The 144,179-nt window shown below is 41.8% G+C and overlaps 1 protein-coding gene across 3 annotated transcripts; it reads right to left on the bottom strand.

Annotated features, from left to right (window-relative positions):
• Positions 1 to 42,850: 42,850 nt before the first annotated feature.
• Positions 42,851 to 130,448, bottom strand: NCK2 (NCK adaptor protein 2). 3 transcript variants are annotated; one of them, XM_075136185.1, is made up of 5 exons: positions 130,159 to 130,448; positions 96,605 to 96,676; positions 75,283 to 75,524; positions 54,058 to 54,779; positions 42,851 to 44,223 (listed from the first exon to the last, which is right to left on the bottom strand). In XM_075136185.1, the coding sequence occupies exons 3-5, from the start codon at positions 75,506 to 75,508 to the stop codon at positions 44,029 to 44,031; spliced, it is 1,143 nt and encodes a 380-aa protein (XP_074992286.1). In that variant the 5' UTR covers positions 75,509 to 75,524; positions 96,605 to 96,676; positions 130,159 to 130,448; the 3' UTR covers positions 42,851 to 44,028. The 3 variants fall into 3 exon arrangements, with proteins under 3 accessions (XP_074992286.1, XP_074992277.1, XP_074992295.1); XM_075136176.1 differs by lacking the exon at positions 130,159 to 130,448 and adding an exon at positions 118,101 to 118,181; XM_075136194.1 differs by lacking the exon at positions 130,159 to 130,448 and adding an exon at positions 98,923 to 98,944.
• Positions 130,449 to 144,179: the final 13,731 nt, after the last annotated feature.

Genomic DNA, 144,179 nt, shown 5'->3' with positions numbered 1-144,179 from the left:
GTTGCTGCTTTTTCTATCAAGACTTCTCTAATGCAGGCCTGTAAAATTGCTGTGGCAACATTTTGCCTCATATTTTCTTCTCTTGTTTCGTAGACGGGGTGGCTTCCTTGCTTATAACTCATTCCAGAAGCCAAGCAGGGCTCATTACCATGGGACCAGCGTGGATCTTTCCATCAGCCCTAGACCCTCCATGGAGCAACCTTGAGAAGCCTGCACCAGGGTCCCCTGTGCTCTCCACTTCAGAAAAGCCACCGAGATGCTCAGCGGTGCTGGGGGTGCAGTGCGGGAGGTACGTCTGGTCTGTCATCGTTAACGCTGCATTCGGGCCCTTTGGCCATGTGAATCCATGATGAAGCCTTGAAGAGCCGCTTGGGTACCTCTGCCTCAGCCCCTGCGTGTACCCTGATCATTTGCTCTCCAGTTCCTGTGCCAGGGTAATGCCTCCTGGCCAGGATGGTACTGCAGCCGTGCAGATTCATTAAACGTCTCTGGGGTGAGGATGCTACTCCCCTAGCCTCTACACGTCCGCTGTCTGAGATCTCACCTGATGAAAGAGACGTGACAAACAGATGAGCAGGAGCAAGGAGGTGGAGATAAGAAGAACTGTGCAGAGGCCTCCAAAACCTCAGAAGAAAAACAGGCATGAAGGAGTCGTCCCACAAGTTTAGCTAATTTCTGCAGCAAACCGGTACACCGAACAAGGAGGGGACTGGGTCTGCAGGATTGTGGTGGCTGCCAAAAGTCTTTCCTGTTGGTTCTTGAACTATTGTTTCATAATTAAAGCATCCAGAGGCCTCAGGCAAGTTTAGGACTGTGATATGCAAGAAGACTCCATTGCTGCATGGAGAATGAGAAAACCTTTCTTGAAAAAGCAAATTTAGAAGAAGAATACACACAGGATTCAAAGTCAAAAGTCTTCAAATCAATGAAGGCTGCGGACTTCAGGCAGTAGACTGGTCCCCTCGACTCCTTCCTCTGGGTAACTCACGACTTTCAGAGCTCATTACAAGAGTCCTGCTCCCAACCCAGGCCTGAATGCAAGTAAAGCATTGTCAGGGCAATAGTCCAGATCCTCCTACGAGCTCAGCCTGAACAACTGGTATCAGCATTGAAACTGGAAGAAGCCTGTTGAGTCATTAAATCCAGTCTTTGGCAGTCACAGGCAGCCATATAATGGAAAGATCCACACCCCTTCTTCACTTTGGTACAAAGCACCTCATTAATCCATGACAAATTTAGGATCTTTGGTGCAGAAATAAAGCACGCAACAGTCACCTCAAAGGACCACAAAAAGGTAGCAAAAAGGGTCCTAATGTCCTAGGACCGTGCCAGAGTAAGAAGTCTGTCAGGGGAAAAAGCCCAGATGATCTTCCAGGGTGGACTGCACCCTGTGTTAACTCAGGAGGCAAAATCCTCATTGGTGCTTGATTTGGTTCTTATTTCTAACCTGGTGATCATCTCAGTTCTGAGTCTGAGGACCAGAGAGATGACCCCACCACTTACAAGGTTGCTCGGTCCTACACCGAGAAGCTTTGCCTCTTGTCCACCTTCTTCCCTCCTGCTGTAGCCACTCTCTGACCTTCAGAAGGAGGAGAAACACCAAGCATGGTGTCTTGTCCAAAACTTCCTTATTCCCCACAGCTAAAGTGAACATCAAGGGAAGACATGATGTGCCCTGGGCCCTACAAAGGACCATCAGGAGCATGGAATTAATTAATTTTTATCCCAACTTGGCAGGAGTCACAATCAATGGAGCATTTTGCCAGGGAATCTGTGGCTGAGGATCTAGTTGCATTTTTGTGATTAACCCTGATTTGGAAGTTTAAATCCTGAGCCATTGCTGATGATCTCATATTGAAACATGAAAGCTCTGGGAAGTCATACATGCTAGCAAGTGACATGGTAGGCAGGAGGCCTACTGTCTGCCAAATTAATTTATTCAGGGAAACGCAGTTCAAATCAGAGTTTAAGAAAATGAAAAATAAAAATCAGGGCACCTTTAAAAGTTCCTCAGCTCCTGCTGTTATTTTTCTGCATGATGTCATGTTCTTCTATTTTTGAGATGATAAACACTTCCACAGCAACAATTTTGATGTCACAAACAGAAAATAATGATTCCAGGAGAGAGAGAGATGAAGCAGGAGCAGATAAAATTAATAATAATAATAATCCTCTTTTCCTGCAAACACCTTTGGCGACAAAAAGCTAGAAGAAAAGAAATACAAAATTGAAGTGATATACAAGTCCCAAAACGGTCACTATGGTTTGTTTTAAAGCCTCCAAACAAGACATAAGTGGGTCTTTTACCCTGTAGCTATTGCTGCCCCCAAAAAAGCCAAACCAAAATAAAAATGCACTTCTTCCTACTGTGGAATTCTGACCAGAACATAGTCTTAAGCACCACATCAGTGCAGTTCCCACAGAAGACAAGGTCAGAGTTTGACCCTTCACTTTATTTTTAAACACACATTTTTGCATTTGAATATGTAAGTAGTAGTAGTTTAAGAAAAGAAAAAAAAAGTCCAGATGCTGGATGAAATGTCAGCAAGGAATCCGTTGATTCTGCTTCCAGTTGATGCATGTAATGTCCTTACTGCAGTGGTAGACCACCATAGTTTACTTTCAGAGGGATGAGCATACCCTGGTAGAGACATTATTTCATTAGGGTGAAATAAATGTCTCAGAAAAAGGCAGAATTGAAAGAAAAGGAAAAAGAAAAACATCAGATCATAAATTAGGGCAAATTTATGATCTGCCTCTAGTCAAGAGAATACATAAGATAAACCAGGAGAATAGAAGAATGCTACGTGCAGTTCTGAAGGTGGGCAAGAGAAGACTTTCATTGAAATGCCTTGAAAGAAAGGGAGACTTTGGAAAGAAAAGCTTCTTAAACATCAAAAGATAAAGGACACCGATCAGGCTTAGCGAGTTAGTCTTTGAAATGCGGTACCAACTTCCAAGTCAGCAAAACATGTATAGATTTAAGAATAACAGCACCATGTTCTCTCGTACTTCTGAAAAGAAAAGTTACTTTCACAAATGAGACTGCATGCTTCTATTAACAAAATTCCTTTTTCTGCAGTCTGCGTGTCCAAAAATAAACCAGTAAAGCAGAAAATCCTCATGTTGAGAGAAATCAAGAGGACTGCCTAAGCTGCCTATTTAAAACCTTTCCCAAAGTTGGATTCATCCACTTGCTTAATACGCTAGCGCACATCTAATGGCTGCAGATAACAACCCAATTGCAGTACGTAATTCAGACACTTTTGCAGCCCAGATCGAGTACATCAGGTTGAACAGGGAGCACCTTCCCACCATTGCTTTCAGTCCCCTGTTGGGAGGATATTTTAGCACAAAATGGCAGAGCCCAGTTAGAGGAGCCAGGGGAGGACAGCCGCAGTGCTGGTTCTCTTGTTCAGCTGCCGAATATATAGCAACCATATAGGCGACACATTTAAAACAACCACACCCATCCAGGCATACACACGTCTGTATTATTGGCTTCCATGAGATAAAAGGAGAGATAGAGAGCACGGTTTCATTTCCAGCTTGCAAGAGATGATTGCAGACAACTTGGAGAACAACAGGACTGCTGAAGTGATGAAGCGTATTTTCCAAAGCTGCTGCAATACAGCCAGCAGAACTTTGTAAGAGGAGCTGGACACGTATATTGTAACATAAGTGTATTATCATATAAATGCAGTTTCTGAGGGACTTCCCCCCACTCCAGCAGGGAAGTTTGCCAGCAGCCCTGTGCTGCATACGAGGCGGTGAAGAGCGGCGCTTCCTCAAGCCGCCCCACGGGATGGGACAAGTGCGGCCGCCTTCCCCTGCTGGGGAGACTTCTCAAGGAAAAACTTCCACAAATCAAAGGGGGCAAGACAGGGAGGCCAGTTCTCTAAAAAAAAAAATAGTATTATCATTTTGTTTTGGTCCTGCTAAGGAGGCCTGAATAAGGGAGAGACAGAAGGAAGATATTTACCTATTAAAAATAAATGATTCAGGCATGAATTTTTGAGACTTGCACCATATGGCTGGAAAACTTCTCAGGTTAAAAAAAAATCCTCCTGAGACTGAATTTCCTTTTGACAGGAACTTGAGCAAGGGTGTGCTCACTGGGGGCCTTTAAACACTCCTTGTTAAAGCAGATGCCTGGCTGCTTACCTGTGGCATCGACACATGGCTCTTCCTTTCATCAGCGATTTGGTTTACTTCTGAGCGGTTGGGTTTACAGCTCTTCAAGGACTTTAAAAAAACGTGACTTGTCGGTTCTCTTCCTATACACTGCTCTTTCAAGCAAAGACTAGACAGCATGCAAACCACATGCTAAATAATATTTAAATGCGTGTCCCTTTTAGCACCCCTGGTTTTGGGAGGCAGCTCTGTGCGGGGTGACCTCCCTGAGGTGCTTTGGGAGGAAAGAGGGAAAGAAAGGCTGCAGGCACCGCACCGCTGGCACCGCTCCGGCATGGAGGGGGGTCCAGGCGGGTGCAGCCACACACACCCGCGCTGCCCAAACCTAAAATCTGCGCCATCCCCAAGCCCGAGTTTCCCGGCTGGGAGAGCCGGTGCCTCACTTTGGACTCCAGTCTGAGACTGAACCAAAGGCACTGGGCAGACTGGGAAGGGGCGGAAGGGGGGGATTTGGGCCAGGCTTATAGTGAGCTTGAGACTGAAATTCTTACAGTAAAACAGAGGCAGGCCAGGCAGGCTGCTCCCAGCCGCACACCCTCGCCACCAACTCGTGCTCTTTCCCTCTGCGTGGGTCGTGCTGGTTCCCCTTCAGCCAGGGCAAGATGGTCCAGCTTGCAGATAAGCCCTGAGGCGGGGATGTCCGGCGTGGGATGCAGGCTGCCCTCGCTGCCTCCCAGAGGTGACGGTTTCGGGTGCATCTCCATGTGAAAGTGAGCGCTGCTGCTGCTGGGGCCAGTGGGGCGGTGAGGGAAATGCATTCCCATCAGCTGGGGACATCCCAGGACCCTGGTGGGAAAGCTGGCTGCCTGAACTTCCTACAGTGAGCCTTTCTCTTACACAGTATTTTCCAGACCAGTTGCAACATTTGGGCTTTGAGAAGTGTAGGTGGGTGATTGATTTTATCCTTCCTATGCTGCTACTGGGCAAAAAATAAGTAGGGTTCAGGATCAGATAGGAAGAGCCTCAACCTTCTCTCTCACTTGCATATTAGGGATCACACAGAACATTGACTGCAGAGGGTCCCTTTTACTCCATCCTTTGGCTTGCATCTTGGATGTGGAGAACTCCAGCAGGACGCACCAAGGGAGCTGGGAGGCACAAAATTTCGGACCTGTATGGGGTTTTGGGTCAGACATCACACTGATGTTTTATCAGCTCTGTGATGAGGTGGGGAGTGGAGAAGGCAGGCTCCTGGGAGACAAGGGATGAGACCTGCTGAGGAGAGATGGGTTCTGACACTCGCTCCTTGCAAAGAACGGGTTAACAGCATGCGATAGCAAGGTCACATATGCTTTTTAATTATGTGTCATCTATTGCTTGAATCCTGACGTGTCAGGGTCCCGCTCAGGCAAAGGGACTGCAGCGTGACAGAGGGAAAAACATCTTTGGGAGAAGGCTGTAGGGCTGAACTGGGACCAGTGCTGGGGAAGAGGCTACGGCCCCTGTTTGTCAGTGATATACAGGGAGGGGCGTGGGAGCACCCCAGCAGCTGTAATGTAGCTGATGCAGGTCTGGCAGTCGATGGAGAGACCAGCTACTGTGCAGTAGCTGCTTCGACCTCTGGAGGGGCTGCCCACCTCCCGCGCAGTGCTCTTTGGCCTTCTGGCTGTCACGCCTAGAGAGGCTCATGGAGCTGAGAGCAAGCTAATGATTTTTCAAAGACAGCGAAGCCTGGGTTGAAGGAGGGCGACGTGAAGCCCTCTGGCCACACGATGTTGTTATGCCCCAATTCTTTAAAAAGCAAAGATAGATGAGAGGTCTTAGCCCAGGTCAAACTATCCTAACGCGATCTTTCAGGGATGGCAATTAATCAGTAATTGGCACACACACAAAAAAAAGGCCAGAGGAGGAGGGGGATGGGAAAGCATCCCTGCAGACTCAGATTTAGCTCTGTTTTATGTTCCTCCTCCCCAGATGCAGGACTTGCAGCCGTGCAGATCTCCTGCCGCTGCCCTGAACCCTGGACAAGCTGGGGGCTGCGCTCCCCGGCGCCGGCTGCGCTCGCCAGCCCTTGTTTCAGAGGAGCAGCTCCCTCCTGCTCCCCTGCTTGCTGCAGGAGCCCAGAGGATTTCGGCGCGGCGTTACATCTTTTGGCTGCTTTCCCTGCCCCCAGCCCACTGCTGCTTTTTAAGGCAGTTTCTGAAAGGAGGGTCCATGCCCCAGGATGGCGGGTGCATTCCCAGGAGCCCAGGAGAATTGATGTGACTGCTTGGCTGCGTCCTGGGGGTACGGGCACAACCCCACGGCACAAGGACACGCGGCGAGTTGTGGGGCCTGGATTTTTTTTCTGTTGTTTAGTATTTTTCCATATCTTATATCAAGCTGTACATACTGCACTACGGCCCTCACAAGGGTGGACATGGACATGTCCCATCATGCGATGCTTAGCTCCCTCCTGCTGCCCCAAAAGCTTGATCTTGCTGCTATTTCCAGCAACGGGACAACAGCGCCTTTTGTCTGGGTTTGCTTTGGGCAGCTGGGCCTCTGAAATACGAATGCATATATTTCCCCTCCTTCCTTCTCCTTCTCTCCTTCTCAATAGGCTCAGCTGAAGTGCTCGCGTAACAGATTGCGCCTCTGGAAGTCGGGCGTTTGTGCGTCTTTCCTTGCTTTTCTCCTAAGACAGCTTCGTTCCTCCCCCTGTGCCGAGGCGCCTCTGCTTTGTCGTCACAGCTTCAGGCAGAACTGGACTCTGAGAAATTGCAGGTTATGAAGTAATATCTGTGTTGCATCATTGTTTTATTCGACACGTGGTGATGGGGTAGCTGTTGCCCTCTCTCTCGCTCTCCCTGCGGCAGATGACAGAGGCATCTGTGTCCCTAGTGCTGTCAGGCCCTGCCAGTGCCTGTATCAGCCACTGAGGCTCCCTCAGGTGACTCTTTCCATTTTCTTCTGCTTCTGTCAGCAAAAACATTAACGTTGCTTTTGCTGCTCCTTCCCGTCACTCGCTTCTGCCTTTCTGCCAAAGCGTATTTGCTGCACAGGACTCCCCTCGCGCCCCGAGATGGCAAACTACGTGTTGGTACAGACCCAGCTGCAAGCAAAGCCCAGCGCTGCAGAACCTGTAACGGGGCCTTTTGCACTTACCCGGATTATTACCAGCTATTAGTCAAGTACCTGAATGAATTGGGCTATGCAGAAAGATCATCGCTCGTTTTCTATTTGCTTTTTCTCTTCTGCAAGCTTTCTGTCACAGCAGTCGGATGCCAAACTCCTACCCATGCACTTAATTTTCAGTATGGATGCCTAGCAAGCGAGAAGCTAGATTGGAAACCCTTCTTGACTGCTGCATCTGGTAAACATTATCAGCTAGGGGTCTGAGAGCTTTGATTCAGGTCAGCTGGCATCAAAGGAGACTCAGGAGTGTTTGCTTTCAATTCCAAGGGTGAACAAAATAATCTGTTCTAAAGCTCAGGCCTCCGCCTGCCCTTCATCAGGGGTCACTTGGCACAGGGGGAAACAGGAGAGAGGAGAAATGGTGTGCTGAACAAAAGTCTCCGCTTTGTTCTTCTGTGTTACAGCCGGCATCAGCAGACCTCCGAAAGAGGGAGGTAACCGCGCTACCACTTGTTCAAATATTTTGAATAATGAAGGCGTTAGTTTAATAAATCTCCTGGAGGAGGAGGAGTTGCCCTAGTTCAGCATTTTCCCCTTTGAGCCTGGAGTAGCTGCGACCGATGGTTAGTGATCTGAGAGCGGGGGCGAAGGGGAGATGCGGATCCAGATTTAGCTTTTGTAAGAGATTTCTTTTGGTTTTGCTTTTGGACAGCCACTCCCGCCAGTTCTTCTCCATCTGCTCCCTCCTTAAATCCAGAGTGGTGATGCGCAAAACTGGAAAAACATTCACTTTCCCAGCTCAGCCTCCGCCTTACCCCAGCCATTTACCTTCCTGAGTAGGCAAATTCGGCATCTGCAAATACTACTAATTTTCAGCACCTTTGCATATTCTTTCCTTCTGGTCATTTCACTACATTTTAAATTTATTTTGTGCAAAAGGAATTATTCACCCTGATTTCTGAGCATCAGCTGTGTTGTCTGCCACGCAGACCTGAACAGGCTGCAACCTTCATTCCTGGTTCTGATGGAGAGGAAGAAGAAGGGTCTTGGGACTGCGACTCCGGTGATCCAGATTTGCTTCCTCAGTGTCCTTCTGCCTCACCTGTGGAGAGCAGGGTCAGCAAATCTCCTGCCCTCTCAGCGGTGCAAGAGGGAAAAGTGATCAGAAAAGTGGTCAGATCCCAATGTGATCCATGCATCCGTCAACAGTACATCATCATCATCATCATCATCATTATTATTATTATTGTTGCAATTGCCATATGTTTGCTCTTTTTTTCTCTAGCCAAGTGATTACTGAAGCGAAGTGGAGCAGCTTCAACAGGAAGGTGTGAGAGACGTGCCCAGGAAGCCCATGGGAGAGAGGAGGAAGCTACCCCGTATCTACCACATCCTGCATTAATGTTGGTGCTTTCTGAGGGGAGGGGGCCCTCTTCTTCCTTCTGCTGTACTTTTTGAGAAAGGCTTGGTAAACATATTTCGTCCAGTGCATCCCCCTCAGGCATTGCAAAGGGACCCCGAGTTGGGGAACAGGGCATGCAACAAGGCACTGCCCCGACACCGAACGCAAACGCCACTCAGAGGAACCATGGGAAGCAACGGTCACTTACTCCTGAAGAATAAAATCTACCTCCATGCAGCCAGCCGTTTCCCAGGCTCACGAGATTTCCTTGGGCTTTCTGAATGTCACCCCAAATGCTGTGAGCAGAGAGGACGACCTTTTCACGTTTTCAGCTTGTTGTGTGAGCGGTGGTCATGCACGTCCTTCATGCCTCCTGCTGAAAGTACACTGCAGAAGCTTCCTGACAATGAAATGTAAAGCAGCAGGACAACAGGACCTCTGGACATACACCTGATTTCTATACTGAGAATAGGTATGTTGCTCGTTGTAGATATACAATCCAATAAACTCAGCCTTTTTTCTATTCTAGAAAAAATGTTCCTCAGCTAATTTTGGTCCTGTGAGCAGGTTGTGATCTTTTGTAAGCTTTTGCAAATGCTGTTAACCAAAATACGTCACAACTATCGACAAACTGCTATTTCTGCTGCTTCCTCATCTATTTCTCTCTATGTTGCATGACCGTTGACAATATCATGGCAAGATCAGTTGAAGACCTCACCGCAGCCTGCCCATTCACACCACCCGAACACCCATTAAAAAAAATGCTCTTTTTAGGTCTTTTCATTTTTTATTTTTTCCCCTAGCTGCCTCTTTCAAGCTCTGATCTGGTGGCACAGCCCCATCCCCAGGGATCTGTCCTGTAGCACCGCTGCAGAATTCACTGCTTCATCAGATCACAGCCTACTTGTTAATTCACTTAAATCACATGAAAAAGTGTTGTGGCTGTGGTGAAAGGATTGGGAATAAATAATATATCTTGCTCCAAAGTGTTATTTCTACTAAAGTGCTGCATATTTCAGTATACAACAGTTTGATGAATAGCCTTCCATCATCGACCTATCAAGCAAATGAAACGGTCAGATACGTGCCAGGGCTGAAGATTTATGGCTTTCCAATACCCTGCCAACGGCTTTACCCGTGCGCCCACTCCACCATTCATTCCTCCCCTCGGCACCTTCCCTGTTGCCATCTCCTACAGCTGGAGAGCCCTTCGGCAACTCCAGCCTCTTCAAACCCTCCCTTAGACCCTGCTCCTTTTGCACCACCTGTTGAACTGCACGACAACAGCCCCGCGGTGGGCACGGCACGGCTTCGGCGTGCTGCGCCAAGGGCAGCTCTTCCACCCTTAGCTCAGCCTGCCTTTCCCTTCTTCTGCTACCTGCGGATCCGCGTATCTCTCTGGCTCCTGGCTCTGAGGAGCTGGAAGGATGAACATGCAGCAAAACAAAGCTTGTGTTTTCTTTTTTAAATTACGACACATGGATTGGTTTTGTTTGTTTTACCAGTTTCCTTTACCTTTGGGTAGAGAGTTGTGATTTGCTGCCGGTGTCACCCCAACGGTACAAGCCTTTGTGCGGGTGGTGGCTGTATCAGCTTGGAGCTGTTCCCGTCCATGTAGCCTTCTCTGCTATATGTGCGGGAATTAGGTCCTGTCTGTGTAACTGCATCCACGCCAGAGAGCTGTCCTGATTTAATTGTAACAGATGGAGTTAAAGCACTACCAAAAACATTTAGGTAAGCCCTTGTGCATCAAGTGGAAGTACAGCAGGGCTCTCCCTGCTGAATGAGGATGCTCAGCGGTTATTTTCCACCCCACAATAACCCATGAGTGAGGCTTGGGCATTAACATTCATCAGCACTTGACCTGGTATTCACCCACAGAGATCCTTAATGCAGCAATTTTCTTTCATGTCAGCGACTCTTTCCATTTTCCCTCCAACTTTCAGAGCCATCCTCCCTTCCTGGCCTCACAGCCTTAAGCTTTCTGAAAAAGCAATTGCACGTGCTGCAGGTTTACTTTGATTTCCATTGCACTAGTCCAGATTTGATGCTAAAGATTTGAGTTGTGGTTCAGATTAGGGACTCACAGCCTAAGACGCAGCTGGGCTGATCTCAAGAAGCAGGTTTCCTTGTTTTGCTAAGGATCTGAGAAGGTACAGGAGGTAACCCTCATTCGGGGCCACCTGAAATACTGATCACCAGAGGGCACACCACAGGGCAAGGATCTGTTAACATTCGCTGTTCCATTTTCCAGACACATGGCTCATTCTTTTTCCTGATGAAAAATATATCTCTTAATGTTTGATTTTTCCTTCTGGCTACCCAACACCATTTCCGTGGTTCTCTTTATACAAGATAATAGGCATTCCCTCACAGCCCCAGAGTTTGAGCCTAGGAATATACGGCATTGCTTGCAGAGGTGCATGAGATTTTGCGATTTCCTTGCACAGGAGAGGAGCTCTCTGGTTGTGGAGGACAGCGTGGAGGAAAGCAGCAGTCTCACTAGCTGGCAGGGATCACAACTCCTAAGCAGACCCGCTGGGACTGACAGCTCCTGTCTACCAGCGTGCTCCACCTCAAAAAGGCCCAAACACCTCCATGGCCAAGTTACCTACGGGCAGGGGGGTGATTTTCGTGTATGTTCAAGAATGACCTGCTAGTGTCACGTGCTATCAGCCCTCCCACGTGGACATGGTGGCTACTGTTCTGGAGCAGATGGGTGCTGAGGTTTTTGTACACACCCTGGGGACGGATGCCGCAGCCTTGCCAGCATTACAGCACAACAGAGGAAATGGTGAACTTAATCTAGGGGCCCCCAGTTGGACCCCTGTGCCTTGAACATATTGGAACATGTTATACCAAGAGCTACAGAAAATAATCTCTCCTAACATGGGAAGCCGTTTATTATTAAGTTACTTTCCAGCATGGGCACACAGAGTTCAAGAGGGGGAAAAGGAAATTGCTTTCAGGATTTAGATGGCGAGGATCCATGGCTTGCTCCAGCTGATGGGTGGGAGACACTACGTGAAAATAAACACGCGGTCATCTTCTCAGCTCCGTTGGCAGGAACAGCAAGAGCCGGATGCAAAAGAACAGGGAGCTGGTTTGATCCTTCTGTTCTGCCCAGCTGGATGCCGGTGGGAAGTCTTCGAGAGGGGGGGGAAGTGGTGCTTGGCCCACACCAGAACAGACGAGAAGATACGTGGTGTCTGGAGTCCATGTTACCAGCACTTCATCACACAGCCATACCAGTCCACGTGCGTTAGTGGACAAATGCACCCATTTCACAAGGATGTCGTCTGGTCTTCCATCCTCCCCATAATTAATCACAGACACAACAGTGCTACCTGGCAGAGGATTTTTTTTTTTTTTTAAATTTAGAGAGGAAGAACCATACGTAGCACTCACAAACATACTAGCAACACATGGCTCTTAATAATCTTTAATTGCGCTATGCATAGCTGTGATATTAAAAAATAGTCAAAAGGAACACAGGCCTTAAAAAAGTAAAAGCGAGTCACTTGATAGCTGGAAGGAAGGCTAGAAATTGTCAATGTTTCAGCACTGGAATAACCCGGTTATCCCTTGAATAGTCCAGTTTAGGATAGGGCTAAAGTTAAAATTCAAGTTACAGTAACATTAATGGTTGGGAATGGGACAAAACTTAAAGCTCCATTTGGCATCGGACTGCCAAAACAATGTGTAGGCTGAAAAAAACCATATCCCCTGACAACTTTTTCATCTGGCCCACAGATGCAGGCCTGTGGCTGTAGGTAAGCTGAGGTGCAAGTCTGGGGCAGGGTTAGGGTTGGGACAGGAACAGGGAGAGGGTTGGAAGAGGAGCTCCAGTTGGCATGGGGCTGCCAAAGGGCTTCCAAAGTAAGGAGTAGGCAGCAAAAATGTTTCTCCCCTGACAACTTTTTCATTTAAATGATGGCTGGGGGTTTTGGCCCAGGGTTCATGCCACGCTTAGTATTAGGATTAAGGTATGGATTACCTGAAAGATTGTTCCTCCAACATCTTCATCGAGACCACGGCTGGTTGTCCCCAGCTATAGTTAACTCAAGGTCAGCCTTTTGCTTTAGGAGGGAAAGAAGGCCTAAAGCTTCAGTTGATGTTGCATTTCCCACAGGCTGCCAAAAGAAGTAGCAGTCTCCTAAAAGATCATTCCTTTGACAACTGCTTGATTTGGGCTTTGGGTCCTTGGTGAAGGGTTCATCCCATGCACAGTGCTAAGAGTTGGGTTTAGTGTTGGGAAAGGGACAGAGCCTAAAGCTCCAGTTAGCATGGCCCTGGTGAGGGGCTTCTGAAGGAAAGTGCGGGCCACAAAAAGATTTCTCCTCTGATTGCTTTTTCATCTGGACCATTGCTCTGGGTGCCTGGCTAAGGATCAGCTGTGCTCAGGCTTTAGGGCTAGGGATGGAAGAGGGACAAAGCCTAGAGCTCCAGCTGGCACGGGTCTGCAAAGGGTTTGGAAAAGGCTGGAGTGAACAGCAAAAAAACTTACCCCCCTGCTAAATTTTTCATCTCAGCCACAGCTGAGTATTCTTATCTGTGGAGTAGCCCACACCTCGGCTTAGGGTTACAGTGGGGACACTTACAGGTCCTATAGCTCCAGCTGGCACTGCCAAAGAGTTGTCGGTGCACTGCCAAAGGAAGGGAGAGGCTGCAAAGACCTTTCTCCCCTCACAAATTCTTTATCTTGGCCATAGCTTGGTCTCTTTGGCAAATGCTCAGCTCACACACAGGGTTTAGGGTTAGGTTTGGGTGAATGTCAAAGCCTAGAGCTCCATGTGGTGTGGGGCTGCCAAGGAGCTCCCTCAGAGGGAGGGACTGGCTTCATTAGGATTTTGTCTTCATCGTTGGTGTGGCTTGTGCGACTTGGTGATAGTCCAGCCAAGGTCAGTGTTTAAGGTTAAGATTAGGAGAGGGAAAATCCTCGAACTCCAGTTGGGTTGTGGCTGAAAAGGGAGGCTGCAAAAATATTTCTTCTCTGACAGCTTCTTGATTTCTGCTATAGCTTGTGGTCCTTGGAAAAGGGCTTAGCCCATGCCTAGGGTTAGGGTTTGGCTTGGGAGAGGAAAAAAGCTTAGAGCTTCCATCAGCTAGGGGATGCCAAATGAAAGGACAGGATGCAAAAAGACTTCTCTGGGAACTTACTCATCTGGGCCCATGGCTTAGTGTCCTTGGTTAAGCCTCAATCAGGTCCATTTGTCAAGGGATGTCAGTAGATACCTTTCTTTCTAAGTCAGTGAGAGTTGGATCACGCCCATTTGTTGTATTTTCCTCCTCAGGGTTGTACTCAAACCTTACTTAGATGTTACATAGAAGTCCTCTGAAATAAAACTCCCATCCAAATCTCAGAAACTTGGTTGTACCCAATGAATGCTCACAGCACTCCAAAGGAGGAAAATATCATTGATGTGAGGTAGACACCATAAATAATTCCATGGGACTGATGCTTCTTGGCTGTGCAAAACAGAAGATACGATCTTCAGACAAATCCATCATTTTCTTAAGTGGATAGAAGTCTTGCTCATGAGCATGTTTTGGTCATAACTTCATACTTGCAAGCCTGTTGACATTTCCACTTAAGTAGCACCAAGTAAGTCCCTCCTGGGACATGGCCAGTTCAACACTGTATTGCCACAACAATTGAGCTCTTCAGCAGGCAGTCATACGTGCAAGAGGTTCAGCTAAACGGGTCACAGCACACATGCCTGGGCAGGTCAAGAAAATTTCTAGCTTTCAATTTTTCTCTTTTGCTCAACAGAATCAGTGGGAGGGTTCACTAGCCCTGAAACCTGAACAATACCTACTAAATGTGTTCTTCAACCAGGGAGCGGAAGGAAGTAAAGTAATGGTATACTCTTACAACCTGGCTCTGCTAAGAAGGTGGTGAGGAGGGGCAGGGCTCCTCCTTTGAGGCGCTGCAATTTGAGTACAGCAAGAAATCAAAAAAGCACTTAAAGCTAAATAAATTCTTCCTGGCAGAAAAATTTGGATTAAGGAGAAATGGGGGAATAATAGGAAGGGTGAAATTATGAGGAAAGGAATCAGTGGGGAAAGAGAAGGCCAAGGTCTCCTTTTAAGGGGAAAGGGTAGTGATTAGAGTGGGTGTGAGATACAGGAGACCCTTCAGAGCTACTTCTCACCTACATCTGCTGCAGTAAAGGGGCCAAGGAGTAAGACTCTCATAGAATCATAGAATCATAGAACCATACAGGTTGGAAAAGACCTCTAAGATCATCGTGTCCAACCGTCAACCCAACACACCATGTTCACTAAACCATGTCCCTAAGCGCCTCATCTACACGTCTTTTAAATACTTCCAGGGATGGTGACTCAACCACTTCCCTGGGCAGCCTGGTCCAAGGCCTGACCACTCTTTCAGTAAAGAAATTTCTCCTAATGTCCAATCTAAACCTCCCTTGGCGCAACTTGAGGCCATTTCCTCTTGTCCTATCGCTAGTTACTTGGCAGAAGAGACCAACACCCACCTCACTACAACCTCCTTTCAGGTAGTTGTAGAGCGCGATGAGGTCTCCCCTCAGCCTCCTCTTCTCCAGGCTAAACAACCCCAGTTCCCTCAGCCGCTCCTCATAAGGCTTGTGCTCCAGGCCCTTCACCAGCTTCGTTGCCCTCCTCTGGACACGCTCCAGCACCTCCATGTCCTTCTTGTAGTGAGGGGCCCAAAACTGAACACAGTATTCGAGGTGTGGCCTCACCAGTGCCGAGTACAGGGGCATGATCACCTCCCTACTCCTGCTGGCCACACTATTCCTAATACAGGCCAGGATGCCGTTGGCCTTCTTGGCCACCTGAGCACACTGCCGGCTCATGTTCAGCCGGCTGTCAATCAGCACCCCCAGGTCCTTTTCCTCTGGGCAGCTTTCCAGCCACTCTTCCCCAAGCCTGTAGCGTTGCCTGGGGTTGTTGTGGCCGAAGTGCAGGACCCGGCACTTGGCCTTGTTGAACCTCATACAGTTGGCCTCAGCCCATCGATCCAGCCTGTCCAGGTCCCTCTGCAGAGCCTTCCTACCCTCCAGCAGATCAACACTCCCGCCCAACTTGGTGTCGTCTGCAAACTTACTGAGGGAGCACTCGATCCCCTCATCCAGATCATTGATAAAGATATTGAACAAGACCGGCCCCAGTACTGAGCCCTGGGGAACACCGCTCGTGACCGGCCGCCAACTGGATTTAACTCCGTTCACCACAACTCTCTGGGCTCGGCCGTCCAGCCAGTTTTTTACCCAGCGAAGAGTGCACCTGTCTAGGCCATGAGCCGCCAGCTTCTCTAGGAGAATGCTGTGGGAGACAGTGTCAAAGGCTTTACTGAAGTCCAGGTAGACCACATCCACAGCCTTTCCCTCATCCACTAGGCGGGTCACCTGGTCATAGAAGGAGATCAGGTTGGTCAAACAGGACCTGCCTTCCATGAACCCGTGCTGGCTGGGCCTGATCCCCTGGTTGTCCTGGACATGGCTCGTGAGCACCCTCGAAACCAACCGCTCCATGATCTTCCCCGGCACCGAGGTCAGGCTGACCGGCCTGTGGTTCCCCGGATCCTCCTTCCAGCCCTTCTTACAGATGGGCGTCACATTGGCGAGCCTCCAGTCATCCGGGACTTCCCCAGTTAACCAGGACTGGTGGTAAATGATGGAAAGCAGCTCGGCAAGCCCCTCCGCCAGCTCCCTCAGTACCCTCGGGTGGATCCCATCCGGCCCCATAGACTTGTGAGCATCCAGGTGGCGTAGCAGGTCATTAACTTCATCCTCTTGGATTATGAGGGGTTTATCCTGCTTGTCGTCCTTGTCTTCCAGCTCAGGGGGCTGAGTACCCTGAGGATAACCACTCTGACTACTAAAGACTGAGGCAAAGAAGGCGTTGAGTACCTCAGCCTTATCCTCATCCTTGGTGGCAACGTACCCCCCCGCATCCAATAAAGGATGGAGATTCTCCTTGGCTCTTCTTTTGTCATTAACATACTTATAAAAGCATTTTTTGTTGTCTCTCACGACAGTGGTCAGGTTGAGTTCTAGCTGGGCTTTTGCCTTTCTAATTTCCTCTCTGCACGACCTAACGTGATCCCTGTACTCTTCTTGAGTTGCCTGCCCCTTCTTCCAAAGGTGATAAACTCTCCTTTTTTTCCTGAGTCCCAGCCAGAGCTCCCCGTTCAGCCAGGCCGGTCGCCTTCCCCGCCCGTTCTTCTTGCGGCACATGGGGACAGCCCGCTCCTGCGCCTTTAAGACTTCCTTCTTGGAGAACGTCCAGCCTTCCTGGACCCCTTTGCCCTTCAGGACTGTCTCCCAAGGGACCCTCTCGACCAGTGTCCTGAGCAGGCCAAAGTCCGCCCTCCGGAAGTCCATGGTAGCGGTTTTGCTGGCCCCCCTCTTTACTTCACCAAGTATCGAGAATTCTACAATTTCATGGTCGCTAAGCCCAAGCCGGCCTCCGACCACCACATCTCCCACCAGTCCTTCTCTGTTTGTGAACAGCAGGTCAAGCGAGGCATCTGCCCTGGTGGGCTCGCTTACCAGCTGCGTCAGGAAGTTATCCTCCACACACTCCAGGAACCTCCTCGACTGTTTCCTCTCTGCCGTGTGGTATTTCCAGCAGACATCCAGAAAGTTGAAGTCCCCCACGAGAACCAGGGCTAGCGACTGGGAGACTTCTGCCAGCCTCTGGTAGAATATTTTGTCTGCCTCCTCGTCCTGGCTAGGTGGTCTATAACAGACTCCCAGCAGGATATCTGCCTTGTTGGCCTTCCCCCTCATCCTTACCCACAAGCACTCGACCTCGTCATCACTACCATTGACCTCTAGACAGTCGAAGCACTCCCTAACATACAGGGCTACCCCACCGCCTCTCCTTCCTCGCCTGTCCCTTCTGAAGAGCTTATAGCCATCCATTGCAGCACTCCAATCATGAGACTCATCCCACCATGTTTCCGTGATGGCGACTAAGTCATAGCTACCCCGCTGCACAATGGCTTCCAGCTCCTCCTGTTTGCCACCCATACTGCGTGCATTGGTATAGATGCACTTGAGCTGGGCTGCTGATTTCTCCCCCGACATTGGCGTGCAGTCCCTAGGCTCTTCTCTAGTGAGCCTGGTTTTATCCCCTTCCCCCTTCGAACCTAGTTTAAAGCCCTCTCGATGAGCCCGGCCAACTCACACGCGAGAATCCTTTTCCCCCTGCGAGACAGCTGAACTCCGTCCGTCGCCAGCAGGCCCGGTGCCGTGTAAACCTCCCCGTGGTCAAAGAAGCCAAAGTTCTGCCGATGGCACCAGCCCCTGAGCCACGTGTTAATCCGATGAGTTTTCCTCTTCCTTTCAGTGTTCCGCCCTGCCACTAAAGGGATCGAGGAAAACACCACCTGTGCTCCCGATCCTCCCACCAGTCGCCCCAGCGCCCTGAAGTCCCTTTTGATCCCTTCGGGACTTCTCTCTGCAACCTCCTCACTGCCAGCCTGTATAACCAGCAGCGGGTAGTAATCGGAGGCCTGCACGAGACCAGGGAGCTTCCTAGTAACGTCCTTCACCCGGGCCCCAGGGAGGCAGCAGACTTCCCTGCGGGACGGGTCTGGCCGACAAATTGGGCCCTCGGTCCCCCTCAGAAGGGAATCACCAATGACAATTACCCTCCTTTTTTTCTTAGCGGAGGCAGTCGTAATTTGTGGGGCTGGCTGCCTCGCCTCGGGCAACCCCCTGGGTGGGCCTTCATCTTTGTCCTCATTCGTCTGGCCCTCAAGTTCCAGAGCCCCATATCTGTTGTGTAGGTTGAGGTGAGGGAGTTCTCAAGCTAATGGTCAACAGATCAGGAGCGTGAGTGGCCTGGTGGGATGAAAAAGGACACTCATGTACTGGAACTCATGCCTGAAACTTATCTGAGGCAGCATGAAGACAGAAAAAGACTTGACATCTCACATAGGTTTGCAGGTATTGAAGCCACCAAGTAAGAGCTGTGCATAGGTAATGGGAAATGCGATTCATAGGAAACCCTGTGGAAACATGTTCACCCTCCTCTAGCGTTTCATGAACCGCAATCTCCAGGACACCACCACCTGCGCCTGCCACCAACAACCTGCACAAGGTGGATCACTGATGGTGCAAGTGTTGCAGGTGGCCTTGCGTGACCAGCCAACCTGTGCTCAGACAACTGCGTTCACGGAGCAACGAGACCCAGGAAAGCCTGCTGCGCTGCCCAGCTGCCACATCAAGCACCCAGCAAAACTGTTCTCATGGATAAAGCCAAAGTGCCGCAGGTAATTCCCAGCAGGTACACCCATCTTTGGAGGTTAGAGCGCGCAACGTAGGGACTTGTACCTTAATTCGGTATTTCCTGGTTTGCCACCTTGAGCTTAGTGCTCTGGAAAGATGTTCGTACTCAGCACTAACAAAAGCTGGGGCTGGCAGGGGCAGGTGGGTGCAGAGGTTGCCTTGTAGTTTGTTTTTCATTGAAAATACAGTTTAGCACACAGTGAGATGTGCTAGTAGGTCCCATAACGTGCTTGCACCTGCACGCAGTTAAACGGCTTGTTGGACCAAGGCCACAAGGAAAACATTCGCTGGGATGGAGGAAGAGAAGGACAAAAATACAAGATCAAAACAATGCACTTGGCACTAGTATCAAGAACCTGTTTTGGTGCCACAAGGATCCCAGCTCTTCCCAAAAGCGTACAGGGCTCAGGGCACAACCCGTTTCAGGTCGCGCTGCAATCTCAGCCACGTTACAGGTCTGCAAGAACAGACCAAGCGTCAGTTTTTAGAAGCACAGATGCAAAGCTAACATGAACTGGAAGTAAGTTGTTTATGCTTTCGCTCAAAAACATGACATTCAGAATTAGCCCTGCAAAAATCAAGCAAACTTAATAACTCATATCAAAGTTGGCCTCACTTCAGGAAAATTTCTGTTGCCTTTGTAAACACAGCTGAATCTCCATTTTTTTCCTTCCTATTGGCAACGTACTTCACTTGCTAAATAAAGATATCTAAACAATCTCTCTTTGTACAATAATTTTTATGCTTTCCCCATCAGTCCATTTCAGTCGGCTGCCCCTACTCTGTGCAGTACAGTGCAAAGCAGCATTCAGAGTATGCATTAAAAATGTTTGGAGTTTTGGTCAAGATACTAACAGGAAAACCCAAAATGTTCTGGGTGTAAATGCAGGGTGAGAGAAAGACCCTCTTTCATCGTGTCTCTCTACAAGACAATGTCCTGCTACTGTTTCCATTACAAAAATCTCATTTTTCTGGACAGAACCAATGGTACAAATTTACTCCAGCATAAAATCTAGTATTCAGAATCTACCAAAAATCTTTCCCATGCATAAAATATTTCACTGCTCTATTTTATATCCTAAAATTGCTATTGCTCAAAACCCATTAGTTATTTCTGCAACATAAACACTTACTTCATAATGAAATTGCTTTTATTTTTGCCTTCCCTTGGAACTCCCTATAACTAATTTCCATTCATCCCCACCCCCAGAGGGGAGTTACCCTGGGCAGGAACATCTGCTCAAGGAGAAGTGGAAACGGATAGCTTTTTCTGTTCAGTCATTTTAGACATTATGACAATGAGCAGAAATAACTGTTCGGCAGGCTCCACTGACTTTAACAGGTTTTGGGTTGAGGGCAATCCTAGCAGCAGTTACTCAAAAACACCCCACCCAGGCGGTTATCTGAAGCAACCTGTCAGCTCCTCCAGCGACCCAACAGCCAACGATGGTGCACAACCTCTCCCCGCACCTCCAGCTGCAAACAGCAGCATTGCTGCACCCACCCTGAATTTCTGCCAGATATTAATCCTAAAAAGCAAGAACAGCATTAGCTTTGAATGCAGACGGGCTAGGCCAGACTCTCCATGCACTCCAACCTTAGTCTATTGATTTCCTATGTGTCAATCCAAGCCCAGCTTTTTTCTAAAGATCATCCTTAGATGAGGAGAAACCCCTGTGAAACAAATTGTTCTGCTGCTGGTGTAGCCTGGTTCCTATTAAAATAAAACAGGGGATGATGATGAGAGGGCACACAGATTACTAGGTCAAGAGGGAAGAAAACTGTGTGCTTACCAGCGGTGTCATCTGAACAGCAGCATGGGCTCTGTAACTGATACATGACATTTTAAGCACGCGTGAGTCCTTCTCACATGCTGCAGGGAAAAAGCAACTCCTCTGAGACTTGGGAAGAAGGATTTACTTGCCTTCCTATGCCTCGGCTTATGAGTGCGCTCCATTAATTTGGGTTTAAATGACTCTGAAGACAGCGCACAGCTAACATCTAATCTACTCAAATAAATGATTTGGTTTTAAAAAAAAAAAAAAAAAAGGTGTTGTCGTTTCCATCCGAGAGCGAGCGCTTCTCACTTCACCAGCTGCACAGGCAGAGCTTTGTTCAATAACCCCTACGCGCATTTCCAGCGGCCGGCACAGAGGGACAGATTGTGCCCGGCAGAGAGAGGATGGGTGTGGAGAGCGTCCCACCGGCGTGCCGGCCCGCTGGCTAACCGCGGTCGGGATGGGGGGCAGAGAAACTGTGCCGGTCTGTTCAAGCTGCCAGATTTCCTTAAAGGAGGTGTTTTTCCCTACCTCCCCCCAGTCTAGACCAAGTTTTGGCCCCTTGCGAATGTGCGCGGTTGCCAGTCATTACCCAGCTGTTGCAGGGCTCGTAATTCAGCTCCACGCCTCCATCATTGTGAAAGAGGTGAGAGAGGAGCCGCGTACAGAGAAACATTGATTTTTAAATGGCATTTTGTTTCGGAGTAATACTCAATTAGAAGAGTTTGAAACATCTCTCCCGTTGGGCTTCTGGAAAATAAACCTACCCTGGGTTTTGACAGCAACGGGCGCAGGCGAGAGCCGTTCGCTCCGCTGCTGCATCTTGTCCCCGTGCGAGGGGCAGCGTGGCCCGGCTCCCACCTGGGACCGGTGTGAGATGGGGACCCAGCCCTGCCACAGGGCTGGGCACAGACCCTCACGGAAAGGGCTCGTCCCACAGGCTGGGGCTGGGATGAGCCACTTCTCAGGGTCCTGCACAGAAGAGACGGCTGTGGTCTGTCTCCAGCCCTGCACATAGGAGTCTTGATCCGTATGCTAGACACATGCCACTGTCCCCATGTTTCGACAGAGAACATGGTGAGCATCGGGATAGAGGAAGATGAAAGGTCTGCCTGATTTTTGCATCATGCTCAGCTTCAAACAGGCATCCGAAAGACTTTTTCTTCCATGAGAAGACAGAACGAGCCTAGAAATAAGCACTGATTATTGGCTCCATCTGCACTCATATTGCTGGAAATAATTTTTAATTACAAACGTACTAAGGGCACCTTGTGCTTGTACAGAAGCAGCACTCATGGAGTGATTCAAAAGGAAAAAGTTTGGTTTAGCCTCCAAGTTGCACTCACTGCTTTCAGAGCCTCTCTGTTAGATCCAAGCTTTTTTCCCACCCCCCTTTTCCTTTTTTTTTTTTTTTAAATGCAAATGACAAGAAAATGCATAAAATGCACAAGACTTAAGAATTAGACAACAGGAATTTTTCTCAGCAAACGTGTTACTGAAGCCTAGCAGATTCAGAAAGTAGGAAACAGGGGTAAAGAGGCAGGTTTTTATAACCAGCAAGCGAGGGCAGGGGTGGAAGAGCAGCAATACCACCAAGTTCATTGCAGTCAGCTGCATAACTTCTGCATCATAAAAGTTTGTGCTTGTACTGAAAACACAATTGCTACCTTCCTCTACTGGCATGAAGGTTTTCTTCCGATCAGATCAGAGGTGCTGAAGTGAAATTAAACTGGTAGTTTAATTCTGCTACTGTACAGCACCTGCTTTATGAACAGACAGCATCTACATCTGGAACTGTCAGTCCAAAACCTTTAATTTACTTCAGAACCGAGAGCATAAAATTTTATAAAGAAGGAAAAAAAAAGGGGTGTAAGAATGCCACATGGCAATGCCTCATGTTACAAACACGTACCTGCAAAATTATAATAAGAATGCCTCAATCACAATGCTGATTTTACACAAAAGTAGAATGGCTCCAGAAATGAAACAGAAAAACACCCTTTTTTGGTCTTTTTCTGGCTCTTCTAGTTGCATCAGACATGCAAACTACATGTATTTGCTTTTTCAGCCAAACACATGGGAGACAATGAAGCAATCTCGTCGGTGGCAGGTGCTGGGTGCCTACTTAACACTTGTTACTGAACTTCCCAAGTCCGCCTTTCAGCTGAGCCAGAAGAGGAAACACGGTATCAAGCCCAGTTCACGAACTTTGGCTGATACCACCTCGCCAGATGCTCGTCACACCAGAACCTCGGTGCTCGCTGTTCACCTCTCCCCTCAGCCAGAGCAGGACGATACTGAGCGCCAACAGCTGCCTGCTCAGGTGGAAAGCCCTGGAAGAAGTGGGCGGCTGCCGGCAGAGGCAGTTCCTCCAGTTCTTGCCATGCCTCCAGTACAGAAACTCAGGGCATGAGGAGCAAGATGTGCTTTCAGAGCACCGCGAGAAGGGGCTGTTCAGCTGTGGCGTCGGTTAAAGGTTTAAAGACTTCAGAGCAGGATGACAGACAGAGATGGAGGCTGACTTTGCAGCCTGGGGAAGAGCTGGAGTCAGGGAAGAGAGGGATAGAGATCCCAGACTTCCCAAAGCATCTCAGACCCCAGACTAAAGAAAGAAGAGACAACCATCGAAAGGAAATTGATACAAGCACATCAGCAATTTCTGCTTTAGACTGTATGTTTCGAGTGCTCGTCAAGTAATAAAAAAGAGCTGTTTTTAGAAACCCTTCCCAAGTGGCTGGTTAATAACTCAAGAAACAACCCCGCGTTCGTGAGGTCACCCCCGGGCTGTGCGTGGAGCGGCTCCGCGCACGGCTGCGCTTTCAGCAAATACGCTCTCAAAGGGGATGCTCTCCCTTCCCTCTCTCTCCAAAAGCTTTTCCAAGGCTCTCCAGAGTCATCACATACCGGCCTGTTAACAGACACCAAACTGACTATGCTTGTTTATACTTCCAAAACAGGCTCACAGAATGACTTAATTCCTGTTATTAGCACTTGACATGACGGACTGGTTTTCTCGATGCGACTGCAGCTCCACTAAACGCTCAGGCAATCCCCCGAAGAGCAATCCCAAGACGTTCCTGGAGCTCAGCCACACCTGGGCAAGCTGGGTCTCATCTCTGGAAGGATCGATACCGGTGACTGAAAGACGTACGGTGCTCTCAGCTGCGCAAGTACCGTGTAGCATCCCTGACGCTAGCCAGCTCCCGAAATTGTTGGCGTTTATCTGCTCACCCATCACTTGCATTAGTTTTCTCACTGCTGACTGCTGGGATGATCCAGTTCTAAAAGGCTCCACTGCTGCGTTGTACATCTTAAATTATACATACAGTGCTCTGCCACAGAAGAGCAATCAAAGTGATTTATTTCTGGGTGAACAGAAAGCGTCCCCTTTGTCTCAAAACAGTAATTACTGCGGGCCACATTCCAATGCTAGCCTTAGTCACGGCAGAAGTTACTAGAACAGAGATTATTTGTGGAATAAGGTATTTCTCAGCAGGTATCAGGATGTTGGTTTTCAGCCCTAAAGCATCTACGTTAAATACCACATCTTTAATTATTTCAATTTATCTTTAATCAAACGATGTGTAACTGCAGTGCCTCCCTTTCTCTTTGCTGAGAGCTGCTCCCATAGATACACAGAAAAGCAATTAATTAGTGCAAATTTTAGAACAGAAATAGCTAAGCAGATATCTGTGAAGATGCTAAAAATGTCAGGAGAAAAGCAAGATGAATGTCAATGTTATTAAAAATAAATGTCTACTTAATGCAACATTTACCTAAATGTTTGCCAGGAAAACAGTAAATACAGAATTTAAATCCTGATGTAGGACAATTACATACAGAGGCTCAAAGGGTACACTCCACCCCTGCACTGAAAGGCAGCCCGAGATGAAAATCTCATTCCAAGCCTTGATATCATCTGTGCTAGCCCTCTGCACAAAAGTGGATTTTATCCAACATACAGTGACTTTATAAACAACCCACTTCCTTTTACCAGTACTGAGTTTAGTTTTCTAATGTCTCCTTCCACAGCCACAGCGGTGCCTTATCAAGCCCCACACCCTGGCAGGGTGTTGGGATTTATACTCCCTTTTCCATCCGTCGGGGCCTCTCCGTCGCTGCTCTGCAGGACCGAAGCCTCGGGCCCCCACAAGACCCGCTGTCCTGAGCTCTAAATATAAGCCCCTGTACCGGGCAAATAACAAATGAGTGTTTCTTACATTCTCCCAGTTTATCAAATAATATAGGTGGCTCTTCCAGTGAGCCACCTCAGCAGTCTCCACTCTGCATGCACATCTGCAAACATCACCAGTAATGATTTTATGTTTTCTAGCAAGCTACTGATACAAGTGTTACCGAGCGAAAGGGCAGCAAATGATCCCCAAGGAACCCCGCTATACACACACCAGCTCAGAGATGATTCTCTCCATCCATCTCCATTTGGAGATGTCAGCGTCAAAACCATTTTCTGTTGGACATTGTTTGTTTTGTCTCTGGATCAAGATGTGAAGGAGGCCCGCTCAGAAGACTACTGCATCTTTTATCAGGCAAGCTTGTAATCTTGGTAAAGTAAAATACATCAAGCTGATTTGACAAGATCCATTTTCCTTAGGCTCAGGTAGATAGACGTTAACAAAGTGGTCCTCCCTTAATTCGTTATTAAACGAGTCCTATTTCAGTTGTTCCATTATTTTGCTCTGGATCAATGTCAAGCTGACAGACCTATACTTACCACCAGCACTCGATTTTCACAGCATGTTAACAATACGCTTTTTTCCACTCACTGACTAAAAAGCAACATATAAAGGTCAACAGAGCTCCTCTCTCCAGCTCTATAAAAATTCTCGGATACAAATTCCTTGGATTTAATGATTCTAAAATGTTCAGAGTCAGCAGTGGTCCTGTGTGGCCTTCTCTAGCTGCTGTCTGAATGGAGAATACTTCAATTTCATCTTCTGTGATAGTGCTACATCTTCTATTTGCTAGGCCATGCAAAACTGTGCATTAGCATTGGCTTGAACACCAATCTCAATAGAAACCATGAAAACTGAGCCAGTCTTCAGGTTGAATGTTCAAAGCTTCCACCTGAAAATACCCTGGAAGCCAGTCTCAGCTCTGCACGAGCTCATCCTCTCAGCTCCAGAAGAATAACTTCTCTTCTAGAACATCTTCAAGCATTTCTGGCTGAACTATAACAATTTCTTTGACGCTTGCGTGATGTACTAGGAGGCAGTATAGAAGGCTTCATGCCAAAGAGAGTTAAACCTCTTCTGAACTAGAATAAAATAAAAGCTTTGTTCTACTTAATGTGGGTTATGAGCAAGACCTTGGATCACTTCCTAATCTGACCAGACTGAATTATTCCCCCAAAAAAGCCATGCTGGAAGCAATCGCCCTAACACCAGGAAAATGCTCAACTTCATACACATCACAAGAAGAGTGACAGAAACCAGCAAATGTCCTCACACGCATTGGCAGCTCCTACACCTCCAGGGGTTGGACTGCCTGATAGGGAGAAAGCTGGGACCTTGACACTGTTCAGACTAATAAGCACATGCTTGACTAAGATTTGAACAGCAGTTGTAATTGCCATCTGCATTATTTGCCTCTGTCGTGTACAAACAGTGGCAGGCCCACATTTCTAGGATATTCAAGGAGGAAATTCAAGATGTTAGTATGTGCCTCCTCCTCACAGGCTGGGGGTCAGGGTACACAACTCAAGTTATCTGTTTTTTTCACGCACACCCCCTCTGTTGGATCACTTCTGACAAGGTAATGCTGCAGCTTGATCTTCTGTGAAGTTTTGAGCAAGCTGTAAAAACTGATCTTCCTCGTGGAGGGCAGAAGGAGATATTTGCAGACCATAAAGATCGCATTTGCATAGCCTAGATATTATCAGCCAATATAGAAACATAATACCTCTTCTTAGTATCCTAGTAATACCTACTAATCCATCCTAATTTCCTGGTTTTTTTTTTCAGGAGACAGCAGGTCAGAACAGCTGTGGCAGCAAATACACCCTCCAACAAGCTGGAGATGTTGCACAGAGTGCTCCTGCACTCACATCACAGGAGTTTTCACGGAATGGCCCCCGTTAGATGCCCGTCAGCACTCCCTCCCTTTCCATGACTTCTGCTTACTCCAGCTGCTCGACGCAGCTGCACAAGAACGGCAACGGTCTACAGCCAGACTTGAGTGAACAACGTAGTTCTGCTTAAGGAGAAGTTTGCATCGTCAGAGATACAGCTCCTCATCCCTCTCAGAGAAAAACCACCCCCTCCCCAATAACATTTTAAAATCCATTGCAGAATTTACTGGAACCGCTTCCAACGACAGAAACCACGCTGTCAGTATGAAAGATGAAACGTCAACGTCACGAAGAATGAATGCCCACTTTTGTGCAAAAACGCAATCCTAGAAAGCTACAAAAACATTCAGAAACAACAGCTCTTTTATTTGGCCGTAATATTGCCCTCGTGTTCGGTCCAGTTCACCAAATAAGACAACCCCGTATCACTAAAGATGATCTCATTGAAAAGCAGCTCCTAGGAAGTTTTCTTGCATAGGAGGCTTTAACCGCCAGCCCTGATGCAGCCTGACTAGCGGCGGTGTTTGCTCAGCACATTCTGGTGGTTTCGGAGACAAAGCCAGCATTCCCAAGGCTTGAGATAATCAAGCAGATGAAGTCATGCACTCCGGATGCTCCAGAAAGAAAAATGGATTTGGAGGGGGATGGGGGACCACATTTAGCATTACCACATGGAAAAGGAGGGGGGAAAAAATGATTCTATACATGAACAATATACTGGCATTACCAATAAAATAGTATTTGAAGGGATGGACCATTCAACCCCAGGAGAAGTCAGACTCACACGCAGCCCATCTAAACACGGGCACTGCAATGGAGCATCTCGGCCTACGTGTTCTTCACAAGGGACAAAGATCTTTGGTGGCTACAGAGGGAGCCTAAAGCGAGTGGCTTCTTATTTTAGGGATCTCAATTAAGTGTCATCTTGTTATCATCCCCATCTCTTTCGAGGAAGGTACTGCTAACACCAGTTGACAACACGTAGAAATAAAAGGTGAATCCCGTGCTTACAACACACCCCTCCATTTTGGAGCCTGGTTAGGGAGCAGGCTAGGGCAGAGGAGGAGCGCAGAGCAGCTCTCGGTAGTGATACTTCAAAGGCAGCCCAAGGTTGGGAAGCAGGCCAGGATTAGATATTGATAACCACAAACATTTTTTAACGCAACTGGGGTTTTAAGAGCCCTTGGGTTTCAGAGTTCAATTCCAACCGCTTAAGGGAAATAGATTTTTCAGCCCTTTCTAGAAAATCCTGTACTAGTTGCTTAAAAACTGAAATCATTGTATTGACCTACCCCTGAACTCCTGTGCCGTCTTTTTATATCCATCTCTGCCTGCAAGCCCTCCAGGGAGGGATCTGGCCTCACACTGCAGCATATTTCTGGGGCTTACATTGCAATTATTATAATGGACAGCTTTCTTTTCAGATTGGGGGAGAGTTTGGTGAAAATCCTTTCCATTCGCATGTGTTTTCAATCATTTTTTCCTCCTTACACACACACAACACATCTCTTTCCAATTCAAAAATACATCATTTCCCTGCAGATAGCACAGCTGGATGGGTACAGCTCATTACTTTCTTAGAAGCTTCTTTTCTTCCAAATTCCTTATTTTTATTTTAACTCTTGCTTTATGCTTTCTTCCACCTGGGTATGGATTATGGACATGGTCTCTGCTGCTGGATGGAAGTGTACTACATTCCAGTTATCCACTGCATATTAGATACAGCCACCTCTGGATAAACTGGAAAACTCTTGAGGGAGTGTTTTTGGAAGGAAAGCCCATGCCAGGTGCCACGCCAGAATTTCTCTCCGTACGAAACAGGCAGCTGCGGTCGGGCTCAATTCACTCCTATTGCCACTGAAATGGCAGCATGAAACTTTAACAACGAAAATTGTTTATGCTTAGACATTCCAGCTGCGGAAAAACCATAGCTAGCATCTCTGTTGTCAAACATCCCGCCGCCTCTTGCCACATTGATTTCACTTCATGCTGAGTTTAGTGGCAAAATCCCAGCACTAATGAAGTTAATGGGAGCTTCACCATTGGATTCAAGAGGGTTGGGATTTCACACAGAGTCTTCAGTCATAAAATTCCTTCCGCTCACCTCTGAGCTTAAAGACTGTGCCCGTTACACGCAGCACGGAGGATCTGGGACTGATCCAATATCCTTTTAAGTTAATGGAAAGGCTCCCACTAACTTTAATGAGGACTGAGATAGATGGTTAGTGGATGAGAGCATTTTATTTGAGAGAGGAAGATGTTGTTCTACAGCCACTTACATTGTCTTTTTAACCCTTCATGTACTTTTTTTGTGCTTCCCATGTTGATCTCAGTTGCTGTCGATAATGACTTTGCAAGAGTGGGGGAAAGGAGCCTCCCACCATAATCACTCAGGTTTTTACTCTTCCCTCCTCCTACCATTTAATGTGAGCAGTAACTATTGAGGAAGTCTGAATATCCACAGAAGCATTCAGGAGAGAAAAAATATAAAGACGTAAAAATACACTAGAAAAAAAAATCTGGGTAACCTTGGTGGAGAATATGGCACGGCCTCAGTTATGCCTGCAGCTTACAGCAACCTCTCTGCATTAAGATAATGCCTTTTGTTAGGAGGAGACATTAGTAACCAAACAGCTGTGACAGCAGAGTTGTGCTTAAGTGAAAAGTATTACTTTTGTACTGATGCCAATCAATAGATCTGAGTTAATGCTCTTCCCTTTCTGTGTGAGTATCGGTGGAGCCTCATTCCTCCTCCTGATCTTTCCTGTCACCTCCCTACCCTTCTTGCTGCATCAAAATCTCACACTTGGGTACCTCGGCTTTCTCTTGTTATACCCCACGCTCAGTTTTTCTTCAAATACCATTCTACAGGGCACCCCCTTAAAAAGGGCTTACTTATAGCTCTTACTGCTGCCCATTTGTTTTAAATCCCAATGCTACAACTGGGAGGCAGTTTCTTTTATCCTGGATGAAGTAAGACACGAGAAAAGAGGTAGCGCTGATAATCCAGGTAAACTGGGTCTGATCCAAGTCTCCGAGCCTGTAGGAGGACTCTGGATGTCAGTGAGGGCTGGATGACTCCAAAGTCCATGTGAACATTGTACAAACCTTCACTGTGTTTTCCCCCCTAACCATGGGTATGAAATAGGGCTTTTTCTTACTATTTCACACCTATTATTTTTACCACTCTCTTTAAGCCCTGTCCCCTGTATTACGGCATGCTTGAAAACAGAGCAGAAGGTTGCAGGGCTGAAACGACAGTCATGGTTACCTGAAGCATCAGCCAAGGGGTTTTAATTCCGTGCTACTGGAGGGAAACACATTTCAGTCCTGGTCTTCCCACCCTCAAGCCCCCACCATCCCCATTTTTAATTTTTTGGATCCCAAGTGTATTCTCAGAGCAATCTATTCAAATGGAAATGAATAATCACCAGCTTAACAAAAGTCATTAATCCCCTGTAAGCACGCTTCTGCCTGAATCTATTAATTCTCATTTCCAAGTTTTCAGAATTAAAATAAGTGTTCGATATAGTACGTGCTACCTATTCTCTTTAATTAAACAACCTCCCACTGTTGAAGTGGGTAAAATATTTCATCAGTCAACAGCACGCACAGCACTCATGGAGAAAGTTTCCGGGCTTGCCTGACACACAATAAAACACTGAACATCAGCTGAAGTTTCTCAGCTCACATTAAATCCCATTTGTGGCAGAAGCAGCAAGGGAATTAATTCCCTGGCATCTTTACGACATGTACCTCAAGAGAGAATTGCACAGTTCAGAGTTATATTGAATATCCTCTGCACCCCTCTTCATAGATTAAAGTGTGGCCCAGATCAACAGCCAAAATAAATGATTAATAACATTGCTAATCATCTGAATGACAGCAAATCAGTGACCTACAGAAAACAGTTTTGGAGCACCAGTGCAATTTCAAGTGAACGAACATCCATTCGCTAGTGTGATTCGCCACTTGGCAACTCTGGCAAGGAATTTGAGTAGCAGAGGGATACACTGTCTATGCAGTGGTGAAAAAGGAAGAGGCTAGCTGTGTTTATACTTCTCAGTGCCGCAAAGCATGTGGAAGAAGTGGGAGCTCTAACAAGCAGGTGGCAGAAAATACACAGTTCCATTTATTTTTCTAATTCTTTTTTTAATTTCCTCTATTTTTGGGGGGTCTACAAAGAGTGTATACAGTGTACAGAAGTAATCTTGTGATATTTTGTGATTTGTTACCATCCTCATAAATAGAGAATGGAAACATACCACTCTGTTGAGAAGGTGGGCTTCCATAGATCTGCCACAAGCAAAAGTCTGTAGAGGCTTTTTAACGGTGCCTCATAAACAGCCCCCAAAGTTGTGCTTTTAGTTCTATGCGTGATCGAGCAATCTCACACACTAAGCACACAGACAGAAGAGAAGGGCACAACAGTGAAAGCACTGGGGCAGCACAGACACTGGAGGTCATTTGACACAGGTGCCCCATGCACACGCGGGATCGTGACCCTGCTTGCAAAGAGGGGCTTAGGACTAGAGGAGAGGCAAGCAGGAGAGCTGAGCACGGAGCGAGGGGACTCACCCAAAAGAGCTCGGGCACTTCAGTAACTCATGTTTTGGGGCCCAGAACTGAAAACTGGCGATTGCTTTGAGACTTTTAAGCTTTTAGGTCACTTTGAACAAGCTCCCCTTAAGTGTGTGCAATTCAAGCCATTCCCGAAAGTCCCAGAGGCTTGACACCATCCCCTTGATGGAATCAGATTACAAGGAAAACTTGGGTCATCCAAGAAACATCATCTAATAACAAAGTCATCTCTGGAAGTCCCAGTGGACCGCAGTGTAGGAGGCTGTGAATCACTGAAGACGTGGGAAAATGGCAGCAAGAGAAAGAAAAAAAGACCAGCTTGCAGCAGATAAACAGGTGTAACCTCGCTACATCCTTCTGCAAGCAGTTGTCAGAACCTGATCCCTGCCTGGAAACTTGCTGCTCTTTTCTTTAAGTAGCCAAGCTCTGATACTAAACATCTTATAATGAATTCCAGAGTAATTACTACAATATTAAGCTTGTGAATCCAGCCAGCTCCAGGCAGTAGAGAAGAAAGCAACATCACTAAGCAGCAAGGACTGAGAAGCTGAAACAAAGAGAATCCAAGAGGAACAAACTGCCAAACTTTAGCTAAGCTTTGTGTTATATCACTCTACCATCACAAAGATAAACATCAAAACCCGTGAGATGAACAAATTGAAAACAATCATTCATAATCTACCCTTTGAGCTCATTCACGTATCGATAGAGTTTTCATTACAATGACGCAACAAGTGACTATCTTGAAAACAAGTCCCAAAACGGGACTGTCTGCTCTGTAATTCCAGAAGACTGCGAGAAAGTACGTTTCTATAACCAAAGTTTATTTTTTAATGCTGGCTTATTATAGATGAATAAAACATGCAAAATCCCTACGGGATGGGAACGTGAGGTCCAAGAGCACAGGCACAGTAATACTGTAGTGTTCCTTGGAGAGCTGGAACATTATTCGAAAGGTGAAATAAAACAAATAAAACAAGAAAGCAATAGCATGCTCTTCTTCTCCAACCTGAGGTTTTTAAGACCAGAAGGCATCTAATATTCTTTAAATTCTTAGCAGTAAGAAAGTTTTGTCTCTTAAAAATATACCTATCACTTAAACCACTTTCCTCTAGCTAGGATAAAATAACATTAGGAAAGTGAGCTCTGGAGTCAGAAGGCTGAATTTTAATAACCAGAAAATCTGGGAAAAGCCATAGCGATTCTATAGCAGAAAACCTCAGAAGTCAGGTTCAGTTAAAGAACAGTGCAATAGTTGATACCAAAGTAAGCATGAAATCCTCTTTCATATGACATTTTCTTTGCAGATTTGGCACTATTCCCACTTTTTATCCTTTTTGCAAGATTGGTAAAGTAAATATGCTTCGCCTATGATAGTTTAGAAAACACAGATGTATAATTCAGCCAGCTGCTCTGGAACAGAAGTTAACATTTCTGATCCCCTCTATCCTCTAAAATTAGGCCTCTTAAAATCATAAGGGTAAGTGCCTTAATACTTTCTGATATCAAACAAAAGTCAGTAAGAAATGAATTGTATTAGAGTTTGATCCAAAGCCAAGTCTAGTCACTTTGATCTTTCCATTAAATTTCAGCCTGCCTTGGTATAAGCCCACAGAAAACATGCAAAGTAAATGTTGATGCTCTTTGTGGTTATTGCATAATGTTGCAAGGCTCTTTGCAAATTATTTTCTCTTTCTGCATCTCAGTTCATGGCCACTGCCCATTAAAAACTGAAGTATTATCAAAGTAACAATCAGGGTGCCAGATAAAGGATATGAATCCGTATGCAGTATCTAGTTATGGGAACCAGTCATGGACACAAAGAATCAGCTAGAAGTCTACAAAAACATGTAAAAAATTAAGTAAATACTATCATGTTCTAACACCTGAAAGAAAAATGTTAAAAAAATATATATGCAGAGGCACATGCATGCTTACCAGTGTAGGCAGCAGGACTGAGGGTCAGTAATTTTGTGTCTGTGCTTGCATAATTACACAAGAATCTTGCTGAAGTATGTTAACATTCAACACTTGTGGCGAGTGTAAATTGTAAGCATTTACCAGAAGACAGTACCAAGACTGGCCAGTTTCCTGAGTTCTAGGGCAAGAAATAAGGAGGGGAGGAACCATTGTCAAACTTCCCTATGGGCTGGAAACACCAAGGCTTACAGGAAGGGTGAACGACATTCAGAGAAAGAAGCATCTTCATTAACTCCTCCTTTGCAGTACCTGGCTGTCATCTTAGATGAGCATGCAAATCTCGAGCTGTCTAGATGACAATTTATCATAGCTTAATTTCAAAATACTGTTCTGCCTAATTTCTGTTGTCACAGATCCAAGTGTTTGGGAAAGTATCTCCGCTTTCTTTTTCAGGCCAGTAAATGATGGGTGTGATTTTCATCACCGGGAAGCACAGCAATCCAAAGCCCAAGGAAGAATTAGTTCAGAGCACCATGCTAAAAGCGTACACACACGTGTACTGCTAAGTCTACTATTACAACTGTATGGTTATAGGAGGGCCAGCACAGCCATTACAACCACTGCATTTAAAAGAGCCAATTGAAGAACTGACACGCACCATGTTTTACCTCTTCTCATCAAGTTTTACACATCATCAGCTTCCAATCCAACTCATATCCATGTAGATGGGGAATGACATAGGCTCGACATAGAGCCTCATACTGCTGTTCCACTGGTGATGGAGCAATCCTTTATTTTCTGGATGCTGATGGCAGGCAACGCGTTCATCTGGTTATGGCAGTGGACAACCAGGTTCCCTGGCTGGCATGTGTACAACTACACAAGTGCAGCAATTTTTCATATTCAATGGGAAAGGCTGGTGTGAGGAGAAGCAGGCTCAAGGGTTTTTTTTCCAAGCACCAAACTTAAAGTTGGAATAAATTTGAACAAGAATCAGGGCTGCAAAACAGATCGCAGAAACCACAGGGATATGTGTCCCCAAGCAATCAGTGTGGTGGGGAAGGTGGAAGAGTAGAAGACTTTTAATGCAATCATGGGCACAACGGCCATTGTTCAAACACTCTCTCTCCCTTCAGAGAGCACTGAGCTCATCAAGGATTAGTCACCCATGTGCAGTCTAGGGCAAGTCTGCACACATGTTCAAATGTAATCAAACCTTTCCCCAGCGATCACCCTGCTATGGAAAGGTGTGCAGTGATTCTGAAAGGATAAGCGAGTTAGTTCTGGAACAATTCAAATTTGAAGAAATCTTTTCAATGGAGGGAAAGTAAACATGTGCACACACACATCTATCCGGGACAAAGGGGATTTCTTAGATGTCTTCAATTCCTGCCACAGAAGCAGAGGCTGACTGCTTATTCAAGCCCACTGCTGTTTATACTCGCTCTCAGCAGATCGAGAGAAAAAGCAAGAACTGCTTCAGAACGAAACTGAAGTTCCTCCAGCATGACCCTGCGGAGCCTGGTCCCTTAGCAAACGCCTTGTGCAATCATTTTGAACTTCCCTCCTGCTCACTGGTGCCAACATATGTATCATCGCATTCGCGTGGGTGAGTGCACTCCTAATAGCATTATCTGTCACCAGTCCTTTTATAATGCTTCATTTCCATGGCTCCTTGGTGTATGCTCTGTGCTCTCCATCATCATTGTACAGTACACAGCAATTATTTTGGCTGCTCTCTTCGGTTTGAGCTGTTCCTTCCTTTTGTACGTGGGCCGGGGGGTATTTTTTTTCTTTTTTAATTAAAGGGCTTTGTTTACAGTATCAGGTTTTTGAATGAAGATTTATAGCAGATTCCATAATTATAATAGTCCCAATAAACAGTACGAACTGTCATTTACAACTACAACTCAGTGTTATAGTTATATCCCAGCATAACATCTCCACTATGTCAGCCTAACTATGCATCGATGTACTTCAAGCAAATCAGATCTCACAAAAACTGCTTACTGCTGAATTGCAACTCTCTTGGAGGAATCCTTGGTATTTTCTCTCTTCAGTACCGGAAAATACTATGCAGTAGGTCAAGGAGAAGAAACTTAGGCAAGCAGGAAAAAAGGGGTAGGCAACCACCCACAAATACCAACATAATGTATGAATTTCACTGCCCCTGTTTTGATGAGCAAGCTGTACGACATTTGGGGTAAACATGCGGAAATACAGACCATGTCCTTTTCCCCTCCCTGTTTCAGAGTTGCAGCTCCTTAGCCTGTTTGAGTACCAAGTCTTCCACAGTGAGAACACACGCACTGAAGCCCTAAAGTCAAGCTGCTGATTTAGGCTGGGATTATATCGTCCAACGAATCACCTCTGCAAATGATAAGAACAGGTTTGCTCAAGCAATACAGTCGCTTGACGGCCTATTCCTTGCTGTGCCCACAGCACAAAGACAGCTCCACCCAAGGAAGTGGGCTTGCTTCTCTGCAAGCTGGATGTGTAAGGGAGAAGCGTAGAGTACAGCATTTTTCCTGTCCATTAGGTAGGCTCTAAATACTAAATGTTGAAAATGGAGGGAGAGGAGAGACAACTGAAGAAAGGAAAGAGGAGCTGAAAAACTTGAGAAGCTTTAGGGCACAAGAGATAAAACAGAGGAGGAAAGGAGAAAAGGCAGAGTGGGAGACCAAGTACAAATGGGGCAGGAAGGCAGTGCAGAACAAAGCACAGGACAAGCAGGATTCCTGGAAACTCAACCAGCTTGAATGGAAGCGATGCCAGACCACATGCAACTGCACTAGAAAACACACAAGAAAAGTTCATTCATCTGAGTCATCATAAAAGTAAAATTGTTGCAGTTAACAGAAAAATAACAAAAATTCAAGCTAGATGACTGCATGGTGCCCCACCCTCAAAGGTTCAGAACTGCATTTAGCATGTGCAGCTTGGTTTCGGATATGTTTCTGAAGGTGGTTGCATCTGTTTTTCAAAAATTCTACGAATATTGCAGAATTAATGTTCTGCTAATGCTGAGGAAAGCCGTCTCCTCCTTCCATCTGTAACTAAAGTAGTTCCTGCAATTGCATTATATAACGAGCTTCTCCATTCTTACAGATCTAAAATGATTCACAAGCATTTACAAAGTGATTTGATTTAAACCAGAACTGTAACCTGTTGCCTTTTTTTGTTTCTTTTTTAAGAAACAAAAAATTTCATTCCGTTAGCACAAAGTGCTCCCAAGAACTAGCACTAGGAAAGCACCTTTGGTTCTTATCTGCCCCACCACAGGATCATGCAATTCATCAAGAAGGGTATTATTTCCCATTAAGCCAACACTGGATGGAAATGCTGTTGTTCCAAATGGTCCACAAAGCTTCTAACGGCCAAGGAGACTTTCCGGGAAGTAACAGGACTGCCAAGGACAGATGCATGTGCATTTTTGAGGAAAAGGTGGAGGAAAAAAAAAAGGAAAGAATAAAAAAAAGAAAAAAAACCCCACAAATCTGATGTTAATTTAGGAAGACAAGTCTCAAAGACGACAGTTAAAAAACATGAGATATTGCTATCAAGGGGCCCATGACTGGTAATCTAACACTCACCACACAGCAAAGGACTCAGCTGAGATTGCTAACTTTTGAAACATGCTCAGACTTCTCATTTTTGCCGAAGAGGTTACACCAAAGAGCATCAGAAGGCTGACAACGTAGGTGTGCTATATACCGCATCAGACATGCCAGCTAAAAAAAAATGACATAATTTCTCTTAAACCATCCTGAATTTCACAGCAGAATGATTTCACAGAGATGAGCCAGAGAAGTGGCACATCTGATCAAAGTTACCTGTTAGCACAAGAAACAACTCTGTGCCTTATTAACACAGAACATCAAACACTGAGAATGTCAGCACCCACCATTGAATTAGTAAGAGCAAAGGACAAAAATAACTGGATTAAAAGAGTTCTCTATGGCACCCATCCATTACTGGTGAACACTCATTTAACAACTTGCTCTTCACCTTGAACTCTGTGCTTAGCCCAAGCCAGTTGCACAAGAACCTTGACTACGTTATGGAAATCTCTTCTAACATAATCACAGTTACCTCGTCTTCAGTGGAGACAGATTATGCCAGCACAAAGTTGGGCCAACAGTGGTACAATACCAAGTATCACAGAGTATCCCACTTTTCACTGGGATATAAACCTGTAAGGATTTTCAGTAGGAAAGCAGCCACAAACACCAGTATCCTTCACTTTTCTTAAAGCCTCAACATCCACTTTCCCTCCTGCAATGCTAATTCCTGGAATTTACTTCTGAATAAACAGACTGTACATCAAAAAAGGGTTAAGCTTCACTTTTACAAATTAGCTATACATATTCAAATGAAAATAAACATCCTAATTCTCCAAAGACAAACCATCAGATACTTGCTTCATGATCCCTGAAGAGCCTGTTCTCTCTGCCTGTTTGCTGGTGCCCTTACCCGTGATTCTTTATAGCCGTATTATCATTATCATCTATGGACTTAGTATTCCAAACATACCAGCCACCCACAACTGAAGGGCTTCTTTGCATTACAAATTATAATTGCACTGAATGCACTACTGGTTCAGTGACATAAAAAGGAACCAAAAAAAAAAAAAAAACCAACTCATCAAGCTTATTTTAACTTGACAGAGTTGAACCCAGGTGAAAAGCTAAGTCAGTAACCCACGGAACCCACTAATTAATTACCATAGAGATGTATGTATCCAATCTAATGGCGATCAAAATTTAAATTAAAAAAAAAAAGTAACCCATTATTCATCACCACAGTTTCACTTACAGCTGGGAGAATAATTCCAGTTAACATATTCTCTGTGGCCTGGCTCACAGCCAGAGAGATGCTTCTCGGGAAGAAGCTCAGAAGCAAAATTTGGCTTGAAAACTGGAGCAAGACACCTCTTTTGAAGTCTTCCCTCAAAAATCAAAACAAAAAAAGCACCACCAAGAAAAAAATCACAGTTCTCCCCTTTTGAAGATTACTACTATTTTCTAGAGTAGGACATTGAGATTAACAACTGAGATTCATTCCTTCGTTAAACTGGATCCAAGTCAGCATTAATTTGTTAACCTTTGTAATACTTCATGCACTAGTGCCATATGATGTCAAGCTAAATTCCAAACTAAATTCACTTAAGAAAATAGAAAATAACATTTCTTACCTGTTACTTTTTCCTAATAACTGTGGACTCCCACTGCTGAAGATAATCTGTCAAGTTAGAGAGTCTTCTTTTTTCTTTCTTTTTTTTTTTTTTTTTTAACCTCCCACTCCTAAAACATTTAATATTACAACATATGAAAGAAAATGCAAGGAAAAACTTGTCTAATCTGTCAATGGTTACACGTCACTTCTGTTAGTCAGCTTCCGTATGAGCTTGGGTAGGTATTTCAAATAACAAGAGGGGAGGCAATCTATTTTATAACAAGAAAAGAAACACCAAGAATATGCCAGAAAAACTTTCATTTTTAAATACAAAAGTAGCATAGGGTTCCAGAAGCATGCAAAGGACCAGCAAATATTATAGTTTTAGGTATATTATATATAGGTTATATTTCACGTTAAGTCAATTTAGGTCAAAAAACGTTCTGTGTGTTGGATTTTCCAACAAACTATAACTATATCCAACAGCTATAGATGTGAATACCCACCTAAAATAGAGAAAAAGACTATGCCATTGCTTTTGCAAGAGACCAGCACAGGAACACACACATATTAGGCATTGTTATCACATACTAAGGTTGGTGCACATTAGGGTTGCAATTGCAGTATATTTTCTAGAATCGTACTGCACAACTGATTTACTTGTTATTTAAAAGCCTATTCCACCTAGGAGCAACTAGTGGATGAACAGCAGCATTTACCTGCATCCTCCTTTTACTCTGAAACCTTTCATTCACATGGTCCAGGCGATTTATAACACTACTCAGGACTGTGCACCCTGTACTCTTGCTGGTTTACACTTTTCCACTTCTTAAAAAAGGCACTGAATTTTGGATGTACTGAAGAGAAAGGAATGGAAAGATTCACAGTTCCTAGTGCATTTTAAGAGCTGAGAGTTACTTCAGCAATACACCTTTCACGGCTTATCAGTATAAATATGTTAACAAGTTTCCATTTAAAAATGAGTCATCCCATCCCACTGGAGTAAGAAAACAGAACTCATCAGATTCAGATTCTGGAGATTGCACAGGTTTCATTTACTTTTAAACCACTGAATTAAACCAGTTTAAGACCAAGAAGGAATGAAAGCCCTTTATGTTATTTAGTAGCTTTTGCCACTAAATTGCCAGACCGAATCCAAAAGAAGTGTGATCCCTTTTCTAGTTTTTGATTTACAATTTAGGCAAAATCTGACTCATTTTTATAAGTAAAATTGTATAGTGGTATTTTAAAAGTACTTCAACTTTGTGTTATAATAAAAGGTATCATTCTAAGTGTGGAAGATCTCTATTTATCCTTAGTGAAACCATTAAACCAGGCAGCAAACTTTACAGTATAGAAAAGCTACAATAAAGGCTTGGAAGAACAGCTGTAAACTTTAAGGATTTCATCGAAATTTATGAGACAAAAATATCTGAACAAAGAACACTAAACAGAATCATTCCAGAGTGGGACTTTACAGTCCATTCATATATTCACGTTAATTACCCAACCGCACGTCTTTATTGCCTCTTCTCTCCTCTCCCCAAAAGCAAAGACTAAGCAAACCCTTTGCTTTTATAATACAGTAGATCCACGTGAGTTTACCTGGCATGCTCTTGGTTCACTCTTAGATTAATCCTTTAATAATTTGTCCCCACCTAACACATGACTACCCTCAGTACTGAATCAGGTCAGCTGTGGCTACCTGGTACCCAACTGCGCAGTCTTTTGCTGACAGACGCCCCAAGCCGGCTGAACGCTGCACAGCTGTATGAAGTGTCTCTGTTGTACTTCTCTGCAAGACACTCAGGCTGAGACTCAGCACCATGCCACGGGTTCACGCTTCTTCCAATTTGGATCTGGCTAGCAGCTGCCTGGTTTGGGACCTGTGCAGAAGCTTGCGTGCATTTATCTGCAAAGCAGTGTAAACCTTGAAGCTCTCCAACGTTTTTGGCCAAATACCACCATCAGTAACAGCAGTGTGGCAGTGCAGGCGCTTGCGCAAAGAGCAGCGCTCCCAGTTGGCGCAGGGCTACACAGCACTCTCGAGTGGCTGGCGTAACACTAGTCTCTCCACCCCTTGGAAAATGTCTCATACAAGCATACTTTCATAGGACTGAACAGCATAAAAGCTAGGACTTATCACAGAAACTGTAGATATTTATGAAGAACAGCTACCACAGCATCCTTTAAATAAAACATCCTCAGAATAGGAGTGCTACAGAACAGATGGGCTATGATGTGTAAGTTAGAAGTGACAGGATTTTGACCACCTTTTTGTGTCTACTATTCAGTGATACCACAAAAGGTCGAGATAACTGGAAGAGGGAGCTCATCAACAAGCTCATGGAGCTAAAAGTGAAAATATGGATCTCAAGTTTCTGCCACTGCATGGAAAGTACAGCAACTGCTATGGATTCAGACGACTCATTCACATTCCTATGTAAACACCAGCAAGGCAAGAAACATTAACAGCTGTACAGGAATAATACTTAAAAGTACAACTTATGCACCTATACAAACCAGGTATGATGGGAAAAGCCAGACTGAAAACCATAAAGAAAAATCACCACTTCCACTCCATCAGAAATTATTTGAGCCTTTAATGAAAACTGTGGGTGAAGAAACTCAGGTCACCACAATTCCTCTCATCTTAAAAAAAAAACCCACACCCCCAACCCCAAGCTTTGACAAAGAGGCTTTAAGTAGTCAAAAAATAAGGGTGAGGTTTTGTCAAATGATAGAAAGGTACGTATAAAATAGGAAAATAAAAATAAAATCCATGTCTATTGCCCTTTTATTAAGCAGTTAGTACTGAAGATTGTTAATGCTTAGGCCCAATCCAGCAAATGAGGTCAAAAAGGCAGCAAAACTTGCAGCAACTTATCTCCATTAGTAAAGACAGGAACAACTGAAGAACTATTAATGAACCTGTTGAATGGAGAGCATGTTGATTAAATACAGCGTGGGCAAAAACAAGATGAGGCTTGTTTAAAAAAAAATTAACTGGAGCTAGTCATTCACACTGCTGGGTCGTAAATTAACTAACTGCTTCCAAAACAAAATACTTTAACAATTCACACCTCAATACACAGAAGCCATTTACAGAGGATGAGATAACCAAAAAAAAAAAGATTTGATAAATCCATTAAAATATAAAGCATATGGTAGAAACTTCACTTATATGTCTATTTAATTTAGTTCTAAGCTACTAAGACTAGAAAGGGGTTAGGAACAGAGCTTGTAAAAAAGGGACTATAAAAAAAAGTGAAAAAAAGGATTGCAAGAGGCATACAAAGGCTCCTGGAACAGAGAACATGGGGAACCTTTCAGAAAAATGAACAAGGGGCATGAAAGAGTAATTGCAGAAATCAGTTTACTGAAAAAGAAAACCATTCCCATATATCATTTTTCCAAATACTACAAAAAGTCAATGAGACTGAAAAGCAATTCACTCAAACCTCAAAATGCTCATACAACATATAGTTGACTTTCTTAACATCATTGCCATACTTGGCACGTGCTTAAATTTACCTAAAGAAAGAACTATGTATTAGAAGGCAAAAACCTGCATTCTCTGCAGAATTCACTTAGCAAGTTCAAGAAGCAGCCCACTGTGGAGTCCTTCTGTAGGTAGCTTGTAAGCAACTGGTACTTCTCACCAACTTCCTAAGGAAAGCTTCTACATTCTTAGAAGATAGTCATGGGTAGGTGCTCTTCAGGATAACGCATGACCATTCTGGATTGCTCTGAATCACTGCTTTCCTTCATTACGCTGGACCAAGCAGAAGTGTCACTGCCCAATTTTTAGTAAATGCATATACAGAAAAATACAGTCGTTAATTCAAATACACTTGTCAATTCAGATAACCTTACAGAAATAAGATTTCAAGAGTGGTGGGAAAATAGTTTTCAAAAATTGTACTTGCCTCTCGGGTCTGAGCAAGACTGCAATTCATCCGCAGACGTACTAGTGCAGTCTCCTGGCAGTGGTATGATTTACACCAAAGCAAGTCAGACAACGCTGGTGTCTGCTTAACCTACACCGGAGTTACGCACAGAGGTAGTTGTACTACCACTGGCTGAAATACAGAATAGGTAAGGAACATGTTTTAATAGCAAAAAGGTACCAGGAAACAGCTCCATCTTGCAGTTTTCTTTAAAGCTATGAACAGACTTACTTATCACAGAAACAAGTAACACGGAGCTTATTAGACACTGCCTCATATCAAACTGTCCTCTGCAGTCGCAGAATTTTTCTTTTTAGGCCACATAAATTCCAAGACAAACAAATTCATTATTCATTCTATTTCACCTTGCTAAAGCAACACCAGGACTACCACCCAAGGATAAATCCAGTACTCCATCATGACATAATACCTTTTTTATTACAATATCCAAAAAACTGAGTATGCAAGATTTTGAGATCTCACGATCCCTTCTTCAATCTCAGGAATGTGCCATCTAAAGACTGTATATTTAAACCATAAAGGAGTTTAAATGTAAAGAAAAGAGAAAAATGCATTTTCTTCATAAACATTCTGTGTCCCTCTTCCTACCAACCACGCCATCCTCTGTAAAACCCGAAGATTTCTTTCCGTAAAGCAAATATATATATAGTGTTGGTAGCCCGTCCCACCCCGCCCCAAGATCAGTTTTTATTAATCTTCTGTATTAGTGTCAACAATCAGCTACAGATACATATTACTTTGAGAATTAAATACATAATGGTTTAATTCAAACAAGCAGAAGGGCAAGAGGAAAAAGCATTATGTGGATGGCACATTTGGTTGTAGATTACCAAAACATTCAGCCTTTACAATTCAATGATTCTTTCTCTAGTAATCAACTTTCAAATAAAATTTCTCTTTGTTGCAATTACAGACCAAAATACACTAGATAGTTTTCTTTTACTACAATCTTACCATAGTAGTTTAAGAAGTACTATTACAAAATGCTTTTAATTAGTGTACTCTTTACAAAGAGTCAGAGAGGCAATGTAATAGCAGAGTACAGTGTAAAGAGTGCTTCTAGGAACTAGGAGTTTTGTCATATACTACTCGGTAAGCGATATAGCTACAGAACTCACAGCCACAACTGTTATGTCTACTCTCTCTCACTTAAGTAGCTGCAGCTTCAGTGCATTCAAACTGTGCCCGATGTCTCTGAATGGAGAGTTCTGCCTGCGTGAGCAATCTGAACAGATTAACGCTGGTTTGAATTGAAAACGCCCCTCCTTGTTCTGAGCTAACTATGTAAACGTACACAGGGGAGGGGAGTTTTGAACTCAGCCGGGAAGGTGAGTGCTCGCCACGGCCACCCAAGGGAAACTCTCAACCTGAAGAGAGGTGGTCGGAGATTAACAGAACTGGAACACAAAAAGAGGCAAACAAAAAAAAGGACAAACAGCAACCGACAGAGCAAACACTTTAGAAAGAGCCTATTCCTTAAGCCTGCTTCAGATATTGCTCTGCTCTATAAAAGTGAATTTAGGACCTAAGGCTTGTAAGTTATAAGAGGCCCAGGCGGCCAAGTCCATCTTCAACGTCACTGAAGTGCTTTCACAAGATATAGCTTTTCCCCGTGTTCACTGGTGAAGATGGGAGCCTTTTTGTAGTGTTCCACCAACTCATCCATAGTATTAAAGCGACGCTGCCCAATACAATAGACATTGTCCACGAGCTGCACCTTGAAATGTTTGTTCTTCCCCGACGCCTTTAGAGATACCGAGAAGTCACTGGGCTGTTGAGAAGAATTCAAAAAGAAAAAAAAAAAAGAATTACATAAAAGTGAACAAAATGAAGGCGTCATTTTGTGGTTTCAGGAACAAACTGTGTCATATAGTTGATGGTAATTTATGCTAGTCTTTGTTCCACAGCTCGGTGCTTTAGCTACTTAAGAAACCCAATAGTCTATTATTCAATAAATAATTGCCATCATTATTAACGTGCACAGTTAAGTCAGTTAAGTGAAAGCTCCCCAGATGCACAGTCTGAAGTTGCCAATTACATGACTAAATTGCAAATATTATCTTAGTTACTCAATCTAGAAGCATGATAATGTCAAGGAGAAGGGAAAAAACTTTCATCGTGTATGGTTTCCTTACTAGAGAATCCTTCAGAAAGCAATTATTGCAATATTGCTTGGGTGAGATGAAGAAAATTCCCCATATGGCTTTTTTTAGACCCGTGACCACTAGAGGGCTGTTCTTGCTTTGCATTGCAAAAGACAAAAACACATTCACCTTTATCTTCATTACCACATGTATGGGGAATAATTTCTCCTATTGAGTACACCTTTTTTGTAAAAAAAGATAAAGCTATAGAATAAAAACACAGTACAAATCTCACCATCAAACCACCACCCACAAAAGACAAAATTTAAGCACTAATTAAGTTATTCAGAACAGAACAATTTCACATGATAAATCTCTTAGTCTTGGCAATCGGTTGCTTTAACGAAGAGAGCGCTGTCGTCCAAACAGCCCAGACGAGACCATTCCGCTTTCTGCGCCACATGCTGCTGTAGGAGGGTAGAAAGGACACACTGTCCCTCGCTTCCAGCTGAACTCCATCTCTGGCCATCAACTGCTGCTGGCTGGCCGTAAAGATGGGAGTATGGGCTTTGCTCTGCGAGAGATGGCTGGAGGCAGGTGTCGCCAGCCAGCAGGAAAACAGAATAATAAAAAATAAAAAGCACACACCAGAGTTTGTAGCAAGCACTGAGTGGAGATAAGTAACGCCTGATGCGACTCTGGAGGTACCGCTGCAGGGTCTCTGCCCACTGAAGGCATGGCTTCAGGCAGAAACCATCAAAGGCACGTGCCAGACTTCAGACGCAGCCTTTCTGCAGTCCCTCGGTATTCCCCCCACCACGCTGCTGCTTCAGTCGTGCCAGCGCTGCAAACCTGAACTCGTGCAGGCTAAACAAAACCCATCGGGGACTATCTGGTTCACAGCATCGCCTTACGAACAACCCCGAGCACAGCTGCAGCACAGCAGAGGACCGCGCAGGGGGGAGCGGGAGCCCTCGGACGTTACTGCTGTCACCAGACTTCGGTTCATGAAACCACAGCGTCCGTAGTCCTCTGTGCCACGCTTGGGGGGTCAGATACACACTGAGTATGTACCCAAGTAAGCTGAAGGAGAGCATTTTCTCAGGCACGCTGCCTTTTTTCCTGCAATGATGTGGGTCTCTGCCCCACACATCTCCATGTTCTGCCTATCTCAAAATCTCGTCCCTTGCATCTCCCCCTCAGCTGTTTTAGTACCGATGCTTTCTCTGCCTTCCCTTCTGACTCCATCTGCCCTGCCCAGAGCAAACAAAGCTCCTGCCGTGCCTGTTGATCTGGCTCTGGCCCAACTCCCCAGGCTCGCACCTCCGCTTTGGGCAGCAGCTCCTTCCCTCTTGCGCTGCTCAAGCCAGCAGCTAGCTCCCCTCACCTCTGGACTAACCCTTTTCTACCTCGAGCCACTACATTCCAGATCCACAAGCATCACTTCTTTAAAAATTATTTCATGTAACACCCATGGGAGAATTACTTCTTCCATCTATAATCCAGTGTCACCAGGCCTTGGCCGGGTCAGTGCAGGCTCCTTCAGGAAGGCTGCCTCAGGCATCGAGCAGCTCCAAAGCCACCGGTTCAAAATACACGCAACACCCCCCGTGACTGCCAAGAGGGAGGGTGGGGGAAAGGGATGGAAAGAAATGTGCATAAGAGCATATCTTTGGGGTTTCCAATGCTCCACCCAAGATAAGTTTCGTGCCCTGTCATCCATCCCTAACTCCAAGTTTGAAAACTGCTATTTTAAGCCAGCTAGCTCTGACATTAAACCCCTGCCTCAGGAGCATCGCAAACAAGGCTGCACAGAGCTCACACCAAGACTGACCTATTATCAACACCTACCCTGCTGGGCCAAAGCTAACCCGGTCGCACCAACACTGTGCTGTGGTTAAGACCCTGAATGCAGTGTGGACAAACCCTCCGGCAGCCACAACCACACAGGCCCAGGACCTGTTTCAATGGACATCCCCACAACCCTAAGCAGCAGCCATTAAATGGTAACAAAGCACAGGCCCGCACAAACGAAGCTCTGGGACCCTGGGCTGGCGGAGGAGAAATTTAGGGCACGGGCTCTGGGCAGCGTGCTGATCGCTGTGCTCTAAACACAGGCAGGTCCATAGGGTCTCTTCAAGGACAGCACTGAGGGGATTACTTACGGACTAGCTGCTTAGGATTCAAAAAACAAGATCAAGTCTTGCTGACTAAGTTCTGCTGCTTCCATGGGCGATGCCTATGCCAAATAAAACCCAGTAACCAAAAGGCCCTCATTTAAAATAGAAGAACTTACAAATGGGAAGTTCATAATCTGAACCAAACATTTTTTTGTTTCAGGAACGGGAAAAGATGTTATGACAAAGGTTTAAAAATAATCACTTTGCGCTCAACAAAGTTTTAATGTTTTCTGACAAAGCACAGTTGTTTTCAGCATGTCAAAATTATGAGTTTTCAAAGCTGCTTGTATCTGCTAAGAATCATTATCTTTAGAAAAGAAAGGATGTGCTAATGACACACAGAGAGGTGCTAGAATAGGTCTTAGACCTCTCATCTACTGTCCTATGTCCCAGGCACTGGCCAGACTTAGATCTTCGTGAGGTGATCTACACCATACATTAAATACTTTTCCTGCCATTTTAATTATAACTTTAATGAATGAACATTCTCCTGAACTATTGTCCATTCTTCCCAGCCTCAGAGCTGCTAATTAGATTGATGCATAAATAGAAGACATTATTATAGCTTTTTTTCTCCAGAATATGTTACAAAGTTTATTCTTTTCCTGATCTGATTAAATTTGAAAAAAAAAAAAAAAGTGGAAAGGCTGATCTAACTCTTTTGAGAGCCATTGTCCGGCGTAAAGAGATGGAAGAGCTTGAACAGCTGTTGCAAAAATCCTGAAACTCTTTATTGGCCTTAGTGTAGTAACTTCTACAGGATTCAAGAACAAAGAGCAAAAGCAACTGGACTTGCATTTTGTTTTTATTTTGGTTCTTTCCCACTCTAGCAAACATGCAAAATGGTTAAAAAGACTATTTTAAAAAAAATCTCTAGATAAACTACTGCTCTTAACATTACCATTTCAAAGTATGCTGGTTGGATGCAGCTTGAACTGGTTCCTTGCTGTCCTCCTTGGATTTGCTCCAAGCCTGTTTATTTTATTTACTGTTTAAGCTATTTTGTTTCAACTGCTGGCCAATTTTTCTCCCTTCTTCCTCTTAAATTAATTGCTACATTTGGATGTTTGCACACTAACTTTTCCAGGAATAAAAGCCTCACATACACCAAATAAAGGCACATCAGAAGTAAGCTTTAACCCCTGAAACCTACAGACGAGATGATGATTCTGCAACAGAATTGCAGCGCATAGCTTCGAGGCAGGGAACCTCGAATTGGGAAGACCTAAACCTTAAGTTAAATCAATTCCTAAAACAGAAAATTGAAGATTAGCTGTTATGCATTTGCAGCTCTTCAGTCCAGGTGTTGTACTTCTTTGAATTGTTTCAGATTCCTTTATTTTAATTCCTGCTTATGACTAAGATGACCATAGGCTAGCTGGTGCCTATGGTGATATAAGACCATGGGCTAGGCTGGTGCCTATGACCACATGCTAGCTGGTGGAAGACAACACATAGGAAGACATTCCTTTAATTTTACTTCTTTGGTCAGGAACTTCACTGTCTTTTCAAAACTTTATCATGAAGACAAGTTATAAAGCGATACAAGGGAAAACAAGTGAAACCGGGAAAGAAGGTTCCCGCTTTACAATCTCCATTTGAGAATGAAACAAGACAATTTTATCATAAATGGCAATGGAAAAATAACTCCCTCTGAGAGCCTTTTACTGATTCTGTAACTTGTATTTTTTCCTTTCAATCCAGTTCCACTCAGCAATGCCCTTCCTCCATGGAAGATATTCTCATTCTTCAGACTATTCTAGCCCCTTCGAACTCCTGTCTGTGAGCCTGCCTTGGAGCTCCCCAACTCCTTCCACTTCCATACCCAGGTTTTCCCTCACTCCTCCTCCTACTCAGTCACCCCGCCAAAAAAACAAGTCATAGCTCAAAGGTCTAAGATCAGGCTGGACAGAACCATCTGGGAGGTTTAAAAATTCCTTTTTCTACCCCTTTCACCTCATTTAGATATAAACAAATACCCTTCCTCTCCATGTAATGTTCACCATGTTCCAAAATCAACGTTACACAGGTCAGAAACATGAATTGGCTCCATCGATCTTCAAATACAGCTCTAATAAGGTTTCTATTCTTCCATTTAAAATAAACCACTAGGATATTTCCTTAAGTCTGTTTTTAAAGATAAACTTTCTCCTCCTCTCTGCTATCAATCACAGTATGTCACAGAACACAACAAATGCTTCAGTTTTTGAACACTTGCCACATTTCATTGCTTCTATCCAACACTTGCAGGATTAAAACCCTAGGAAAATATGGGACACACTGAACGCTACAGAATTAGCACCTCAAAAAGCATACAAACTCTCAACCTATGCCTCCTCCCTCTGCTGTCACTATTGCTGGGCAAAGAGCACAGAACTAAATGCGATCTCAAAGGACTGACACAAATCCAGACGAACCTACAATCCTCAATATCATCTTAATACATCTACAGTCGTCAGTATCATCTTAATACTATACCCTGCAGCCCCATTTAGGATCAGTTACTATAATTTGATAGCTGTGACACTATTGGCAGAATCCAGCCATTACTTCCTAATGAATAATTGCTCCTGAAATCGTCCAAAAAATTCCATAGCTCATACATGCTAATAAACAGAACTGGTCTGAGAAAAATAACATCTTCTGTGCTTCATGGGAAGACATCGTAGGGCTATGAAGCAGTGGTGTTTGTCTAATTGCCAGTTTCACACCCACTCGCAGCGGAGTGCGAGGGGACTGCAAGTCCTGACAGAAGCTGCCTTTGAAGTCTGAGGGTGTCTGCAGCAGAGGTTCTGCTCAGAAGCTAGAGGTGTGGTGTGGTTGCGCTCCCTCGTCCCCAGCCACAACCTATTGCTGCTTCCTGTTAGCTACAGCACTAGCAAGCACACTTGTTTCCCGGGGTGAATCTGAACAAAACCCCCTCTTCCTTCCAAATTTGCCTATCTCCCCAGTGGAACCTTAGATCTTCAAAGCATGATGATCACCTACCCAACCCAGGCCAACGGTGTCAGCCAAGACTTGTTTGTCTTGTGTTAGGTACTACACAGAGAGAACAAGAATCTGACCGCTAAAAAGCCTGCAATTCAAAAGGGGTAAGAAGTGGCTGTGCAGAGACTGCATAGATTAAATCTGCATTATTTGTTCAGGAGTGCTACTTAAATGAGACAACAAACTTCACTTTTTATCAACCGAGCAGCCTGCAACAGAAACAACAAATCAAGCAGTGTTTCTAACTAGGTATGTTCCACTCCAATCTCCTTCTTTACGTCTCCAAAACTAAGGTGACATTACCTAGGTATAACAGAGTTGGCAAAAATGTTATCAGTAGGTAACTGTGCCTGTTACATAAACTATGGGCTTAAATGGTTCAAACAAGTTTATGGTTCTAATAATAGTATTTTGTAACTAATGAAGATAATCAGGCTCTTAGCTACCCGACAGAGTTCATCTCAGGATATTCTCCACTATGGCAGCATCCCTTAGATCTAAATGTAACTGAGAATATTTTTGGCTAAAGGAATCTAGCTGTGAGACAAACATCTGGTAAGTTAAATCTAGAGAAACATTGTAAAATCTGGCAACTACTAAAATTTGAAATGGAAAAACATGACAGTCTCACCAAATGAATACAGAATAATACAAACCTTCATCTATCCAAGGAGAGCTTTTGATAGCTCAGTAACAAGAGCAAAACTCAAAGAAATCTATGGAAAACGTTTATACAGATGACTTTTCGTAACTATGGTGATGGAAGGCTATAGAAAACCCTAAAACAGGTCAAAAATCAGGCACAGGATTAGCAGGATGACTCACAGTTTTATCTATGGGCCTTTTTAGAAAGGAATAACCCCTGCATCCACAGCTTCAATAGGTGGGTTCATAACACAATGTAATGGGAAGTGCTGGTCGGGTGGAAAGATGAGGAAACCGGAGAGCTGACAACTTTGCTCCGTTCAGTCTGGTCTCTCTAATCAAGATCTTTTTGCTCTGATCGTGCAGATGCTCCTGGTGACTTTTGGCCACAGTGTGAACAGCCTCTGTAGTACACACGTGAAATACGGCAACCTTCAAGGATTTAAGAGTTATTTCTAAAATCTCTCTTCGTTCCATACATAATAAGCTTGAAATAGATCTTTTATGATCTTTTTCCCAATGCTATCAAGTGCCCATTCACTGCTTATATTACTCCTGGCACTTCAGAAAAAAAAATAAAAACAAATTAGCAATCCCCGATGCTTTTATAATTCACATACATAAACAAATTATATGATAGTATGATATATAAAGATTAGGGCAGATAAAAGTTTGAGATGTAGTAAAATATTTCTTTAATCCTAATAAAAACTAAAACTCTCAAATACTAATAAAACTCTGTCTTAGTAGTACTAAGACAAGGGAGGCATTTACATGCATAACTACAGTTTTTCCCATTGCTCAAAAAAACCCTAAATACAGGATCTGCAAGACCAGATCAAGATTAGAAAAAAAAAAAAAAGGATAAGTTCCTCAAATCAGCACATTTTTTGTGTGTGTGTGTGCAAAAAACTTGCTGTAATATGAATTGAGTAAATTTTCTGGGATTCCGATAAGTGTTAGATGCTGGAAACAACTTGAAGACCACATTCTGAATGAATCTTTTATGCTCCACAAGCAACAATTTCCCCAGCAACAATGCAGGCAGCAAATTTGAAACTGCTTTGAATACAAGTGTGTTTAGTGTTATGATGTCATATTAAATTAAAAGGTTACTGTGTCCTTTCAAGGAAATTCATTTACTCCAGAGGTAGACTCTTAACAGCAAAGAAACGAGCCGTAGCACGGTGGTCACTGTTACATGGTGTGCGCTGAGAAATGGCTGCGCATTTTTGTATTTTAAGGAATGCATTAATTTTCAAACGGTCCTTCTGGCACTTCCCTGAAAGACAGAAGAAAATGGATAGCTACTGTCTCAGGATAACCCAAAATGCATCCAGGTCTCAAAGTGAGCTTCTGCCTGCTGGACGGACACACCAAGGGTACACCGCATCCAGACGCCCCTGCCAGACAAGATGCTACCTTGAAGAGACAGCTGAACTACTGTAATTTAATGATTACCATAATTCTCTCGTGGCTTTCTACATTTTCGAAGACTGTATGCCCCACCTCAGTCTTTTCTTCTGTTGACCAAACAAACTTGATTCCTCTCAGCCTCTGTAAGTCAGTCATGTTTTCTAAATTTCTATTTTTCTTCCTGTTCTCCTCTGGTTTATTTGCATTTGCCTTCATCTAGTGATTACAGTTAACCAAGAGCAGAAATAGGAACTTAATGACAAAAAGCTTCAAAGAAAAGGTAGTTTGACAGCTATCATGTCTTCTGCAGAGCAAATTCATGAAGGAAAGATGCCTGAAATTTAATCAGACAATACTGTATCAAGAAAAAAAAAATGTTCGGGACTATTACAGAATTGTATTTTGTCAATAATGTTACATATGATGTAAAAATTTCAGGGAATAGCAAGAGTCCTAACTTCAATAATAATAATAAACTACTAATGTTTTCCAAAAAATAGAATGCAAAGTTTTATTTGGATTTAGAAAATCCTACAGAATTTCGTCGTCTTTCAGCTGTTCTGCTGTCACTAGAAGCCTCTGTTCATCTCCCTCGCCAAGAACCAACATGCCAGCCAATCCCAAATTTTAGTATTGCATATGAGGAACACATCAAAAGTCAAATTGAAGCCTGAAATATTTAATTGCTTGACCACTAAAGACTATCGGTTAGTATGCACTACCTAATGAATCTGCCTCAATACTACCTTAGATTTTGACTTCATGCTGGAACCTCTTCTGAGTAGCTGGAATTGTAACTTAGGAGGAACAGAATCAGCAAATGAAACATGAAACATGCTTCCAAAAAGTATTGGGAGCTAAAAGGATCTTTACTTCCAGATTTGACCGCAAGCTTAATTCTCCCCCTTACTTAAAGCACTTTCTTTGTTTTCCAGCATGCAGTCATGCCAACACCTACTACTGACTAGTTACTGAAATCATTTACACGAGGAATAGTATATGGGAACAGTTTTCCCCCAATTTATAGACAATTATGATAAAGAATACCACAAGTTCTAACCAGAAGTGATACATGCAATCAAGACAGCCTTCTGAAGACATTAGTTAGTGTCAAGAAATCTTTTAAAATCCATATTACGGCTCAAACTATATGCAGTTGACACTGCTTAAGTTTTTATTCGCAATCTACATTGTAAACCAGGATAGCCTACAATACAGGCACAGTGAAACCTGATACAAATATGGCATAGAGAGAGATGTATAAGGTATACTTATTTAAGTAGTACCATATGCTCAAATTAGAAGACTGAGCTAATATAACTATATTAATTTTGAATTTTTATACATGAAGCAACAAAATACTTAGATGGAGACATCTACTAAACAACAATTTGTCTTCATGGAATGGCCCTACAATTGAAACAATAAATGCAGAAAAGCCCTAATCACAAATTCAGATTTGATTTTTTTTTTTTTGGTAGCTTTTGAAAAATGTATTAGGGAATTATTAAAATCTGTCATCTTTTCAAAATCACAGTCAAGAGATAATTAAATTTTGAGTGCTTTAACTATGAATTCTCTGGCCTCAGCATACATGAAAGCCCTTTCAGTGTAATTTTAAATTTGAACTTTCAGAATTACAGTGATCCCTAATCAGCATTACTCATATCTCTCTGAAGTCATAAAGGCTCAATTTACAAAGCATATGAGCTGCTGACTTGACCATCTCTGTTGTGTATTATAATCTTAACAATTAGATACAATAATAACTTTACCTTGTTACAACCTAAATAATCTAAGTAGAGCAGAAATACATTAAAACGGGATTTTAACCAATAGTTTAAAGTACCTATGTTATTATTCAATTAAAAGCAGAACAAAACTGACCAATGCAAAGATCCCATTTGAAATTAGCTTTAAAATCAAATTAATGACCAAATTTGCAATTCACAAGAATTATTTTATCTTGCAGCACTGTAAATTTGAGGAGGATTGCATATCAGGAACACGTGAAAAGTCAAATTGAAGCCTGAAATATTTACTTGCTTGTCCACTAATTAAAAAAACCCTGGATAATACAGACCACAGCTGTTAAATTTCAGTGTAAATGTCACTGCATTTCAGTAACAGGTTCTCACAAGCAGTAAGCGTAGTGGTTGGTAACGCTGAAGCATGGCTTGCTTCTTTAAGGGTGAAAAGCCCTTCACTACAGATAGGGAAGCTATTAACTGTCACGCTTGCTAACCCAAGCATCGGGTTATTACAAAGCCTGCAGGGCTGAGTACCACTTACCGAAGATTCACTATCTCTAACAAGGAAGTCTCCTTCCACTCCCCTTTCGTTCAGGGCACATTCTGCTTGGTGTCGGGTAACATTCCCGTAATACCACTCTCTTCCAGCAAACCGTCCTGTAGAAGATGGTCCCGTGTAGCTTATCTGAGGCGGATGGGAAGTGTTAATGGTAGGACCATCGCTAATGATTACTACATAGTTTTTAGGAACAAGACCAATTTGCCCTCTGGAATTTTTACATTTCCACCATTCTGGGTCGTTTTCTGGCTTTTCAATGACTTCCATCGTTTCCCCTTTTTCAAAATTGAGCTCTTCTTCTGTGACGGAGCTGAATGGATACAGTGTCTGAACAACGTGGAGTACTTTGGTGCCTTGGCCGTTACTCATGGAAGCGCCTTTCCTTAAGCTGAGAAAGCTGGGTGAATCTGCAGTTGCCTCCTCAACCTCCTCTACCACATAGTTCGAAGGAAACCAGCCAATCTGTCCATTGTAGCTACCTCTCCACCAGCCGTCGCTGCACTTCTCCATGACAATCACTCGGGATCCTTTAACGAGGGAGAGTTCATCCTCCCTCTCCGCGACATAGGCAAATTTCACGTAGGCTGGAATGTTAAGATCGTAAATCCGGTCGGCGCTGCTGCCGTTGGACGGGTATTCCGCGTCCGTGCTAGGAGTGGGTGAGGCGTCTCGCGCGCTCGTCTTTCTCTTGGTTTTTCCCAAACCTGTTAAAGAGAAAAACGTAAAGTGGTCACTCGGAATGCTTGTCCCCAGACTGCAAACGCTGGAGATCTCTTCTGTAACACTACATAGTCAGGAAACAGCAACACCTTTAAGAGATTAGCTTTAATATCCAGCTGATGCACCATTAAGTAAGGAGCAATTTGCATTATAATGGCTCCCTTCCCTTCCCAGAAGTACCAGAGTTTTAACACACTTAAAAACAGCGGTTTCTTCACTACAAGAACAGCTTAATCACTGGAACGGTTGCACAGCTTGCTGTTATGTCTCTTAAAAATACAGCCAAATGATCATGCCTTTTCATTTTAGTGATGACTTTAATTTGGCTCAAGCAAAACATGAAAGAAAATCTACAAAAATAAACTAGCACAGCAATAAAAGCTTAAGTTTCTCTGCAGATTACATTTTGCTCTCTTCATTCTTCAGTCAGTCCTCAGGCAGCTACAGCTGCAACTCCTTCCAACTGCAAGCCCCTTTTTGAAATCCACACCTTTCGTCTACATTTTGTCACATACTATAAAAGCGTAAACCGGACGGTGACATTCCCTGATAATCTGTAAATTCTGATGTACTGTTGTGGCTTTAATTATAGCATGAAATACAATGTACAGAAGAAACAACAATAACATTAAATACATAACTTTTTTTTTCCTTAGAGGAACCATATTAACGTCTGTTTAAATATAGAAGAAAAACTGCACAACACACTTGGTGTACTTTTCAAACTTTTGTAGCAAGGACTGCTTAAGCTTATATCTAAACAGAAAGATAAAGTGAACAAGTAGCCCACTCTTGTGAAATCCACTTACAAAAGTTCTGAAGAGAAAACAGAAGATGAAGTCTCAGCATAGCACAAACCAAGCAACACCCAAAATGTCATGCAGGCTACAGAAAGCAAAAACCAACACAGAAATAGGAGCTTTTGTACTTTTCTCCATGCTCCTAGAGCCTTGCTGGATTCACTTGATTCACTTGAGACACAATGAGTACACGCTGATTATGGCAGATCGAATGGAAAAAAAAAAAATTGGACTTCGCTTTTGTTTCTTCAAATAATCTGATAGAATAATCTGATATTTCATTTTTAATAATTCAGGACTATTTAATCTGGCCATTCCACTGCTGAAAAGCATGTTCATTTTTTTAATACGTATATATCTATGTATGTACATGCATATACAGTAAAAATCTTCAGCAAAGCTGTTTGTTCAGTGCAAAACTACGTGGTTTATTTCACAGGGTTAGCTGTACAGCACAGACAAACAGCACACATGCGACCATGCAGGGATTGCTAACTAGAAGGGTTAAATACATTAATTAATACAGTCTTAAGGTCTCAGAAGACGGCAGAAAATTCCGACGATCCTAAAGTGTTTCCCGACCTTCCCCAGCAGCTCCTTGCTTCCTGCTGGAGTCTGCTTACATCCTAATGTCATTCTAACTACATCATTTCAGCCGAGAGCCAGTGGCTGCACTTTCAGGCAAAATGAGAGAGAGCAGCTTATTGTCCTAGGGGAGACAATCGCAGGAAAAGAGTGTCCAAGCAAGCACTAATCGGAAGCTGGCCAGGCTCTGATCTCTGCCAAGACTGGAAATTTTCATCAGCTTAGAGATCATTTTCAACCAAAAGACAAGGATGTATCAGAACTAAGGAGCATTAAATTAGGGTGATATAAACAAACACAACTTAAGGGTCATTCTGTTAGGAAAAGGGGAAAATTACTCGTTATAACTTCATGGAAAACAAGCAACTGTATTTCAATAGATTCACTCTACACAAAGCCCTACACTGAGATTGAATCTTCCAGATTAAAAGCTTAGGTTTTGATGTGCTTTGTAATAGAGATATGCAGCACCACTTCTTGGAATTACGGCAGAACAACTAATAAAATAAAAAAACCAGCAGATGAAGAAGTAGCTGGCCAGGAGAAAACTAGTTGAAAATCAGAGCACAGAGATAACTGTGAGATATGGGGATATAGTGCGATAAGAGAATAAACTGAAGTATCTAGCGAAAAAATTGTTGACAAACAGGTGAAAGAAACAAATTTCTCAAAAAAATTTCTGAAGTCTGATAAAGTGTCTAAACATTTATCAAAAGGTTATCATCCAAGCACTTTCTTTCACTTGGAGTTTCATAAATTGCACCTTTTTCCACAAACCTTCCAATGCTGTGTCTGACGTTTTAAATGTTCCTTTCTATCCTCCCCATCCAACACAAACCGTAACAACATAGGGAAAAAAAAAATCAGAAACCTCACTTTTTTTCTGTATCAATAAAGGCAGTCGGAGCTCTTCAGTTTAAGCTTAACATCTAATGTAACCAAACTTTTTAAGGCTGATGGCACAGTAACGATTAGCCTTTTGCAATAGCAGCGATGTGCACCAAGGCTTGTGTTTCCAGCTGGTTTGACCAAAGTAACTAACTATGCAGAGACCCATCTGCAGCCAAGCACAGCGAAGGGCATGCACAACATTATCTAACACTCATTTTTTCTGTGAGGTTACAACACTCATAACTGCGTCTACGACAGAAGAGGAAACAAGTTGTTCCATGAGCAGAACGAAGGAAATCTGTTCCTGTTTTTCTCCCTACACCTCCTGCCGCACTACTCCTCCTCTGCCTCCCCCATCTCCTGCAGGATCCACAATAAGGTCCCTTACCATATGACTGCCTTTGCATCCCCAGGTCCTTCTCCTACCTCCAGCTCCCCACTGCAATCTCCAAACAGCCCTCAAAGTATACTCCATCTCCCCTGGTGTTGCCCTCCCTACCTTCGTTGGGCTGGCCAGCCAAGCACGGTGCCCGGCGCCCCACTGGCTTTCAGCCCTGCCCGGACTGAGCAAAGAGTGGGATTGCTCCGGCTTCTCCTCCAGTGAGGGACACCAACAATGACCCTCCCAGGCACCGAGTTGGAGAAAACTAGTTCGTTTATCTCTGCCAGTCTGTCAAGTTTGCTTAAAATTGGCTGAGTTATCAAGGGTGGACAGATGGACGGACGATGACAGCTGACTGTGACAGCATGACTAGTGTAAGCTTCACTTCCTTAGGAAACAAGTCTAAGAATATAATTTAGTAGGATGGCTGGTCATAGCTAAGCAAGAATAAAGTTAGGACGATTATAAACTTCATATGCATCTATGACAAAAATCACAACTCCATTAAAAAAAAAGTACAATCTACATAAGTCATTTCTGGAAGAGTAAACATTGCCATTACTCACTACTAACAGAAATGTTCACTTACTACTATTTGTAAAGTTATCCCTATTCTTATATCCAAATGGAATGAAACCCATGTACGGAATTTCATGGAAAACAAAACATTCAAGCACTTTGGGAGTCACATTTGGAAGAGTCAAACATGCTTGTGATTGCAGTAATAATTTTGGCATTTTTGTTGTCTTTGTTTTAATGAAAACTTATCTCCTAGTGAAATATAACTGTATTTTCCCATTCTGACTCATTGGCTACAGTTCACCTGAAGCCGTAAGCCTTTGAAATATAACTAGTTGTTGCAAGGAGAAACCTAAAACAATGGATTAGCTTTCAAGTGAGGGGAAAAGAGTGGGAGCAAAAGCATTGCAAAGTAGCAGAAAGCCTGTTTTATGTTATGGCGTCTCTTAGGAAATAACACTGTTCACAATCTACAGCTGACCCACACTAAACTAGTTCATTTTCATTCTTACAAACAAGTTGCCAAGTGATGTGAGTAGGTTTAATTTTTAGGTGGATATATTGCAGAGATAAAAAAAAATGGTTAGCATTATTTCCAGAGAAGGGATCCACTGCAAATCCTTCTTCTCTCTGCAGTGAAAGAAATCTTCTGGCCCTGAGGTTAGTCCTAGGAAGACTCAGAAACGTGCCTCCCACATTACTTTGTGCCCTCTTCCTTTCCTCGCTCAGTTGCGGCTCTAAAGAATAGCTTGTTTTGTAGCAGCAGACCAAAGGAAGACCAGTTTCCTATGAATTTGCTTCCTGTCTCTTAAGTCCCCATTGTGCAAACCCCAGCTTTGCACCCTTTCGTTACCAGCTTGTCCCTGTGACGGCCTTCCCATCGTACCCGTAGGCCCTCCAGCTCGCACCTCCAATGCCCGCTCCCTGCAGCACTTCCAGCCTTCCCACCTCGTGCTCCTTAAGCTCCCCCAGGAAATGTCTTGAGCTCCCCCCAACCCCAAACCTCAAAGTGGTGGAATTTCTTCTGATGACTCCCCTTTAGCCCGACGCTGGGATAGTGCCAGTTCCCCAACCCTTACCTATGTCTTCTGCCATGCTGGTCACCCTCCTGGCCCAAAGCTTGGCCACTTGTCAGAGAGCAGAGATGCCCCAACTGCCCAGCCTTCTGCCAAAACCGAAAGAAGGGCTTCTCTCTCCTTCTTCTGCCTCCAGTGAAGGCACTAAAACAAGGCTGCGTAGCTACAATCTTTATGAAAATTGGTGCTTAGGATAAACAAGTTCAATTATCTTTAAAACGTTACCCTAATACATGCTTTATCAAATACATACATAACACTTGTACAAAAAGGGATTTTTTGCCACTAGTAGAAATTCATATTCCATTTGCTAATTGTGGTTTATATTGCACACTGTCTTTACTAGAAAAAGCCCATTTATAAAACGCGTATCTTTTCCTAATTTTAGGAAGACTTATTTGATGAGTCTTTCCATGCTCCTGCAAGCTGGTGTCCTTGTCTGAAAGTGATGAGTGACCACATTTTGTATTTTAACTGCTTTTGCTCATCCCCAGAGGTGAAAGAACAGACTCACTGACATGGCTGTATAATGCACCTCCACAGGCTTATCTATACTCACACTTATTAAGTTCTGTTTAAGAATAACATGCACTAAACACTCCCAAGACTGCTCCCTAAATTTATTACATCTCGTACGTAGCTTAACTTTAAACAGACTAAATACAGTTGCGTTTCTTTTCCAAAGGAATTTTAAGTTTATTTGATACCTCAAATTACTGACTTTTCTGTTCTCCCATCTTCTGCATATAAAAAAAGGTCAGTCAATACCCAAAGCCAATTTCTGAAAAATAGTTGGCAAGTGAAACTAGTGTCATCTGAGTTCTCCCAACCTATCTTTTCTAAAACCTTCTCTGATTTTAATACATAAATCATGAGCAAAAATATTTTCAGTAGCTTATCTGCACATCAAATCAAATTCACAGGACCAAAAAAAAGGCCTTTCAGAAAAAAGGTGCACTACAAGAAAACTGTATTGCTTTGAGAAATCATAAAGGCAACACTAAATAATTTCCAAAACAGAATTCCTCAATCCAGAACTCAATGGAAGAGACAATGCCACTAAACATTCCAGATACAACTGCTTAAGAAGCCTCCAACAACTTCTTATTAAAATATCAAGAGCAATTAAGGAAGGACACCCCCCCCCCCCCCCCAAAGTAAGTGACCTTTAAAGTATGAAAACCACTGCAAAACCAACCACAAAAGTGGCTCAATACAACCGAGTTCTTGGAAACAACTCCCTCTTTAAGGGGAATTTCTAGATTTCTGCTAAATGGTGTCCTCCAAATATCCTGCATCACTTTTGGAGTAGCTAGTTTTAAGTCTAAATACACAGCTGGAAATAGAGCAACAAATCCTGCTGAGTAATGCTGTTACCTTCCTTCTCCCCATGGCAATTTGAAAATCAACTTTTTATATATTTTCTTTTATTGCTATATTTACATATCTTAATAGATTCTTTTTCATAACAAGTCAGAACTTATTTTTGTATCATGTATTCAACCTTTTATGTTTGAAATTAGTTTCCCATCAGTTATTATATATTATTACAAAGCTGTAAATTAGTAAAAAAATAACTCAAGTATGATAAGGGTCATCAAATAGATATTTTGAATTAATAGTACATCAAATACTGCCAGCTACTGTTTCATAGTCTTTCATAGTCTGTTTACAAATACAACAAGCTTTTTCTTCATTAAAAAACTAAATTATGCTGTACCACCTTGTCAAAACACAGGAACTGATACCAGAGCTGAATTAAAAGCATGCTTATGTACAGTCAAAAACAAAGGTGGGTAAAAAATGGTGTATTTCATTTTTATCTCTCTGAACTAAATTTTGTGGATATTTTTATTTTTTGAATCCTCCAGAAACAGAAACATGATGCTCTGCCCACTGGGAAAGGCAGGCAGGGCTAGTGAAGATCCCTGCCTTCCCACCAGCCCCCAAACTGGCCATGCCTTCCCCAAAGACACTTGCTCTGCAATCAGGTGAGTACCCCCAAAAAATCAACACGTGATGCAGTTCTGTCAAAAGCTGACTAACTGGCATGACTTTGGCGAGGTGAAGGCAACGCCGGGCTGATTTTGATGGGTCAGCAGGAGCACCGCGGTGCCCCTCGGCCCCCGACCATGGTGCTGGGGTCGGGTTTGCGGGGCTGAGCACCTCCCTCCTTGCATGGGGTAACACCCTTGCCCAACTTCCCAGTTTGCAACTGGATGGCAATGCCTTTCAGCACGATGCTCAACTTCAACACCTGAGTTTGCAGCTATTCGGTATCAAACTGACTAATACATAAAAACAAAGGTATTGAAAAGCAAAGGAAAAAAGGAGAAAATTCTGGGAGACAGTTCCTTCAGCCTCTGCCTTAAATCTTATCCTTTGCCACAACTCTCACGCAGGCTGTCAAAGCATGGGTTTTAAACGTAACATGAGTGAGTATTTGAAAATTTATTTATGGGAAAAAATAATTTAAAGAAGGATCTTTCATTGGTGTTATAAATCACCCAGTAACTGAAATTTCTTTACATTACTGCCCATCCTTCTCTGAATTAAAAAAAAAAAAAAAAAAAAAAAGCAGTTACTTGTAAAATTTTTCATACAAATTTTAATGCATCTCAATTTGTGTACTCTCCTTCTAGAGTAAAATGCTTTAAACACTACTACTAGCTTTACGGTTAAAAAAAAAAGATGATAGAAGCCACCAGAAAGATCATAAATACAGTACGTTTTTTATGAAAATATTTTCATTTTAATGAGATTTTTTAAAATAATAGTTTTTCTTCTTTAAAAATAAACCCATTATAATTCAAATTGAAACAAGGCACTCCAGAGTTGAAAAATTTAACATTACTATAATCTGTTAAGACAACTTCCATTAAACAGCTGAAACATTCAAGCAAAACAAGTTTGAGGCTGATAAATTTAAGGAAGTCAAACAAATGACCTAGGAGAACTCGTGGTATAAATACCTAGAGCAAAAGCTCGTTAATAATAGTCATCTTTGAAAGAGACCCTAGAAAAAACATTTTTTAAATAATTTCTGTTAAGTTTAGTGACTTATATAAAAAGTTAAGAAATCAATTTCAGTTGAGATGGAAATATGTTTTAGTTCCCCCAAATATAGAACCAAATTTTACAGAACAGCTCTCCTAGTTCTAAAAATCTTCAAAGACAAGGTAACCAGAAATTCTCACTCAAATTAGTAATCAAGTGTTTTGAGTTAGAAGCAGCAGAAACAAGCAAGTTTATCAAAACCCATTTTTATTTAGAGGTAACATTTATTCAACATTTTAGCCAATCTTTATTTAAGATACTTAAAATCATGATTTTTCTTGTGCATTTTAACAAAATTGCAATTCCATCTGGCTTCACACATATGCAGTTAAAAAAAGGATCCTTTTCTTCTTACCAAATAAGTTATTAATTTCCTAATACTAAGGCTCTGAATTATATTGCATATTAGTGCATACAGTTAATAAGCATGCAAAGTGTACAGTGTCTTTTTTAAAAACAAAAAAAATTGTGTTAAGAAAGGAGTAATAAACTTTTCAGGAAAATTCTTAAGAAAAAACAGAAAATGGTGTAAATTAAGTAATTAATTCACCCAATACAGAGATAAACACATACCTTCTTGACAGCTGGAATGTCCAGATCAGACATTCATTTAGCTTTAAGTTATTTATCATTATTACTTTTATAATTTTAAATCAACTTCTCTTTGCTGCTTTATTAAAAAGGAATTCAGCAGACTGAAGTTTCTTCTGTTACATAGAAAGAAACCCCAAACATTTCTGCACATTTTCAGAATGCAACCTGCCACCCCTTCTCCCCCTCCACCTACACGTCCAGTGTCCAAGCAAACATTCAAAGGCCGAGATCCATTTGGGATAGTCAGTATTTCAGAAGCAACATCTCCATCAATAGTACTCTTTAAAGGACACTGCTATAAATTCCTGAAATCTTCAACTGCATTTGTGATACAGAAATGAAACCTTACAGCTCTATTAATGACTTTTTGTATCTTCTTTAAGAAGCTCAATATCAAAAAAAGCCATACTAGAACAAATCAGAAAACGGAAACTCTTCTTTAAATGTCAAAGTGAAATTCTGACATTTCGACAACCAGACTGCTTTATCACTATGTTTTTCAAATACAGGAAAAAGTAGTGTCAAAGTTTCCCACACATCAAACACTATTTGATACGGAGGCTTCCATAAAGAAATCAACTCAACAACCATATTAAAAACAACCACTGCATTAATTCTTGTAATTTAGACTGTGTTAAACATGCCTATCTGTTATCACGAAAGGTACATTCAAATTCCAGTACCAGATAACAAGTTTCCTGTACCCAGAGCATTTTAGAGCAAGAAGTTAAAATTAAAGATGTACTACAGGGACATACTGGACAGAGTTTTCCAAAAGCGTCAAACACATGATCCGAAGGTTTCCATCAACCATCTCATGTATGTTCTTACTCCAATGGAAAAGTGAAGTAGATGAAGCCTTACTAGGCAAATTTAAAATGGCCTTGGGATTTTAAATACCCTATGGAATAGGAAAACGGCTGTGTCAGTCTCAAATAGAAGCTATATAAAATGAATGGGGTTTCTCAAGATCTATGGTTCCAATTTCTGTCTACAAATTTAAATTGAAGACAGCTTGCTTTAAATACAGAGTCTTTGCTTTCAATTAGAGATCATTTAAAGATATTTCCACCTACTTTGTGATTTTACTAATGATGCTGTCTTGATTTTGTAGGACACCCCAATAAGAAAAAATAACCAGGACTACCTTAAGCCTAAGGCAGCCCTATCATTCTAAGAACAGATTTATAAGGTATGGAGAGAAGGCACAGTAACCCTGTAGGACTTCCCATTGCCTTCTGTTCCTTTGATGCAGAAAAGGAAAGCTACACCGGTTTGCCTCTCCTTCACAAACACTAACAGAATATTGACAAAGAAATCCCTAATATGCATGAGATGCTCCAAACTGTCTACCCCAATACATGCTCCTGTCCCTCAGCAAGTATACAACAGCTTATGTTCCCCCTCCTCCTTCAGCATTTGATAGAAAGATGATTTATATTTAGCTATCCTGCATTTATATGAAGTAAAAGAGGTGCACAGGACAGCTTTGCATACAAATCCAACTTGCTAACACGAACCCACTCAATTTTTTATTTTTTAAAAAATAAATAATACAGCAAGTACAAAGTAGGCTACTATGAATGTAAGATGATGACCCTCCAATTTAAAGACTCTTCCAGATAACTGAGACAGAATCATTCTATTTTGGATACGGGCGATTATAGTACTAACTTGCTCTTTTCATCACTTCTTGTTTCCTCAAATTTGCCCTCAATGCTGTACATGAAAATGAAAGGCTTAATAGGTGTTACAAATACAGATTGAAGTTCAGATCATCAAGCCCAAACCTGAACAGATAAATTACAAAGCAGTAATTATACAGTCCCTGATGGAAAGAAATGCATTAGAAGACAATGATGTAAACACTGACTAAAGAAGGGCAATCTCTCAGCATCAAAAAGCTTAAGATAGTCCCTCCTGAATGTAACATGGTCAGATACTTTTTGAGGTTATAGCATTTTGTTCTAGTTAGCCCATACCAACACAAAGCATGATGTAAAGCCTTAGTAATTCTACTATACTGTACTAATGTTTTCAAACATTAAATACGATGTTACAAGAAAATCCAAGGTGTTCATTACTTTTTTCTTTGGAAACCTCATAACTCCTTAGAAGCCTGTAATAGATACTGCAATTTTATTCAAAGCTCCTTTTAGGAAAGGAAAACAAAGTAAACACCACCTTTTCTTTGCTAACTTCCTCTCTGAATTGCAATGCCCATAGCTTCATTCATCAAGGGCTCTCAGGTTATTTGCAGCTACGTACACAAAACCAGACCTCCCCATCACTGAAGGGGAGGTAAGAGAGGAAAATGGCTCTCTTAAAACAGCCCATCTCCGCTGAGGTTTGGTCCTCACAGCCAAAACACAAAACCCCACAACTCACAAACTAAAACAACTTCTTCTCTAGATTAAAACTCAATAATGAATTAGTAAGGAATATAGTAATAAATTTAGCTCCCGTTCTGGAGAACAACTTCCTGAATTAACAATTTAAAAATACCTTACAGGTTTGTAAATTTGTAGAGTCCATGTACAAGAACAGCAGCATTTTCACTACATCAAAATACATTTTCCCTTTCTTTTTTCTTTCATTTTCCATTTTCTTTCATTTACAAGGTCCCAAAGACTACTAAACATGATTTTATGCATATGTGATGCAATGATTGTGTATAGTTTAGACGGTCTACAGCCAAAGTCCTAAATCAATTTAACGGTGCAAAATACAGCTACAAATAGTCACCTAGTAGAAATAGCAACCCTGAATGTCCACGTGGCCAACCTGACCACTCATTCACATTTAGAGCGGTGTCTGTCCCAATCTGTTGGCTGAGAGCACAAAACCTATCTGTCAGCAAACAATCATATTTATCGTTGAAGTGACTCTCAAAGAAAGCCATCTCTGCCACCGGAACCCTCCTCCTTAGAAACGACAGAGGTGAGCATTTTCTCTCACACAACAGGTTTATGCTGGGTGTCTGCATACGTTGCATGCATCTTGACTCCTGCTTTATGGACACGCTCCACAAAACAAAACATTTTTGAGACTCAGAAAAAGGAAGGAGATCTTCCCTTCTACATTCTAAGACAAAGCCCATTTTCTTTGGTGTGAATGCTAATTTAGAAATTTTGTTCGTGTGGTATGAAAACATGTCACAGAATGGCCACATATTGTTCAGATCTTCAAAAAACCTGAGAAACGGAAAGCAACGGAAACCCAGTGGGACCACACAGAGAAAAAGAAACAAATTCATACTCTGAAAGACCCTGGAAGATCAAGTGTTAAGACAGCCCTAGGCCTCAAAAAAGAGAGATCCAGTAATATTGAAAGAATTATTTAGGGATGCATATTGGAGGAAATACCTACATCTGAATGAGAAGAAATCCCCTGATGATGCTAAGATGGTAGGAAGAGCAGCCACTGTCACTCCGATATAGAAAAATCACTTGTCCTTTGAGTCACTGGAACTCTTTAGAAAATGGTGTCCCCGAGAGCACACACACAGGCTATTGATTTTTGCCGGCCATCTTAGTTTGGTCTTTATAAGGAGAGGACAGTACGCAGAGCACACAGAGACCACGTTTTCTGAAGAACTGTGGTCACTGCCTCCCCCCACAAGCACATGCTTAGGGAAGGGTCCAACCCCGGCGGCAGGGTGCAACGCAGTCACCCGCACTGCGGCCCCAGCTCTGCTGCCTCGGGGGAGACCGGGGTCCTCCCAGGAACCTGAGGGAAAGCAGGACAGAAGGGAACACCACGCAAGAAATCCAGTACACACTACTTGGAAAAAAGCATACTCTATTTTCACTGCCTCAGAAGAGGAGACATAATTAGCAGATTGCTTAAAGGATTTTATTCTACGAAAAAATGAAACATCAAAAGAGTGGAGGGTTCACACACAAATTTTAACACTAGGAGAGCTCTGCCTCCATGGCTGAAACAGGGTGTAGGAAGAGCTACCAGCAATGGGGTGACTCTCTTCAATACGGAACGACGAAACTACCTTGGGAGCTAATTTTTGGGCTTGCTCTAAGGCCAAACACAATTACATATTGAAACATAATTGGCTCAGAGAGGGGCAAAACCAAGGGCCCTCGAAGGTGACGGTTGAGGGAAGTAATACCACCAAAGACACCAGTACACGCAGCCACGTTGAGTCAAGGCGATCCTTTTATCTTTTCAAAACATAATTATGACTAAAATAAAGGCTTGTCCTGCAATCTCTGAATCTCAAATTGTACCTCCAAGCGCACACAGCATGGGGAGGGGGGAGAGAAGTACCTATTACACAAAACTTCTAATATAAAACTAAGAACAAATTTATTCACTCAACATAGACTAAAACCAGCAAGATTCCTTTACGCCTTCAGCCTTGCAACATTTTACTCCAGCCACCATATCAGAAAAATCTGCTGAAAGGTAGGACACATCATGGTTTCCATTATATGTTTGTTTCAAACTCTTGAAGCAGCAAATCCTTTAAATAATCCACCCCAATAAATAATTCACGTAAGACAAACTTTCAGAAGAATATAATACATGCAAACGTAAACTGAAAAAAGAACAAACTTCTCCTCCCATCACCAGCTAGCACTGGAGCTCGGGTGCACTGCAACAAGTTGCAGGTTCTGCTTTCGGCTTTTCACCTCAGATCAGATAAAGGATTTGATGCATACATCCGGCAGAGAAAGTCTTTTATCAAGCAGTGAAAGAAGCATTACTCTGTACCTTGAATTCTCCAGAATATTTACCAATTTTCTTTGCTATCAAGTCTTTTTGCTGCAGGTAACAAAAACGCATGAAGTTTGTGTTTTGTTTTTGTTTGTTTGGTTGTTGTTTTTTTTTTTTGCATTAGTCTTCTCTGCAATATCAGATTTTTTTACTTCTTAAGCACATGCTCCTTTAGAAATTGTAACACAGTATTTTTTAGAAAGTCTGATTGTAGTTCCACAAAGCAGAGACTTCAATTCCTTTAATGCTACTTTTACTGGACAAAGTTGATATCCATAGTTATTTAAATTTTTACAGGCGTACAACAGGTCCATAAGCATAAATTTGTGAGTTGTTTTGCATTCTGGGTAACTATTTTAACATGCATAATAGTAACAGTAATTCAAAATGAATACTTTCTTCTGCCATTATGTATGTATCAAATTGATAATGAGATAGCAGACCCTACCGTGTCAGCAATATCTTCTTGTGTCATTTTCCATATGCAGAGCTACTGCTATTGAGTATGTCTCTAGATCTTCAAAGATCATCAAGGAACTGAAAATAGCCACTTAAGCTAAGTCTAGGTTTTGATGATGATCACGAGGCAGACATTTTTCCAGAAAGTAGCAAAGCATTTGAATTCCTTATTATACAAATCATCTGCTACCACTCTAGTGGTATCAGCACTGCCAGCTCCTAACTCCACATGCTGTAGATGGGAATGGAAGAAATCTCTTCCCTGTGTTTTGAAATCATTGTGAGCATCTCCCATTTCTCCTTTCTCAGCATCTAATGACAGTAATCCATGCAGCCAGACTAATCTGTTATTACTGTGAAGATGGAAGAAATGCAATTGTTCCAGCTTTTTTTTTTTCCCAAACCACCAAAAGACACCACACCTAAACACAGTTCCCATCAGCTTCTCTCACTACCACAAAATCATGTTCCTCAATTTCATCACTGAAGAGTCACCACTGTTGCCACCCTGCCCCACAAACAAACATGCTTACTTTGAGCAATGCAACTAAAAAGCAGGATGAAGCGCACCAGAGCAAGTGCTTTTGCTGAACAAATTCAACCATGGAATAAGCTATTTTAATACACAGATTCTAGGAAACTGAGCAAGAATTTGTGCTGTATATGAAAACTTCAACTACTTCCTCTCTCTAAAGATGAATTTAAATTCCTGTATATCAACTGCTTGAAAGTGCCAATACAGACTGCTTACCCTCATCCAGTCCTCCAAGAGACACGACAGACGTGCCCCTACTGTCATACCCACATTTTCTGACAAGCTAGAAAGCTTCAAAGCAACATAAAGTGACACAGGAAAAATACTTTTATTTGTGTTGAATTCCTACAAGGGGATTTTACTGCTAATTTCAACTAGAGATGTTTGGCTAAACGAAAGACTTCATATCACTCCTTCTTAGAAATCTTTATATAGGATAAATAATTTGACAAGTAGCTACATACTGTAGAAAGTTCTGAAGGTTGGTTGGTTATTTACATTTTTAAATCAAATTTATTAAATGCCTGCTCTTGAGTGGAAAGATTAGCATTTCTTACCGGTCTGTGACAAGGAACAACATCGGGAACTTGAGGTTCTAAAGAGATTAAAATAACTTCTGTTTGTCTTATAAGGCAGCTCTGTTTTTAGTAACATGAGCCCTACAAGAGCTCACAGCTTAAGAGGCTGTGCTATACAACAGTGTGCTTATTATACAATGATACCATATTTATTCTTATTTCCATCATTCTTTCATTCTGTAGTAAATTTTACACCCACATGGTGTCCAGAAAATACTAAAACTGAAAACAACTAATTAAGAACTAATAGAAATATTTTCAAACTGGTGCTTGATCATATTACCAATTTAATGTGTTTTCTGTTGCAGCTAATATGGCTAAGGGAGTTCACTGATAAACAAACACAGAATCATCAAGCAAAGAGTATGGAACACTCAATTTATAGCTATGACTGTGCCAGAAATACTTTGTATGCTTCTCATGATCACACTTTTAAAAACTAGTGCTGAAGAACTGGAAAAAGTTCAGTTAAAAACCACAACAATTAGAGCCACATAAGTAACTTTCACCAGTGAAAGACTTAAGTAGTAATCAAATTTCAGTACTCCAAACAAGATTTAGAAGCAATTTGACAAATGTCAAAATACCACCTTGTACAATTAAATCTACCAGACATACCACGTCAGAACTACCAAAATTGGGCCACTAAGATATTTAAAAAAAGAAAAAAATCCTCAAAACTAAAACAAAAAAATAAAGACCATGAACCCACACACCAGAAGTTAAAGGTTGATGACTTATTAGGGAAATGAGCTTTCATGACCATATTATGCAGAACTACGATGGTAATAGTTTAAATTTGAGTTGAAATATTTGTATCTAAAAAGGAAGTACACCAAATCTCTTAACCAACAGTGTTTTCCAATGTTAAAGAAGACAATGCATTAAAAACTGACCTATTCCGCGTTTTTGCTTGTTACTAAGCAGTGACGGTTTAAAGAAAAAAAGAGCTAACTTCCCTGGCAATTTCCAGAAAGGCATGGTGAAGGTGGTGTTAAGTAGCTCTCAAATGGGAAAATGTGAAGTTATAAATGTGAAACGACCCTTTTCATATAAACAAATAAAAATAACCAGGGGAGAAGTGGAGAGGTGTAAACCTGCCAATTCCTGGAAGCAACAGTATATATAGCACTCAGGAACCGCTGCACAGATCTACAGATTGACCCAAGTAGGCACCGTGGAGGTTGACAAACACAGTAAATACTCCTGGATGCTCAGAACACTTCTGAAATAACGTACTAGGAACAGTGATGCAAGTAAGGACTGGTTTCTGTACTTTACATCTCACTTGGCAATTCTTACTTTCCACATGAAAATCTGGCACACTGAGTGAATTAAAACTAAAAGTTACTGAAATGTTTTGCTGACTTACAGAAGCTTAATAAAGAAGTCATTTGAAGAGTCTCTCGTGCAACTTAAACATCTCTGTGAAATGTTATCGAGATTACTGTTATTTGCCATCATTGCCAACACTCATCTCTAGGGTTTCTATTGTTCCTACGCATTTTGCAAACACATTTCCTGTATTCTTGGTGTCCAATCTCTCTTTCAATACCTTTTAATAAACCTTCTTTCTTTTACTGGGCATTTGTTCAAAAGCCACACCAAGAAACAAGTGGAAATGTCTTCAAGGTTACTTACGTGGTTGTTCACTAAAGGGCGCAAGACTGGACACCTTTAAGAAATCCCTATTATGCAGTGCTGGTTGTGAAGCAAAAGCAGTAACATTCAGAAAATCACAGATTCCCATGAAGATGGCACCCTGCTGCTAGATCACACGCATCAGTCACCTGTGGCACGCTGCTGCCTGGGGAGTTGTGCTGTTGCCAGGAAAACCACTTGCAAAGGGATGGAAAAAATGCAGAAGTTTTATTTTGCTTACACAAACAACTGACTTCTGAATTATTTTTGCTTCCTTCAGGTAAGGTTTCTGTTCGGCATGACAGAGATGAGCCAGCAAGCGTAGAGATCATCTTTGCTGCAGAAGGGGAAACCCGTGGAGCCGCGCTCAGAGGCAGCTCTGGGGGTCGTGTTGGCAAACACCCGCTCCGTCCAAATGGGTATGGGAATTCCTTCCCACCCCCAGAACATGGGAAGAATTATATTACAGAAGATTATAGTTTGGAAGATGCATGCTGGAGGTCCCTTGCTTAGTAAGACTTAATCGAAACGTATAAAAAATACGCTCCCCACAAAAGAAATACTGTACAAGGAAACTATTTTAAACTTCATTATAATGAATGAAGATGAAATTTTAATCACAGGCCTGGAAGCTGGTTTTTGCCTTAAGAATAGTAATAATTACCAGATTTCATTCAATATGAGCAAACAGAAGACAGTAATTTGAAATGGCTAAATTGCCATTAACTTTTTACTTGCAGTATCACTCAGTTAAGACAAAAAAGGGAATGAGAAGATGAATCATTTAAAATACTTTATAGGTGGCCTATACACTACATTTCCATAATTAAAACTGGGCCGTTGTAGGTATCTATCCATTAGAGTTCACTCAAGAAAGAGATTTAAGAACACAGAAATAATGTATATCAAACAGAAAAAGGATAAAAACAGACAGCCATCAATAGAAAAACTACAAGTCTCAAAATGTCTCCAAGTCACTTAAGGAAAGCTAAAACTTTTGGAAAAATTCCCTGATGACAGGACTAAAAGAAGATACAGTACAGTGGAGTAAGCCTTTGGAAGGGGAAAGACAAAGTGAACGGTGCAGAAAAAGCTATTGTTTTGTAAAAAAGATATAGGATGATCCAGAAGTATCTCTTCAGAAATTACTGGGGGTCATTTGAGATTTGAGGTGAGCTGTTTTTCAGTCCTTTTTCAGTCATTAAATCAGTAGCTGATTTAATGAACATATGCTAAACAAGTGTTCATCAGCATTTTAATATGCACCCGACACATTTAAGAGAGCTGGCTCTGAACATATTTTATTTGTTGATGTTCTTTTCCAAAAATGCTGAAATAGAATGGAAATTCCAGAAGCCTTAAGACATTGCTGAAAATGGGCTGATGTTTTAAACCATCAAGCTGCATGTTCTAGGTACCCACATGCCCATTAACCTTCCACCAACCCCAAGCCAAACAACAGTAAAGCTGATGGGATTCTATTAATAAACTATTCAAAGGCTGAGATTCAATTAATGACAGTCAACAGAGTTCCGGGAAAATTAGTTTTCAGCATCAAACATGACTTCATTCTCTGATGAGATTAAAAGTTTTCCTGATAAAGATAATTTCGTAAAGGCAGTAAACTTTAGTGGTGTATTTGGCTTTTTATGTACGAGACACCGATGTATTAACTGGTGCCATAAACTTTCATTAGAACACAGACTACATGGATTAAGAACTATTTAGATGATGCATCTTCAACAGCCAACTATAGGGACTATTAATTAAATAGTAATAACTCTTATGGGGTCTGCCATAATTTGAACTATGGCTGGCACTTTTCGTATTTATTGAGTATCTGGAAGTAAGTATAAATCAACCACCAGTAATTACTGTGGATAAGCATAAGAGTGGCAGATAGCTACGGGCAATCACATAGACAACACACTATATCATTTGTGTGATAACAATGCTTTCAGATGAAATATGTTTGAACACAAGGAAATGTAATTGATTAAGGAAGAAGTAGGGAAAAGTGCATCTCCATGGGAGCAACAATTTGCTGGAGCGCCGCAAGTGTGAAAAGTGGGTCCAGGTACGTTAGAGGTTCCCTCTCTTTAAAGCCCACTAGCCTTGTCTCTGGAAGCAGCTAAGAGCCCACTGTTTCTCTCCTGAGATTTCACAAGACTTATGATTAATTATTGACTGATTATTAAATGACTTTTTTTTTTTTTAGTTCAGTAACCGATATTTTGGTAATAGCTTCACGATCAAAGTTGAAAACCAATTTGGTTTAAGGACTAATACTCATGACCGCCATTCCCATCTGTGCTGGGTTAGCGGGTATTTTAATGTGAATTTCCTTGTGATCTTAGGAAAGGCATGTTTGATGAGACATTAGACTTATTTCTGTAAAAAGAACTTAAGAACTTGTTTCACTGGGCGCAGCAAAACTTTCAAAAGCTGTTTCACTAGATCAAGCATCAGTCTTGCAATTTGCAAGCCTTTGTTTAAAAAAAAAAAGTGCATTCTTGATGGCTGCTCAGAACAAAGGATCCTCTACGGAAGGACACATGCTCTCCTTGTTCTGAATGGGAAATTACTGTACAGCAAGACAAGCAAGGCTTGAAGACTGTAGTTTAGTTGAGCACTCCGATTCAGGAAAGGTAAAAAGAAATTTGGACAAATATGTGGTGCACAGCACAGACATAAGTTTCGTTATGCTAAGCAGTTCACAGCCCTTAAACTGTAAAAAAAGAATACTCTTAAGCACCAATTTTTTTTGGTGGGGTGTTAAGAATATTCTGTGCCAATTTGTGGGTTAGTTATGGCTTAGGCAGTTTCTTACTGTCACAGGATGTACGAGCATAAAAGAGCATGAGAGGTGCTTTGCACTTTGTATGCTTCGCAGGTACATGTGGTCACTGCAAAAGAAAAAGCTAGGCTCTACCACATGGTATTTTCTGCCTCAGCTGAACAAACAACACACAGAGAAAACTATTAGAAAAGGTACAGAGGAATCGGTGGATTGTAATAATGGTCCTTCAGAACTTAAAATCCCGTGTACATGCGTGCAAAGGGCTGAGGTTTGGAAGACGCAACGCTAGTGAAGGCTCAGCCATGAAACCACCAAGCTTTGCTCTCACACTGTTTCATCGGTCACCACCATAGTGAAGTGAAGCACCCTGCAGGACGCAGCTTTGTTAAGATCAAGGAGGTAAACATGCATATATGCTACGACATGTCTCTGTTCTTTCACTTAAACACATTGCTGTTGGATATAAATAAAAATGTGTTTATTTCCAATAAGTAAATACTGCCCACATTTTACACAAACATTTGATATATTATCACAACAGAAACACAATCCTTTAATAAGCTAAAAGTAGCTTTTAGGCAAAATATATATATTTCAAATAACATAAATCCATATAAAAGGAGCTTAAAGTCACAACTGAGATTTTGATTTTAACTAGCTAATTGATGTTGGAATTTATTCGTTATACAAATCTTTGAAAAGGCATAATCACACTTGCTGGCATTGTAGTGAGTATATTCCAAGAGTATCTGTAGAAAGGCCTATGGTTTTAAATATTACTGTGGTAAATCTTGTAATAACCTTGTTTGCCTGCCACCCATCTGTAGTCCTTAATTTCCACGTATACATTATGGCAGCTCAGCAATGGAGGACACGATAATAAAGAAGTGACCAAGAAACCTAACCTGTTAGACACAACACTAGCACAGGACACCTGCGATAAACCTACACGAGCTATTGCCATGTTATTTTTAAGTGAATCTTTTTGCTTTCTAACAAGTCCAATCCCAAATTCTAATTCTTCTGTTGAAGACTCAGTATTTTCTACAGCAATAACACAGGCAAAAAACCAAAACACAAGCAAAAAAATAACCTCAAAACACCTCCAGGTGTCTGTTTCTGGTTTATTCATTACATTCTAAAATACCACTAGTAGGTTTTTTTTGGCCTCTATATGTAAAATGATCACTTATCGCTATGTTTAACTTTTTTCTAACCATATGCAAAGCCCTTGATTTTTTAATAATTAAATCAGTCATTAAAAATCACTGAAAAAAAAATAATAAAAAAAATTCATTTCACCTGACTTCCAAACACATTTCTTCAAAATACACTCAAAATTTTTCAAAGATATATTATTTTATATGTATGATACATTGTTGTCAAGAATTTATGTGGACTTGGAAGCAGAAGGAACATCTCAGACCACATAAAGTGATTTAGCTTTGCTATGATAGCTATGCTGAATAATCCAGTTTACGTCCTTCTATTTCTGAGTGAGAGGACTTGGCATGAGAGGAGAGAATTCAGCAGTCGATATCTCAATGAAAACACAGTTCTTCAGCCTCTGAAAATACACAACCTCTGACAAACTGGAACAAAAATAACATCTTATTCTCCTGGATGTGATGCGAGAAAACCTGTTACAGATTTTTCCACATGATTCTCCCCCCATCCCCAGTGTCTCCTTCTTCCCTCAATCATCCACCATGTCACCTCAAACTAAGGATTAAGAAAACCCAAACAAGCATGTTAAAAAAAAATTTTAGCAATTACATTCCCAATCTGAAACCCATCAAGTCTACTAAACTTCTTCCAAAATACAAAAGAACTTACCCAATGTGTCTTTTAGATTTTTAACCAGAGAACCTTTCTTCAAGCTGTTTTTTCGCTCCACATAATTTGATGGCACATATCCCGTTTTGTTGGCCGCGTTTCTTACCCTCCACCATGTCTTGGAATCATCTAATAGCCAAAGACGCTCATTTTTCTTGATGTCAAGTTCTTGGTCCTGCTGTGCAGTGTAATCCCACTTTGCAATAACAATAACTTCTTCTGTCATCTTTCATGGAGTCCTTCTGCAACAAAAATATTAAAACATGCTCATCAGTAAATTACATCATGTAATTCTTACTCAATTTTTTCTTCGAGTTTTTCTGAAATAAGCGAGAAAAGGGTAGGGAAAAATGAGAAAGCCATAGATTGGAAATCCTCTTTTAAAAATAAGGGAAGTCATATTGGCCTTTCTTGCTTTTTCTGCCACTAAAATATGACAACATCTTGATAGTAAATTCTAGTCATAATGTATTACATTTGCTTCCTCTGAATGTATATAAAATATTATTCAGATATACATTAACAAAGGCTAATTTATAAAATCCATTTAGTTTTTGCATATAGCATTATAAAACTATCCCACACCTGGCATTCGAAGTTCTGATCCGAGAAAAAAAAAAAAAACATAGCAGCATTCCAAAATATATTTTCCTTCTGCCGTAGTTCCTCATCCTCATACTAACATATTATTTATAAGTTTTCTACATTTAAACAAAGTTATCCATCTTTTTTTTAGTAGGAAGTTAAAAATACTTCAAGAAGTAATGTAACTCAGCAGGGAAATCTGCCATCAAGAAGAGGGTACTGTCGTTAGTAAGCCTTTGTTCACAATGTTTTGTGCAGGTAGCACAAGAGTGCATTTTAGGTTCTCCTAAAAGAGCCTTTGCTCCCAGGAAGATCCCAGCTCACCACAGTCCTGCGCCAGGCATGAGTCAGTGGTGTAGAGAAGAGTACCCACTGCACCTCCCTCGATTGCATTTCATTTTTTTCCTACCCGAAACATATCCAGAGTTCTGTTAAGACTGAGTGAGTTGTCTTTTTTTTTTTTTTTTTTTACTTACCTGTAACAAGAACGATCTTCTCCAAAGCTATTTGTCTGCTGCATAAAGACAGCTGCATGCCTCCACCTTTTCCTACGCATCCCAGTAATTACTGGGAACAATGTAAGTGAACACAATAGCGTGCAAGGAAGAGAAAAGTCCCATGCCAGTACCAGTGACATTCAAACATATTATAATGTCAACCAAAACGCGTTGATTTTATCCTCTAAATTCCGAGAAGTTACCTAAAATTTTCTAATCACTGCCGGGGGTTTTTGAGGGAGAGGGAAGTGGAGGGGTATGGGAGAGAGTGGGAGGTGAGAATATATTTGAAAATCAACGTAGCAGATTTTTTTTTTAAAAAGTAAAAGCTGTAGATTTTCTTTAAATTACAGATGAGTAGAAACAGGTCCCAGGTCCAACTGTTAATGTCCAAGGATCTTTTTAACATGATTTGACTTTGTTGCCTAGTTCTTAGCAGTCCACAACTCTCTGAATTCTGATACCTAATAGTTTACGTGACAGAAAGATAATTAAAAAAAAACCCAAACCTCATTCAGAAATTCTGTTCAGCATGTAAGTTGTATCACCTATATTCAGAAGGGGTTCCTTCTGCAGTCTGTAAACACACGCACACACGCTTTCTACCTTTAGCTACAGTACAAGCTGTGAAAACTACATGCTAGACAGCCCAGCAGTTTACTCTTTCAAGGAAAAAGAAGTGTTTTCCTTATTTAAAGTTAACCTATAATCATAAGACACAATAGTGGACTCTATTATAATTTAATAGCCTCCTCTTATCATCATTTTTGTTTCCAGGAGAGCATCATATATGGTTGAGCTACGGTTGCTAAACTATTTGACAGCAAAGCTCTGGAAAGCACCAGCAATATCACCCCTCATGGCCACCCCACATTTTTGAAAATCTGAAGCTGAAATCAACAGGCTTAAGTTCTCATTTTCCAATTAGAAAATATAAAGGAACATACAGAAATTAAAACATTATTCAAATGTGAGTTTGCATAGCTGAGAGCCCGAAGATGAATTCAAAAAGAAGTTACAATGTTTTGAACAATTGAGAAGAAACACAACCCTTACAGTTCAAACAGGCTGTGACTTGCGCAGGTGGAATTGATGATTTTACAAGAAATAAGTCACTATACCCCCTTCAACAATTTTTTTTCCTTAAAATAATAATCCTGTCTGACGATGACATAGGAGAGCCTGAGCTTTGGACCACAGTCTCAATAAACTGCCCTGGTTTCTGACTCACATCAAATGGGCAGATAGCCTACAGGTCGATAAGCTGATGTAGCCACAGGGGGACTGCAATCAAGCATGTTCTGGAGACCGGCGTTGTCAATATAATCTCTCTCTCCAATTTAGATTGGTTTATTTTATCTCAGCAATTGTAAAATGGTCAATTCTTACTATTCCTGGGAACATGGAGAACATGAAGATATAGACCACTGTCAATGCAGTCGGCTGATGTTGCCACCACACAGGCTCCACTTCTAAAAAGCTTATTTTCACAACACAGGCAAGTTAAAATTATCTATCAATATTACAGTATATTAATAATAAAAAAACACATTAGGCATAATATTTGACTAGTGACTGATGGAAAACTATTAAACTCTTCCTATCCCTCTGAAGCAAAAAAAAAAAAAAAAAAAAGGAATTTGCCCCTGTTGTAAGAGTCTCCAAGTGTTTTTCCCCAAGGTGCTGGGCAAGGACAGAAGCACGGGGAGAGACCACACGTCACAGCTGACGGCATCAGCTATACAGTCCTCCAAAATTCAATCAGGACAGTGAGTGAATTCTACAATTCCAGTTATTGTCGTGTAAAACTGCCACTCTGCCTGAGAAACAATGTCATTTCACAAGCAGACTCCTTGCATGATGCAATTTTGGCAGAAGCGTAGAGAAGCCGTTTCTCAAGTGGCACGCTCACGCAGAATCCAAGTCAGTAAAGTTCTCCAGGTTTTGCTGAATGTTTAATGGCACAAGCATTCCTACCCAAGTGGGGACAGGATTTATAACAAGTCAAAATGCATCATATAATAGCAGCTAAACATTTGTCCATTTAAAGCTGTAAGCATGTGTGTGGAGGAGTTTGGTTGTGCTGTTTTTAGGTTAGGTTCGGGGGGGGTGTGTTTGTTATTGTTTTGTTTGTTTGTTTGTTTGGGGGGGTTGGGTTGTTTGTTTGTTTGTTTCAAATGTAGGGAACTAGTATTAAAGTTCTTAAAATTACTTTCTTCTGGTTACATCATTAGACTGGCTCCATCAAGGACAATAAGGTTCTTCCTGTGACATTTGCAGAGCTAAGATTTCCTTGTGTGTGAATAAGGACACATTTGTTCCCCAGAAGGGGGGCTGTAGAATTAATAGTTTTGAAATGCCTCTGCAACACAGCTGTGTGCCAAACAAAAGATTAGAAGCAAACGACATAACTAGATTTGGGGAAAAACATAAGGAAAAACCAGTAGTAAACCTTCCAAAGCATCTGAGTGCCCCATAAAAACTCAAAACGTGAAACTTCTTTAGTATACTGCTTATAGACTGCACAACAAAAAATACCACAGTCCCCATAGATTCTAATGTTAACACAAGATTCCTTCACATCAAGAAAATGAAAATCCATTACTGCTAAGAGTGTCTGGAATATTCCTCCTCAAAAAGCTTAAAAGTCCTAGCGCTGAAAAACGGAGTCTTCTCCTCATACCCGACAGGATAACACCCCCCACTTTAAAAAGCACCAGAGAAAAGCTTTGAAATACCTATGCAAGGAACCGTAAATTTATGAAATGCAACATCGCCATTTCTCAGTACAAGATTGTTTCACTTTAAAAAGTGTATGTAGGGCCTTGGTTTTAACTTACTGTATCAAGCAGTCATTTGTTTTACTTTTACGGCAATCCAACTTCCAACTGCAGTTTTTGAAACAAAAACAAAACCCCAAAACAAAGACACCACAGTAAACAAGCAAACAAACAAAACTCCACAACCCAGGCCTTCAAAAGGTAATTCTTATATTAACTATGTGACCGATGCACACTTCCAACCCCTTTTTAAGCCAGCATTTCCTTCATTGCTAGCAGCTGTGGTAAACTAGTTTATTTTACCAATATTGTATTTCCTGAAATGTTACAACTAATTAGTTTAGATTGAGCTTAGGTATTTTCAGCCACTTTGTTTCTTCCCTCCAATTTAGGTTTTGTTAGGAGAGGAGTCCTGTCTTCAGTGGCAGCTGCCCTGCTGCAGAAGCACACGTGAAAATGTTCCAACACAAAAAACACGCTTGGGGGAGAGGGAAAAACTGAAAAATCTGCCAGGCTAGGAAGATAGCGAACAAAAACCCAGCCAAGGTAAACTCAGTCGTAAGAAGACTGTACTGAAAGCCTGCTCAGACAGGTGACGAACATTAGCTAACCCTAAGGCAGAACAAAGGCAGACATCAGTGGAATATCTAGTACTGCAGCTCCCGCATAGACTTTATCAGAAGAAAGTCTGGAAAGGAAAAGGTTATGTCCAATAAACTATCAATGATTCAGGAATTTATCAGTGGCAGAAAAAAAACCAAAAGACAAACAACCATCTATGCCATTTTGAACCAATGCTTAAAACAATATTCAAGATTATGGAAGCTTAAATATAGAGGAACTTAAGAGAATTTGCTCCCACAAACTTGTAAATCTGCTAGTGATTTTTTACATGAAATATTTGCTCAGTTGATGTTAATTTAAATATCAAACTATATATAATCGTTACTCAGATCTCATTTTCTTTTACCATGCCCGGATTATTTCCCACTCCCCACCCCCCATAAGTCTTTCTCCCACAATGATAAATAAGAAGGGATCCATTCCAGCATGTCACCTGAACTGGAATCTTCTCCTAGAGACTGACATAAGTTAACACTCCCACTAGTTTAATGCCCTGACCCAATGGGCAGAAAAGCAGCATCTCTTCTTGCCTTTAGGAGGAAGACCCAGGGTTATGTCAGGGATACGACTGCCTTTCAGATAGTGCAAACAGGAGGTACGGTGGAGCTTTAAAGACACAGTGAGAAAACAAGCAGTTGCTCTCTCCGTTCACAATTCATTTTGCAAAAAAGAAACATGGCTGAAAAATGACTGACAGTAATGCTTGAAATTTAATCCCTCACCAAGGGAACAAGCAAAAATTTTATGAAGTGACAATTGATATAACAGAGTGTTCTAGAAATGGATGTCCTCCTAAGACACACTGAAAGAAAGGTACTAAATTGATACGGAGGCTTTTACATGACACTGATGAGCATAAACCACATAATTGCTATACGGTATTACATAAGACATAATTACTATACAATATTTAGTTAATTGTCTTCGGAGAAAGAAAAGATAACTAATGACATATCACGGTTTCCTCTAAGATTTGAGGGCTGAACAGCCTCTCCTTCTCCTGCCCCCAAACTCTGAAAATTAAAATGGGTTTTGAACTCTGCAGCACACATTGCTGACAGGCCAGCTATTTGGTGTCCACTTGGTTAATCTTTTGTAAGCTATAGCATATAGGCAATATTTCGTCCCCTAAGGTAACACAGTTGTGGAAAATAAGAAAAAAAAAAGTATTTTTCCATCAAGGCCTCTTTCCTTTCATAGTAAGCAGATGTGCTTACTGTATTCTGTAATTAATAAAATAACTTGTATTAGATCACTGCATTTGAAGTACACTCTAAGCCTGAAACTTTCTTATTTATGAAGATGCTATCTCTGGTTAGCCTACTGTTTCAGGAGGTTTGAAACTTTGTTTTCACTTATAGTTGTTTTCTTTGTTGCATGTGGGGGGGTGTGGTTAGTTGTTTGGTTTTTTTTTTAAATCAGCCTGGATGAATAGTTTTGACATATAGAAAGATTTCAAAAAAGTGCATCTCTCTACATTTGAGATTGTTTCACTTGGTTCTAGGGGATCAGTAAAACATCAAACTCAAAGACTCAGAAGGCATTAGAAAGAACAGAAATGTGAATTCAAACGCAAACATGTCAAAAAGAATACACCTTTTGGACATACTTTTAGCTGTTTCCAGTAGAACACAGCATTTTTGACACTTAAAGTATGTATGTTTGAAGAAACAGGAAAATATCATCTCCTTCATGCAAAAGCCAAAGTTAACCTAAACCAAGCAAAACATCATCTTTCTAATGATTGCTATAAGAAAATCTCAAAATGCAGAGGTATAAAAAAGAGTAAACAAGCTGACCCAAATTATGGCAAATCGTTGCCCTTTATTAAAACCAGTAAAACCTCTCCATGCTTTGTTACATGGGCTATTTGCTGATGCTCAGACAAATGGAGATGGATCACATAAAGGCCACCTTGGCTAACTGCTTCTGCAGTTTAACACTTTAATACTGCATGCAATGTATGTCAATCCACCCCAAAGGACAATTTCTTTGGAAAGAGGTCACTGCACCAAAAATTATTGTAAGAATACTTCCCCCCCTCTTTTAAAGGAAGTTGTAGTGACCAAACATTCATCATCTGGCTATGCAGTTCTGAGGTGTCAAACCGACACCTGAGCAGAAAAAAAACCCACATAACTGGGCTGCCTAAAATTGCTGGCTCTTTTAACACAAGCTTGACAATTAATTTGGGGTATTTCGCTATTAGGTCTCATTAGGATGCATTGACTACTGAACTAAAAGTGATAGCTGAGTAAGTGCAAGTGATTATTATCTAATTTACTTTGATGCGCAAACTGAAGACACAATCAATAAAAGTCGCTGTAGGTACTTCAGGAGGGTCAGTTTTCCAAATCTGAAAGCAAGGATGAGTGGAAGCTGTAAAGAATAAACGTGAACAAAGATGTAAATAAGTGGATGCACTGCAAAGGAGGAATGTTTTATTACATTTCCCAACCTACTCTCACAATCCAGCACTTATGAAAGAGTATTATATGGTTAAAAGAATATCCTGTTTAAAAAGTGATGTAAAAAGTTCTAGAGGTTTTCTGTGTCCCCTCTCCCTGGTCCTTTCTCTGAAAAGGAAAAACTGACAGCAACAAGCTCAAGTCAGGACATGCAAACCGAAGGTAGCAAAAGAAGCGCAGTTCAGCTCATTAAGAACTATAAAAAGTTATTAAACTGCGTCTGGAATAAATTAAATATTAGCAATAGCACAAGTACAGAATTAGACAGAGCATTAAGTTTCCTGCATGTGATGTAAGAAAAAAAATGTTTAATACTTATTTCTACACTATGGGATTATTTTACAGTGACAACCATTTTCTTCTCTGTCATTAACTAGGGTATAAAAGTAAGAAAATTAAACACTTTTAATCTTCAAATGCACCCCAAGATAGCAGAACCGTCCACAAAGCTTTTACAGTTTTAGCATCAACTCTGAGGAAAATTTGGAGCAACAACTAAGTTCTGGAGAGTTACCATTGTGCCACTAATTTGAAAGCACAAATTGGATGTCCTTTGGTGACACCACCAAGTAGTCAGATGAAGTCTAATCCTAAAGAAAAATAAAGGAAAAAGACAAAGGACCCCCTCCCCCCCAAAAAAAACCCACACAGCATACCAGCAGATTATGTGGATGTGCAATTAGTACTTATTAAAAGGGTTTTAAGGAAGACAGGCACGAACAAACTATTTTTTCTGTACATTTTCCACTTCATTTGAGCTCCCGATTTAGGTCTACCCATCTACCCAAGCGCGCCCATGCCGGACAGGTTAACCGCCAGCTACCAGGCAGGCCCAGCCGCAGGGGTGCCTTCAAAGGCAGGCTCAGCAGACACCAGGAGCCTTTCTGGCAGGTCCCAAGGTGCAAAAGTACTCGGTTTCCTTGTGCGTCACTTCGGGGGGAGGGGGGAAAGACAAAAAACAGTAATTATAGATAAAACCGTGAGGGCGATACAGCCCGGTGGAACGATTAATCACATCGGAGGAGCTGCGGCCCGTGCGCCGCAGGCGGGACTGCCCTGCCACGGCCTGCTTCTAGGGGCGCCGCAAGTGTGGTTCTTTTAGGTTCTTTTAGGTTCTTTTAGACGATTCTTCTTGCTAAAATACAAGCAATTTCAGCTTGTGTATCTTCAAAAAAAGGGAAGGATCAGTCTTAATTAACCAGTGCTTTAGAACTGTACTAGCTAAGTAACTTCATCTTGATGCTACCCAACAGCCTGCCCCCGCACACCTTAAACCCTCTTCCCCTCTGTATCGCCTGCCATTGTTTCAGGGCACAATGCTGCGAGGTTTGGGGTTTTGTTTCTTCAACTGGATGCCTCCGACAGCTTCTAAGCAGTGTTTCTCTCGGCCCCACAACATATCTGATATCCCAATCTCTAATACAACTGCAGCTACACTCCGGCGCCTTGTATCTCGCGTTACAGAACAACTGCAAACAGGAAACCTCAAGACTAGTTTAGTGGTAACGAATTTCTGCGTAGCTCCAATAGAGCACAAAAGTTAAGCTTGTTTTTTGTCTTTTAAGCAGCTTAGAAGTGTTTTTAAAAGACACACAAAGAAATAAAGGAGAATACAGATTAGAAACACCCAGAAACACATCCTTCCTGCTAAGGAGCCAGTACAGCACTTTACCATTCAACAAAAAAGAAATCTCACTTTATATATGTTTATATAATAACATATAAAAGGATGTTTGTAAAAAAATTTCCCACCCAGTGTTTTCATGAAGCCTATCACACGAATCAGTCTGCCCAGGTGAAACAAGCAGGGACTGCTTCAAATGATCTTTTAAAATGTAAACTCACCATTTAAGGAAAAGGAATAGTTATAATCACAAAGCGTGCATCTCCTCAGCAAGACTCACATATGTTTTGCGTGCAGCCCAGAATCTTAGCGATGGCCATCTCTGATGGCTGTAGGTGATGACAAGGCCATTTCCAGCTCTCCAAGCCCACTCCAGCAGGAAGGTGTAGCACCAGTGTCTACCAAGCAAGAGCAGTGGGGATGCCCTCGAAGGTAGAGTCTGCCAAGTACAACGAACGCAGTGAGGGCAATCCCCCAGCTCACATCTTTCCTCCTTTCTTGTAAGCCAAGGTCACCTCACAAGTCATGGCTGCCCATTATTCAGACTAATACAGCTTCATAATTCAAGGCATAGGGTCTCAGAAAAAGTTGAAGTTGCAAGAAAAGGACACAATGCCGTCACAACAGTAAGACTCTGGAAAATATTATTAGATAAGAATAAAATTGCTAACGTTTATTTAAGAAAGTAGCAGATACTTTAGCCTGCTGCCTCTCTAGTGGTAGAAAGAAAAAGCCATCAGGGCTGTTACAAGGTAGGCTGCTGCAGCACTGAAAGAACACAAATCTGAGTTCTGGCCTTCTATTAATTCATGCAATACCACCCTAATTTTATACAATGTTCAGTCTGTTTCATGTTGTGACCTTCATGGAAACTAACCTTCCCAATTTCATTTTTTTTTAATTTCATTAGTAATACTGCTATGCCACAAAATTTCCTGGTCTGGGGCAGTTCAAGAAACAAATGCTTAATCAATGTGACAGTCTTTAAAACATGTAATACTAAGTACTACCTTTCCTGCTTATGTGATAAGCATTCCGCTGTTTCAGGAAGCTAAGTTTTTAAAAATCTTTTGATGTCTTACTTGAAAAGGATATTTCTATACCATTTCTGGAACAGCATGCCTATTATAAAGTAGGCAGTGTTCATTTTTAGCTTCTGACAGATGATTTAAATTTAAAATTCTGTTCAAAGGACAAAATGCTGGTATTCTGCAGGAAAAAGCTGGTATTATATTAACGTATGTTAAGGTTTAACAGTACTCGTTAGGAGCCTTATAACTTACTTATGCTTAAAAGGTAGATAATGACAACAGACATTTCAGAGAAAACACTCTAATAGGTCTTTAGCTAAGCTGAAACTGAGTATGGTCACCAACACACAGGGCAAAGGACTTACAATAAAAACCTGGCTCAAGTCTTTCCATAAACATGGGATGACTATTAAGAAATCGGTTAAGGACAACCTTAAGGGATTAAAAAAACCAACAAACATATTTCAGCTCGTTTGGGGGGTGGGGGGGTATTTTTAAGAAATGTGTATTTTTATTTCATTCGGAAAGCAGGACAAAGATTAACAGACAGTACTGGCAGAAAACACAGAGAGAATGTTTGTAGTTAGATGATTTTATTAATGCTTCATCCAACCCAGATGGTATTTTTGGAAGAAGGTATTTCCCCGTATCTTGAAGACTATACAAAATTGCATCTTTTCATGCCCTTTTATTATATACTTATCAGAAAACACAAGAAGTGTGAATTATTAAGTTTTAGTCTGTTGAAAGATGAAAAAAGGAAAAAAAAACCCCCACGTCTGAATATAAAGCAACTCCAACTGCAGAGAGCCAGCTAACATCCCTTCCTCCAGCCTTTAGCCCCCACATGTTTCTGCCATTTGCCCTCAACCTCCCTCTCCTGCATCTGTCGCTGCAAGCTCCACCAGCAGGCAGGGCTCAGGCAGGTGCTGGCAGCGGCTGCACGTTCTCGTTCTGCCTCTGTCAGCAGCCTACGCAGATGCAAATACTGTGGACGACCCAATCTGCGGTGACTTTTTCCACTATTGGGGCAAAAGGCGGCTTCTCGCTTTATTTTGAAGGCATTGCCATCACGAGCAACGGTTTTCCACATTCTAGACAGCAATGGTAAAACCCAGACTGTGCAGAGAGGACATCTTCAGCCCCTTTGGCTGCAAGGAGCATGAGACAAACAGGGAGGAGGCAGATTTTTTGGCCTATGTTTCTTGGCTGCAAAGTAAACACAACAGAACCCCAAACGTTGCCTCACATTTAGATAAATACAGCGAGAGGGTCAGAAGAGAGCATCGGCTCACCTTTTCCTGAATTCTTTTAAAAGCAGTTTCAGAAAAGGCACGCAGCTAATAAACATCTCAACTGCACTAAAGGAAACTTTTGAGAAAAGAGACCTCATCTTGCCTCTAAAACAGCAGCAATGATTAATGGCCAAATCTCCGCATTGGTTTATGGGTGTTTCTATTAAGTCAGAGACACGGATAAGCTTAATGTTTGTTGGTGTTGCTCTGGACTGTCATCTCTCCATTCCTCCCAACAGACAACTTTTAAGCTTACCTATACATTTGGAAATACATGAAAACAAAAAAAAAACAAGATAGAAGAGAGGGGAAAGTCCAGTCCTGAAGTACAACGTACATTAGGTGTCTAGACAAGACAAAACTACCGATCTTTTTACACCTACCAACCGCTCCACAATCCCTTACAAAAAGGGAGTAGGAGGGAGCAAAGCGCACAAGATCATAGAAAAAAAAACAGACACCCTACTGGGAGGACATTTAGGTAATATCTATATGATAGACTGGTGAAACATGCCCTGCGGAAGAACAAATTAAGTGTACCGCTGTTCATGCACTTTCATCCTCACTATCAATAAACCTTCCTTCTCGCCTTGAAATTAAAACAGCCAGCCACTCAGGATACGGTGATCACCATGAAATTTTATAAAGGAGACGTCCTTGAATTTCTTTCAAGATTCAAAAAGAAGGCGTTTGAATGATTTGCTTCCACTGCTGCTTCTTTTCCCCTAGCTCAAACATTCAATGGTCTGCAGGAATTATACTTCACTGGAAGTGTTAGTGCATTTATGTATTGTATAAACAAAGAACAGTCCTCAGACATAAGAAGTTTAACCTTGATCTCGCACAGAAGGACAAAGCTCAGAATCACTGTGGATTGCTACGTTTTACTGCTAATCCCTTGAAACACTGCTACCTACTTTTCAAGGGATTTCACTTTAAACTGTCTATAAAATGCTGAAAATAAAATTGAACTGCTGACCTTCTGTTCCCCAATAGAAAAACCATATATTCGCTTTTTAACTAGAAGAGGAAGAGATGTTTGTTCAGTTCAAGAACGCATTTATTCCCAACCAAAGCTGTTTAAGGAAAAAAAAAAAAGAGTACATTGTCCATTTCTAGACAATGTTCACTTTATAGTCTTAAGCTATTTATCAATTGCTTTACAAAAAAACCCATTCAATCTACCTCATGACAGTAGGAAAATGTGAAAAATGTGTGTATTAAAACAATTTTTAACTTTCTAGCTCACAGAGCACTAAGTATTTTAAGGGCCCTGTCCAGACTCTGTTCCCGTGAACTTTCCAGTTTACTGTCATTTCAAATACTGAATAAATTCTAAGACTTCTGGATTTTTTTTACCAGGTCACCTGGACCAGAATTTTTACCCAATATAAAAAGGTGCATAAAAATATTAAGATAGTTTTCAATTTAACTCTCAAGGCAAAGTTCCACAGATTTTTACCTGAATTTGGGATTATTGAACACCTATTCTTCATACCTAGGAAAGTTTCTCAAGTAAAAAGCTACTTTCTAGAAGCAGGGTCTTCAAATAGTACAGGTAAAAATCACTGGACGCAAGATATCATTCTTGATTCTGTGCTTATGTACGTAACCAAAGAGGCAGCTTGAAAGATACAGTGTTAGTTTTCATTAAGAAACAGCTAATACCATTAAATTTATTCCTGTATAAATCTGTACATCTTCCTGAAGAAGACTGAACCATTACTGAAAGCTTACTCGGAAAGCTATCCTCTTAATTTCCTGACAGGACATGTACCAAGAGAAAGCACAATTTAAGAGACACTCCTGGATCTTGTATGAGATGTGAGTGAATGCTGCAGCTTCACAAGTCTCTTGTCGGTCAGACTGACTGACGTGCTAATGCTACACAACCAGGAAAGTATCAGCCCAGGCAAGAAAGGGCCATCCCAGTCTCCCCCTAAAGTCATCTGTTCTCCTTCCACCTAACAGCTCTTCAGAGTCAAGACAGGAATCCTCTCTTACCGCTCCCAAAACACAAGTGCAGAGGAAACTCTATCCCTCACACTTTTCCAAATAAAACAGGTTTCAGAACGACCTGTCCTATAGCTCTTAAAAATGCTTTAAATTTAACATCAAGACTGTATTTTTGGTCTGTAATGTTGGCAGCATTCATTTATTTCAAATTATTTCTTACATACCTTCCTCCAGTTCAAATGAAGTCCTCTTCCAAAAAATAATACTTGCGAGTGCTCTGCCACACAATTACAGCAGCAAGCCATTGTTAATTCCTCAAAGGGGAGGGACACAAAACTAAGAGAGAAAACACCATTCACCAAAGGGGGAAAAGGATGAAAGGGGATTTACTGAAACCCTTCTGCCAGGCATGCTCCAGAGAACGCAGGCTGCTATAAGCATGTTAGGAAGATGCTCTTTATTCTGAACTCTTACCTTGCAGTTCAGGTGTCAGCTGCTTTAAGACGGCTTTAAGACAGACAACCTAAAAAGTTGTTTCACTACGATTACCCCAACATGATTTTCCACTGCACCAGAACTGCTGCTCAAAAAGATAAGCTTCTGAAAGTAAACTTTTACCGGGTAAAGACTAGGAATATCTGACTTTTTCCATAGAAACAGTTACCCAAAACCAAGAATAAGCAATTAGAAGTGTCTACATTTCTATAAGCAAAATATACATTCAACAGAGACCAACAATGCCTGGCAACGCCAGACTCTCATCTTCCTTTATTCCCACCCTCAGCTCCAGTGCTTGAACAAAACTGAATCCTTCCAAACTCCTCTAAGTCTCCTCTTACTGTTTTATCTTCTGCCAGAAATTTCTCCACAGCTCACTTTTCTGAATAAAATCTCCCTGCAATAAACAAATCGGTTCAAAATTAAACATTTGGCTTTGGCTGCTACATCACATTCCCTTTCATCCAGAACTGATGAGACGTGCTATCCTCACACGCTCACGGACACATTTTCTTCCTCACTTCCACCAGATAACAATAAAATGCATCAATAAACGTGAAAGGGAAATAATAGTAGCCAAATAATTTCCAAACATGGAGAGAGACTGTGGGGATTAATATCTGTACTAGAACCAAGATTAAATAAAGGAAAAACAGGTTGAAAACCACAGGTCTGAAATTTGTAAATTTAGCCACAGAGTTCTCGTTACTTCCAGATTAATACTAATTTAAAAATTTATATTGCTAGTGAGTTTCAGTAAAAGTCATTATGCCATCATTGTTTCATATACAAGTTTAGTTGAGAGCCACACGAAATATTTAGTACTTGACAGCTTCTTTTTCCACCTTAGTATGACTTATACTCAAAATTCAAGAGCGACAAGCCACAACTCTGTTGTAAGTAATATTACAACAGAAGTAGACAATGTCTTCATTATCTAAATCAGACCTTACTAAGAGAAGCCAATAGTGTTACCAAATCTGCATCAGGCCTCAATGAAAAAGACTTTTTAAAGAAAATTCATACACAAATATTGGGAGCTGTGGAGCAATGTATGAAAGGAGCTGCAAATTACAATCCCTTGACTCATCAAAAGTAGGAGCAAGTATATAAAAATCCACAAATTACCTCAAGGTGGGGAAGAGAATAGGGAGAAGGGGGGAGACACATGCATCTCCTCTCCCCCTGGAGAACTTACAGGAGAAATCCCTTTTCCTTTCCTGCATCACAGAACCTCCGAATGCTTCAAGTGACTAATACCAAGCATTTTTATTTTATTTGTTCTGTTATTAAGCTCCTTGTTGAAAATTAAGCACTGAGGAACAGGTCTTGGACTCAAGTGTTATTTGATGCCTTGTTTCTGCTCCTCTAGTGTGTAGTACATTTAGGTTCAAAAATGCAAACCTGAAACCAATCTTTAGTTCCAAAAAGGTAAGCAGTGCTTTGTCATTGCATCAAATACTGTCCTCAGTTTTTGTTACTCTTATTTTTAAGGATTCCACAGAATTAGTCAGGGTACAGACTCAGGATGCGGAGATGCCCGGCCACCACTTACAGGCCAGAATCCTTAGTCTGACCAGTGGCCTGCTTTTGTGACATCATTTTCCGCTGCTTCTCCTGAACCACAGCCAGGGAGCAGGTCACAACAACCTACTGATCTCTCTGCCGTCACCTTTTTTCCTGAAGAATACACAGCAGCAGCCGCTCCTCAGACAACTGGACATAAACCCAGCACACATATGGGATGCCTCCATTTTGGCCACACGAGGATGTGTTACCAGCTACACAGTTACAGCTCACAGGTCAAGACTTCCTAAAGTTTCAGTAACTTACTGCAGTCAGAAAGTATGTTACAGCAGCCATGCATCCAAAGAGTGCCTGAAGTGCAAGTCAGCAGTTGAGAATGCAAGATTCCATTATCCCTCTGACTGTAGATTCAATTTCTAAAGAGCACAACTGTCAAAACCTTGCTTACAAGCTAGTTTCAAAACCAGTTGTATAAACATACATATATACACAGACACACAAGGTTTGTCATTGTAGGCAAAACATTTAAGTAAACCAAAGGATGTCACACCCTTTTCTTTTGAGAGAAATGCTTTAGCTGATCAAACACCTTGATCATCGTCATAAACCAGCACTCTCTCTAGCAGTAATAGAACAGACCTCTCCAGATCCTATACAAATCCAGAGCTGGTAGAAAATGCCATTCAGTAATCTTGATGGAGAGTTAAGAAAAAGTAATACTCTGACTGTTTAATCTTGAAAGACAAATTCAGAGATCAAATATAAATAGAGGTCTAACCCTCATTCAACAGCATTTTTTGGGCTGGTATGTGATAACTTGAGAACTAATGGTATGAGACAACCCAGCTTATCAGGGAATGTGCTAAGCACCGAAGGACCAAAACTACTGATTTTGGTGCAAGATAGAGAATTCAAAATCAGCCTCTTGGGAAAATCCGGATCCCCCAAATTACGTGCTGCTTCAGCAAAGAATCTCTCTGACATCACCTGCGATAGCCTGCTTGCATCAGAGGCAGATACTTAACTTGCATATAGGAACAGGTCTGTTAAAATGTCAGTGTTTCATGTTGGGGGAAAAAAAAAAAATCAAGCTACAGGTAAATTTTATAGGATAGCGGGAAGAAGTGGAACAAGTGGTCACAGGGAAAAGAAGTGCTAAAAAGAAATGCAAGCACTCAGACTAGCGAGGAAAAAAACAGTGTGAGCAGCAATGACAGTAGCAGGGGATTTGCTGGAAGGATTCAGCTGCTGAATTAAAAAGCAGGAGTAGCTTCATTTAAAAGAAAAGGGGAGAGGGAAAGAGGTGACAGAGCATGTAGAAAATAAGCTGCACAGAGGTTCTATTATGAGGAGCAACTAAGAGCAGCTGACACAGACAACAGTCTCCAAAATAAGGAGGGATAACATGAGAGCTGCAGGGGATCCCTGAAACAAAAGGGTGTGAAGAAAGAGCACAAAGGAAAGCAGGGGTTAAACACAGGAGACTGCAAGGAGCCTGTGATGTCTTAAAATGAGACTCTCAAACTTAAAATCAGGGAAAGAAAAATAGACTGTAAAAGGTTTGTATCTGTATGCATGGTATTCTATGCTTTGTGTTACTACTGGCTTAAAAAATAAACAGCAGGACAAGCTCATTTTCTCAGTCCTCTCTGTTTAGTACAATTTGAGCTTTGTTACTACAATGCAAACACTAATTGTAATCCAAGATTAATTAACAGTTATTGGAAACAGCATTCCACAGCAAATATACCACACTCACCTTTAAATATTTTCTGTTCTGTAAAATGCACCAATTTCAGCAGTTATCCCGAGCGCCTCTGGGTAACACACACACAAAACCATTCGCCAGATATGAAACAAGATGAATTGTGTGTACAGTCTCTTCCCATTCATTAAAAGGCAGTATTTCAGCAAGACGCACTGTTTTTTAATATCATAATACATTTGATGTAATACATACCATTTGAATATGATATTACATGGAATATGTTAAGGGCACTACTGAAAACACGCACGTTTACAGTTTTAGCTGTATTTCTACTACGCACCAATTCTAACATGAACAATGAATCATTTAAAGTTCCCTCAAAGCCTCCACACCAGACGAACTGCCTTCCAGCCATTATCAAATGGAGGAACAAGCCTTCAACTGATCTTATATACACCAACGCTGGCTGCGTGCCCGCTCCTGCAAAGCGCTGGCTCAAGCAGTCGCCCTAAAGAGCTACGAAACAGGCACGGCACCCCTCAGAAACCTGAGGCGAGGGGATCTCCAGGAGGCGTTTGCAAGCAGGAGATGACAACAGCTCCTTTATGGAGCAGTTAGATCTTGGAGTAACTCGGTGACCTCGGTGGCCTCAGCTGCTAATCTGCTTCCTCCTTCAGGAGGGTTTGGGATCGCTGACCCGCCCCTGTGCCCATACAGTGTGCCCATACAGTCCCATCGCTCTACACGGAGCTGGCACAAGGACTGCTCCCAGTCCCCGCATCCCGACCTATGCCTTTGTGTATGACACTCGCCTAAGTCACTAACGCGTGCAGCATCTCAGGACACCCTCCCTGTGATGTAGCGTAACTGCATAAGCTATCTTGAAGAGTTTCTCAAGATCGTACTCGAAGCCACATGAAGTTGTCCCTCAAAAGTGCAGTGCGTATTCAAATCTTGTAACTAAACCTGGTGTAACGCAGGGATATGTTTATTTAGAAGCCACAGAAGTAGGGGCTCGGTAACCAGTTCTGCCAGTGGTATTCCTCTGAACACTGGTCAAGACACTAAGGTTGGTCCCTGTGTGTTTTGTGCTCAGTTCATAAATATACTCAAGCACAAGCTTAACCTTAGCTCACTCATATATACCTATTTTATATATATAGCTTAACTCATAGCTATATTCATGACCAACATGCTAGATTCTTTTCAGCAGGCAAAGCTTTTTTTGGCTCAGAAAAACTAACATGCGGGATGAAAAGACAGCTGAAGTCCACACTGGCTATCAAACAACAAAACTACTTCCACCAGGAAAAACGTGGTCATCGCTTTATTTTTACTGAACTGAATTTGCATGTATTAATGAAAGCTGTACAGTGTTCTCTGATGAGGAATCCATATAGATTGTAGTTAAAGTATACTGCAAAGGCTATTTGTGGGCCATAACACGTACCGTTGATATCTACAAACCTGAGTTGCACCTGAAGCTCTCAAAGCTGGAAAAAAATTATAGACAAGTGATTCTCAAACTATTTTGGTATTATTAGTAAATAAAAGCATGCCTGTATTTTCATGCAAAGAACTACAATTACTACAAACAGAAACAGAAAAAACGTAGTAAAAAAATCTAAAAAAGAAAGTACTAAAATTACATAATTCAGGGAAGATCAATTTATTTGGGGGGTATACCTGTGGTTATGGGGGCATAGGAGTGGGATGAAAGTGTTCTTCCCTACTGTCCACATTTACAGGTTAGAAAGTATTATGCCACTAACTAATATAACAGGCAGTATTCTATAAATTTATTTATTATACTAAATGTCTGTAAATATATTTAAGTAATGCTAAAGGTGCATTCAAAGGCTTAAAATCAACACTTTAGGCACCTGGGATAATTGACGTAATTACAGGAAACTTTTTTCTTTTTAGGGGAAAGGAATCCAGACATCCACTCAGTACATACCTTTCATCCTCTTAATTACTGTCAGAATCAAGATTTTCCATAACTAACTCGTATGAAACACTAAGAATAGTATTGTTCTCCTTGGGTTTAAACTCCTCAAAAAATCAACAACTACAAACATGCTGATACACAGAAAAATACCAAGAAATATTCTGATACAGCATCGCAGACAGTTCCATCAAGTTGAAGTGTCTGTGGTGCTTTTTCCTCTTTAAACGAGGAGGAGGATCAGTTTTTCCAGCAGCTGTGAGCAGGTCCCCAGTCTCACAACGAGAGAGAGAGAGAAAGAGAGAGAGAGAACCAAACAACTGAAAAAAGCCAGTTTGCCCAGCTAGATAAAAGATGAGCTGGCAGATCTTGACAACCATATACTAATTACACTGTAGTTCTGACTCAACCAAATTCTATAAGGACTCATTATCATCCGCAGTTCGGTGAAGTTTAAGAACATTTTGAGTGTAATTTGTGAATATTTATTCTATTGCCAATTGCATTTCCTTTTCAAAGGGCAAAAGCTTTACTATGTTCTGGTTCAACAAAGCATTTCAAGCGTAGGCTTTACCAAACCTACACCTATGCATTCATTTCCCTTTGGGAAAGGCATTAGAATGCTCCATGTTTTGCAGAATCACATCTTTACCAAGCTGAATATAGTCCATCAGAAACATGCACACAAAGGACGGAAAGAGACATAAAATATTAATACAGAAGTTAGATTTAATTTTGTTACTGAAATTAAGCGTTGTCTAATTGGACACAGCCAGTATTCTGGGTACCCATACTTTAAAAAGAAAGACGCCCCTACCCCCCCCGCCAACTGACCAACTGAGATGTCCAGATAGTTCTTCCTCTCCTCCTTTCAGTGAGCTATTATCTATTTATACAAAACCTTCATCTGCTGTAAACACCTTCACTTTGGGCATGTTTGGTTCCCCTCCCCGGCTTACTGTTTTAAAGGGTAGAAGAAAAAACTACTCAGTAAGCCAAATATCACAGAAATAAGTTTAACAAATAAAGATGATTCTAAATCCAAACCCAGATTCCAAACACCTACTTCCTTGAACAAAGCAGTGGATTTTTTTTTTTAATTATTTTCGATGCACATTTAACTGAAAACTATTATAAAAAAGGACAAGAAACAGATTCCGAAGATAAAACTCTGAAGAGTTTTAAATTACACATGTGAAATAAATACAAAATTTGGGCCATAGTCAGTAAAATACAAGCTTAATTTTGAGTAGAAATTTTAGTAGAAAAATTAGGATAATTTTACTAAGATTAAGCCTACAGTTTGATGAATCATTGGCTTTAGGATTGTGTGTTTGTTTTGTTTTTACATTAACAGCCCTTTCAAGAATATTTTAATTTTGCCACTTACATGACACACAAAACACAAAGAAAACTTACTGGAGTTTCTACTCCAGAAAATTGTTACAAAAGATTTCTCACTATTAGTATACAAAATTGTCAAGACTATACTCTGATCTGTTGGAAAGGCCAGGGTTATAAATTTGTCTATTACATTTAAAAGACATATATCAGATAATTTGAAAATGTACAGCAAAAGCCAATTGTAGCACCTTAGAGTTTCTATCCTAGCACTTCAGAATTTCCTTTTCAGTTTGAAGGAAACTGAATCATTTGCAAAAACATAGGTAGATGTTATGCTTAAGACTGGATTGCATTTTTAATTCTAACTGGTTCACCTGCACTTTATTAAATAAATTAAGTCTAATTTCAACATCTGATAACACTTCATTGAACAAGTATTTAACAGAACTCACAACAAATATCAAGGCACATGAGGACTTCATACATAGCTTTCAATTTGAATGCTCAAAAATGTCAATAATTAGCCTTCATAACTTCCTTCTGAAGAAGGTAACATTATTTTTATTGTATAAACAGAGAATTTGAGTAAGAAATAATAAATCCACCTGGTAAAGTAATGAATGAAACTAAGATTTCCAGTTTTCTGCTCCGTGCTGCACCCACTACAATGCTGAAAGTTTATTCAGTGTTCTGCCTTTTTGCTTTTATTTTTTTGGTACAGTTGTAATGAGGCTTCATTTTATTAAAAGTTTCTGTTAATAAATATCTACTAAGCCACAGAAATCAACTACAGTTTCTAGAAACAGACAACAGGGTACATGAATTAACAGAAAGAAGCCAGACTCTACCACAAAATGAATCCTATGGAAAACATCAGCTTCATTAGGTTACTTCAGGTCTTCAGAGCCAGCCCAGGAAGATACTCTACATGTACTGAATGCAATTCTGTTCTACCCTCACAGAAAACCCACAAACCTTCTTTCCTCTCAATACTTTATAAGCTATTACTTCATTTTTAGAATTCAATCAAAGAATAATATTAAGCCTGCTCCACCACAGGCTATGGATGGCCGCTATTCCTCCATACCTCCCACACTACCACGTCCTGCCTACAGCGCCTTCAGAGGAAAATGTCCCAAGTCAAAGCAGTAGGTAACAGGAGACAGGAGCCAAAAAACAGTGGTAGCAATATCTAGTGCTTAATTAATAGTCTGAGCCTATCCTTTTTTCTTGTCTTTTTTTTGAAAGTAAGAGCTAAAACCGATTTGTCTCAGATCACTGAAGGAAGAAGACTTGCTATTTAATCATCCATCCAGCAGTTTTTTAAAAAAAAAAAAACACAAGTACTACAGTACATAAAAGCAAAAACCAAGCAATACATCCAGTTCACTCGTTATCTTTAGTTATGAAAATAACTACCGAACTTGAACCACTCACCGTTGGCACACTGTTAAAAGGATCCAGGCAGTGAAAGGCAGGACTCTCCAACAGAGTTATGTACACCACTATCTGAAACAACAAACACCACATATTTTAGTGTCAGCACTAAACTTAGAAGACCTTTAGCTAGGTAATTTAGTTTTCATACTACCAAAATCTCCTGAGAGATGCTGAAGAGCAGGCAGAATGGCTCTAACTGGATCTACCTGTTTAGCATAAATAGAATCCATCTTCATATTTAACTTTTCTCGATGAATACAAGGTCAATTTAGCCACAGACAACCCAAACCATCTAGGAAAGAAAGTAACTACAAACCCAGCCATCACAACACAGAGAAAAATCAGTCAAGAAATGGAATTAAAAATTCAGACCAGTTTTATAAAGATTACATTTTCAAAAGCACCGTTATTTACTGTTTCCTTCACTTTTACATTAGTCAGTTTAACTTGCTAATACTTCCTAAGATAAGGGAAACGCTGTTACACGTGGAAAACTGAGGCACATCAGCAAAAGCATAGCCAGCAGTTTTGTGGGACATGACTATTTCCACCCACACATGGGCGCTCACACATATCTGCATGTGTAATCCAGCTGGATTACTGCCGCGTGTGGTTTGGGGCCCTCTGGCACAAGAGATACAGACCCAACAAGAGTGAGCTCTGACAGAGGCGGTGAAGCTGGTCATAGGGCTGGAGAACTCCACTAAGGGAAATTCTGGCTGGATGTAAAGAAGCCACAAGGGTGGCTAAGCACAGCCGCATGCCCCCTGAGAAGTGATGGGCCTTCTTCCTGGGAGTCTCAAATTCTTCTGGACCTGGCTCCGGCTGTGGCCTGAGCGCTGCTGGGAGCTGGACAGCACAAGCCTCCAGAGGTCCCTCCCGGCCTCCATTGTTCTGTTAAGTGTTTCTAGCCACAAAAGTAACCTTTCAGAAGAGACCTCAAAGTATTTAAACATTTGTTTCTGTTTTTTAATGACGTTTCTAACTCCATAGGATGTCTGACAAATTTAGGCAGTGTAAACCCATTAAGATCCAGTTCAAAAAGAAGGAGAAAATTCTGAGCGTCTTCTGCGCTGCAGCCCCTAGCTCATAAGGATGATGTATTACAACTCCTACTCAACCTGAGGCCACTCATGCACAAATGTTTCTGTTCAAAGTCTTCTCTGAACAGATTCTAACCAGTTGCCACTCTACAAAAGCATCCTGTGAAGAAATTCCATTAAAAAGAGCAATTTGTCCAACGATTCCGTGCATCATAATGAAAGGGGAAAAAAAAAGTATTGACAAAGGTATTATAAATACCTTACACAGATGTTTAAAAGTGAGATTTAGACTTCCACCCATTAATAAGTGGAGCAACAAAACTACTAAAACCACAGTTTGACAAACATTTAAGCATAAACATATTGTTTGGGGGGGGGGGGGAGGGGTAAAGCACAAAAGAGTCCCTGCCCCTCAGCTCCCTGGTGGCTCACCCCTTGCTCTCCAGCAGCTGCAAGGGGAGCCAGAGCATCACTAGTCCTCCTGAAAAACACACAAGGAAAAAAAACGGAGGAGGGCAAATCGTGAGGCAGAGGGCAAATCTTCAAACAGAAGAGTCTGCTGATCCAGTTTAGTGCCTGAATGAAGTTATGCCTGTGACAGCAGAGAGCAGACGGGACTGGAGGGTGACCTACCCCCTTCTCCTCTGCCCAGATGCTGGCTGGAACGCCTGCTGCCCCACCACCCGACCTGGGTTTTGAGCTTTCTGCAGACGCAGACCGCGGGCAACCACGCTTTGCTGTATCAATTTTCCTGCCCTAAGTTAACCCTAAGTTGCCCTTAACTGTGTTCTCGCTGAAAACCATTCTATATTTGAAATTATAGGACAGATATCAAGTAAATGGGAAAGATACTTTAATAAATGAAGCAACATTAAAATCCTGAGGCAGGGCAGATCTATTTTCCTACCGGCTGAATGTTTTGTACTACATGTTTTTCTCCTGTCAATAATGCAAGAACATTTTTAATATTAAGGGGAAAAAAGTGAGAAAATAAAAGTCACTTCATTTTTTGTTACAAGATCTTCTAAACTTTCTTTTTCCTTCCTACCTCACAAATCATCTACTGCCCATTACCATCCACCACTGAAGTACTGTACCAAGCTTCTGATTTTGTTTGGGGTTTTTTTGTTTTGTTTTGTTCCTTAAAGAAAAACCCAACACCTCTCTCAATTATTGCTTCCACCTTCACAAATGCACATTTGCATACAGAACTTGCGTTTGAAAGTGAGCTGAAAAACAGTACTGTTAATCATCAATATCTGAAAAACTAACCTTGTATTTATTAGTCAACTGGAGAGAAAGTACAGTTAGGGAAAATAAGAGTCCAAATTCCACCTAAACACATAAGAAAATAATGAGTCATGTGTTTATCTCAATATAACAATGCTAACTTCCTTCTGTACAGCAAGAATGGTTTTATTTTCGCAGCTCAATTAACATACATTAAAAGTAGCTCAGAATGTTAATGGTGTTAGTGCAAACAGTCAAAGGAAGAAGGAGGTGCACAAGAAAACTTGATTCCTACCAACACTTTGATTGAAATAAAACTCTGTTAATCTAAGAGACACATGAGCACACGATGCAGACCGGTCTCTGTCCTCTCTGGGCTCAATTCCGTCGCATTGTGACCTCCTTTTCTATTTTTCTACTGGTAAAAATCTTCACTTTGCTACAGAAGAGCCAGAGGAAGTTTTCGGCTACGAGTCACACCAAGACTCACTTCCCCAGCAGAGTAACCGATTTCCATCACACACCCCCGCAGCCCAGAGCTTCGCCTGCAACATTGTGACTTGCAGAGTGACTCAAACTCAGGATGGAAACCCGGACCGCAAATAATTCGCTTATACTTTAAATATGTTCCTTGAAACAATCTTTCAGTTACAGAAGTTCAAAATCTTTCTTCTCAAAGGCAGTAAATGGAAACAGTGGTTAGGGTTTGGGACTATCTGCCCCCAGGGGGAGGGTTTGCACTGTAGGTGGGGTTTTCTGGTTCTGCTGCGGCATCCTACCAGCCAGGACTCTGCACAGCTGTATTTGATAGCAAAGCCAGGCTGGGGAATGAATAGTTAAACTTTGAGAGTACAAGATAATCTCCATCAACCTCCAAAAGCCCTGGAGCACACATGACAAATGCTTACCCAAAAAATAACTGGTGCAACACTAGAAAACTTGGGAAATGAAGTCAACAACTTTTTTTGAAAGGCAGCAAGGCAAATGGAGGCGCAGAGCTGGGCTGTCATGTCCCATGGTATCACCAGTGCCCATCACTTCTGTACCATCTAGCGTGACGTCCATTTGTCACATCTTAATCCTAATACCGATACCACTGCAGTAACGTCAGCCCTGCTGCATGCAGAATGCCACGGTTCCTTACCGCTCATGACTGCCTTCACATCCTACGCTTACCGTGAGGCCCGGAGCAGAGGAACAGAAGACGACACAAGGAACAGGAATGGCAGAGTAGAGGAATTGGATGAACACGTGATTACAAACATGCAAGGTAGAAAGACAAATTTGTCTACGTTTGAACACCAACCTCGGTCGCTCTCATTTGTTTTCTAGACCAAGGTCTTCCGAAGAGAAGGACTATACAAGTCCCACAGTAAAAAGCACTTTTGAATTGTCAGAAAGAAAAGTTTGAACTTAATGCTTGCAAACAAGCACCAGAAGGTAAGTGTCAGTAACATCTAATATAATAAGCACCTTATATTTAACTGTGTAATCTTCAAAGATTACAACCTTAAGAATAAATTAGTGCTCTTGTAATGATTATATTACAAGTAACATCCAAAGTTATTAACCACCTTTCCTTTCACTAATAGCTCTAATGTGCCCCATTTTCTTTATCCCCACAGCTAAAATTCAGATTCAGCCTTACAATGACTATTTCAATGACAAGTCTCTCAGGCTCTCTTCCCAATACCTGACCACCTCCTATTTAAATTCTGACATGAAATAGCTAAAATAATCTCTTTGATACTTAATATGCTAATACACAAGAACGACCTGACCATAAACCTGTACTGCACAGAGTGGGAATTTTAACTCCAATGGTAAGGCATTCAAGTGACTCCCATAACTATGATAAAATTCAACAATTGACGTATTACTGGTGACCTTCTGGAGAACAAATGAAAAGCATCATATTAATACAAATTCTCCTGTGGAGATGATCAAGCTGGCAATCTGCCAGTTCATTACACCATCAAGCTCCACTCCAACATTAAATATTGCCTTCCTTTGTAATTGACTGAAATACGCTGGAGCAATTGCAGGTAACCACTTTGGGCTATTAAAGTATTCCATTAAGACTTCTCCATTAGGCAAATACTTCAAATGAAGTTACATCAAAATAGCCTATGTTCAAAATATTTTAACTATGCAGACAATTGGGCAAGCACATTCCAGTTCCACAGAGCAGCAGACAGATCAGCCTAAGCACTCAAAAGCTCAATGCCTGAATTTGCTTAAAGGGAAAAGAAACCCACCAAGTTTATTCAAGACCCTAGTGTAAGCTTAGTATTTTAACGTAGTCATATATATCTTCACAAACCTAACATAATATTACCTTCTTCTAAAGCTAAGAAAATGGTAATGTTAAAATACGCAACTATTCTTTAACTTGGATAAGTCAAGGCATTCATTGAATACTACATTTCAAAACTAAGTATGAAACACAGGGAGAAAATAGAAAGCAAGACTGGATTCACATCGTATTTAAGGTTTCAAAAAGGCAGCAAATTGCAACGTTGCATTACAATGTGTATAACATTCTGAAAACAAACAAAAAAATTAAAATCCTTTCATGCTATATACTCTACACAACTAAGCTTTTCTTCTCTTAAGATTGCGGTTCTGTAACAGCAAGGAAGCAAGTGAAATGGGGCACAAGAACAGGTTCACTGCCTTGCATGCAGAAAAGACTGCCAGATACTTAAAACGCTGGAAAAGATTTAAGCCTGTATGCCAGCTGTGAAAATGAGACTAGCCCTTGAAGCAAAGACAAACTTCTGTGTTTAAATAGGCTTTTTTAAGCGGTCCAGGTTTGGAGCCATCACCAGAGGCTGTAAGGGTTAGCCTAAGAAATTCAGGTCTCTTCTGAACAATGCACGGGCAGGAGGTTGTGTATCTTCTCCGTGCCCCTATCTGGCATGCAAGAGCTGTAGTACACCTCCCGGCCATGCTGGGTGTATCGAAGAGGAAGCGATTAGACATGTATCATTGGTCACTCAAACAACTTTTTTTTCTTTTTTTTTTTTTAAATAAACATATACTTGGGGGGTGGTAGGGAGAGGAACACAGCTCGAGAAAGTGCGCAATGGCTCACACTTTAACCACGTGCAATCAAAGAGGCTAAGCTGACCTATATTCTCATTTAACTCCTGCAGTCAAATGCATATCCTCTGCAGACTCTGGTGTATACATGATATGTTTTCAAAAAGCAAGAACATTTTTTACATCTACTTGCACAACCACCAACTCCCAATCTACTCATGAACCACAACTAGTTGATTGTCTAAATAATATCAGCGTTTAAAATAAATACTGAATTCCAAAAACCAACTTCCATTGCCAGTTTCCTCTGTAGTTGCAATCCAAATACATGCATGACTAGCATCTTTTTAAATTGGAAAGAAATGAGGAGGGTTACATCTGTTAGTGACTGCATCTGCTAAGAATTCTACAACACATACTGTACAGATTCACGTTATTTTATTAAGAAGAATCACACGCTTCTTACATCCTCTCAGCTAGAAGTTTCCCCCAAAAGTCTAAGCTAGTAAAAAGCCTAATACTGATACCAAATTACTACCTAAACTCACTGTAATATAAATTTTTTTTTAATTCCTGGCTTAAGCAGGATTTTCCATCTTGATACTTGCTGATATTGACCTAATTCAAATTTGATTATGCTGAGCTGCAAACTTCCAAGGCAGTCCCTGCATGAGAAAAAGAAAAAACCCACGAAGGAGAGTAGAGAAATCGTGAATGGGAGGCCAGGAAGCCCCTCCCCACCCCCAGCAAGGCTACAAACTCTTTGAGAGGAAATGTAATATTGCAGTCTCAAAAACAAACAAAAAACCCACGACCAACAAAACCCCCCACACACCTGTCTTTCAGACTGATAATCAGGCATCAGAATAAATGAAAGCCATGTCCAGTCACTCTCTGCAAGCTGCAGGAGGCTCACAACAAAGGTACCGTGCCACCAAAATAGCCCCAGGTTTTTTAAGCACTCCTATTCAAGAGCCATCTGTGAAAGGTGAAGTATTCAAACTCCATTTTATCTCAATTCCCCAATTTTTTCTCTTCTGTTTACAATAAGGAATAGGAACTCACCACCTTTCTAATTTTCCTTATTTAAGGGTTTACAAGCTGGCTATGTAAGCGCATGTATAAATATCCCTAAAGCCCACATAGGAAAAGCAACAAAGGTCTTGATTTATGCTTAGGGCAGCTCTAAGCACCTCAAGAACCCTTACAAATGTATGCTGAAAGACTTGAATTACCAATTATAATTGCATATAGATAAGCAGAAACGGAACTATAGGTAACAAGGTTGTTCTTAAACTTTGTCTCACGGTATCTTTAAGGAAAGGAAAGGATTAGACTTCAACCTTAGGTAATGCTTAACTAAGCAAGCTTCTCAGGCCATGGTTTGAACACAAGATAATTATTTTGTTTTCCTTAATAGAATACCTTATTATTCAAATTACAGATTTCATTTTTAGAAACATTTTAGCATTTATAGTTAGATAACTTTCTTCAGCACTTTAGAAATTAGTATTTTGTACACACAGTTTAATAATGCGTTCCAGTGGAACTTCAGCCTTTTCCTGATTGATACTTCAATTTTTTTGTTTGTAAAAACTGCACAATGACAGCCTTTTCCATTAAGTAAAATCAGCTCAGAATCTTTGAGAACCTGAGTGGTTAACAGCTCATCAGCCCAAGCAGCGCCTTCACAAATCTATTTTTCCTATTACATCTTTGCCGTTAAAATGTTTTACATAAAGACATATACGACCCACTGAATCATAGCCGTTCTTCCAAACCTCTCTACTAGAGTCAGAGCTTTTAATTCAATACTTGTGGATTTCAGGGCTGTGAAAGATGACTACAAACAGTACATTAATATACTCTTTACCGTAATCTAGTAATCTGCACTTGTAAATTACTGAAAATGCACACCTCCACTGGAAAAAGACATTCACAGATGCCTTTTGGAGAAGTGAAAACCACAGATTCCGATGAATTAGCTACCACAGAAGGATGCAATGCTAACTCTCTATCAGAGAAACACTAGGCAGAGACGCCTGGTTACCACTCTTGGCTAGGGAGACTAATGTTTAAAACAAGCAAATAAATATCACATCTACACAGTTAGAGAAGATTTGCTTTGGGGGTGAGATGTGACAGAAAATGGACTGTAAGAGGGGCTACAGAGAGACTACAGATCACTAATACAGTAGAGTCAAGTAAGGCAGACTTAGCCCACTGGCAATTCAAATTTAAAGGCTGACTGCAATCCTTATTAGAGCTCCTGTTCTGGTAAGTTATTCATTATTTCTTAGTCCAAAGAAAATCTTTCCTACGCGTACATTTAACATAGCACTGTCTGAATTTGAAATAATAGTGCCACTACTGTCTCGGTGCTAAAATATACGGATAAGGTGATGTTAAGAGGGATAGGTCAAGGTCAGTGGTTGTCTTTGAAACCACCAGGCAGATACAGGGAATTCGAGAAATGCACAGAGCAGATCCTGACTGACGTCTTCAAGGAAAACACTGTCAGAAAGTTCTTGATAACTCTCAAACTGCAAAGTAGCAACTTGATATGCTACGCTGATAGAACAAGGCCTGGCCGGGGCACTCCCCACCTGCTGTAAAAGCTGTCATCGCCAACAGCTACAGCAATCACTCCTTGCACCTGAGCCTGTTTGCTGAGGATGTTTGGATTTTACCCTTCCTCCAGGTGCACAGCCACCAGGTATATAAGGATGCTGTAGGCATCACTGTCCAAGAAAAGTATCTTATTCTGAAGAGTATGCAAGCTCTGCCCTATTCAGTTCAGACAAACTGCATCTGAAGTACTGTCAGCATAAATGAGAGCCATTTCACTTTGAAGGGGTGGCAGAAAGAAGTCCAGGCATCTTGGCCCTCAGGTGAAGAAATCTATAATGACTTCAGCTGAGCAAGCAAGTTGACAAAATCTCTCTCAACCACCACCAGCAGAAAGAGTAGAAAGATTTATTGTTTATTCAAACTCGGTATTTCATTTACAATGTTGAAAAGCACAGGGCTGCAGAACTCACATAAACAGACATTGAACTGGAATCCATTGGTAAAATTGAGGGAGGGGAAAAAAACCAAAGACCACAACACAAAATCCCTTACTGAAACTGGAATATGGTCAAATAGTACTTGGTGTTAGAATTCAGAAATGCGCTGATGAAAATGATCTTCCTTGGGAGGAGCAAGACGTTTTTGTCCCAGTATATTTGTATATCAAAGGCTGGGAAAAACTGGCATTCCAGATCTAAAGTTTTTTCTGGGTCTCCTCTGATGACCCAACTGAAGAAAAACAACAAACTTCATGCGGTTCAAGTACAAAACTACCATAACTAGGGGTTCACAACTAAGAGCCAAAAGGTAAGTGGAAGACAAACACTTGGAACTTAGAAGTGGCTTTGATTCCTACCTGACTTGGTAGGTGGTACATGCTAGTCTGTGATGTGTGGTACTGTGACCGTCCTCTTTGGACATGGCAGAACGGCAGTCCCCAAAGTCCGTACCTTCAATGTGCAGGTCAAAACAAAATCACTAGGTACCTCAGATCCACGAAAAGGAACCAACGCCTGAGCTGCTAGGATCACTACTTCCCAAGAGCGGAGCCCCCCAAAACACCTGCTTTATCTTCCAAGTGAATCATCAGAAACTGTTGAAGCAGTTTTTGCCTGAACTGCCCCAGAAACTTTGCTTTAGGTTGACAACAAGAGAAACGTTAACACAGCTTTGGTTCCACTGCAGCATACAGCAGCCCTAGCCGCAGGCGCTGCTATTATTGCTGTTTGAAAGATAACTAGGTATTCCAAAATCTCATAATACCCAAATAAAATTTGGCAACAGCCTACCTTCTGAGGTTTTCAGCACTGATTTTCTCCCTTTCAGGTCTTGTACACATTTGATGGTGTCTTATTCTACCCATTTTAATCACGCCAATTCAGTGGCAGACTACAAATGAAAATGCAATAGAAACATTGCAAGCCCTGTAACAATAGTCAAAACAAAGATTTCCTACGGCAGCTGTCAAATTAATGACATCTCCAAAGCTATCTAAATACAGTATCTAGGCAGAAATCCAATTATGTCAATTCTGTCTGAGTACCCCAAAAGAGAGTCCTACTGGGGTTAGAAGTGGAAATAATTTTAAGCAGAGATTAGCTACATAAGCAGCTCCACACTTGAAACCAGAACAAGGGAACAAAAACCTAAAGGCATGACATTTATCTGGACGCAAGGGAGAGGGGAAAAAGAACTGTTAGACATCTGGCAAAAGGTCAAAGCCAATTACCTTGTCCAAATTTGCCCCCCAAGATAATAGCTTCCAGCTTCACTTCTTCGAAAAAAGATGTATTGACTCCAGTAATTAAAAAAATTTCTGCTTACCTCCACATCCTTCACTATCGCTTCAGTTTTTTCAAAACTTCTTTTTCCCAACAAAATTTTAACAGCAGTAGTAGAACATGCCGAATTCCCAGAAGCACGAACTAAATTTAGCTAAAACCTACATAAAAGAAAATAATATTCTCTCTCACTTAAATATTAGGCAGCAGTGACAAATGGTATTCAGGGCTTTTTATTCAAGAGTATGATTTCTTGCTGCTTTTGCTGCTCTCCTTAAACCATTGTAACCACTGATTTCCCTTTTGCCTCGGAAGTGTCTGTATTACTGTTTAATTATGTGGCAAATTCAGTTTGCTGAACCTTGCCACAGGATTCTGCTTATTTGTGGTTTTAAAACAGACAACGATCAAGATGGGGGGAAAAATAGCCTTTTAATTTAACAAAGAAAAAAATACAAGGATTTTTGATTTCTTTCTTTGCAGGCATATTAAAATAACTGCTTTTGAAACTTTTTTTAAATGAAACTATTCAAGAGACTGCTACAAAACTAAAGAAAAAACTGCACGTGCCAAATAACTGAAGCAATATATATTGGTTAGTAACTGCATTCTAACTAGAAACCTTTATCTCTATTACGAATAGATGAATAAACCTTTAAATAAATGTAAGTGAATGATGATGAAAAATAATAGGCACTGATTCAGACAAAGCTTCTAACCCTGATCTGTCTGTATACTGGAGAGAACGCTTTCAAAGGTAAGGATGTAACTCACTGTACATATATTGCGAGTGCTTCTGCTATCAACACGGTATCAAATTCAGGAGAGAATAAAGCATTCATTATGAATGGGCCTATATTTAGGATTGCACATGCCAGGCTGTGCTTCTTACACCAAGACACACACAGTTAGAGGTAGGGTTTTTTTATTGCTCTTGGGTTGTTTTTTTTTTTTTCCTGAGCACAGTCATTAGGGATATTCAGAAAAGTCTAAAAATAAGAAGCCTTTTTGGTCAAGAATTGGTAAGTTCTAGAGTGTACAGCTAATTCAAGAAGAAATCCAAAGAAATAGGTAATATACAAAATCCAGGGTTGCACTCCAGAACTCGAGATAGCCTTAATTCAAAGCAGTGCCAATGAAGACCACCTACCATCTTCACCTGCTCAGGGCATTTAATCTCAAAATCATTTTTAGAGGCATGCACAGAGATCCCTTTGCAAGCCATCAATTTTGGATATTACCAGTTTGGACCAAATTCAAATCAGTAACCCACCACACTTTCTGCTGTTAAAGCGTAACTTAGAATATTAGACACAATAATTTTTACTAAACTTGTTAGTAATATACTTTACTGTGAGTATTTTCTTACAATGAAAAAATACAGAGTTTATTTAAAATAGCTTCCAATTGAACCATGCAGTCAATGAGGCTGTCAGAAACGTTTTGGCAAAGCCTAGAACAAAATTCTTCAGCTTTAATGTTTTTTTTTTTTTAACTTTAAGAATATGTACAAGGAATCCATTTGTTGCCAGTTCTTTATTACAAGAGATTTCATTTTTGCATTTGCTCTCTAGAACACACCGAGCACAGCACCATGAATCCTCCTTTGTGTCACACAGGCACTGCAAATCCAATTACTACTCTATTAGGTCTCATTTAAATCCCATACGGTATGACAATAAACTGAACGAAATGAGCATCAGCACGTTTTTCAACCATCTTTACAGTATGACATAGATGGCAATCACAGCTTAATAAAATTTCATTTACAAGGAAGGTAGCTCTGAATTTTCTCTTTCTCTGCCAGGCGTTTCAGGGACACTTGGGAAACGCCACTTCTTCCCACCCTCCCTTGAAGAAGCCAGTTGGCCATCGCTATTTCATGCTTCTCAAATGCCTGAGCCTTCTGCTTGTGGCACAGAAGTTTGTCCTGGTGCTCAACGCTTAAAACACATGAACACATGCAAATCCTACCAACCACCACCGAGTGAATTCAACATTTACTCCAAAGGTGTCACAGTTTCTTTTTTTTTTTTTTTTTTTTAAAGATTTCCTGGGTAAGAAACCCTTTGATGCAGGGTAACATCAAGTTGGGAAGCAGGGAGGGGAGAGCAAAACAAAACCCCATCAATCTGAAGGGTACTGAAAAGATAATGGCATTTTTCAGTAAGCTCTTATCCTATCTGTATATAAAAAACTATCATTGCTAAATACTGCAAAGTAAATTTGCACAACTTTCAGAAGCCCTGAATACTTTACCACTTCAACGGAGTTAACTTATGGATCCATGTGCCCCCTACCTTTGTTACAGTATTTCCCAAGCTTGTCTCACTACCCAGTGACTACTGTTTATAGGTTTTCAGGTCTGACCTTTCTTTTGGGAATGCAAAAAACCCAAAGAAAACAAACAAAAAATCCCTCATTGGTAGTAAGCAGTCACCACAGTCAAAGCTCTTTCTGAGGGATGCGTAAGAGCCTTGTTGAATAGCTGTTTCTTAATAGCTGACCTGACTAAGTCATCTTCCTCATGCAGGCTAGAAATCAAAATGTCATGCTGACATTTAAAGACATGATCTGTTGTTAAAGCACAAAAGCCAGGAAAACATATGCTGTCCACTTTCAAACATATTCCCCAGACACTTTGGGGCTAGGACAGAAAGGTTCAGAGTTTCTAAATATTTCAGTGATCCCATTAAACAATTTTAGTTATAGTTTTATTAAATTCTGTCCTTTACATGCCTACCACCAATAGTCAGTAAAACCATGAGAAATAAGTAAATTCCAGGTTGAGGGAGAGAGGATGCTGATGGGAGGAAGGGAGGGTAATTAAGTAATTTCAAGGTTTATCCTCCAATTCTGCAATTTCAATGGGAACATTTGGGCCAGAGCTTTCTCTGTGCGGAAGAGATTATAAAGACAGTAACATTATTGATTTTATTTCCCTTTTGCTAGAAAAGGAAACAAAAGGCAGAGGCATTTTTCCATGCATATTACTCAGTCACATGGCCTTTTCTAGTGTATTTCCACAGGTTTTTTTCTGCATGCTCTTGAAAATGCTTTCCCCACTGCTTTGCCTACCTTTTGCTCCAATTTAAGTCCTTCCCATTTATCTTCATCTTGTATCTAAAACTATGGGCAGGCCACATTAGGGAACAATAAAAGCCAAAGACCACAGACCCTGAATTAACTCCGCCTGCAACTTTGAGCAATATAACAGACCTTAGGGAACATAAGCTTCCCTTACAAAAATATGAAGATGCCAGCTTCATGATCCAAATGTCTTTACCTGAAAATGAAGCTAAGAGTATCATCTCTTAGTTTTTAAAGTTAATAAAGAGCTGAAAACACTAAATTGCACTTGTATACTTAAATAATTCTGAAAATTCTGGTTTACTTTCAAGGAGGCGGAATGATTTCCTCTCCCTTCTACAGGATTTTAATTATATTTGCTTTCATTGTATTTTACCATTCCTTTCAGTAAGCTATGATGGCAAATACAGATCCTACAACAAGAACTTACACCCCTCGAGCTGCAAAAGAGCACAGACATCCCACATGCTTCAGAACACAGTCTATTGCCATGAAACCTAAGAGTAACAGTCTCAGAAACCCACTGTCGATTGCTAAAGCATACACACAATTTTTCTTCAAAAAATCAGTCATAGCAACCTTCCATTTAAATCAGCGATATCACAAATGCCATGAGTGCTTTCTTCTTGACAAATATAAAGTAACAGTTCCCAGTAAAAATCAAGAATTTTCAAAACTAGAGCCTAAATACAGACTACGAACATATCAAGGGCTTAAATTATAGCTACTGTATTTTTAGAAACACTAGGTACCATAAGAAAGCAGTGCAACAAGCTTCAAGTTCTTAGCACATTTGACATATGGTAACAAAAAATTATGTTTAAAAAAAAAAAAAAAAATCAGTCCAGGAACAGACACCCTGTGCGAACAGGATTCAAAATTCTGGTGATGGTCCAACAGTCAGAAATAAACACACCACAGTGAAGCAACACCAAGGACAAAAAGCATGATGCATCATCTAGTACTGGTTCTGCCCCCCTTTAATGGGTACACCATTAATTCCTTCCTTTGCCAAGAAATGATTCTCACCTTACATTTTACTAACTTGTAGTAACTTTACCTGTGCAAACTTACTTGTTCAACTAGAACTACCTTACCCTTCCTGCTAATAACGGGCATTAATGATCTCAAGAAGGGTCAATCAATATTCAGCATTTCAAAATATACATGGAACAAAGCAACTCAGGCTTACTTATTTTTACTACAGACAGATTACTATCTCACTTTGTGAGACGCAAAGGAAACAGAGGACAGGAAAAAAAGCAACACCTCCAGAGCGCATACCCACCAAAATTCCCTAGCATGAGTTTCTATGCCTATTACTGATCAGTAATGAAGTTTTGAAGAAGATAGTGCTGCACTTATAAACTGTAAAGCTAAATGTTACACACTTTGCATAACTTATGTTTCAGAAGCCAGTTTTAGCTTTGCCACGTAAAAAAGCTGGCTGGCTTCACCACAGAAACATGACTCCTCTTTTCTGCAGAGTACAACTTGATGGGAGCTTCAAATGAGCACATTGGGTCTGAGAACCAAACTCAAAGCTGTCACAGACTGAAAACGCCTGCTCTTTGAACACAGCTTCAGATTCTTGAAGGAGCGATCACCTCCGAGGAGGGCAGTATTGTTTCTTCTTCCAGCCTTTTAATATACCCACAGGCAAAAACTTCTCTTTCCTATCAATGCTCTCCCCAGAGCTGAGAGGCAGGAGGACTGCCTGGACCTGCTACTTGAAGAAGAGTTATGCTGGCAAGCAGAACAGTAGGTAATCCGACATAAACATCAGCTTTAAAAAGCGCTTGGCACATGTTACTCAGTCAAATTTATGATGTCAAATTAAAGAATGAGCCATCAGACTAATACATACAGGTCCGCAAGCTCTGAAAGCATCTTGTGTACCTATACAAAAGCTTTACTGAAAAATGGAATGAGACTATGGGGTCCTCAAAAATCAACCACAGAACTTCTGTAATTCTCAGCAGGGCAGGATTTCCCCCACAACTCGAAAGACTGACTCAGGCTAATTACCACCAAATGTTACGAAACAATTCTTCACTAAAAAAAAACCAATCCAAAACAAAACAAAACAAAACCCCCACACATCTATAGTTTCAAAGAAAACTTGCAGAACTAAAAGTATGTGTAAATTGATGGCCTGCTTCAGGTCTACAGAGCTTCTCCAAACAGTACCAACATGTAAACGACAGTACAAGTCTACCGGGCATATATCCTGGTTGCTAGACCATCTTCATTACTGCCATTACCTGCAATATCTAGATTAAAGCTTGGATGGGCATGCAATCACAACTTAATTTTATTGCAGAGAGGTCTGCCAAATCGCTCCTCACTGGTGTCTTCGAAAGGAGAGCTTGCATAGCAGATGTAGTCTTTTAGTAAGCGTCTGGTAAAGACTCCACGCCTTGCGTACAATACAGAGTGGGAAGCTGGTGTGACAACTCACATGAGAAGGTCGAGCAGTGCAAAAGCGGAGGAAGAAACAGGACAAGAGCAGCCAAAACATAAGAGGAACAACACTGAAAGACATGCAGAAAGATTTTATGCAATTAGCAATTCCCTGCACAGACAGGGAAGGAAAAATACACACAGAAGAGCTATGCAGAGTTTAGTTTTCTTAATTAAGCTGATGACAAACAACCATTAATTATAACAGATTTTTTTGAAGTATTCAGAACAATTTGACAGAAAAGGGTTGGCTGGTAATAGCCCAGGTGCAGACATCCTTTTTGATACACTAAAATTTCAGAGATAATAAATTTAAGGAAATTTATAAACAACAAAGGAAACGCAGACCATCTACGCTGAGTATTACACCAAAAGATCTCAGGTTTTAGTTAAGGTTTTGTATTTAGAATCATAGAATAGTTTGGATTGGAAGGGACCTCTAAAGGGCATTAGTCCAACTCCCCTGCAGTGGGCAGGGACATCTTCAACTAGATCAGGTTGCTCAGAGCCCTGTCCAGCCTGACCTTGAATGTTTCCAGGGATGGGGCATCTACCACCTCTCAGGGCAGCCTGTTCCAGTGTTTCACCACCCTCACTGTAAAAAATTCCTTCCTTATATCATCTAGTCTAAATCTACCCTCTTTTAGTTTAAAACCATTCCCCCTTGTCCTATCAGTACAGGTCCTGCTAAAAAGTCTGTCCCCATCTTTCTTATAAGCCCCCTTTAGGTACTAAAAGACCACAATAAGGTCTCCCCGGAGCCTTCTCTTCTCCAGGCTGAACAACCTGATCATCCATCTTAAACTCTAATCCTGAAAGATAAAATAAAATACTAATGAATTCGAGCCAGTCTTTCAGAAGGGGAAGAATTGCAGAGATTTTTGTTGTTAATTCTGATCCAAGTCAAAGACACAAGATGAAAACTTTCAGCATACAGGGATTCTTCAAATGTCTGACTACGTGTTCATTTTGTGATTTTTCGAAGTTTCTTTAAAGATGTGAATACACACAGCACTTCTAGAAAAAGTGGGAGAAAAGTTTTCAAATGAAGATATGAAGAGAGAGGCCTAACTAATGAATCCACAATGTACTAATACTCCTCTTAAACCATTTCAAAACCAGTTTCTATATGGACGGAAATTTGAGAAGTGTATTACCATTCTGACACAGCGCACTATGCTTAAAAATTGTTTTGTATGTAAAACAGGTAAAGCTAAAAACTCTAAAATGTCTTTTATTTTATTCCTACCAAAACAACAGAAGTTGCATTTCAGAAATGCCAAAGTCTTGATCACAAATAAATATTACTTTGAGTACACGCTTAATGCTTCATATGGTGTTACAGAATTTCAACAGCAAAGAACAATGTCTTATTATTGTTGGGGTTTTTTATTTATACTGCAGAAGTCTTTAAGTGGAGTACAGATATGAAACTGAGATTCTGTATTAAAAAAAAAGTTTGCTTAAATTATAAAAAAAATCCTTTGTCTCAGAAAGGGGAAGATCATTTGAAGATAGATTTCACAAAAAAAAAAAAAAAGCCCATTGGGAGAGAAAGAAAGGATATAATTTTCCCCTCCTAGAAACCTCCCTGAATTTTCAGACACTTACCCGTTGCCCCCCACAAAAGGACATGCTCTCAGCATCAGGAAGCCCCCACCCTGTGTCCGTTCACACCCCTGGCCACGACCTCTAACCAGGGAGAGCTGCCCCGTGGCCCGGAGCAGGCAGGCGCATGCCCAGATCCCCGGAGCAGCTCCTGGCCCTCCTGCCCGCCGCCAGCAAGAACCGCAGGTTCCTGCTTCTTGACACTCACCAGAAGATCCATCCTCGTCAAACTGATTTATTAATTAACATAGGCCTAATGAATCGGTATTTTCCAGGAGGAAGGAAAACATTTTTCCACCAGAAGGTTGTGTGACTAAGAACGTCAGAATTGTCGGTAATTATAAACATATGTAAAACTGCTGCTTTACATCACTGAATACCATCCCTTTGCTGTCACATTTTTATTGCAACAGGAGCACACAACACACGCTTTCATTCAAGGTCAGAAACGGCAATTAACTGGCACACAGCAAGTTGAACTGAACCATGGAGATGATCTAACATGGAGGAAACTCACAATCTTATCAAAAGCCTTGGGGTTTCATTCAAATCAAAGAGCATAAGGGCTGCGGGTTGGAAGCGGTTATGAACAATTACTGTATCAAGGTACAACACTTTTTAAAAGAAAAATTTGGGGGAAGGATTTAGCAGAGCAACATGATTTCCCCTGTGAACCCTCTCTTATTGCTACAGGAAGACAGAATTAATTTTAACAAATTCTACCAGCTAAGCAACTACTGTGGCAAAATATTAATCATTCAAATCATCTATCTCACAAGTAAGTTCCCCCCCTCCCCTTCCTATATAAAGACAATTTCAAAATTCATTGTCTTTGATTCTGAAGAAAATTCACAGATTTTGTGTAAGTTTACATGAACACAACTAATCTTAATAAGGAACTACCTTATTAGTCTGCCCTTCGCAAGCAGGCATTTTTTCTAACCAAAACCTGACACAAATTCCCCAAACATCTTTTCTGCATTTAAAAAGTTTTCATAGAGTCTCCAGGATTAAAAATAACCCTGCTACAAATATCTCCAATAATGCTTCCTCAGCTTTTACTAACCAACAAAAGCTTAAGGAATCTACTCATGAAGTACAATCAATACAGAACCTTTTAAGGAGACACAGTATATATAAAAATAACAGTTCAACAATACATAAGAATTAAATTCAGGCATTAAAGCCTTAAAGAGAGGTTTAGGCACCAAAAGTGTTGGAAATGAAGGATTGAAAATGGTAACAGAGTTGCCAGTAGCAAAAGGGTGCTCAGTATTTCTTAGCATCTCCCAGAATAAACACAGCGGCACGTAAACTGACAGTCCTGCTGAAATTAGTGTGTATTTTGAAACATAAATTACGTCTACCCCTTGCTGCATTAGGACAGCAGTTCAGAAATAAGCATGCAATCCCTCCAGCAGAATTTACTTCAAAGCCTCCCCCCTCCTCTGCCTTCAGAGCTCAGCAATAGATAAAATTGAGAATGTGGTTTTCATTCATTTCTTCCAGGCACTCTAAAATTCACACATGCACCTCGGAGTGGCTTGAAATCTGGCATGCCATATGGCAGTGCATTTGTCATTTCCAGAAATATGTTGAATATGGGTTCCAGAGATATAAAGCCCCAATAAAAAAAAAAAAAACAACACCTCCTGAAGCCAACAGATTCTGCTCAAACGCCACCAACTTTATACTACATGCAACTCGAGAGCCTGGGCTTTTGATCAGGCTTCAAAGAACCTCTTCATTTGCCCCAGAAAATAAATCTGATGCCTTAGCTTATGGAGACTTATTTCCCTACTGTTTTGCAACTCTGTAAAGTTATTTACACTTGCCTTAAGTGAGACTGAAGTAGAAATAATACAGCAACATCAATACTAGAATTATACAAACATGTTGCACTTGTAGCACGAAGTAAATGATTTACAAGCTGCAAAACAGTGAAGAATCAGAATCAAGAGTTTTATGGCTATTTCAGTGTGAACCAACTGAAGAAGAAATAATTACTTCTTCCCATTCCTGTATACAAAGTTTAATGGCGCACATTATGAAGTAACATTCAAAAAAATAACAGAACAATTAGCAAACAGATTTTTTTTTAAACCTGAAAAAGAAATAAAGCTCTTCTGCTGACTGAAATAATCACACAGACTTCAAACTCAGCAAACTGGAGTGACATTTCAAAAAAAATTGGTGGAGCTGAGCTAAACATCTTGCTGTTGCCAAAATGAGCAAGTCCAAGGTAGAAAGCAATTAGTTCATCCTTCTACTACAATTTCTACTTTCCACTATTTGCAATTTGTGACGAAACGATCCTTTTTCTTTTTCTAAGAAAGAAAATGCAGATTAGCAAGCAGCAATCAAATGACATTACATGACTGGAATAATTTTCCTCCTTGCTTTTTCTTTCAAGGCTGGAATCACAGATCATGGTATTTTCCGACACAGATACAGAGAAACGGAGAATCATTCACCTTTTTGTTGGCACGTTCAGTTTTACCTTCCTCTCTTTTCTCCTCATGTTGCCTCTTGAAACTAAGTTATCTTAGCACACATCTTTTTACCCCAAGGATGAAAATTAACAGTGAGTAATAACTCTGTTGACAAGAACTGCTTTGGGGGTGGTACTTTGTTTTGAAACACACACAGAAATCAAGAAAAAAAATCTTACTCCAGAGAGGTGGATCCTAGAGTCTCTGAAGAACTTCCCGTGTGCATATTCCATAGCAAAATTTGTTGTGGAGACAGTGTATGTATAATGTTTATCCAGAATGGGGAGGTGACTGGGAAGACGGCAAGGAAGTACAGGTGATTCTGTAATCAGAGTCTAATCCAGACCTACTGAAAGGTTTCTATGTATAAGGAAGAAAATCAAGCACATTTCCATCCTAACTGGGAGAGAATATTTGCAAGCACCTGAAACAACTTACGGCAGCATCAATTGGGGTATTTAACATAGCACAGACATTGTTCCACTATACTAATCAATCATGTCCATCCAAGACCAGGATCCATTCAGCTACTCCAGCTGATGAGTGTTTCGGCCATCCAGAGACAAGACTACCACATATCTGCCACTCACATCTCCTAATGATGACAGCGCAGCTGCTCGCTGCTGCCAGTGGCAGTGGGCTTTGAGAAAGCCAGGGCTTTTTCCCCAGGCCTAACACACACAGAGCTGCCAGCCGCTGGTGTTGCCATCTAGGGAAGCTCTTCCTAGAAAAGCAAGAAAAATGCGTGGGCTGAGCTGGAAAGACAATGTAGAAACTAAAGCAAGCAGAAGAGTCCTCTGTAATACAAGAGGTGAAGAAAATCCCCATGTCTGCTAAGATTTAGGTTGATGAACAGATCTCTCCCTCCGCAGCCAATAACTGGGCTTTTGAGGTATACTGAGCTTGCAGCTGGGATTGAAAAGCTGCTTTCACGTGCTACAGCAAAATTTTACTGGGCCCAGCAGACAAATAAAGCATGCTAAATTTCCTGAACATTTTAATATTCATTGCAAGGCAGAATAAAAACAAACAAAAGCCCTAGAAAATCTGCACTTTACAGAACTTTCTACATGTTTTGCAGGTTGCATGGAAACCACCTGCTGATGCTGCCAGAACAATTCAAGAAGAACCCAAGTCCGTGTTTGACAGGTCCAGGTCTGCTGCAAAGAAAGGAAAATCCCACATGGGAAGCCTAAATGAGAGAATGACTTCAGCATGACATATAGAGGTGCTCCTGGATAATACCAAAGAGATTTCTTATTTAATTATTCTTACAATAAAATATATCGGCCATCAGTTTGAAATTCAACTTTTACCATATTCTTAATCGTAGGTCTAGAAAAACAGAAAAGCAGTCAGCCATTGAAGTTGCACACACTCTACCATCCTCCCACAACTATTACTACACTGGCAACAAACTATCCTAGACCGACAAAAGTATCTAGAATAGCAGTTCTCACATCGTCACAACTAAAACGCTGAAGAGACAGCATCTCAACTGTGCATACACTTCTTCTAATCACAGTTTTCTTCTTCATATATGTGCTTTTCTTGACTAAGTCCCAAATCTAAGACTGGGAAAAGTTAATTAAACATAGTCATAAGTGGCTTGAGTATCATAACTCAGTTGATTAAATATTTGGAAGAGTTCACCTGGTGGCTTTGAACTGGAGCAGAGGACCAAGCCAGAGCTCTGCAGGTGGTAATATACTCCTTGGGGATCTATCAATAAAATGGATTGTTAAATCCTTTAGCTGAAGCAAAGCCAAAAGATTCAAAATGGGAAATGAAGCTATAAACAGTAAGAACGTAAAAGTTTACTTCCTGTACCCAAGGTTAGCAAACTATTACAACATCAAGGCACGTGCCAGTAAAGCTATTTTCCTTTCTTACTTACAGATTTAGCCTTTAAGGTGTTCTATGCCCTTTTTCAAGCTCTTGCTGCATATTTTAATTTTATACTTAAAGACCTTCCTGCATTCCGAAACAATTCTCATTATTTTGCTTTGATGCTTTTTTTTCCTTGGATGTTTTCCAGATGAAGCTCTAAATTGAAGTTTAGCAGAAAAACGATCAGAGCACTACATTTCAATAACAGAAGCACTGAAAATGTGGCCTTCAGTGTATTAAACTCATTGCTGGAAGCTACATATGAAAATATATTACCCACCTCAGAAAACTCTCCGTTGTTATAATTTGGTCATTTCACACACCAGTGATCAATCTCAGCTGAGCACATTCTGTAAGTCCACACATAATGATAAAAAATTAGACATACCAGAGAAAAATTAAAGCCCTTCCTTTGTGAACAAGTTTATTCACCTAGTGATTTTATATAAAAGTCACTTTTCTACTCCTTCTTGGTATGAAACTAAACAAGCTGAAGATATATAAACTGTTGGTTACAAGGGTCAATGACTCAGCAACCTGCATTATGTCCACTTTGCAGTGAAAGCTGGTAGGCACAAAAAATCGACTTTAAAAAACAATCTTAGAAGTATGTCCAAATGAAACTTTTTTTAAAAAAAAAGCTATATACACATTTAATGCTACTAACTGCAAATCATGCATCCCTTGTCCAACTCTCCCTAAACTCAGGATTTCTATTCTCCAACTCACTTTCCTTTACCTACCCTTAGAAATTTAAAAGTTTCAGATTGGTATTGCATATAAAAGCCTCAGAATCAGCAATTGTCACGAAGTATATTACAGCACATCTACAAGTCGAAAACCCCAGGCTACATTTCAGTACGGAAGAACAGAGATTTTTCGTAACAGCAACATTCTGGAGAAATATTACTAAAATGAGAATATCCAACTATTGGAAAACAGAAAAATCTAAGTAAGATTGCTTCTGCCATTCCCCCAACTCCCTGTCGCACCGAGATCCAGCGCTGGACCTCATCACGCATTTCTCACTACAGCAGCTCTCCCTCTCCCACGATAAAGAGTGGACAAGCAGGAGGAGGATGCTGCATAGAGAAGGAAAGTACGGTGTTATTTTTATACAATTCTTTTTAGTCCAAAGCCAATTCACACTGGTAAATCCTACCCCAATTTGGACCACAGTGATATTCATAAATTCAGTTCAGATTTAACAAAACATTCTCAAATAGCAGGTTGCAGGCATATACAGATGTAGGTAGGAAATGAAAACACAACATTCAACAGAATAACCTGTAAGGCACCGTGTACTTACTCCCAGCCTGAGCAGACAAAGCAAGCAGACAACCTCATTTCTGCAACTGGTGTGCAACTATATGCTTCGAATAGCGAGCCAACAAAATAAGAACAAAAATATCTTCAACCAAATCCTATTCACAGCTGTTAATTTAATGGAAAGACTCTTTCGGCATGAAGAATACACGAGGAATAGCCTCCACAGCAACTTTTTTAACAGCAGACAGTTAGACAAGGGGCTTCATAACACAGCAGCTGGATGCCATTCAGCTACCTGACAGCCTCTAAAGTTGCTTGGAAAAAGTGAATTAATCAGAAGATGTGTATTTCTAAGGCAATGACCAGTGCCCACCCTGGTATTGCAAAGGGAGCAAAAGGGAGGTGGGGGGAAGAAGGCGGATTCGGATGCTTCGAAAGAGGAATTAGAGCAAGGGGCTGCGTGATTCAAGACAACGTATGACAATCACTCTCATACAGCAGCTGCAGGAACACACAGACTTCTCCACAGGATGGTTACACACCACGGCATTCATTTTAGCCTTCCGTAAATTTACAATATTTTAAGACAATTGCACTGAAAATGATACAAAAACAACGTAAAACATTCACGACTTTTCTCAATGTGAAAATGTTTTGTTTTATTTAGTGAAAGACTTTTATTGACTGAAACACGTGGGAGCCCACCCCAATACCCTAATGCAATGACAGAACATATTCATGGAAGAAGAAAGTTTAAAACAATTATACAGAAACATTGTACACGAGGGTTCAAAAGTATGGATAATCTGTCCTAATTTCAGAAGCCTCATCAACTGTATTTTTGAACATCACTTTTAACTGCAATGTTTCAGTCAAATCTTGCTCATTTTATTCCCAAATGAGTGTAACCATGCTAGACAGGATACGTGTTTTTTTTTATTTTTAGTTTTATCTAATTTTTTTTTTTAATTGCTGAAACATTGCTGCCATATGAATGGATTACAGACAACCCAAAAACATATCCACTCACAATCAAGGCTATTCCCAATCCTAACTATGTACAAAACACTGCAAAATGGAAAAGGGGGAGGGGAAAAGACTAAGAAAGGCACAAAGCAGAGGTGATCACCGTCCATTTAGATAACACAACAACGTGTTGGCATGTGCCAACTAAATTAAAGTTTTTCTAGAATGAAGATCAAATATTTACAAACTTTGTAAAATAAAATGGTATTTCCCTAAGAAAATCTGAAGATGCATCTACACAACCACCGAAACCATGAATTATATTGATACCAGGTGCAAGTATTCTTATTGGGTTTGGGGTTTTGATTGTTGTTGCGTTTTTGGGGGTTGGGCTCGTCAGGGTTTTCTTGCATCTAGTAGGCACCACAGTTTTAGAAGGACGGTGTCAGCAATTTAAACAACCCATTGAAATCCAGCTGCTTAACATCAGGCGTGGTGTCTTGCAAGCTGGGCACATCCCTTACGTTCAAAAACCCGGTCCCAGGAAAACGGTGCAGAAGCAAGAGCCGAGGCTGCTGCCCGGCAGGCAGGCGGCAGGCAGGGCCGAGCAGCGGGGTGGCAGAGGGAGGTCACGGCTCTCGGCTGCCAGCGCTGCCCAGGCAGACACAGCGCGGGCTCACCTGCAGGCAGGACCGTGCTGCCTGAGGGCTGGGGCTTAAAAGGCAACACCTGATTTTTTTTCCCCCCACCCGGCTGGGATGAGAGCCAACAGGTGGACACGATTGAAGCTGTCTGACACTGCATTTCGTTTTCTTGGGTTTTGAGCTGCTCACAGTTTACGAGCCCTGCCTTGCACTTCTACCAACACCTCCCCACGTGGCTGCGGAGCACGGGAGACCTGGGGGACATGCAGCCTTTCCCTCATTGCTCATCCTTACCAGCTCCTTTGCCAAACACATTCGGTTCGTGCATTGAAAAACAATTTCTAAACTGCCAAATGCACCTGGAATTAGCAATGCCAAGCTGTTCTCTACACAATCAACAAGAAAAAGGCTTTACGATCACAAGTTAGTTGATGATTATCTTGCTGATCTAGGGTCTGTACATATATAGACCCCTCCTAAGTTTTTCTGCAACTAAAGTGACTTGATAATACAGCAACAGGTGCTCTACCTCAACCAGCAGAAAAATTATCTTCTCTCTAGCGTAACTCCACCTTGACTCACCTGCATTCATGATTTGCTGACATCAGACTCAGGATTGCTAGCTTTGAAGAATGAAACATTTAAAATTTTACTATCTGCTTAGCAAGCACAGTATAATCTACTGAATACCAAGCTGCTTCTAATGCTATGTACACTTAGTAATGGTATGTATGCCGTTGCTGCAGAAGAGTAAGGGAATGGCCATTAATTCCGATTGTAGTTATGTATGGTATCTTCTTTTAACCACGAGCATGTCACTTATATTATCTCAAAGGAATCCAAATGACCAACTACTTAACCACTAAAATTATCCATCCGGAAAGAGAAGAAAAAAGTCAAAGAACAGAACAGATAAATCATAAGGACAAGTTAAAAAGACTTTTATCATAGAAGATTGAAACTAAGTCTAGTTGCACCATTAAACAATGTATCATAGTTAAATCACGGGGGGGAAGAGTTTTAAAAATTGTTTATTTCAATGATCTGCATTAATATACTTATCTTCAAACCTCGATTCCTCCAAAACAGACATTATAACCCTCAATACATTTAAGGGCTTTTCTTGCATCGCATTTTAATTTTTCCTTTTTTCTGCTTTCATACAGTCTGGGTTTCTGTTTTAAATTCTAGGTTTCCGTATTTTAAAATTAAACACCAGACTAAATCATTTCTTGTTTTCCCCATGAGGAACTAACTTCCTTTTTTTCACCAACTTAAGGAGGCATTATATCAAGCACTGCCTGATCCACTGTTTTTTAACATCTCAGTATTATCATTCATTAAACAATGCTAAACTATTGCAGTCCCACTGACTTTATGGGACTGCCGATAGAGTAATATAATACACAATATATAGGTGTAAAGTCTGTCTGTAAAAATAAGCTGGCTATGTGACACTGCAGGCAGAAGTTCAACATGCAATTTAACATACATGTCAAGACAAGTTAAAGAATGCATAACTAAAAGAGTTGACCTGCAATGTAATTGTGGTTCTTGTCTTGAAAAGGACATACTTATGGCTCAACTTCGTGTTTTGTAAATAAGAGACATTCATTCCAATAGGATCACTAAAGGTATTAAGCACTTGCTTGCATTTTCACAGGGCCACAGCAGGAAAAGTTGGGATATAATACAAAAAACAAATATTTCGGCAAAGTCAAGATGTTACATCTTCCTAACGTTCCAGAGAGGCGAAAGGAATATCTGAACATAAACATCCAGGATCTCTTGTCAGCAAAACCAGAAAAGATCCTAAAGGAATACAACCATCAGTATTACAAGACAGGACTAACGGCAGTAGACACACATTGCCGCAATAACAACATTACACAGACTTTAATAGTTTTCTGTCATAGGAGGTCTATAACATTTCAGTTCATTACGATTCCCCATGCATCCCTTAAGAGCCTCAGAGCTCATAAAAATGATGTGTCATATTTTGATACTTGTGCTAAACACGAGCTTTATTATTACCCGTGTTTAAACCCAATACAATCTACACAGTCCTTACTGAGATATCTGATTAAATTTCTAATATTCATGAACTAGAATTTTAATATTGAATGCTCAAAATGATTTAAGACTTTTGATGTAACAGAACATAAGTCATTCAGTGTCAAGTGGAAGGCAGAAACTTTATTATAGCATTAATTATTTTGGATATTAGCATTAATTTCTTTCTCTCTTTGAATTAAATGGAATTCAAAACAGTGTGAATTTATGAATAGTCCACAATATAATTATTTCTATATTATCCCTGAAGCACTTGCAGAAAGACTGCCTACAGACCTGAAAATGTAAAGGAAGGAGATTGATCATCAATTTTTCTTTTATTCTTTTTTCTGAAAGACAGGAAAGGTGAAGCTCAATATGTTTATACTCTAAATGGCTTACACTCTTTTTGATGTAAAAATATACATCTTTATACCTATAAAGGTCATCTACATATTTTTGTATTCAACATGCAATGATTAAAGGGAAACACATTTAAGCAAGATATACCGTAGCCAATTTCTTTTACGGCTGGAACAAAAACATTCTTAATTAAAACCACAAAGCTGCAAAAATAGCAGGGACTTCACAAAATTTCAATATTCACTGGGAAAAACGCTATGTCTTAACTTACATTTCCAAAGTTACTACATCCACAGGATTTCAATGAGTTCTGGTAGGAAGAACTAATTAAAGATACAAACATGGTACCTTTTTTCCAGCAGCTAAATGGTACCAATTTTTAATTCACATATGTTAAAGGTATAGCCAGACAGTATTGCTATTAAAAATAATTCACAACTCAAAATAAATAAATAAATACAACACTACTCATGTAAAACTGCTCTTTGCAGGTCATCTGAGTGAGAGTTACCAGAGCACTAAATACTGACAGACCGTAACCCAGCGTAACATTCCCGTACAAAACACGCGAAAATCAGTATTTACAGCTTTTTATCCAACTTTTCAAGACTTCTGCAGTCTGGTTAAACCAGAAACAGCTGTCCAACTGAAACTGCAACTTCACGAATAAACAACAGCCAAGGCTAAAAATAAGCCAAACAAACCATCTGTGCCATTGCCCCGTTTGCAGCCCATCCATACAGGTGTCGCCTCCCATCCCTGCCCTCCGCAGCAGAACTAACGTGGGGCATTTGTATCATCACTGACTGACAGCACTAACACAAAATGAAAATTCATTGAATAAAGTTCCCACTTCTGACCTAAAAAATACTCAACACTTGTTCTTCTGGTTTTGTTGAAGTTCTTACTAAAAACACTGAAAGAATCTGAACCATACACATCTTTAAAGTGACTGGATGAAGTCCAACTACCTCTTTTTTTTTTCCTTCTGCTAATCTAGCAAACAAACTTTCAATCTAAAATTACCAATTATTTTTTCAACAAATGCTAAATCTATTTAAAACAAAACAAACAAAAACCCAAAGGGCACTTGTTTTTCCACCTGAACTCAAAACCAAGAAAAAGCCTACAGTGAGTTTTGCTAAGCCAGGTGGCAACGTGCATTTGCAGTAGCCCAAGTATCCTGCGGTGGAATCCAGAATCCTTGACATGTCATCATTCAAGATCTGTCAAATTTGATAACACTCAGTGTGTGTCTGGAGGGACACCATCCATTCAGGGAAATGAACGCATGATTTGTTGTCATGACAGCTATCAAAATTCAGCCCGAGAACATATCATACAGCCATGTATCTCTCCTTCTGCATTAAAAGGTTGAAAAATACTTTACTTGTCATCACCCAACGCGTCATTAGGATGCCAACTAAGAGGTCAACTCCCTTGGAACAGCGGTAGCCCAGGATGGCACTGGGAGCCAAGTCCGACACACAACGGATGTGGGAGAAAACAAGTGTGATGAATACGCTGCTATTGTGAGAACAGGAAGGAAAAACCTTGCAGCCATGCTATGCTGAGGGTGTTCCTATTGCATTAAAACCAAGAGGTCAGTCCGATCGATGCTTGGGACTCCTCTCCTTCAGTATCGGTGCCAGGGTTTGCTGAACAGGAGGCTTAATTTATTGTTGTTCCTTGAAATGTTTTGTTAGTCCAGAATGCCCTGAAGAAATTCAGAGTAATACACCGATTTAACTCCCCATATGTAGAGTGACTTTTAACAGGATTTAATGTTCCTCTTGTCTCCTAAACCTGTGAAGGGACTACTCATGAACTGCTTTATTCTACTATATAGCTAACTAAAAACTTAATTGGTATACAACAAGGATTATTTCAGCCAACTTAAATTTGACAAGAAGGTCGAGTTAGAAAATCCCAATATATTTAATTTATAGTTTGTATGCTTAATGAACATCACCATTCCTTTCTAAAACTTCCCACCCTGCAAGGATCTATTCTCATTTTGAAGGAAAGGTTCTAAAATAGTGTTTAATGACTTTTTAAAAATAATGTAAATAAGGACAATATAGTTAAATCAGAAGAGAAATGGACTGATTTTTTTAAACAGCTTAGTTTTCTTAAAAATAAAAAGCATAATTTTTTTTCAAATGCTGCACTGCTAGCAGAACCCAGAATCTCACCCCAGCATGAGCAGAAAGCACCTGCTTTCACTAACCCTCTTCCCATTCTCCTGCAGGGTCTGACAGCTCCTCTGTATTTGCATAGAGCTGGATCCAGTGTAACTTGTAGGGAAAGACAGCCGAGAGATGGCACTCAGCTAAAAGCAGCTTCTCACACCGTAGGAGGACGTGACCCAGTTCACCTGCGTCAGGAAGAGCGTCCGCAGCCTCTAGCCTCTCGCTAAACTTCAGTATCCTCTTTCACACCTCTGTCACTTCTCCTTATTACGGCCCTCACAAATACTCTGATCATTTCTAGAACTCAGAAACTTTAAATGGCTCAGAAGACTAAAATCTGCCTTTCTATCAAAGAAGTAATAATCTGAAGGCCTGTTCATTTATTTTTGGTTATTGACCCATTTCAGCTAAACAGCCCAGCCCTGGCACAGCAAACGCTAACCACTTCCAAGGACCACACGGCAGACACCTGCTGAAGCGACAGAAGAAGAAAGCGACCTATCTATCAAAACAGCACAACCTGCTGAAACATAACAGTAATGAGTTACCATCTAACTATAATTTTGTTTTTTTAATTAAAAATCTTCTTGGAAACAAAGTTTATATTTCATTTGCTTAAAAAAAAAAAACAAAAAAAAAAAACAAACAAACAAAAAAGAGGTTGCCTGAGAAGGTTACTACCTGATTTTGTAAACATACTAAATATACCAGGTTTTGTCTAATTAAGTTTCAGCTATACTCTGTGGTGTATCTCACTACCTGTTTTCACATCTATTTCTATACTCTGCAGACAATAACTTAGATGAGTTGAGGAAAACTGGATCAGGTTTCTTCAGCCTAGATCAAAAACATACCTGTATTGCATTTTATTTTGCATCTGTATTTTGTCGTGTTTGTAAGAGAGAAACAGCGTTTTTGAGAATTCACGTATCTACCAAGAGTCCCAACATGTTCACCCCACTGTCTGCTTCACAGAATAATCAATATTAGTTACATGTCACCATATTAATACTTGTTAATGAGATCAGGACCAAAACCAGCACAACAGACCTACAGAGGAAAAAAGCCTCTAAGCCACAAAGTTTGTTTCTACGACTTTGAACAAATACTGGCTATACCAGCATGTCTGAGCTTCCACTCTAACAGGATGTTTTTCTCAGCACGAGTATTTCTAAAACTTTATTGACATCGGGTTATTGTGCATAGCTGCAGTAATTGAAAATGCAACGGATTGCTATTCTCTAATCAAGATTTATTCCTCTGCACCTGAATTCTTAAAAGTTACAATACTCTGTTAAAGCTTAAAAACTATACACTGACAGGCCACCTCACTGCACACAAGGTTATTTATGCTGGTTTTAAAATAAAAACTCACTTCATTAACGGTGAGAAACAAATTCATTTGTTGTCTCACATATATTTAATGGAATATAAAAAAAATATTTCATATTTCAATGCACTTCCAATTTACTCATTTCATTAGCATTTATGAAACAATTAAGAATCCTTATGATGGGAAAAAAAGATTACTCCAAGAAAAAAAACAACTTAACACTTGAAAGAATTACTTTACCCACCACTGAACAGAGCAACGGTTTAATTGGGCAGAACACTGACGACTACGTTATTATGAGGAAACTAATGCGCCTAATTGAATCTGCAAGAAAAATTTAAATAGAACTACCCAAAACAGAAATGGGCTTAGGATACCTGGGCCAACATTCATAAATTTGCAAAGCAAAATAAACAGAGAAGTCATTTTTCAAAGGGTGTAAGTCATCAGGGTCTCACGTAGTACATTTTTCAGAAGACTGGACAATGGTGCACTGGTTAAATGAATAGTGCAGGCCTCACTTACATGCTTTAGGAGGAAGAAACAACACTACTTCCCCCATTACAAACACCATCCCAGTACTCTCTGAAAGTCTTCCAGTCCAGGAACTAATAAGGATTCTTGACTTCCACTCTGTGGAAACTATTGTTCTGCAACATTTCTGTATACCTAGTAAATACAAGGATAAAGCGTATTGCCTTTAAGTTTATTATTTTGGTAGAAGTAGAAAGCAGCTTTCCTGCAGAGCGCCTCAACTCTCTGCCTCTTCAAGACGCCAGATGACCTACTTCAGGGGAGCAGGGTGTCCAGCAATGAGCGCCCAGCACCTTACACCAGGTCCGACTAAACTAACCCAAACACGGTAGCATCTGGCTTCACAGACAGTTTTCAGCTATCTAAAAACTCCTTCAAAAATCTATAATAATTCCCCACCAGCAATCTTCCTTCCCCAAAACACAGAGCGGGGGGTGGGGGGGAATACCCACGGCTTAGAAACCATCAGTCCCTCAATGCAAACAGGAAATACTTTCTAGAACATACGCTTTGGATTCAAAGATGCCTTGGTTTTGATTTCAAACCTGCAGCAAGTAAATTGATACAGCACCTGTCTCCATGAGTCTGGAAGCAGCTTTTATGCTCAAGGAGCATGAAAAACACAGATACTCCGGGTAGTTTTGCTGCTGCTCAAGACCATGACCAGCAAACAAAGCTTATCTGGGCATCACTTTTTGAGTTGCTACTGTTACAGTTTCTACCGAGGAAAGCCATGAGCACCGCACAGGAGTACCGTACCAATAAGGTAGCAACACAAGGTACAAAAAACAAAGGCTGGAAAAGAAGCAGACGCCGCTGACCTTGTCCCTCTTCTTTAGCAGACAGAAGATGCAAGGTGACACATAAGAGAGCAAATACCTTTCCCTACGCTCCCACACAGCTAGCCAGAAAACTACAGGAGAAAAGAGAGCAAGGGGAGATAAGAAGTTTCCTTTCCACTGCACTAACAAGCTAAAGGCTGAATTTTTTAATTTATCATATATCGAGTAGCAAGTATGTAATAAAAAGGACTATGCAGACAATCAAGGACTAACTCTGCTATTGGTTTTGGAAAAATATGGCAAAAGAGATTTTGTGTATCATTATATCACAACAGCAATCAGAAATGTCATCTGGTAGAAATGAAAGGCCAATACAACAGCTAATGTTGCAATGACAGAACGACAGCAATAAGAGCTAACATCATAACGAGTCTGTATCTGTTTCATGGCCTATATAAAAATATTTGCTAATTACAGTCTTGATCTTCCTGGTACAGGTGCCGTCTATCTCTACATTTATTCACTGCTCCCAAAAGTGACATCTTCTGTCAAAGTCTCAAGAAGCAAGCCAGTTATGAAGACAAAGCGATCTGCGTAACTGCTTAAAGTGACTTGGGTCAGAATGAGGATTTCAATTTCCGGAGTTGTGAAATCAGTATTTCTAAGAAGCAACAGCATTATACTTCAGAAGTTATAATCCTAAAAACGAAAATACAGTACTATTAACATCATCTACATGGTGCTGACTGTTTCAGATTCCTAAAAAGCAGTGGCAAAACAAGTACTTTCAAACAGAAATTCTTCATAAGGTCCTATCCAGTGAGCCCTTTCAAATTCCTCCATATTAAATTACCAGTCCAAACTCTCAAATGATACAAACCACGCGTGGTTAGGCCATGAAGATTTGTTTTTACAAAGGGCACTACCACGTTTCATGAAAGAGAAGTCTAATTCTCCTACGTCGAGCCGCTACAACAGTAGCAGTATGTTCCTCAGAAACAAATATTGCTTCACAGCAAGGGGAAGAAATGCAGTTCAACTAAAGAACGCTTTAAATTCTTGCCGAGGTTCAGTCAGCATTCAAGTTTTAAAGTAACAAAGGAACAAGACAGTTCTGAGTTAAATGCTACATGGAATCCACGGAATAACCCTGATACATGCAGAGAGCCACATGCACTGTAAAAAAAAACACAGTGGGAGATGTTAACGTAGGAACTAGAGTCGAGAGGCACTCACGATTAGCCAGTCGCAGGTCAGACCCGAATTACAAACCTGAAACCCGATCCGACAACTTTATCTGAGATGGGCCATGGTGCCCAGCCTGCCAGCAAGGGGTATCTGTTAGTGTGGGCACATTTTTAATTAAAAACGGGATGAAAAGCCTTATAAACTTCAGTAATTTTCCTCCCGAAACACCCAGGGATGCGCTTTACTGAGCAGTCAGTACACGAGGTATAATTGTACTTTTTTTTTTTGGGGGGGGGGGGTTTTTTTTTAAGCTTTACGTCCTTTACCTACATTGGCATCGACCGGGAGCAGACTGCACCGCGCTCCTCATGAACACCCCCGGCTTCAGCACGAGTAAGTCGAAAGTCGGGAACGGGAAGACAGAACAAGACAGAAGGGGGCCCGGGAGGCCGTACCCTCGGCCGCAGCCCGGTGTGACCGCCCGCCGGTGCCCAGCGCGGGGCGGCGGCGCTCCCGCCCGGGAAACTTTCCGGTTGCGCCGCGCTCCGGCCGGGAGGCGCTGCCCGCCTTCCACCGCCGACGGGCCCGCCGGCTACGCCGCCTCCATTCGCCCGACGGGCCGGGCCGGGCCAGGCGCGGAGCCCCGCGGGGGGGTGAAGGGGGTGTCCCGGCCCGCCGTTGCCCCCCGGGAGGGCGGCGGGTGGCACGAAGCGTCGGCTGTCACGCACATGTACACACACTCACAAGCAGCAACTCGGGAGGATGAGGAGGAGCCGCCCCCGGCCCCCCCTCCCGCAGCTGGACGTGGCACACAAACACCTCCCCGGCCCCCCGTGCCGCCCCCGGCAGGTACCGGCCCCCCCCCCGGGGCGGCGACGGGGCCTCCCCAGCCCAGGTGACACCCGCCCCTCCCCCCGCTCCCGGCGGCCCTTCCCCCCCGCGGCCGCCACAAGTTTACGGCGGGCCCCGGCCCCCGCCCCGGCCCCATCCCCGTCCCGCCCGCGGCCGCGCTTACCTCCGGCCGGCCGGCGAGGAGCGGGGCGGGCGGCGGCGGCGGCGGCGGGGAGGCTCCCAGCCCAGGCGGGCTCCGCTTCTTTGTCTCCTCGGCGGCGGCGCCCGCTCGCTCCCCCCTCCGCTTCCCTCTGCCCTTCCCCGGGCGGATGCGGGCCGCGTCCTCCGAGAGGGGCCGGCTGGCTGGCTGGCTCCCCCCTTCCCCTTCCTCCTTCTCCCGCTCCGCTCCGCGCCGGACGCGTCCAAGGCCCCGGCCCTCGGCGGCGGCGCCTCCGCTCCCTACCTCCCCTCAGCCTGCTGCGCCCGGCGGCGGCGGCGGCCCCTCCCCCGCCAACCGCCCGCCCCCCCCCGGCACAGGCACAGCCCCCGCCCCCGCCCTGCCCTTCCTGCCGCTGCCGCTGCCGGGATCGCGCGGGAGGAGCTCCCCGGACTCCCCCTCGCCCGCCGGGAGGGCCGCCGCTCCCCCCGCCCCAGCGCAGGAAGGCCGGGCCGGGCGGCTCCCTCCCCTCTGCGCCGCCGGGGCTGCGGACCGGGACCGGGGGGCGGGGCGAGGGGGGCCCTGCCCGGCGGGAGCGCCCTGACACCCCCCGCCCCACACCCGCCCGCCTCGAGCCCCGGGAGACGCGGCACTCCCGGTGAAGCTCCCCCGCGGGGAGCGGAAGCGCCTGGGCAAAGTACTGGCGAGCGCTTAAAGAAACCGGGATGGGCGGGCGGGGGGCGCGCACTTCGGGGCCGGGCCGGGGGAAGAGCCCCGGAGCGGGGAGCGGGCGCGCCCCGGCGGTGCGACGGGCCGGGGGCACCGAGCAGCCGCCGCCGGTGAACTTCCAGCCATGGCATCAGGGCGCCTCCGCCGCCCATTGGCCGCGGGCCGTGACGTCACGCCGGGGCGCGCGGGGCGGCCGAGGCCCCAGCCCCGCAGCGGCGGTCGGGCCGGGCTGTTCCCGTTCGGCCCCGGCCCCGGCCCCGGCCTCTCTCCGTCTCTCCTCTCCCCTTGCGCCCCGGGGCAAAGTCTCAGCCTCAGCGCCGCGCATATTAACCGGGTTGGGCGGTAATTTTAATTACCGGGGCTGGGTATGTACCTGCCCAGGTGGCGCTCCCTCAGGAGAGGGCGCCGGGCACGGCAACCACCCCGCGCCGCCCTTTTCTTCCAACGTTGAGCCCCGTCCCCGGGTGCGTGGCTGGTCCGGGCCGCCCCCTGCGCCCCTCCGCTCGTGGGAAAGGCGGGCTTCCCCACAAGTGGTTGAAGAGGGCGGGCAGGAGGCCCCCGCGGAGGCCGGGGTCTCTCGTGGGAAGGGCCAACCTGGCGGCCTGCCGCCGGCCACGGCCAGTCACGGTCCCCATCGGCCCCGGTGCCTTCCCCGGGGCACAGTCCCTCGGCGGGAGTGAGCATCCCGGGGCTGTGGGGGAACGGAAAGGTCGTCCCTCCGGAGTAACCCGGAGAGTTCCGAGTAAAAACCTGTGCTGCGGGGGGAAGCCACTCTGAAACCTTGCAAAACCATTAACCCTTCCCAACATGGCGGCTTCCAAAGAGAGGAGGCTGGCGCGGTACCCATACTGGTTCAGTCTCTCCTGGGGACACGTTTCCCGGCTTAGGAGGCAAGGCTGCGCAACACCACCTTTTCCAAATCCGCGATAAAGTCAGCAGCCCCGCTGTCTTGTTTTCCCTGACCAAGCTAAAAGTAGCAGGGAAAACCTTGGACAAAGATTTTCAACTCTTCAAATACAGTAATTAAAAAATGCATTCTTTCGCATCTTTCCATGCACCTCCTTGAAATAGTTTAGAAATCCTCGAATAACTCCCTCTTCCCCTTGTTAACTTTTACTAATTCTCGCAGCATTTAACTGATGGTTTGGGAAGCCCCAAGCACCTTTCACGTGCCCGTGAGATAAACCTGAAAGGAAAACATGGCCTCTTCTTTCTTCCAAGAAAGACTTTGCAGGCACCTCGGGAAGGAACAGAAAGCCCCCTTCCTTTCCAGGCTTTCCATGCATGCATTGTACTTCGATTCAGAGAGGTGTTAATCTTCCTTCTGAAACAATAATTTGAGCATGATTTTTTAGAGCTGGAAAATATTTGGGGTGCCTGCTGCCTCCGCCTCACCGTGTGGTCAGGCCTCGCTCCAGCCTGCAGCAGCTTAGGCTGAATTTAAATGGGATCGGTCGTCCAAGGACTTTCAGATGTAAGTCTCTGTCGTTCCTGGAACAAAATGCACGGTGGGAGCAATAAAGGAGAGGTGAACTACCCCTCCTCCCCTTTGCATTTCTAATACACAGTTAGGTTTCAGTCTCAGTTTTGTCCCTTCTTACCACACCCTTGCTAATGCCATCCTACAAGAAACCTTCCACTTTGTTGTTTTCCCTACAGCACCGTTGAGTTGAGGATGTCCAGGGGAAGGTGACATGACCCCGCAGAGTGTCCAGGCTAAATTAGACCTCCAAAAGTGTTCAGCACCATAAGATGCCGAGTGGGCAGTAGATCTCAAAGCTTTCCAGGTATCTGAAAAAAATGATAAAGCACACCTAGCCTTAGCAGATTAACGCTAATAGGATTTACGGACGAAGAATGTTTTAAGGAGGGATTTGGATGAATATATTGTCTTCAGGCAAAGGACTAATTTAAGGACTCTGAAGCACACTGTTGTTAAATATATTTAATTACATTAAGAAACGATCCATTAAAGCTGGTTTTTCCAAACCGTGGCTTATGACGAACAGAAGACACTGTTGAAAGGGTTTGCAAGGGTATGTTGAAGGGTGTTTTAACTGTCTGTCTGCTGAATGGATCCTTATGTTTCACCAGCAAAAAAGACCAAGATGTTGCCCTGAGCAGTATTTCAAAACATTGAGCCTGCTGAAATATTAATGTACGCTGTTTGAAATGTCATAATTAGCTGTTATCTCTGGAATAACTGTTATTAAGACGAGCTGGCTGCTTGTGATTTGAGTGAGAATTACATTCTAAATATGAGAAGATGATAAATTTGGGAGAATCTGCACAGAAGTGAAAGCATTACATGATGTGGCGGGCACACTATTTTGTATAAAGAAAGTAAATATGCAAAGCATGCAATTTTGCATATGCATAAGAGCGGTGCAGTCCTTAGAAAATATATTCACAGGAGAAAAGAGCATGAGTATTTCTCCCAGCCTAAGGCTGTAACTGTATAGTGAAAATAAAAGAAAAAATGGTTAAGCAGTAGAAAGATGCCTCTTCGTCTTTGGTAAAGAAACAGCCTGCCTCATGCTGCTGCTTCGAGGAGGGTTACATGCAAACAGCAAACCCAGAGGCTGTGTGATGGACTTATTTCGCAATTACGTCAATTCGCCTTGAAATTTGTATCTTGCACAAGAGGCTAAAAAGTCATATTGTGTCTTTTGGCTTGTATTTCTTTATTTTTCTTATGACTACCCATTCTCTGTTCCCTATGCGATGCTGCTTGTGTTTTAGCACCCGCCCGGCCGAGCGGTGGCTTCCTCAGAACGGGCACGCACGCGTAATCTCTGCCACAGATCCCAGTTGTACAGGTCCAAACCACGCTAATGTATCTACACCCCATTGTGGCGAGGACAGGACTGCCACCTCCCAGATGGGCTCCTTCCACCTTCTGTGCAAATACCTTTATCTTTTTCCAGGTGCATGAGGTTTTCTCACCAGCTGTTCTATCTAGAGTGTGAGCTAATACCTGCTTGCGTTAGGCCAGTGGGAGACATCTTAGCAGGGACTTGAGAAGTAAGGACTGGAAAGTTGTTTGAAAATCTGGAAAATGGTGTTGTCCAGTTCAGAGGTGGACAGCAAAGGCATTTGGTCTCTCTGTGTTAGTTCATGGAAGAGAAAATATATCTAAATCGAATTTAACCTGTTTTAAAAATCGCTACTCCTGCTTTTAAAACTGTCTTTTAAAGGCATTGATATTGTAATAAAATTCATTTATACATGTGGGGTTGTAATACTGGGTAATAATAATTACTGGTTGTAATAACAGATGGAGAGAGAAGGAAACACTGGGTACTCTGGAAAAAACAAGGTGGTTTTTAATTCTCTCTAATCTGAAAAAATGTTGATTTTAATAACACTTTTCAGAAAACTTCCCAGCTTACGATTCAGTTAATATAAAAATGTTGAAAGCAATGTCAATGTCTTTTCTCTCAAAAAAAATCTCCTTCTTAAAGGGTTTACATCACTACATATCATCTAGTTTCTGCTTAAAGCATATGCTTGATTCCCATGTAGATGAAGGGGAATTACATGACTGCTACCAGGGGAGAATAGATCCCAAATACTCAATTAGTTACTGCTGAGTCACTTAAGTATATTTGCACAATGATTCTAATTCAGCCTGACGGTAACGCAGCTGCTTTTCTCACTTGCTGCATGGCTGCTGCATCTTCAATGACATTTACGAAAAACGTTGAGGGGGAAGAACGTGTCCTTAGAGCACAAAATACATCCAAATTCTTCTCTTCAATGGACCAAAGCTACCCAAAGGTGCTATAAAACTGCAAGCTAAATCTATCAGTAGATCGCATTTTATTATGACAAATTCTATCGTTATCTTTTGTAGACAGTTGCTAAGATTCAAAGTATTTATGTAAGGAAAACAAACCGGTGTTTTGGGCTTTGGAAATGTCAGGGCCCTTGATTCTCCTGTTTATTTAAAAGTGAAAGTGTGCTGAGGGACATCTTTTGAACTCTATTCAAAGGTTAAACCTGATCTTTCATACAGTTTTGAAATTCAAAATATTGCTGCTAAATGGCTTGACTCTGCAGCGTAATCTCCATTTTGCATTTAAATACCAAATTCTGTCCAGAGCTGTTGTGCACACCGCAGAGACCCAGGCATTGCATCTTCCAGCCATGAGGTGCAGCCGTCTCAAGGGAGGAGCACAACTCCCTGACATGTCGCAGGGCCGTGCAAGAGTTCAGAGCCAGTGGTGCAGAATATAGCGTCCCACTGCCAAGGTAGGGTATGTCGGCAAAATGTAATTACTCACTGGACTTTGTTCAGGACTGCAAGCTGATACTCCCCTCTCATGGGGAAAAATATTCAGGGAGAGGCAACAGAAGAGAAACAGTGGACGTTCTCTCTTACTTGGAGATCCAGTAGGCTGCATGACCAGTTTATGGATTGCATAAGCCCAGAGACCAGCACTTTCTTTGCTTGGAAGGAGCATTTTTCAAGTGTATGTAGTTGTTTATCCCTACTGATGGAGGAAAGCTCAAGCCAGTGGGCCCTCAACCTGGTCAAGCTCCATGGCAGCTTCCTTGGAGACCCACCAGCCGCAACCTTGCAGCATCTGTGTGCATGGGCAGGGCTTCTTCTCTGGCCCATCCCAGCTTGGCGTGGCAGCCATGGTCTGGGGAGGTAGGCAAAGAGACTTGCTGCAGATCGACAGTTACATTGGTGGATCCTGTCAACCCAAGACCTTGGGCAAACGGAGCAGAGGGATGGGGGTGCTGATTAGGGCCAAGAGGTTGGAAAAGCAGTGCAGGCTGTGAGTGAAGGCAATGCAACAATCCTGTAACGTGACACCGACTTGGGTTTAAGTTCCTACTCAGCTCTGTACTGTGTGTCTACAGTCTTAATTACCAACTTCATACGTGAGAGGTGACTTCACCCTTAAGAGCTCTAGCTGGTGCCAGAGTTTCACAAGCTAACAACACTGTAGTTGACTGCAGAGAAGGAAACATGCTCTTTATTAGCCTTCCCATTTCTTTCATAATAACTGATGACTAATCATAGGCCCTGCTTTTGTAAACTGTATTGCCAATCATTATAGTGTTGTCATTGTTATACAAAATATTTGGTATATCTCAGAGCACTGATTCCAAGAAGCATAAGGCTATACGAGAAGCTCAACCTTCAAACAATGTTTTCATCCTTCATGACTGCCAGGGGAAGTCTGGAAGCCTGATCCCTGTGAATTTAGAAACCTGTAGGTAAAAGAAAAATCAATGTGCTTTTAAATCAGGATTTTACATTAGTTTCACGATTGGTGTCCTGATTGAATTTTTGAATGTTTGAGATTGGCGATTCTGAATTAGGTCAGATACTGTAAGTAGTTTTCTGTTATGACAGCTGGCATGAAATTTACCTTCATGCAACATTTCCTATTTGAACAGGTAATGCAGACTGTTACCGATCAGTACACAAGGTTTTAGGCTACGGTCTACACAGATGTACAGCCCACACAGATCAAACATCGTCTACGGTCTACTTGGCTCATAGCCAAATCTGCTTTGTCTGGTTCAGAAAATATGAAAGTGTAGTGTGTACTTTACCTTTCAATCTGGAATTAAAAGACAAAAAAGATCATAACAGTAGAGTGATCACTAGATGATTTTCCCTGCACCTACATGATCTACAGTAACGGGGTAAAACACAATGGACGTACAATAACGAACCAAGACTCCACTGGCTCCTGATGAAAAACTTAACTTCAAGATGTTTTGTATGGTCAGTTTTCAAGATTCCTTCTTAATGTTACAGAGCTTGTGATCCCTACACTTAACAAATGAAGTCATCCTTGTTTTCCAATGAGAAATACGTTTAAAAAATCTAACTAGGTGTGACTTTAAATTTAATCAGCATTTGAATATACAAGATGATGGACCACTGTTTCCAGTAGAACTGGTACATAATTATTGTAAAATACGGTGTACTCTGGTATTTTGCTGTCACTCAGCAAACAACCTCAGTCACCACTGTGGAATTAATTGAATAGTACATCAGTACAATCAATTGCTGCTCTAACTAATTAAAATTAGAATTAGCTGAAAGAAAAATAGTATAAAGAACTAACATGATTGAAAGAGAAATTGTCCTGCAAGTCCATCAGTTATAATTGAAATTGCTGAATGATTATACATAATAGAAAAACTGAATACAAGACAGCAATATGAAAATCACTGGTCGAATACAAATATTACATAAAAGAATCCGGAAACGCTGAATTGTTAAATCAGATGGAGAAAATTTTAACCATACAAAATTATAAATATGGGTTGTTAACTGAAATCAAGATAAAGTAAGATTTGTTTTAAATACTGATTATATTTTAAACAGAGCTCGTTCTGTACAGTTAATTATCTTAAGGAACAAACTGACTTTTTAGTTGTGACAAAAGAGCTGGAAAAAAATAATCAGTTTGCAAAATACAGTTATGGGTTTCTTGGGTTTGGGTGGTTTTTTCCAGCTTTAAAGCAATCATTTTTTAAGCAGCTGTTGCAAAGACAACAACCTGGCAATAGCAAATGGCTGAGCATATCTAACGTCATATCTGCTCCACTACCATTCTTTTAGCTGATCCCTATTACATACAGGTATTGTCTAGAGACAAGAGAAGTAATTCAGAAATCAGTGTTCCCAGCCTTTGTTTTCTATCTGTCACTGTCACCCAGGTGCCATATAGCTTTAGCTTAGTCAGTAAAGCTTTAGCAGTTTAGCATTCCTATCTTTTATATAATTACAGTAATAGTTCACTGGGATGATGGAGGGCTAATTTGTAGATGTAAAGCATGGAGGGTGTCGTATACAGCTGGTATATTTTAGTGTTATGACTTGCAGCAGTGAAGTCAATTCTGATTTAGCTGAAAAATCCAGCACTCAGCTGAAACATATCGGGTTCTATTTTTTCTTCCACAGATTTTGGGTGGATCTGTTGTATTTATAGTGTTGACACTCATTAGCCAAATACCTTTGTCATATTAACGTACGTCAAGACTCATTTACCTGTAGTCTGTGAACATACAGGGGCATATGAAGCAGAGGAGTCTGGATGGGTGTCTGAGCCGGTGCCATCTGCCAAAAGTAGGAGCAATTCCTACTCCTGGCAAGAAATAGGCTATTCCGGACAAAGGGTCCATATAGTTCCGCAAATTCCTGATTTGAAATTTCACAGCTCTTTCAATACCTTTCAAACCTCCCTTGAGTGGAGAGCGTCCGCCGTAGCCACGAACACATGCTCTGCCGTGAGGCAGGAGGCATGGGGAGTGGGTGGCCACGTGCTGCTCAGCTGCCGTACGAAAATGCAGTGGTCCAATGCGTTAAGGAGCTATTTGGCCTAATAACCAGTTCTATTCTAGGTTTTAAATTACCTACACATTGATGTTTAAGTGTATGTGAAATGAGTTAATTCATAAAAACTTTTACATGCTGTTTTCCTCCTTGTCTCCTGGAGGTTTTTCTGCAGAGCTCACCACCGCAGTATCCTGCTGCTCTCCTGGGATTTTAAATTTGGTGAAGTCCCTAGCTGACAGGGCAGATTGTGTAAGCAACCTTAATTGCAGCTCATTTACTTTGTGTTGATACTGGTAGGTCCTGACCGTCCTTTCGCAGATCAATCAGGAAAACAACTGTTTCCTCTGCCTGCAACTCACAAAACAGGTTCATTTACCATGGGAATTTCCCAGCAGACCACAGGGAACCCTGCAGAGGGTCAAGGCTCAAGGCCCTTTGCCTCTGCAGCCCCCCTCAAAGCCCCCGCCAGCATGGCTGTAGCCAGTTGCTGGCTTCGGAGCTCCTGCGAAAGCATCAGGGCGGGAGAAAAGCTCTGCACCGTGGGAGGGCGGGTGGGAAAAATGATAACGGGGAGTGGTTGCATTCTCCCCATTCCTGTCCCAAACCTCCTAGTCACTGGGCCCTCTCCACCGAAATACCCCCGGGAGGGGAATTCCTGGGAAGTATCCAAGCTAGAGGGAATGAATTGTGCCTTTAGGTTGAGATGTTATTGTTCAAGTAGGTCTAAAGACGTTGTGAACCGGGCTTTGTGCTGGTCTCCCCACACCGTTCTTTGCCCGCCGCAGCGTATCACATCGCAATGCGGTGTGTTTTAATGGTATCCTCCCCTAACGGGTGCCTAATACTGCGCTGCCTTGTGCTTTGGTGTCTGTAACTTTGAAATTGTTTACGGAAAAGCTCATGGCTCTCACTGATTTCATCTGCTCTTGCAATTTCACCATGAGTCATCCAATATGGTCTGTACTTTGTTTTGCTTACAGACCAAACTGCCCAAGTCACATCTTTACTTAGATACTCTACTCTCAGCTTTCTTTAGGCAAAAAAAGCAAGCAAATAAAAAGTTTCTTGCTCTTAAAGCTGTGGAGGCACACTTGAAAATGTGTACTCCTAAGCTCTTTTTTACTAGGAGATAAATAAAAATAAGCTTGCCATTGCACTTTTAATAGTGCCTATTTGGGGTCACGAGTTACGCATACCAGTGGCTGGCAGTTCTGGGTGTTTGGTATCTCTGAAACTTCCAAGTATCTCCATGTGGGTGCCCAGAAACTGCATTACGCACCCTTGGGAAAGTAGCGATGTTATAACATCTCGCAGGGCGGTGGTGAAGCTCAATGAATGTTCGTAAAGTGCTTTGAGATCCACAAAGGGAAAGCATTGAAAGAGTAGTAGTCTGGTGTTTTTGAAGTGCTTCTAAATAGCCTAGGTCTTCTTTCAACTGCATTCAGGGTTTTTTTCTTAACCGGGATTGCACTACACTGCTTTGTTTGTGAATCTTTATAATGGGGATGGCATGATCGCTACAGCAGTGCAGCATCTACCCATTTATATTTCAGTCTTAGACCTGACTTGATCTTTCAAGGGCAGTTGGTGAGAAGCAGCAGCACACTGCGGAGCCAAAAGGACTGCAGCAGGAGTCTGCTGAGATGGGTACAACCGCCTGGTCCCCTTCTAGCCCAGAGCTTCGCTTGCTGCCTCTAACCTGTGGGGTAGAAACAAAGTCAATCTCACACTCTTCTGCCAAAGCCAAGCCTATTGAGAGCACCGATTATAATGAAAAACCTTAAACTACACTTGCAGGGGGGAGCCTTTTACTTCTATGATTTGCTGAAGCCAGGAAGTCACTAACTGAGTGCAGCCCTCTCCGAGCGGGGATGCTGCTAACAAGCAACATCAGTGTTGGTTTTAAGAATAACACATTCAGGTGCACCTGCAAGGCTAACGGAACAGAAAGTTATTTTTCCCACAATTTGGCTAAAAGTGGCATAATTATGTCCATTACTTTATCAGAGTTGTTACCTTTGCAGTTGTAAACAAGAAAGCCTCGCCAATTTTCCACTCAATGGAAAAATTCTGTATGCTTTGATAGCAATACACCAGAGACGGCACATAATGGAAATGTTGTCATGGAGTGCCAGCTCAAAATGAGAGGAAAATGGCTGAAGAATTAACTCTCAAAAGACTTCTTTCTTTCCTTTTCCTTTTCCTTTTCCTTTTTATTCTTATTCTTTTTCTTTTTCTTCTTCTTCTTTTTCTTCTTTTCCCTTTTGCTCTTTTCCTTCTTTTTCTTTCTTTTTCTTTTTCTTTTTCTTTTTCTTTTTCTTTTTCTTTTTCTTTTTTTTTCTTTTTCTTTTTCTTTTTCTTTTTCTTTTTCTTTTTCTTTTTTTTCTTCTTTTTTTTCTTCTTTTTCTTTTTCTTTTTCGTTGTCATTTTCTTTTTTGTCTTTTCCTTTTCTTTTCTCTCTTTCTCTCTTTCTTTCTCATTTTCATTCTCTTTCTCTTTTCCTTTTTCTTTTCCTTTCTCTTTGATATAGAAACATAGAGAAAAGGATCTCTATCTCAAATAGGCCTGTATGTCTTTTTTGCTATAATTTAAGATTTAGACCTATAGCAAATCCACTTGACTTTTCAGCTGTAATTTCCCAGGCGTTCCTGCTTATATGTCTTTTATCAGTGCTGGTTAAATATTGGAAAAATAGACTTGTGGGCATGCAGATATCATGGAATTAAAGGTAACATTCTGCATAAGCAGAATAAAGCAGTTTGCGGAGTGTATCTGCCAGTGAATTTAGATGGATGCTGTACCATTTTTATGTATCTCTGAGTCAAATTATGATCTGCTTATTTGCCCTCACCTGGCAGTTCCTTGCCTTCTGAAGGGCGGGATTGGCAGAAAAGTCTTGGTAAGCTATAAATCTCCTTGGTCTTTGCTGCCTACGTACATCGGCTGAGCTAACGCCAAGAAGGAAGCAACCTGAACCATTCAGAGCTATGTTTTGGTCTCAGTTCTTTTCCTGCAGCAGTGCAGAAGTGTGTGTGTTTGACCTGCATCGCCCAAGTCCTCTTTAATTCAGATTAATTATTTGCTGACCAACAACAATTGATTATCTGAAACAAATGTAAATATTACTCTAGACATTTGTGGTTTCCCTAAGGCTAATTCTTAGATTAAATCATACATGTTTATACTCTGGGAGAAAACGTTTATTCAAAGCTAGGAAAGCATGCATCTACCACGAACTTATCCCCAGCAGCCACCATTTAAGCTCTACGTGACTATTTGGACAGCCACCTATGTTCAAACTGATTAATCTCTTTGTAATGAAGTTACACCGATGATCTTCATTCCTCAGATCTTAGCTAATATTTTCACCAGCAGAGGTGTTCATTACATGCAAGCAGGACCCAAGCCCGGAGCTAAGCATGGTGCTCCCTGGAGAGCACACCCAGAGTCTGTGGATGCAGCCACCGAAATGCTCAGCTCAGGACGAAGAGGAGAGGCCGTGCGTCTCTCTCCTCCTTTCCCAATCCTGCGTCCTGGCTGGACCCTCCCCTTTGGCTCACTAGTGTGCTGGACCTCTGGCCCTGACTGGACCCTCCCCTTTGGCTCACTAGTGTGCCATAAAGCTATGTAGGTTTTGCTGTCGTTTGTTTGTTTTCTTCCAGGTTGTTGAACTGAGGTGGTTCAAGTACAAAACCAAGCCATGAGTGCCAGTGTCACCGTGAGATACAGAGCGGGACTGTGCGGTGGCAGGGCGTGAGAGATGGGTGGGACCTCCAGCTTTGGGGTCACAAAGCGGTTATTTGACTCCCCAGAACTTGTGAAACCAAATCTTTGGGGCAAAGGGGTCAGAATAACAACACCCTCAGCCAGCACCTTCTGCAGGGAGCACCTGCAGCCTGACACCAAGAGACATGGTGCACGAAGATCTCTTAGAGATCCCACCCCTGCTCCTCTGGCCAGGGAGAAGGGATCCTGAACTTGCTTTGCTGACTAGGAGATGGAGATCTCTGGATTTTGCTGACTCCTTCCTTTCCCTGTGAGTGCCTGACGTATTAAGCAGTGACACTACACACCCTTTCTCTGGACCCATAAATCTTGCCTTTACCTTCAACAACAAAGGTGGAGGGTATTCATAGTCAAAGCTGCTCCATAACCACTGCTGCCTCCTGTGGTGGATCCGTCCTGTGGTTCTGTGCCAAGCCTGCTGTGGCAGGCCCTCAAGGCAAACGAGCGCTGTGTTTTTGGGTTGTGATCAAGCCCAGACATGACAAGAGCATCAGGGACGGTCCCGGGCACGTGCAGGCGCAGAGCTGGCGGTGTTTAGAGACTTGTGAAGTCAAACAGGAAGGTATGGATTTGCAAAGTTGAGCACAGGCATCTTAATAATACATAAGTCTTTTGTTAGTCACTTAAACCTTTCATTGGGTCAGGCCCTAAGCAGGTCATTAAGTTGCAGTCATACAATCAGGAAGCTGGAGCGACATCACGTAGAGCCGCTGCCCCCACACTGTCCCTGCTGAACAACTGCAGGAGTGCGGTGAGCCATCCTTGGCCACCTAAAAATGATTCCTGCAAACTATTTCATGGCTACTTAAAAATAAAGTATATGTTCATGATTTATGAGTGATTGGAGAATCAGCTTTCCAATTCTTCCTAATTTTATTGAACATTTGGTTTACTGTTTGAGCAGGTGTCTAATATCTTCAGATTAAATTGATAGATGTATATAGACAAGAAAAAATCCGGTACAAGTGGCTTACTTTACAGATTTTTATGTATTAGGAACAAATCCTTTAGGTACTTTAGGTGAAAGTGGATTTGATGAAGAAACAAAAGTCTCCAAGCATCAGCCTTAGGCAATAGCATTTTGTTATTAAAAATAACAAATAACAAACAGCTGCAGAGAGGGAGGTAGAGTCTATATTGGGAAATTATTGGGAGATTGCAGCCAGGGAAGAGGGAGTCTGGGTGTAGGATTAGCAAATGAATTCCCCTAACTCCTCTCCCACAAATAAATCAGTGGAACGTGGACGACCCTAATTCTGCTAGGGAGAGGCAGCACGCAGCAACCCTACTCCCTCCGCCCCGCTCCCTTTGCTCCCAGTAATGCCCCCAGCCCCCGAGAGCAGAAGCCCCGGCTCGTCCTGCGGCCGCTGCCGGCCCGGGCAGTGCCAGACGCAGGACCATCGCCTCCGCCTTCTCCCAGGCCCCCAGACTGAACTGCTCCTCCTGAGTTTATGTGTTTGCTGTTATTCCTGCATGCTCTTCCCAGTGTTCATCTCTCAGAAAAGTGGATTTAGTCCAATCCAAATGCTTTGGTGTATTTTAATAACAGTTCCATTCATTTACTGCTTGCTAAACGAACAGAGTGATCAGTACATCCAATACAGGAAAGTGTTCAAGGGGGATGTTCGCACTAGGACAGATTTAGAAGAAATAGTATGTATGCAAAAAGCAATTTACTTAGGCACATTTTTAGGTATTTTGCCTATTACCAATGATGCAATGATGCCATTTAGAATATAAACGACTAATCAAATATGATTACTGATTTCTTCATTTTCATTAAGTCTGAGGCAATAAAATATACCTTCTATAAAACAGAACCATAAATTACAGATACATTTCATTACCGCCCAGGCAGGTAAAGAGAGAAGGCATCTCTACGTTGAGTACATATACTGGAAGCCTGCATCTCTTATTCATACACAGGAAAATTTTCCTTCAGGTTTAAGTACTTACTAGTTCAGATATTAAGATGATGAACTAGGTCTAAAATGTTAAACCTATCAATTAGAATAAACATGTACGTGTTGAAAACATAGGTGCTGGTCAGAACATCAGCTGGACTAGACTGGCGCCGTACCGCTGCAGCGCTACAGAGGTGAGGATACGAGCATGGGTCATGTTGTCTGGATAACTTTAAATTACAGCCTCACTCAAAGCAATAATCGTTTCTTCACAATTTCCTGTAAAACGTCATCTATATCCATAGCAGCACATGAGC

The sequence above is a fragment of the Calonectris borealis genome, chromosome 1 (assembly GCF_964195595.1).
Source record: "Calonectris borealis chromosome 1, bCalBor7.hap1.2, whole genome shotgun sequence".
NCBI lineage: Eukaryota > Metazoa > Chordata > Aves > Procellariiformes > Procellariidae > Calonectris > Calonectris borealis.
The sequence above is the reverse complement of the archived record's forward strand: the minus strand, read 5'-3'. Positions and strand labels throughout refer to the sequence as shown.

Excerpts from the sequence above, each read along its gene's own strand:
- NCK2 (XM_075136185.1), bottom strand. The coding sequence starts at position 75,508 with ATGACAGAAGAAGTTATTGTTATTGCAAAGTGGGATTACACTGCACAG. Across the intron at positions 54,780-75,282 it reads AAATCTAAAAGACACATTGG|GTTTGGGAAAAACCAAGAGA; the intron begins GTAAGTTCTTTT and ends TCTCTTTAACAG. Across the intron at positions 44,224-54,057 it reads TTAGAGATAGTGAATCTTCG|CCCAGTGACTTCTCGGTATC; the intron begins GTAAGTGGTACT and ends TCTTCTCAACAG.